Below are 115,591 nucleotides of genomic sequence, written 5' to 3'. Positions count from 1 at the left end.
CTACGGAGATTTATGTAGAGGCGGACTGCCTTTACATTAATCCCGTGCGCGTCGGTGCGCACAGCCGAAAACCTACGCCAGCTGAAAGGTGGAGTAGGTTTTCGGCGTATCTTTTGGTGTAAAAAATGATAAATCCTGCGGACTCTGAGTCCGCGCCCCCAGTTCCGCCCCCTCCACACCCCCTCCCCGCCCCCCCCGGCGTACCAAGTGGAAAGGGGCGATTTGCAAATATTTTATTCGCAAATGGACGTTTTGCGAATAAAATATTCGCAAATCGCCTATTTCCGACGAAAAATACACATTTTGGTGATGATACATGTCGCCCTAAGTGTTCAATTTCCCTGCAGTGCCACCACCCTTTATCCAGACCACATTTTGTGTGTTCGCTTTTGGGTCCACCACACGTTGTGCATAGCGTCCAATTCTTGGAGAAGACCCCAATAGAAGCCCCCTTTTCAAAGCACTTTTGGGAGGCCTTTTCCGATTTACAAAGGTTCTATTGCAACTAATATGCCAACTGTATAATAAATAGACAAGCTGGCTCCTTCAGAGTGAGACACAGCCACTCTGGCTAATAGATAAAGGCTGTGAATGTAAACAACACTTTAAATACTCAGATTGTATTCATTTTACAATATTTTTTGAATAATTACAATATTATATGACTAATGCCCTCCCCAAAAGAAAATACTGTATATATACTGTATTCTATTATAGTGTGCTATCTTATATTCTATTGTACTACCTTACTTTCCCTGAATGTTGCCTTTATGTTCAGTGAATACTCCATACTATAACCCTTTAACACGTTGTATTGGGATTAACATATCTTTACAATGACCATGTATCGCCTTCACACTGCAACTAGGTCTATAGAAATCTCCAGGGGTTATTGCATTGTTTTTTCTTGTAATGTGCAGTTGATGTGACAACCACAGACACAACATAAAATGTCACGAATACAAGAGTGATCCTTATATACCAGTCCTCAGGAATGCTGTAGAGACTTGGGGTGTCTTATGTAACAGAACCTTCTAGCAGACCTTGTTCATCCTTGTATTATAAGGAGGCATCTGGAATTTTACTGGGGATGTATCTGGAATTTTTAGAGTGCGGGAATTTGAGATATCAGGGGCGTTGTGAAGGGGGTTTATCTCAGAGGAGATTATCCCTTTAAGTACAGATGAAGGCTATGTTCACACTACGTATATGTACGGCCGTAGTGTGAACCGCGAATATTCGCCCGTAGTTTTGAGGTTGATGCGTACGCTGGAAAGTATACGATATACGGCTGCACAGTGCACACTACATATGAGCCTACGGCCTGATCGTAAGCCGACCCGTAAAAAATGAAGAAGACCATTGTTTGCGGCCGGAACTGTGCATATTCACGGCCGTGGATTGACAGGCGGTCCGTACGGAGTACTTAAAAAATAGCCGGCAATAATGCCGAATGCCGATGCCTCTAATAGTTAATATATTAAATTAATAAAACACATTTTCTTTGTAATAAAGTCCCTTTCGTTGTTCAATAATTTAATTCTAACGAATCCATCATTGTGCAATTAAATATACTGTTAAAATAAATATATATATAAATAAATGTATATTTATATATATATATATATATATATATTTTTTTTTTTTACAGTATATTTAATTGCTAAATGATGGATTCGTTAGAATTAAATTATTGAACAACGAAACTGATTTTATTACAACAAAAATATGTTTTATTAATTAAATATTAATTAGTACAGGAAGCTCCATTAAGCCTTTAATTCATATACCCGGTAATAGAGCATTCTGTACTAATCAACACTTTACTTTAATTAAAACATCAAATGTTTCTTCTAATTATGTTATCACAATAGCATTATTAGAAGAAACATTTTGAATTATATGTGCGCTCAGCTGATTGGCTGATCGGCTCAGCGCACATATAAAGAGCCGCTCCGCAGCACAGTGACTTCATTGTGCTGCGGACCAGCGAAGAGGACACATCGGGACATCGGATGGTGAGTATAAAGCTCTCCCCACCCCCTCCCCAGCACTGCACCCATCCCAGTAAGGAAGGAGGGGTCACTTAACCCCTTCCTTGCTGGGATGGGTGCAGTCTGACATCAGTCTGACCCCCAAGGGGTTAAGGGGGATGCAATACATCCTCCCTTAACCCCTTTGGGCCAGACTGTAAGCAGCGATCTGTAAAGATGCTGCATACTGTAAGGTGCACAACACCGCTCACAATGATGGGTGTTGTGCTCCTGTTTGTGTGTTTTTTGTGTGTTTCTCCCTTTTTGTTTTTCAGATATCGGTATCCTGTGGATTACGTTGGATTCGATGGACTACGACGATGACCAGCGGTTGTTTGGTGTTTTTTTTTTTAAATAAAATGGTCAATGAGGGGTGTGGGGGTGTTTTAATTTGAATAAAAAAATTTCTTTACTTTATAGACTTAGTAGTGGAAGCCGTCTAATAGACGGAATCCATTACTAAGTCGGGGCCTAGTGTTAGCTGGTATAAAATGGCTAACACTAATCCCCTATTATTACCCAAGTACCCAATGCCACCAGGGGTACTGGAAAGAGCCGGGTGCCAGTAGTCCTGGAGCGTCAAAATTGGCGCTCCTGGACTGGGGCGGCAGCAGGCTGGTAAGATTTAGGCTGGGGAGGGCCTAAACCAATGGCTCTTCCCACCCTGGTGTTACCAGGCTGCTGTTGCTTGGTTTTTAACCCAGCTGGTTATAATAATAGGGGGGACCCCTATGCTTTTTTTTATTTTTTATTTATTTATTTAAAAAAAAACCCGCATAGGGTCCCCCCTATTTTTATAACCAGCCGGGTTAAAAACCAAGCAACAGCAGCCTGGTAACATCAGGGTGGGAAGAGCCATTGGTTTAGGTTCTCCCCAATGGTAATAATGGGGGGGGTTAGTGTTAGCCATTTTATACCGGCTAACACTAGGCCCCGACTTAGTAATGGATTCCATCTATTAGACGGCTTCCACTACTAAGTCTATATAGTAAAGAAATAAAGACAACACACAAGTGAATTTTTTTTTTAATTCAAATAAAAACACCCCCACACCCCTCATTGACCATTTTATAAAAAAAACAAAAAACAAACAACCGCTGGTCATCGACGTAGTCCATGGAATCTGACGTAATCCACAGGATACCGATATCTGAAAAACAAAAATGGAGAAACACACAAAAAACACACAAACAGGAGAACAACACCCATCATTGTGAGTGGTGTTGTGCACCTTACAGTATGCAGCATCTTTACAGATCGCTGCTTACAGTCTGGCCCCCAAGGGGTTAAGGGAGGATGTATTGCATTCCCCTTAACCCCTGACTGCACCCATCCCAGAATGCACCCATCCCAGCAAGGAAGGGGTTAAGTGACCCCCCTTCCTTACTGGGATGGGTGCAGTGCTGGGGAGGGGGTGGGGAGAGCTCTATACTCACCCCGATGTTGTCTCTTCGCTGGTCCGCAGCACAATGAAGTGACTGTACTGCGGACCGGCTCTTTATATGTGCGCTCAGCCGATCAGCCAATCAGCTGAGCGCACATATAATTCAAAATGTTTCTTCTTATAAGGCTATTGTGATAACATAATTAGAAGAAACATTTGATGTTTTAATTAAAGTAAAGTGTTGATTAGTACAGAAAGCTCTATTTACCGGGAATATGAATTAAGGGCTTAATAGAGCTTCCTGTACTAATTATTTAATTAATAAAACACATTTTTGTTGTAATAAAATCAGTTTCGTTGTTCAATAATTTAATTTAAACGAATCCATCATTGTGCAATTAAATATACTGTCAAAAAATAAATATATATATATAAATATACATTTATTTATATATATATTTATTTTAACAGTATATTTAATTGCACAATGATGGAATCGTTTTAATTAAATTATTGAACAACGAAAGTGACTTTATTACAATGAAAATATGTTCTATTAATTAAATATATTAACCATTAGAGGCATCGGCATTACTGCAGAGGATCGCTAACCCCGGTAATAGTGATTCCTGTAAACTGTTTCCCTGCTTTCCCAGATGCATTCCAGAAGTGTTTGCATCACTTTCTAAAGATTTTATTTGTTATTTTTAGTTGAACCAGATTTCCAAGTAAATGACCGTATGTTTTCAGCCGCATGTCTATTTTTTCCCACGGCACATTTCCGGCCGCGTAAAAACTAGGGCCGGAAATATACGTAGTGTGAACATAGCCTAAAGCAGAAGTCTCATAAATTAAAAAAAAGTATACTTACCAATCCTTGTGTCCAGTAGTGCTGCTCCCGGGTCCAGCTGACAGCCCCCAGTCTCTTCCAGCTGTAACATCACATGCCCGGCAGAGCGTTGTCAGCTCAGACAATCACTAACTAGGGTGGGACTCTTCCCGAGTATCAGATTGGCTGAGCGGGCAATCGACCAGCCATGGCATTGCAGCTAGCCGGGTATGTGCCGTAACCGGATTCCAGACGAAAATGACAGCCGTTGGGTCTGGAAGCAGCACAATGGTAGCACGAGGACTCGTAAGTATACATTGTTTATTGAGTTTCGTTCAGTGTTCAGTGACTGGCTGAACAGGCAATGACCTAGCTGTGCTGTGGCATTGTAGCTAGCCGGGTATGTGCTGTACCCGGATTCCAGCCAAAAATGTTATTGACTTCCACCCACCCTCTGCCGAATTGCCTGTTTTGAATTTTCATTGAACTTTTCTTTTTAGCCTTGGGGCTTCTAGGCTAATATGAATTTGAGGGTATGAGGGAGTTTGATAAGTCAGATGTATAGGTAGTCACCCTGTTTAGTAGGGTGACTGAAAACATTTCAGTATCCACTAACCACAGTTGTGAGGGTTTACAAAGGATAGCCATTGTTTGAGTACACTAACGCCATAGGTTTACCCAGAACATGGAATGAGCCCTGATTTCAAGGTAAAACAAAGGAGGAACTCCAGAAGGCTGGCTTCAGGATCACGGTGGGCCTTTGTGTATTTTTGGCCTTTGCCTTGACAAAAGTAAAGAACATTTTCGTTGTCCCTCTAACACAAAATTCCTAAATGGCCCCAGTTAATCTTTCCCAAAACAGAGCCAGCAATAGTCCTACTCTACAGAACTAAAAAATGATGATGGAGATTGCACATGAAGTGAAGAAATTGTGTCTTTAATTCACACCCTCTGGCGCAACATTTCGGCTCAAACTAGTAACAGTCCAACACTACAGATCTGCCCTGTGAGACACTACAATAGTTTATGGTGGCTACGTATATGCAATGCATTAGGCTTCTGTGTTGTCCTTGGTGGTGAACCAGTGGTATACAGTGTGAGTGCCTGAGCTGCATGAGGTGGGAGTGTAAAGATAGATAGATAGATAGATAGATAAGAACATTTAAAATAATTTTCACTTTTCCTTCTAATATATACACAGATGAAAGGAGCCTGGCTTCAATCTCATTTCATGTATCTGGGACTATCATATTACAGGAATAATCACTGACTTTCAGCCCTTCTAAGCTTTCAGATTAGCTCTGTAGAGCAGGTCAGACAGAAGGAACGGCAGTCAGATTCAGTGACACAAACTTGTATAAAAAAAAAAGGCCCTTACATACAGGCACAAAATAAAATAAATCCTGCTCATATGAGCCCTAACTTAAAGGGGCACACCACCAGCAAAGTTCATTTTCTTTCAAATCAGATGGTTTCAGAAACTTATATATAGATACTGTATATATAGATGTGTAATTTACTTCTATTTAAAAATCTCAAGTCTTCCCATACTCATCAGCTGCCGTATTTTCTGCAGGAAATGTTGTTTTCTTTTGAGTCTGTCCGATACAGGAACTGTCCAGAGCAGGAGAGGTTTTCTATAGGGATTTTCTGCTGCTCTGGACGGTTCCCGTCTCGGACAGAGATGTCAGCAGAGAGCACTATGTCAGACCGAAACGAAAACATTGTAGAACATACAGCAGCTGACAAATATGGGAAGACTTGACATTTTTAAATAGAATTAAATTACAAATCTATATAAGTTTCTGAAACTAGTTAATTTAAAAAAAAAAAGATTTTCGCAAGATAACCCTTTTAACACAGCAAATCCTGGCTATACAGGTGACTTGCTACCAGTCACCCAACATAAAACACAAGCTGGTACAATACCAATCTGGTTCATAGCAGCCCTGACACTCTCCACTCCCAAGAGAGACATGCACGGCCGCAGCTCTGCGGACTCTGTGTATCCTCTTATGAGGCCAGTGGTGAGCAGTCTCCAGCACCCGTGCTGACTTGGGCTGAAAACCTGGACTGGCCAAGAAGAGAATGACCAACCTGCCTGTCATTCTATAAAAATCCAGGCCCATTTACAGCCACTACAAAACAGTTCCATAGTAAGGGTGCTATTAAATGGGCCTATGGGGGCCCAATGAATACTGTAAACAAGCGGCGATCTAGCTCGATCGGCCTGATAATCATTTAGCAAGGGCTGCATGGACATTGTTACCGATGTCATTGCAGCCCTTGCTTAAACAGTATACATTACTTATTGTACAAACATACAGGGCCGTATTTGCTACTAGGCACCCGTGGTCTGGTGCCTAGGGCGGCGCCCTGCGGGGGGCGGCCGTGAGCAGGATGGGCAGGCAGGCTGGTTCCCTCCCCCCATTCAGCGCCGAGCTCCGGGGTCCGGGGTGAGCTTCCGGCACACACAGCCTGACAGAGGCCAGAAGCTCTCAGCTGCAGCCCCGCGGTCCCGGATCTTCTCTCCTGCTCGGCGGCACTCACATGATGTGACGTCATCGCCGAGCAGGAGAGAAGATCCGGGACCGCGGGGCTGCAGCTGTGAGCTTCCGGCCTCTGTCAGACTGTGTGTGCCGGAAGCTCTGCATGGGGGGAGGGAACCAGCCTGCCTGCCCATCCTGCTCCCGGCCACCCCGTCTCCCCCCCAGCCTCTCCCCCCTGCCTCTCAGCGTCTGCCCGCCCCCCGGCCCCCCTGCATCCTCAGCTGGTCCGCTGCTGGGGGGCAGCCTCTCACCTGCCCCCCAGTCTCTCCCCCTACCCCCAGCCTCTCCCCCTACCCCCAGCCTCTCCCCCTAACCCCCAGCCTCTCCCCCTAACCCCCAGCCTCTCACCTGCCCCCAGCCTCTCACCTGCCCCCAGCCTCTCCCCCTACCCTCAGCCTCTCCCCCTACCCTCAGTCTCCCCTAACCCTCAGCCTCTCCCCCTACCCCCAGCCTCTCCCCCTAACCCCCAGCCTCTCCCCCTAACCCCCAGCCTCTCCTCCTGCCCTCCAGCCTCTCACCTGCCCCCAGCCTCTCCCCCTAACCCCCAGCCTCTCCCCCTAACCCCCAGCCTCTCCCCCTAACCCCCAGCCTCTCCCCCTAACCTTCAGCCTCTCCCTTGCCCCTCAGCCTCTCCCCTGCCCCCCAGCCTCTCCCCCCTGCCCCCCAGCGCCTCTCCCCCCAGCGCCTCTCCCCCCAGCGCCTCTCCCCCCAGCGCCTCTCCCCCCTGCCCCCCAGCGCCTCACCCCCCTGCCCCCCAGCGCCTCTCCTCTGCTCCCCAGCCTCTCCCCCTGCCCCCAGCCTCTTCCCTGCACCCCAGCCTCTCCACCTAACCCTCAGCCTCTCCCCCTGCCCCCCAGCCTCTCCCCCTGCCCCCCAGCCTCTCCTCCCTGACCCCCTAGCCTCTTCCCCTGGTCCCCAGCCTCTTCCCCTGGTCCCCAGCCTCTCCCCCTGGTCTCCACCCTCTCCCCCTGACCCCCCCAGCCTCTCCCCTGGTCCCCAGCCTCTCTTCCCTGACCCTCAGCCTCTCCCCCTAACCCTCAGCCTCTCCCCCTAACCCTCAGCCTCTCCCCCGACCCCCCAGCCTCTCCCCTGACCCCAGCCTCTCTCCCCTGACCCCAGCCTCTCCCCTGCCCCCAGCCTCTCTCCCCTGCATTCTCAGCTGCTCCCCTGCCTCCCAGCCCCTCCCCTGACCCCCAACTTCTCCCTCTGACCCCCAGCTTCTCCCTCTGACCCCCAGCCTCTCCCTCTGCCCCCAGCCTCTTCCCCTGAATCCTAGCTTCTTCCCTGCCCCCCCTACCGCTCCCCCTGACCCCCAGCCTCTCCCCCTGAGCCCCAGCCCCCCCTGAACCCCAGCTTCTCCCCTGCCACGCTAGCTGCCCCTCCCTGCTGCTCCCCTTTCCCCCCAGCTGCTCTCCCTTTCCCCCAGCTGCTCTCCCTTTCCCCCAGCTGCCTCCCTTCCCCAGTCACCCCCAGTTGCCTCCCTTCCTCAGTTCCCCCCCCAGCTGCCTCCCTTCCCCTGTCACCCGGTCACTACAGTACACTTTTAAACTAGGACCCAACTACAAGAGCTGCAGGCACTACAACTCCCAGCATATCCTGAGGGCTGCAGACTGTCAGTACTTGCTGGGAGTTGTAGTGCCTGCAGCTGTTGTAGTTGGGTCCTAGGTGCATTATACACTGGAGGCTTTGTGGCATATAAGAATACAGAGATCTGTGGGGGCTCAGTGTGTGGAAGTGATCCCAGAACATCACTAATAGGGATAGGGGGAGATGTTTTTGTTCTATCCCCTATTAGTGATGTTCTGAAGTCACTTCCCTGCACTGAGCCCCCACAGATCTATGTATTCTTATATGCCACAAAGCATCCAGTGTATAATGCACCTAGGACCCAACTACAACAGCTGAAGGCACTACAACTCCCAGCATGTACTGACAGTCTGCAGCCCTCAGGATATGCTGGGAGTTGTAGTAAAGTAGTACAATCCTCTGATAGCTGCCGCTGTAGACAGATGTGTTGCTGGACCTTCAGGGCTGATGGTTGTCACTCACAGATTGCAGCCACCAGGAGACTCTGCACACAGTGATTTATTACAGGGTTGTCCTGTAATATGACGTTTCGGCGTCTCCTACGCCATTTTCAAGTGCCACTTGAAAATGGCGTAGGAGACGCCAAAACGTCATATATTACTTGTGAAGTTTGCTGCACATTGTTACATGGAATAAATCCATGTTTGTATTACCATCGAAAAATGGGGTTTTCAAAAGGGGTGCGGCTTTTAAAAGGGGCGTGTCATAATTATCGTTCAATTTATCGTTACCTACATGTACATGTATGGTAAAGCGCGATATTGATTTAGGCCAATATCGCCCAGCCCTATAGATATATATATATATATATCCCCATATATCCAATGGAGAAAACCGGAGCACGCAGGAGGATACAGTTCAAACAAACGTGTTTATTTCCCCAAACCACGACGTTTCGCTCTCCACACTGAGAGCTTTTTCAAGCAGTGTGCATTTACTTTGTTGAATAATTATATATATATATATAGAGCCACAGATACATACACACGCTGAGATATACATATATAGCCACAGATACATTTATACACACACGGACATATACATATATATATATATATATATATATATATATATACACACACATTGACATATAAATATATACGCAGATACACATATACACACACACACTGACATACATATATATATATAGATATATATTACACAGATACATATATATACACACACACTAACATATAGATTTATGCACAGATACATATATACACACACTGACACCCATACACAACACTTACAGCTCCCAGGCTTCCCCCTCCTCCTCCTGTAGTTGGGCAGATCTGTACACAGGAGTATTGAGAACCTTTGAGTCATGTGATAAGGTCCTTCATCCCTCCCCTTCTGTGCGTACAGGACCTGGCAGGTCCTGCTCCTCTGTCCCTCTCCTTCTGATGTGCAGCCCGCTCACCCTGCACTACAGTGAGTGGGCTGAAGAGTACGGTGCCGGGTCCCTCTACTTCTCCGGGCACCTGGGGGAGGGGGGATGAGGTGGTCGGCTGTCAGTGGCATACCTAACATGAAGGCAGAGCAGGACTTTCTGGGGCCCCCTTCCTGCAAGGGCCCCGTAGCAGTCGCTTTTCCTGCCTTCATGGTAGCTACGCCACTGCTAGAGGGGTCAGCCATAGTGATCTAGAGGGTCAGCCATAGTGATTTAGAGGGGTCCCACATAGTGATAGAGAGGGGTCACACATAGTGATATAGAGGTCAGCCAAGGGGTCAGCCATGGTGATATAGAGGGGTTACACACAGTGATATTGAAGGGTCATAGTGATATAGAGAGGTTACACTGCTCACTGCTAGCCTTGATCGTTGCAGCTGAGTAGTGTTTTTGATTAACAGATGCCTCTGCCTGTCCGGAACCCTGAGGATCAGAGCGCCGGTCCAATGGGGATCCGGACTGGGCTCTTGATCCTCATAAATGAAAGCAGTGGCCAGTCTCTCACTGCTGGCTATTAAGGTTCATACCCTGATCCCAGCTCCCCGTCTACTCCTGCAATCCCCGTTCCTAATCCCTCTGCTTGCTCGACTTGGTACCTGACCTCCCACCTGACCTTTGATTACCGTTTTGATCTCCGATTTTGTACTGTGTTGCCCGTTTGGTTCTGACTTGGCTTGTTGACTCCCCTTTATTGTGTTTGTCTGTCTGTCTTGTTCTGTGTTACACTTATTCAGTATAGGGAACATCTTTGTGGTTGTCCGCAGCTGCCTAGGGCCAATTGAGGCAAGTAGGTAGGGACAGTGGGTGGGTTCAGGTTCAGGGCCCACTGTCTCGCCTTGTCACTACCTCCCCATCCTGACAGTCAGTCATAGTGATATAGAGGGGTCAGACATAGTCATAGAGAGGTCAGCTATAGTGATAAAAAGGTCAGACATAGTGATATAGCGGTCAGCCATAGTGATACAGAGGGGTCAGCCATAGTGATATACAGGGGGTCAGCCACAGTGATATACAGGGGGTCAGCCATAGAGATATAGAGGGGTCAGCCACAGTGATATAAAGGTCAGCCATAGTGATATAGAGGGGTAAGCTATAGTAATATAGAGGGGTCAGCCATGGTGATATAGAGGGGTCAGCCACAGTGATATAAAGGTCAGCCATATTGATATAGAGGGGTCAGCCATAGTGATATAAAGGTTTTTTTTGTAGCGCTGGATATACCCTTGATATAGCTACAACAAGAGAAAGAAGACATCAAAGTGCGCCTATCTGGCACCTGAAGAAAACAATCCACAGTTACAGAACACAAAGAAATTCCAGCTGTAGTTTTGATTCTTCATCATTTACTGCTTTATTAAAAATATACAACAATCAGTGATAACATTAACCTTTTGTAAGTTCTCCATGTGTGTATTCACCAATACTGTCCTGACATGTCAAGGCTTGGACTCCACAAGTCCCCTAAAAGACTCCTCTGGAATCTGTCACTAAGATATCAGCAGCAGATCCTGTAAGTCCTGTAAGTTGTGGGATGCAGCCCCCATGGATCAGACTTTATTGACCACATCCCCTAGATGCTCAATCAGATTGCCACCACCATGACCTCTTTATACCACTGACCTTGTCATGTTCTTTATTCCTAAATAATGTCTGCAGTGTGGCCGGGGCTCTATCCTGCTGACCACTGCCTTCCGGGGATCTCACTGCGATAATGGAGGAACTTGGTCTGTACAATGGTTAGGTAGGTGGTACGTGTCACAGTAATGTCTACATTATACCAGGACCAACGATTCCCACCAGATCATTGTTCATCACACTGCCTCCACTGTTTTATCTCCTTACCAGAGTGCATTCTGGTGCCATCTCATCCCCAAGTAGGTGATACACATGCACCCAGCTATCCACATGACATAGAAAAATTATTTATCAGACCAGGACACTTTATTTCATTGCTTCCATGGTCCAGTTCTGCTTATGTGTCCACTATAGACACCTTTGGCGGTGGATAGGGGTCAGCATGGACATTCTGGGTCTGTGACTACACTGCTCCATACACAGCTAGCAGCAGGCCTGGGCTGATAATCTGGCAAACTGGATAACTGCCGGTGGGCCAACCAGATTTCAAGTCCATGGGCCACCCCAGTTGCATAATTAAATTCTGCATTACTAAAAGCACTGTAGCTGCCATGCTGCTGAGGACCACTGCTGACCGCAGGACTGCTGCCTGACCAAGGATAGTCACTGCCAGACAATTTAGTGCTACAGACATCAGTGACACATGTTATTGTATTGACACTGTGCTGCGAGCGCCTATGTTCCTTCTTTACATCCATAGACATCTCCTCCTCTTGGATCGATGTAAAGGTGTCGGTCCGTTGGCGCACGCAGCACAGCATCAGTGCAATGATGTACAAAGTGTCTGGTGGCCCTCAGTCAGGAAGTGGTCCAATATTGTCCAACAGTGGTGGTGGTGTGTGACTGCTCTGGCCATGGATGACTGCTTTCTATGTGTGCCACTTGTATGACTGCTTCTCCTATGACAGAGCCTTCACTCTACGCACTCATCAATGGGTATTGAGCATAAGTAACCTTGTCCCTGGTCACCAGTTCTCCTTCCTTGTATTGACCACTACATACTGGAAACACCCCAGAAGACCGACCATTTTGGAAATGCTGTGATCCAGTCGTGTTCACAATTCAGCCATTGTTAAAGTCACGCACATCCTTATGGTGGCTGCTGAAGGTTTATGTGCTGCCTAATATACTGTATATCCATATATATATGTTATGGCTGATCGGCTGATGGCTTTGTTCACGTTACTTTTTGCTCTGTTTTTTTTTACCATGTTTTGCTGTGATTTTTGCATAAATTGCTGTAAAGCATTTTTCTACTTCGGTTTCAGTCATTTGTGGCAAAACTTTTCCATAAACGCAGAGTATGAACACAGCCTTAATCCTCATTTAATTTCTATTAAACCAACTAATCAATATAGAAAATTGCTTATATTTTGTGTCATTCTCTATAAATTATACGTGAATGGATTCTATAGTTAACTTAAAGTGCTTTGTGACCTCCGGACCGCTTACCAAGCTAGTGGCACCTCTGCATAGATATCCAGAAAACATTCAGAACACACCTTTGTTGCCTGTACCTGTGTTTTTATACCCATAAAAAAATATATTTTTCATTTGAAGAGTGTCAAAGAGGCGGAGTCTATTGTTCCCTGGGCCCTAGCACTGCTATGCTTCACAGAGCTTAATTCACAGTGTGTGTTGCTGATTATGCAAGTGTTGGGCATACAGCACAGTGAAGCGTAGCGATGTTAGGGCTGAGGATACGATAAGCCCCGCCTCTTTGACTTTATTCACAGTCCCAAATCAAGGTATGTTCTGAATGCTTTAATTGATCTATCCAAGTGTTCTGCCCGGTAGAAGATCTGAAGGGGGGACAGAGTCAATGCCAAGAACCTATGAGAGTTTTAGCAGACTCCATGCTGCACACTTTGAGATGACTAAGTTGAGAAGTTGATGAATAACCTGTATCCCTCGGCTGCAGATAATTTCAGTGGTTATTAAAGTCTTAAATTCACGCATTTCAAAGTGCTTGTTGGTCTCATGTTCACAGATCCCAGGGGAAGAACATCCATGGTGAGTGTCAGACGATGTATATGTGTCTAATAAAGCAAAATGACAGATATTATTAGTTATCTAAAGGAAATCTTATAACATTGTACATAAGGGTGTCTAGTGTGTCAAGAATGAAGGCACAATAAAAGGCTATGTAACAAAACCCAATAGTGGAAAAGAGATAAAAACACCGAATAAAATGAGGAACAAAAAATTGTGGAAACATAGTCAAAATATGAAAAATATTTTTGAACCTCTTGGCTACATATGACATACATGTACGGGACACCACCTAGGCTTTAAGGATGGGTGCTGTACAGTACTGCAGTTAGTTTATGAATTAGGCTTAAAAACTGAGCATGCTTTATTAGTAGTGAGTACCATACAGTGGAATCAGCAATTCCCCTAATGTCAGTCATTTAATCCCTTAAATGTGACAATCAGTTGAGATCAATGTACTTAACAGGTTCAACTATAGCTGTCATGCCTTTCGGTGCTCCAATTGGCAACCCCACAGTTTGACTGCAATGTGCCAAATGTTAGCCACCACAAGCCTTTACTAGGCCTCTGTGCTTGCAATATGCTAACTTGGCAATATACTAATAGAGCCTCCCTCGGGCAGGCTCTACTAGCAAATTGTCGATCTGACTGATCAATTCTACGGCTGTCATTTTGTCGGTCTGTGAACATAGCCTGAGTTGATCTAATGATTGCTCATTAAAATCAGCTAGGGGAAGGCTGGGTTCACACTGTGTTTTGAAATCCGTTTTTCATCCGTTTTGATCAGTTGTTCCATAAATGGATGCACACAAATGCATGTTTTTTTTATCCGTTTTTTGATAAAAAAAAAAGGATGAAAAATACGGATTGCAAAAACGTAATGCAGTGTGAACCCAGCCAAACTCAAAAGGTGTAAAAAATGTCTTAAAAAAGAAGCTGTACAGGGGATTGTCAAATAAGGGAGAAAATGTCACATGCCACATGGTAAATGGCATATGGGGGGAAAAAAAACCAGAGTTACTGACTTTCTGTAACATCATATTTCAGCAAAATATTTTAAAAAGCAATAAAAAACATATACCAGTTTAAAAAAAAAGACAACAACAACTCACTCACCCTCTTTTATAGTTGTTGAATAGTAGATGCAGTGAGTCTCCTCCCCATTACACTTGACAACATCCGTTGCCCGACAGTTTGTATTATTAGTTGGGAAGCAGCCGGGACATGTTTTGCCGTTGTTCTTTCGCCTTTTTAGTGACCCTGTAAGACAGTGCAGTGTTTATAAGCACACACAAGGTACATAGATTAGAATAATCAGTTATTCCTTAACCCCTTAAGGACCAGGCCTGAAATAGCCTTAAGGACCGAGGCAAATTTTATGAATATGACCTGTGTCACTGTATTCAATAATAACTTGGGAGTGCTTTAACCTATCTGGCAGAACTATCTTTCATTTTTTTAGACAATAAAAAGCTTAAAACATTAGCAGCAATTTTCCAAACGTTCAGTAAAATTTCAAAATCAGATATTTTTAGGGACCTGTTCAGGTTTATAGGCTGGGTTCACACTACGTATATTTCAGGCAGTATTTGGTCCTCATGTCAGGTCCTCATAGCAACCAAAACCAGGAGTGGAATAAAAACACAGAAAGGATCTGTTCACACAATGTTGAAATTGAGTGGCACTCCTCAATCCAAATGGCACTCCTTCCCTTCGGAGGCTTGCCCTGCACCCACACGGCGTTTTATGTCCACATGTGGGGTATTTTTGGACTCAGGGGAAATTGCTCTACACATTTTGTGTGTTTTTTTCTCTTTTAACCCCTTGTGAAAATGAAAAAAATCAAGGCTAGACCAACATTATAGTGTAAAAAAAGTAATATTTCATTTTCATGCCACATAGTTCCACATTTGTGCCCCTCACCAGTGGGGTCCATATGCTCACTACACCCCTTGTTACATTCCTTGTGGGGTGTAGTTTCCATAATGGGGTCACTTGTGGGGGGGGGGGGTTACTGGCTTGGCAGCACAGGGAGTTTTTAAGTGCAACATGGCCCTCGAAATCCATTCTACCCAAATCCAGCCCCAAAAAGCTAAATGGCACTCCTTCCCATTGGAGGCTCGTCTTGCGGCCGCATAGCACCTTAAGTCCACATGTGGGGTATTTCCGTACTCAGGGGAAATTTCTCTACATGTTTTCTTTTGTTTCTTCTCTTTTAACCCCTTGTGCAAATGAGAAATGTCAAGACTAGATCAATGATGTGTAAAAATTTACAAAGCTCCTGTGCTGCCAGAACAGTGGGAACCACCCACAAGTGACCCCATTCTGGAAACTACACCCCTCAAGGAATCTAACAAGGGGTGCAGTGAGCATATGGACCCCACTGGTGACGGGCACATATGTAAAACATGTGCTGTGAAGATGAAAAATAAAATTTTTTTCACTTTCACAGCACTAATGTGCCCGTCACCAGGGGGCCATATCCCTGCTGCCCCCCTTGTTAAATTCCTTATGGGGTTTCCAGAATGGGGTCACTTGTGGGGGGTTTCTACTGTCCTGGCCACACAGAGGCTTTGTAAATGCAACATGGCAAGCCTCTAATGGGAATGGGGGCCATGCCTATTTAGTTTGGGAAAAGGGACAATTTTTTATTTATTTGGGGGTATTAGGCCAATTATTAGTTTATAAGGTTGAAAAGGACTAGAGTCCATCAAATTCAACCTGTGTTGATCCACAGGAAGGCAAAAAACCCTTGTGAGGCAGACGACATAATGGCGATCAAAATAATCCCTGGATCAACGTGACCCCTGAAATAGGAATAAGGGACAGAATTTAGAAAATTTTGAACTCCAATGACGTGTGGTACGCCTTGAAGCAATCCTTTATGCAGAGGCCGGGGTGATCAGGACAGGTGTCACACTGGAAAATGGCGTCCTTCCTGATCCCCCTTTTGTGGCACACTCTGCACTACTTTTGGGATCTCCCCTTTTTTCCAGTGTGGGGGACTTCACCTGGAAAATGTTGTCCCTGTACGATATGGGGTACTTCATATCCAGAAGCGCTGGGGCCCGCTCCGTGGCTGCCGAATATCAGGGCTTTGGTCACTGCTTTCTGGAATTTATGGAATTTCCCCGGGTGGCCGGCATATCGGTACAGCACAAAAGCGTTGTACATCGCTGTCTGTACCAGATATACGGCCACCTTTTTATACCACTTTATGGTTTTTCTCGTGGCGTTATATGGTTTGAGGACTTGATCTGAGAGATCAACTCCTCCCATATACTGATTGTAGTCTAGAACACAATCAGGTTTGTTCACCAAGTTTGTGGTACCTTGTACAGGGACAGGGGTGGTGCTTTTACTGTGAATTGTGGTCAAAATAAGGACATCGCGTTTGTCCTTATATTTGACCAACAACATATTTTCACAAGCATAGGCCTTGTCCGCACCCCTTGCCATCAGTTGTCTAACCGGATGACTTGGGAGGCCTCTGATTTTTTCGGATCGTGCCGCAAGCTACAGTAGCTCGGGCAGCAAGGGACCGAAACAGGGGGATGCTGGTATAAAAGTTATCAATGTACAGGTGATAACCTTTATCCAACTTTGAGGATGGGGGGCATTCTGGGGGTTGGATTTGGGTGTCCCTACCCTCATATACTCTCAATATTTAAGTGTACCCCGAGGTACTCTCACAGAGTTTATAAAATTTAACGCCATACCGCGATCTTTTATTGGGAAGGTACTGGCGGAAATCAAGTCTTCCTTTGAAGCTCAGGATGGACTCATCTACTGAGATGTATTTCTCTGGGATATAAATCTCAGTAAATTTGACTGAGAAATGCTCGATGACCGGCCGTACTTTGAACAGTCGGTCATATGAGGGATCATCTTGTGGGGGGCACGTTGCATTGTCATTATAATGCAAGAATTTTAGGAGGGCTTCGAATCGAAACCATGCCATAGCCATACTGTAAAGTGGGGTATTATATATAATATCCCCACTCTAGTAATGCCGAATTGTGTTTTTTTTTTTTACTAGGCCCATGTGCAGCAGGAGCCCCCAAAATTTTGTCATTCTGGGCAAGAAATTGATGCGCATACAAGTTTGTTTGCGCCACCATCAAATTTACAAGGTCACCAAAGAAATAGAGCTTGAAAAAGTCTATTTCTCTGAGACCTGTGAGGTTAATTTGGATTCCCGCCATTGCCACAAAGCCAGGAATCTGGGGCTCATAATTTTGGGGGTCTGGGGTCCTGATGGGGTCACCTGTCTGGGGGGCAGGGGGAAGGATGGGGTCACCTGTCTGGAGGGCAGGAGGCAGGATGGGGTCACCTGTCTGAGGGGCAGGGGGCGGGATGGGATGACACCCTTACGTGCGAGGCTATTCAGCACTCAGCGACAGAAGGACGCTAAAAAAATAAAAATAAATAAGGGGAAAAAAAAGCTACCTCTTCACCCCAAAGCCACTGATTAGTGTATTATATACACTAATCAGCTGCTAGGGGGCAGTACAATGTACCTGGACGAAGATTGCCGAAAAAAGCCAAAGAAAGCCGTCGGAAACCAACGGGAGCAGAAAAAAGACTACGGTGAATGAGGAGGATGTCGCGGGACAGCAGATCTTCACTCAGGCGCTGGGATCCGGCGAGTATGGTGCTCGCACACCACACACACCTGCTCTGCACTCCTCAGCTAACTGACTGAGGGGTGCAGAGCAAAGTAAAAATATTTATTTTTACTTAGATCGCCACTTTGGCCAGCCGGGCCTGGCCGGCCAATAGCGGTGATCGGGAGGGTGGCACCATGGCCTCCTTCACTGTATACACTGATGGCGATTGGTGCTGTCTCGGGCAGCACCAATCACCATTGATTTCCGGGGCCTCGGGTCACCGATGAACCGGAAAATCAAAGTAGTTGGCTAATTTGAATAAATCAGCCAATTACAGCGACCGTCGGCACGGGGGGTTTAATCCACCCCCCGTGCCGACAAGCTAAGATGGCCTGCTGTGTATTACAGTAGCCATCATTACCCGATCACTGTTTGTTTACACACAGCAATCGGGTAAACCGCTGGCGTAAATCTATGCCTGTTTGCGTTAAGGCACGGGCTTTTGGGGCGTACATTTACGCCCACTGTCATTAAGGAGTTAAAGTGGCTGTCCTAGAAAAAAACATATTTTGTTCCCCAGAAACAATAACTTTTCCGTCCACAGGCTTTGTCTGGTATGACAGTCCATCTCCTTTCTCTTCAATTAGGATAGAGTTACAATCTGTGGACAAGAATGGCATTATTTCTGGGGAAAATGTTTCTTTTCCTAATTGTGTACAATCTTTAAAGCAAATCTGTCAGATATAATAAATGTTCCAATCTGCTGACACTGTTAGATAGCTGTTAGGAAAAGGAGGGACATGATATATCCAGCTGTGATTCCAGAATGTAAAAAAAAGATTTTATTCTATTTTATTTTATTCCCCTCTCCCCTACATACTTGACCCTACTTGGGACTCAACTTCTAAGTATCAATCAAGCCGAGAGGAGAGAGGAGGCATTCCAGCTTACAGCAGATCACAAGTTTAAAAAGCCTCTTTGACTCTTTGTTCCAGAGAATAAAAGCATTTCTCTAAAAGTGGAAGCTCAGTTGGATACATGAAAGGTACCATGTGTCTCTATGATCCAAAATCTATATCTATCTATCTATCTATCTATCTATCTCTAAAAGTTACTTTTTAGGGGTGGGTGTCGTTGCAATATGGATTTTTTTGCCCCAGGCTTCAGCCTGGGGGTAGTTGGCTAGTATATTATAAGGGTACCGCTGACCCCTATGAAATTATTAAGTGCTTACTGACAGGTGTAAGTCTCAGCAGTGAGACCTGACTGACTGTCCATGTGACATGTTAAAATTTGTTTTTAATTACATCGCCAGTTTAAAGAAAATGTCCCGCTGTAATAAACTTTTGACAGCCAGCAGGGGCAGAGGAGAAAATAACAGTCAAGGATTGCTTACTAGAGATAAGCATACCTCGAGCATCCATCCGAACCCGAACTTTCGGCATTTGATTAGCGGTGGCTGCTGAAGTTGGATAAAGCCCTAAGGCTATGTGGAAAACATGGATATAGTCATTGGCTGTATCCATGTTTTCCAGACAACCTTAGGGCTTTATCCAACTTCAGCAGCCACCGCTAATCAAATGCCGATCGTTCAAGTCCCTCCGAACCCGGTTTGCTCATCTCTATTGCCCACCTTTCCTTATGCACACGATATGCTGCTGGACGGGCTTCGGGACCCCCGGCGGAAGGCATTTCCCCCGGAGTTATGATGATGTCACAACTCAGGGAAAATGCCCGTCCCAGCTGTGATGGACAACACGCTCAGCCACTGCAGTGGCTGCAGCGGCATCCCGACCAGTCACCAACGGGCTGAGCAGCCAGTTCATCAGCTGGGTAGTGATGTCGGCTTTGCTGGATATCTCCGAGCCCAGCGAGGGTCCAGGAGCGGCGATCCATCGCTAGAGAGCCACAGGGAGAGATGAGCTAGTATAGTTTGTTATATTCCCCCTGTGACCTGACATTTGGGAAAAAATTCATGTGGCCCAACTTTTCCTTTAAAGTTGGTTGAACCTTCCTGGTAGACTACCTCTAGGGGGCTAGTCTGACCTTAAAAGTAGTAAGTGATACTTTTCCAATACTACATTTAGCAGTTTGCAATCTGCTTCTAAGGGGCAAGTGAGGAGCAACTGATAAAAAATTAAATCTGCATCTGACTTAACCTGCCCTCTTTAAGGAAGACCAGTCCTCATTTAGGTCGAACAATATAGTGATCAATTTTTTATTTCATTATCTCCTATGTAGATTGAGTGGACCACCCCTATATTGTCCATGCTATTGTAGAAATAAAGATGAAGGCAGCTTCTTACACTGCGGCTCTGGGGTGGTGCACATGTCAGTATTACAGCAGGATGTTATGATGGACAGTAGATTCGCTTTACTGGTTATGACACCAGTAAACTGACATTCAGCAGATCGTCCACACCGTCTCTTTATCTGCATTGTAAGTCTTCGGCTTTGTTCTGTTACAAAGGAAAAAACAAAAATGTTACATGCTTATCTGCACCAGCTAAGGCCCCCCCCTGTACCCATCCTTGTCCCCTCTTATAGGGACTTTATCATTGAAACCAGGAGACTGGAGACATCATCAGGAAGAATGCGAATCCCACCCTACTAAAAGAATTTGGTCTTCTTGATGGGTGGTCTTATACTTTGACGCTTGGTTACCTTCCTACTAACTTCTTTGATTTTAGTCTTTCTCTGGCCCTATATCTGTTGGGGTTGTGCATATTCTACAACCCCCATTTTCTCCTTCGCTCTGTCTTCCTCCCCGGGTCCCGCACGCTCTAGCTTCAGAATAGCCTGTCAGCTGACGGAGCGCTCAGCCAATCACAGGCCGGGGGGGATTTATCAAGACGAGTACGCCGGTTTTAAATTAGGCCCGCCCCCTTTCCCTGGCTGAATTCACTAAAAGGCGTGTGCCTATCCTGTGCCTCGCGTACCACATCTACACCTGCTTTCAATAGGTGTAGATTTGGATCATGATTTACACCTGTGAGCTGGCATAAATCACGATAAATGAGGCGCAGGGGGAAGCCATGCCTCCTCCTTGCCTTGCCCCGCCCCCACCCGTCTATCGTGCGAGCAGGGGATAAGGCAGGCATATACCAGGGAGAACAGGTGAATCTGCGCCTTCTCCCTGGCATACGTCTCGGGTGGACCTTTCATAAATGTCCCCCATCGTGTTCTCTAGAATGAGAGATGCTCTATGTTTGTGGTCTCTTAGGAGTTGTCCCAATAAAAGGCCCATTCATTTATCAGAGAAGAGAGCAGAACATTCAAGAGTGGCTCCCAGCATGTCCATGTGTATTGTGTGAACACCTTTGTTGACACAGAACCTAACTTTTGGAAATTGAATTGGCTGTAAAGCTTGAAGCTACTAGATGACAGAATCATCTTTGCTGTTGCGTAAGGCCTCACAGAAGCCTAGGGACCACTACTACCAAGGGAGGTCCCACCAGTTCTTATCTAAACCTAGAAATCCTTGTCTCCCATCCAATCACATGATAATACTTCTACAGTATATTTTATTCGTTTTTTATATTAGTAGCGCCTGGAATTCTGGGAAACAGCCTATTACCTAGGCTGAATCCTGGAATTCCAGGCGCTACCTGGGCTGTCTCCTCTCCCCATGGACCGGAAAGGCATCGGGAATCAAATGCGGAAGGTTCGACAAGGTTCGAGTTCTATAGAACCTAACATTTTCCGATGTTCGATCATCTCTAATTGTAAGGTCCGTTCATTGCGGTGACACATGTACTATTATAGTAATTAGGTAGCGTATCTGTCGCTATATACTGTACCACGAAGCAGGAACCTAGGCTAAATTGTAAAACACTAAAATCCCCCCTTAGGGTGGTGATAAGTAATAGAGACATACCATCTGTGATCCTTCTCCTTTCAGTGATGCAAACGTCCTCATCTGGCCCACACAATATACGATGCTTTGAACAGCTGGCAGCACTCTCCTCATGGCAAACATGGCACCACAAAAAGTTACCTGCAGTGCAAAGCAAAGTAGTGAAAGCCTTGTCTACATTCCACATAATTAATAAACCAGCTTATACCAGACGACAGAAGGTAAGCAGCAGGACAAGAGTGTGTTATTCCTGTGGGGGGGCAGGGAAGGATGTGCTGAAAATAAGCTAAATGTTGTCATCTGTATTTTGCAGCAGAACCTACCCATTGTGCTCATTAAAGGGGTATGAGAAGTCATGCTGAATTCGATCTTACATTAGTTTTTTAAGGGCCATTACTGAATTTGCTCCTAAAGGGCTCTTAAATAGGCAGGTACCTTGAAGGCCAAAAGGCCAGTACTGGATTTGCTCTTAAAGGGCCGATATAGAACTCACTCTTAAAGGATCAGAACAACATTTACTCTTAAAGGACCAGTACTGAAGTCACTTTTAAAGGGCCAGTACTGAGTTAGCTCTTAAAGGGCCGGTACCAAATTTGCTCTCAAAGGGCAGGGTTAAAGCTTCTCTTATAGGAGCACTCTGGAAGTAACTGTTAAAGGAACACTCTTTTTTAAGCACTATTTCTCCTGTAAGTGCAGAGAGTGGAAAGCTGCATCCCGTCACTCTGTAGAGAATGAATGGAGCGGCAGTGTAAATGCTTGGCAAGCAGCTCTCTTCCGCAGGGATTTCAGTGTCTTGAGATCCCAGGACCCACACCCAGGACTTCATAGGAAGGGTTTATGGGATATTGTTTTCTCATAAAAATTTACACAAAAAGCTAACTAAAAATGAGCACATTAAACCAACTAAAATTAAACATCAATCCAAGCAGCAGGAGTTTAACTGCTGTACTAATGTACTAATGTGGTATCCCACCACGGATGTTGCTATTGGTTACACCCTTCGCAAAAGCCTGTACTTTCTTATAAGCAAGTGGTGATGTAGTAGTGATAAGGTTTTTCCACAAGATGTTGCTATTGTGAGTATATGTGATTAGTTGCTGCACAGCTTAAGGATGGAAAGGATTCACAGCGCACCTTTCAGGGGCTGTAGATAGGAAGTCACGTGGGTAGAGGAAGTGTAGTGGTTCTTTGATGTTGGACTTTGTAGAGGAAGGATGCAGGCTAGAGCGCTCCCAACAGTGGTTCATTTGGGCCCTGGTCCTCTGCCAAGTCCCCTCTCAGGGACAAGAGAACAAGTATCCAGAGAGGTCTTCGCAGTTAACGCAGCTGTTTCTCCTCAAGTAACTCCACTCAGCACTATGCAGTGTTAAACTCTTTTCTAGAGACGACACGTCAGAGATCATCTAAACCCATGCCGTGGACTAGGAGAGTCACAGTGCAGGACAGTATCCACAAAGGCAGAAAGCTAGGAACTGATCCGGATAGAGCAAAGTTGCTAGAAGCCTATGAACTGTATCTCACAGCGCGGTTGTCAGCAGGGAACCCTCAGCATTCTGCTCAGCCCAGATAACGAGGTCTGGGATTGTGTCACCCACTAGGATGGGTCCCCCGACACTGGTAGGGCAATAGGTGGTGCATTCCGACAAGAGTCGATGCACAGACACAAGTATTCTGTCTCAAGTCTTCTTCTATTTCTACCTCCAACCTCGCGGCAGAGCACAGTACTACTTGGGTTGGGACTCTCACAACATCCTCCTCTCTGCTCCTCTGATTCTTCTTTGTACCTCTCAACACGCAACCCAGTCGGCACGACTGTACCGCTCATTCTCTACTCTCATTGCAGATCTGGATCCTGAACTATGAAGTGTCTTATCAAGTGTAAAGTATCCTGTCAATGCAAAGCTGTATGTTCTGCTGCACACAAGTATCTTCAGAGTAAACAAGATTTTATTTATGATAAATAGACTCTGATTCCTCATCCAGCACCAGCACAGCACATGAACACTCCTTGGGACATTTCCCCTTTCTGTGGGTGGCAGTACCAATAGTCCGGGTGGGTTACTATTCCACTCCCGACCACCGTGAAAACAGCCCAAGGGACCCCACAATAACCCGGTAGGTCACTGTCCACTGGCCCTTTAAAATAAAAGCTGGTGTGCCACTATACCTGTGTGCCCAACCGGCACTGGCGTCACAACATAACATCCTAGGGTCCGGCTACATCTCGGCCAACCATCATAGGATTGGCAATGTAAAAAATGTACACTATAGCACTTCCCCACACAGACCCTCCGGTCTAAGTGTAATGTCAAGCACAAAAACTTTATATAGATGCAAAAGTTACCTGTCCCTGTGTCCTGTAGGGACAAAATAGTTCAAGTCCAGTAGCATGGTAACAGCATCTCACTTACGGAAATACGGAAAAAAGAAACTTTATTCCAGCATGGCAAACAGAGCGACGTTACAACCTTATAGGTCTTTCTCAATCATAGGATTGGCATCACACTTTACCATCTGACAAGTAACCGTCCGTCCTACCTCCATACTACCGGGGGTGGGCACCACACTAACATTATATGCCAAGCAACTTCTTCTTACCTATCTGTAACCCCAGAGTTGATTTTTTTTCGGAGATTTCAATTGTTGAGTAAAAGATTAATGTATGAACAATTCTTCCCTTTTCTCTAAAGATGTTTGTGGTGCCACATCCATATGAGTGTAGGGTATATGCTGGGAAGAAACAAAAAAAACATTAATGCATTAAAAGAATTACTTTTATGGTGACCCTATGGTGCTATGTACAGTTCATGGTGACCCAGGATGCTGTGGACAGTTCATGGTGACCCTATGGTGCTGTGTACAGTTCATGGTGACCCTGTGGTGCTACGTACAGCTCATGGTGACCCTATGGTGCTGTGTACAATTCATGGTGACCCTATGGTGCTTTGTACAGTTCATGGTGACCCTATGGTGCTGTGTACAATTCATGGTGACCCTGTGGTGCTGTGTACAGTTCATGGTGATCATGTGGTGCTGTGTACAGTTCATGGTGACCCTATGGTGCTGTGTACAGTTCATGGTCACCCTATGATGCTGTGTACAGTTCATGGTGACCCAGTATGCTGTCTATAATGCTTAGGAAACCTCTGGTGTTTTGTAAAGTTAATAGTGACCAGTGGAGCTGCGTACAGTCATTAGTGACCCAATAGAGCTACCTTAGAGCTACCTACCTAGTAATCTTGTATTGCTTGTCCAGTCCCAGCATCTCACTCGTTTCCCATGCAGGATCATCCGCCAGTAAAATTTACAGTCCTCTAAATTCTAAATAGTATACATTTATTTAGCACTGTATTTTGCATAGCTCATACAGAGCCAGTGGTTTATACCACTTATTGGGGGACAAGTGGTGACCTTCTATGAGGACAACCATGGGGCTGGGTGCTATAAATACAACTCAGATGCAGATTTGATGGCTGATGGATTTAAAATTTTTGGAGTTTCTCTCCTCTCTTTTGATAGAGAAAATAATATCATAGAAATAAATGTTATCAATCACCTCTCAGCATTGTTTCATTGAAGTAGATGCAGTGGGTTTCATCTCCTGTACACTCCATTGATCTCTTCGGGGTGCATAGCTTGTCCTTGGTGGAATGACAGGCCGGACAGATAACACCATTTTTGTTGTCCTTTTTTTCCTTCGACACTGCAAAATTTTTCATTGCAATGCAAATGAATTATACATGTAGGTATATGTATTAGAACCATCTAGATCCCCATGATTTAACCAATTAAATGTAATTATCATGTGCTTTACTTTCATTTCAAAAATTTAAAGTAAGTCTGTTAAAGAGGACCTGTCACCCCCCGTTGCCGGGTTGACAGGCTCCCGACCCCCAGTTAGATCCCCTTATACGTACCTCATCCCGCCGAGTGCCGCTGCCGGAGCCGGTCCCGGGATGGAGATAGACCGGTCAGAAGCCGGCGCGCGCGCTCTGGAGAGAGGTCCGGCATCCATAGAGAATGAATGGAGCCGGACTCATCTCTGCAGCGTGCGTACGGCTCCATTCATTCTCTATGGACGCCAGACCTCTCTCCAGAGCGTGCGCCGGCTTCTGACTGGGATATCTCCGTCCCGGGACCGGCTACGGCAGTGGGACTCGGTACGTATAAGGGAATCTAACTGGGGGTCGGGAGTTCCCTAGGCCTCTTACCCGATAGAGGGATTATTGTTGCCTATCCATGCCTAGAATATTAGAGGCACCAGTACCATATGTGCTTCTGCTTATAGTTGCTAAAGGGCATACATATAAAAAAGGGAACATGTTCCAACTTTAACAACAATTTGAGAACGAAATGTCATCCGTCATTTCACATTTTGGGCGCCTGTCATCACAATGGCGGCGGTTGGTAAATTATTCTAGTTCAGGCCCTTTTGGGTGTCGTTCTTTTTTGAAGGTCCATTGAATTGTGTAGTAAAGATGGTGAAAGGACAGTGAAAAAAAAAAGTGTGTGAACAACTAAAAAAATAACGTCCGCAAAGAATTGTCATAAACATTTGAACATTAATTTGATGTCCGCGCAAACATCTTTTTTTCAATGCACTATAGGCCCAGTTTTATCAAAGGGTGTAAAATATAGACTGGTGTAAACTACCCTCAGCGACCAATCACAGCTCAGCTTTCATGTTACCAGAGCTGAAAGCTGAGCTGTGATTGGTTGCTGTAGGCAATTTACACCAGTGTCTATTTTTCTCCCACAGTGTGTGCTTTGGGTGGCCTTCATTCCATTGACTTTAATTATAATTATAATTTTCAACAAAAGCGGACCCCCTTCTCTCTATTTTTGTTTTACACAGTGTCAACATAGCCATAGAGTGGATTTCTGTGCCTTCTCTTATAGGGGGTCAGTAGAGTAGCTGATAGACTATTTCTTATAGTTTTAAAACTATAACTAAGTATGTGTATGTATATATATATATATATATATATATATATATATATATATATATTTAAATATTTTTTGTGTAAAACTTTATATCCGTCGGCGTGGTCATCACTAGATACCTACATACAGGCACTGTGGGAAGGCAGGCATCTGTGGTACAGCATTTGGTGCTGTATCTTATATTATAGGTAGGAGTAGTCAGGCTTTCTATCAAGTCACACTGTGATGATGTGCCGCAGTGTCGTAAATACAGAAACCCATCCGGAATTTTTTCACCTGAAATATAATTAAACATAAGATAATACTTTTAATGGGTTTTTACAGCTGGAGCTTTACAGAAGTCCTCTTCTACTGCTACATGACATAGGCATTACATTCACTAACCTGTAGCTGAGAGGTGGACCTAAAGGAGCTTTGTCCCTAATGCAAAATCACTAACCGGGAACTGGAACTGGGTCTTTATGTGACTTCTGCACCCCTACAACTGTCCCCCTGCCTTGTTCAAGACAAAGTGGCTTGCTGATGCCCACTCCCTTGCCTCTGCCCAGTCATCCCTTACCTTATCTATGGGTTAGTACTAAGGTTTCCCAGACCCCTGCAATGCACAGTTGTCTAACTATATAATGATATAGAGCAGGGTTTCTCAACTCCAGTCCTCAAGTGCCACCAATAGGTCATGTTTTGAGGATATCCCATACAAATAACACCTGTGATAATACCTGATGCACTAAGTATAGTTATACCACCTGTGAAATAATAAGTAAATCGTCAAAACACGACCTGTTGGTGAGTCTGGAGTTGAGAAACACTGATATAGATGATCTCTAAGGATCTACAGGGAAGGGGCACTTACTTCGTTGCTGTACAACGTAAGTTATCATCAAGCAAACATCAAATTCTGCTGCACAGTTCAAAAGTTGACCTTCGCTTTCAGGAAAGCTCTCTTGGTAAGTTTGTGGGCGATAACCAATACATTTTAAGGAATGTGCTAGAAAAGTAATAACAAACAGAGAAAGAAAGATGTGTTTGTTCACTTGTTACAGCTGAGCATTTCTATATATTATTTCTATTATTATTCTATTATTATTTCTATATATTTCATCTATAACTATCTGTACATAAAATATACACATTGGGACCTACTATTGCTAATGCTAGAGTTTTAATGCCATTTGGACTAAGAAGTCTTTCAGACATTTGACAAGTGGGTGTGGCATTATAGGAAAGAGAGTGTGGTTTGTGTGCAAAAATTGAGACGTAACATTTTGGAACTAGATTTGCATTTCCAGGGAAATACATAGCGCTTGAAAAGAGCGCCCCTTTACCAGTGACTTCCAGAGCGCCCCTTTACCAGTGACTTCCTTTTAACTTTAATCCTGGGTGCCGTCCCTTTAAGAGCGACTTGGGTCCCATCCCTTTAACCCCTTAGTGACCGCCATGCTGCCTTTTCACGGCGGCCACTAATGGGCTTTATTCCGATGCGTACGCCTTTTAACGGCGGGTGCATCGGAATAAATTACCGCCCGGCGGCGGCTGCAGGACGGGTGATGAGCGGTCAGTGTGACCGCTGACACCCTCCTGTAACTGCCCGGAGCGGAGGATTCTCCGCTCCGGGCAGTTTAACCCGTTAAATGCCGCTGTCAAACCATGACAGCGGCATCTAACGGGTCCCGGTGGATCCCGGACGGCGTCGTGGGTCACTTACGTGATCGCGATGTCCCGCGGCGCCGTCCGGGATCCTGATGTCTCCATGGTGATCCCGGGGTCCTAATGAAGGTCCCTGGGGTCACCATGGAGATGCCTCATGCTGACAGGGGTGGCTGTGGCTATTGCCTGTCAGCATGAGGCATGATACAATACATTGCAGTACATCAGGTACTGCAATGTATTGTATCAGTAATCTAACAATTTTACACTAGTGTACAGTAATGTACACTAGTGTAAAAGTAAAAAAAAGTGAAAAAAGTAAAAAAAAAGTGTGCACCAAACACAACACAGCCCCCCCCCAATAATAAAGATGCATTACATTCCCCATGCACTATAAAACATTACATAAAAGTGATCAAAAACACAAATCCTATACATATTTGGTATCGCCACGTCCGTAACGACCCAATCTATAAAACTATATCAATAATTATATCGCACGACACACGCTGTAAAAAAAAAATAAAAAAACTGTACCAGAATAGCTGTATTTTATCAATCCACTTTAGAAAATATGTCATAAAAGAGATCAAAAAGTCATATACATATAAAACTTGGTATCAATAGAAACTACAGATCTTCCCGCATAATATAAGCCCCAAAACCAGCTCTGTCGCGCAAAAGATGAGAACGCTATGGATCTTGCAATGCAGGGACAGTTTTTGTGGGTTTTGGCTAGGAAGATAGTTTCTATTGCGCCAAAGCGGTAATAGTTAAAAAAAACTATACAAATGTGGTATCACCGTAACCGTAGTGACCCAGAGAATACATGTATTATGTTATTAGTGACCGCCGATACGGATTTTTACGGCGATCACTAATGGGCTCTGTTCTGCTGCCATCAGCTCTTTATGGCGATGGCGCAGAATAGTGCAGCGGCGCCGGTAATGCCCACAGCCCCCTCCTCTCAGCTATCGGAAGTTACTGAGGGGTTGGGGCAGAGAGTGGGGTCAGTCCCGGCCAGTCCCCTCACCGGTGATCGCCGTTATTACCAGTATAACGGCGGCCACCGGTAACAGACATTGCCAGCGAAGCTGAACGCTTTCATCTCTTCTCACCGTGAATCCACAGTGAGAGGAGATGAGAACATGTCCCCCCCTGTCCCCAGAATTAACCCTAGTGACCTGGTCACTGACCCTCCCCTCCCAGGGCGGCCATCTGATCCAAGATGGCCGCCGTCATCACTGTGAACAGACTCTGTTCACAGTGATGGATTCCTAAAAATGATCCAAGCTTCATTCTCTCCACCACCGGAGGTGCATGGAGCAATGACTGGGGACCACCCGGTGTGGTCCTAGTACAAGTGATCAGCGGTATATACTATATACCACTGATCGCTTGTTCCAAATGGTGTCGGCACTTTTTTACGCCTGTCACCAAAGTCAAGTGCCCTGGATTACCCGTAACCACCCTGGATTACTTGTAACCACCCCAGATTACCTGTAACCACCCCAGATTACCCATCACCACCCCAGATTACCCGTAACCACCCCAGATTACCCGTAACCACCCCAGATTGCCCGTCACCACCCCAGATTGCCTGTAACCACCCTAGATTGCCTGTAACCTCCCCAGATTGTCCGTAACCATCCCAGACAGCCCTTATCCACCCCAGACAGCCCATAACCATCCCAGACAGACCATAACCACCCCAGATTGCCTGTCACCACCCCAGAATGCCCGTAATCTCCCCAGATTGCCCGTAATCTCCCCAGATTGCCCGTATCCCCCCCCCATAGCCCATAACCATTCCAGACAGCCCGTAACCACCCCAGATTGCCACAGACTGCCTGTAACTACCCCAAATTGCCTGTAACCACCACAGATTGCTCGCAACCACCCCAGATTTCCCGTCACCACCCCAGATTGCCCGTTGCAACCCCAGATAGTCAGTGAACACCACCAGATTGCCCGTCACCACCCCAGATAGTAAGTGAACACCATCAGATTGCCCATCACCACCCCAGATAGCCAGTAACCACCCCTAGATAGCCAGTAAACACCCCAAGATTGCCCATAACCACCCCATACAGCCAGTAACCACCCCAGATTGCCCGTAACCACCCCAGATTGCCTGTGACCACCCCAGATTGCCTGTGACCACCCCAGATTGACCGTAACCACCCCAGATTGACTGTAACCACCCCAGATTGACCGTAACCACCCCAGATTGGCACAGACTGCTCGTAACCACCCCAGATTGCCCATAACCCCACCAGATTGCCTGCTGCCACCTCAGATAGCCAGTAAACACCCCGAGATTGTCTATTACCACCCCAGATAACCAGTAAACACCCACATATTGCCTGTAACTAAAATGACACTCCTTCCCTTCTGAGCCCGGCTGTGTGCCCATACAGTGGTTTATGCCCACATATGGGGTACCATTGTACTCAGGAGAACCTGCGTTACAAGTTTTGGGGTGCTTTTTCTCCCTTGTTCCTCGTGAAATTGAGAAATTTCAAACTAAACAAACATTATTGAAAGAATTCAATTTTTTTCATTTTTACGGTCTAGTTTTGAATACTTTCCTCCAATACCTGTGGGGTCAAAATGCTCACCACACCCCAAGATAAATTCCTTGAGGGGTGTACTTTCCAAAATGGGGTGATTTTGGGGGGGAGGGTTCTATTCTGTAGACATTACAGGGGCACTGCAAACGCACCTGGCGCTCAGAAACTTCTTCAGAAAAATCTGAACTGGAAATGCTAGTTGGCGCTCCTTCCCTTCGGAGCCCGGCTGTGTGCCCACACAGTGGTTTATGCCCACATATGGGGTATCGTTCTACTCAGGAGTACCTGCGTTACATATATTGGGGTGAGTTTTCTCCCCTGTTCCTCGTGAAATTGAGAAATTTCAAACTAAACAAACATATTATTGGAAAAATTCTATTTTTTCATTTTTACTGTCTTCTTTTGAATACTTTCCTCTAATACCTGTGGGGTCAAAATGGTCACCACACCCCAAGATGTATTCTTTGATGGGTGTACTTTCCAAAATGGGGTGACTTTTGGGGGGGTTCTATTCTGCTGACACTACAGGGGCTCTGCAAACGCACCTGGCGCTCAGAAATTTCTTCAGCAAAATCTGAACTGGAAAAGCTAATTGTCGCTCCCTTCCTTCTGAGCCCGGCTGTGTGCCCATACAGTGGTTTATGCCCACATATGGGGTACCGTTCTACTCAGGAGAACCTGCTTTACAAAATTTGGGGTGCATTTTCTCTCATGTTTATTATGAAAATGAGATACTTTAATCTTAACAAATATATTATTGGAAAATTTCTATTTTCCATTTTTTTCCGGCCTAATTGTGAATACTTTCCTCCAGCCCCTGTAGGGTTAAAATGCTCATTATACCCCTAGATTAATTCTTTAAGGTGTCTAGTTTCCAAAATGGGGTCACTTATGGGGGTTTCCAGTATACAAGCCTCCTAAATCAACTTAAAAAAAGAACTGGTCCCTAAAAAAATCAGTTTTGGAAATTTCATGAAAATGTGATAATTTGCTGATACATTTCTAAGCCCCGTAACACCCTAAAAAAGTGAAATATGTTTACGAAATGAAGCCAGAATAAAGAGGACATATTGATAATGTGACTTACTAACTAATTTTTGTCATGTGCCTTTTTTTTTTAGAAGCAAAGAATTTCAAAGTTCGTAAAGTGCAAAATTTTCAAATTTTTCATTATATTTTGATGTTTTTCACAAAAAACACACAAGACAGTGACCAAATTTTGCCACTAACATAAAGTACCGTATGTTACGAAAAAACAATCTCAGAATCGCTAGCATACGTTAAAGCATCACTGAGCTATAAGCGCATAAAGTGAGACAGGTCAGATTTTGAAAAATGAGCCTGGTCATTAAGGCCCAAACAGGCTTGGTCCCTAAGGGGTTAAGACAACTTGGCTCCCGTCCCTTTAAGAGCGACATGGGACCCTTTAGGAGCGACCTGGGTCGCTTTAAGAGCAACGTGGGTCCCTTCGCTCTTAAAGGGACCCAGGTCGCTCTAAATGGAACCCAGGTCACTCTTAAAGGGCCCCAGGTCGCTCTTAAAGGGCCCCAGGTCGCTTTTAAAGGGACCCATTTCGCTCTTAAAGGGACCCAGGTCGCTTTTAAAGGGACCCATTTTGCTCATAAAGGGATCAATTTCGCTCTTAACCCCTTAAGGTCAAATCCAATTTTCGTTTTTGCACCTTTGCTTTTTCCACTTTATGTGTAAAAGTCCATAGCGCTTGCATTTTTTCACCTAGAGACGTATATGAGCGCTTATTTTTTGCGAAACCAATTGTACTTTGCAATGACAGGCATTGTTTTTCCATAAAATATGCTGTGAAACCGGGAAAAAATTATTTGCGCTGTTAAATTGAAAAAAAAAGGAATTTGTTTTGATTTCGGGGAGTTTTGCATTTACGCCGTTCGCCCTATGGTAAAACTGACTTGTTATGCATGTTCCTCAAGTCGTTATGATTACAACGATATATAACATGTATAACTTTTATATTATCTGATGGCTTGTTAAAAATTCAAACCATTGTTAACAAATATATGTTCCTTAAAATCGCTCCATTCCCAGGCTTATAGCGCTTTTATCCTTTGGTCTATGGGGCTGTGTGAGGTGTCAGTTTTTGTGACATGATGCGTTCTTTCTATCGGTACCTTGATTGCGCATATACGACTTTTTGATTACCTTTTATTACATTTTTTTCTGGATTTGATGCGACCAAAAATGCGCAATTTTGCACTTTGGAATTTTTTTTGCGCTTACGCCATTTACTGTGCAAGATCAGTAATGTGATAAATTATTAGTTCGGGCGATTATGCGCGCGGCAATACCAAACATGTTTGTTTTATTGGTTTATTTATTTATTTATATTTATAAAATGGGAAAAGGGGGGTGATTTGGACTTTTAATAGGGGAGGGGATTTTTTATTAATAAAAAAACATTTTTACTTTTTTTTTTTACTGTAACTAGAAGTCCCCCTGGGGGACTTGTATATACACAGCACTGATCTCTCATAGAGATCAATGCTGTGTATATACACAGCAAAGATCAATCAAATCGGTCATAGATTGCTATGGCCTACTGCAGGCCATAGCAATCTATTGCCAAGCCGGGATCAGCGTCATTCCGGGGGGGAGATCCGTCCCACTAGACACCAGGGATGCACGGAGGAAAGCCTCTAAGTGCAGCTGTCAGGTTTGACAGCTGCACTTAGAGGCTTAATTAGCCGGCGCGGCAACGGGACCCGCTCCGGCTAATAGAGGCACTGCCCGGCTGCACATGTCAGCCGGGATCAGCGCCGTTAAGAGCGGGGTCCCGGCGGGCCCCCTCTCTGAACACCCCCTGTGCGGCACCATGACGTATCAGATACGTCATGGGTCGCTAAGGGGTTAAAGGGACCCAGGTCCCTCTTAAAGGGACCAATTTCGCTCTTAAAGAGACCCAGGTCGCTCTTAAAGGGACCTATTTTGTTCTTAAGGCACCCAGGTCGCTCTTAAAGGGACCCATTTAGCTCTTAAAGGGACACAGGTCGCTCTTGAAGGGACCCAGGTCGCTCTTGAAGGGACCCAGTTCGCTCTAAAAGGGACCCGGATCGCTCTTAAAGGGACCCAGGTCGATATTAAAGGGACCCAGATTGCTCTTAAAGGGACCCATTTTGCGCTTAAAGGGACATATTTCGCTCTTAAAGGGACCCAGGTCGCTATAAAAGAGACCAATTTCACTCTTAAAGGGACCCATTTCGCTCTTAAAGGGACCCAGGTTGCTCTTAAAGGGACCAATTTCGCTCTTAAAGGGACCCAGGTCGCTCTTAAAGGGACCAATTTCGCTCTTAACCCCTAGACGACCCAGGACGTAGAGTTACGTCATGGAAGTCTGTCACCAGACGACCCTGGACGTAACTCTACGTCCTGGGTGTTTCTCCGGCTATGAAGCACGCTCCGGAGCGGAGCACGCTTCACAGCAGGTGGGGGCCGGCTGCAATCAGCAGCCGGGACCTCACCGGTAATGACACGCTGCAGCGATCGCGCTGCCGTGTGTCATTAACCCCTTAAACGCTGCGGCATTTAAGTGTAAGTGACAGGGGGAGTCCCCTGTCACTTACCAATCGGGACCCCCGCAGTGTGACTGCGGGGGTCCCGATCGTTAAAACGGACCGCCGGAAGTCTCTCACCTTCCTCTGTGTGGTCCGATCGGCGATCTGCTATACTAAGCCTGCACAGGTAGGCTCAATGAGCAGATCACCGATAACACTGATCAATGCTATGCCTATGGCATAGCAATCATCAGTGTAGAAATCCAAGTAGTGTATGTAAAAGTCCCTCAAAGGGACTTCAAAAGTGTGTAAAAAAAAAAGTTAAAAACACAAATACACTACCCCAAAACCCCTCCCCCAATAAAAGTTGAAATCCCCCCCCCTTTCCCATTATATAAATAAAGCATATAAAAATAAATATATAATATACCGTAGCGTGCGTAATTGTCCGATCTATTAAAGTATAACAAGTGTCATTTGAGAACGGTGAACGGCGTACACGAAAAGAGGGAAAAAAGTGCGCGGATTACCCATTTTATGTTACATTATATATATAAAAAAAATTCATAAAAAGTGATCAAAACGTCCGATCTTCACAAATATGGTATTAATAAAAACTAGAGATCATGGTGGAAAAAATGACACCCCATACACCCCAAAGGTGAAAAAATAAAAACGTTATAAGCGTCACAATAGGCCTATTATATAATTAACTAATTGCCAAAAAAAAAGGATTTCATAAAAAAATATATATAACATTAGAGAATCTGTGTAATCCTGCATGTGGTTGTATTCGGACTGACCTATAGAGTAATAGTATCATGTCGCAGTTACCATATAGTACATTACGTAGACACAGGAACCCCCCAAACATTACCATATTGCATTCTTATTTACGATTTCACCTATTTATATCTTCATAAATAATATATTTGGAATTCCATCATACATGTTATGGTAAAATGAAAGACGCCATTACAAAGTACAATTAAAAAACAAGCACTTACATGGCCCTGTAGATAGAAAACTGAAATGGCTGGAGCTCTTAGAAGGGGAGGAGGTAAAAAAACGTAAGCGCAATGATCAAAATTTGCGCGGTCCACTGGGTCATTTTGGGCCTGGTCCTCAAAGGGTTAAAGGGACCTATTTCGCTCTTAAAGGGACCCATTTCGCTCTTAAAGGGACCCATTTCGCTCTTAAAGGGACCCAGGTCGCTCTTAAAAGGACATATTTCGCTCTTCAAGGGACATATTTCGCTCTTAAAGGGACCCAGATCGCTCTTAAAGGGACCCGGGTCGCTCTTAAAGGGACCCGGGTCGCTCTTAAAGGGACCCGGGTCGCTCTTAAAGGGACCCAGGTCGCTCTAGCGACTTGAGTCTCTTTAAGAGCGACATGGGTCCCATACCTTTTGGAGTGACTTGGGTCCCTTTAAGAGCAACATGTGTCACGTCCTTTTAAAAGCAACTTGGGTCCCATCCCTTTAAGAGCGACTTGGATCCCTTTAAGAGCTACATGGGACCCTTTAAGAGGACTTGGGTCCCGTCCCTTTAAGAGCGACTTGGGTCCCGTCCTTTTAAGGGCGACTTGGGTCCCTTTAAGAGCGACATGGCTCCCGTCCCTTTAGGAGCGACTTGGGTACCTTTAAGAGCAACATGCGTCTCGTCCGTTTAAGAGCAACTTCGGTCCCGTCCCTTTAAGAGCGATTTGGATCCCTTTAAGAGCTACATGGGACCCTTTAAGAGCGACTTGGGTCCCGTCCCTTTAAGAGCGACTTGGGTCCCTTTTAAGAACTATGGCTGCAGGCCATTACAATCTATTGCCAAGCCGGGATCAGCGTCATTCCGGGGGGGAGATCCATCCCACTAGACACCAGGGATGCACGGAGGAAAGCCTCTAAGTGCAGCTATCAGGGACCCAGGTCGCTCTTGAAGGGACCCAGTTCGCTCTAAAAGGGACCCAGATTGCTCTAAAAGGGACCCAAGTCGCTCTTAAAGGGACATATTTCGCTCTTAAAGGGACCAGGTCGCTCTTAAAGGGACCCATTTCACTCTTACAGGGACCCGGATCGCTCTTAAAGGGACCCAGGTCGCTATTAAAGGGACCCAGATTGCTCTTAAAGGGACCCATTTTGCGCTTAAAGGGACATATTTCGCTCTTAAAGGGACCCAGGTCGCTATAAGAGACCAATTTCACTCTTAAAGGGACCCATTTCGCTCTTAAAGGGACCCAGGTTGCTCATAAAGGGACCCAGGTCTATCTTAAAGGGACCCATTTCACTCTTAACGGGACCCATTTCGCTCTTAAAGGGACCCAGGTCGCTCTTAACAGGACCCATTTTGCTCTTAAAGGGACATATTTCACTCTTAAAGGGACATATTTTGCTCTTAAAGGGACCCAGGTCGCTCTTAAGGGGACTCAGGTCGCTCTTAAAGGGACCCAGGTTGCTCTTAAAGGGACCAATTTCGCTCTTAAAGGGACCCAGGTCGCTCTTAAAAGGACATATTTCGCTCTTGAAGGGACATATTTCGCTCCTAAAGAGACCCAGATCGCTCTTAAAGGGACCCAGGTCGCTCTTAAAGGGACCAATTTCACTCTTAAAGGGACCCATTTTGCTCTTAAAGGGACATATTTCGCTCTTAAAAGGGACCCAGATCGCTCTTAAAGGGACCCAGGTCGGACCCAGGTCGCTCTAGCGACATGGGTCTCTTTAAGAGCGACATGGGTCCCATACCTTTTGGAGTGACTTGGGTCCCTTTAAGAGCAACATGCGTCACGTCCTTTTAAAAGCAACTTGGGTCCCGTCCCTTTAAGAGCTACATGGGACCCTTTAAGAGCACTTGGGTCCCGTCCCTTTAAGAGCGACTTGGGTCCCGTCCTTTTAAGGGCGACTTGGGTCCCTTTAAGAACGACTTGGGTCCCTTTAAGAGCGACATGGCTCCCGTCCCTTTAGGAGCGACTTGGGTTCCTTTAAGAGCAACATGCGTCTCATCTGTTTAACCCCTTCGTGCTGCAGCTAGTTTGGGCCTTAATGACCAGGCTAATTTTTCAAAATCTGACCTGTCTCACTTTATGCTCTTATAGCTCAGTGATGCTTTAACGTATACTAGCGATTCTGAGATTGTTTTTTCGTTACATATGGCACTTTATGTTAGTGGCAAAATTTGGTCACTACTTTGTGTGTTTTGTGAAAAACATCAAAATATCATGAAAAATTTAAAAAATTTGTATTTTATGAACTTTGAAATTCTCTGCTTCTAAAAAAAGAAAGTCGTAGCACATAAATTAGTTACTTAGTCACATTACCAATATGTCTTCATTATTCTGGCATAATTTGGTAAACATATTTTACTTTTTAGGGTGTTATGGGGCTTAGAAATTTATCAGCAAATTATCACATTTTCGTGAAAGTTTCCAAAACTGATTTTTTTAGGGACCAGTTCTTTTTTTAAATGGATTTAGAAGTCTGGTATCCTGAAAACCCCCATAAGTGACCCCATTTTGGAAACTACACACCTTAAAGAATTAATCTAGGGGTATAATGAGCATTTTAACCCTACAGGGGCTGGAGGAAAGTATTCACAATTAGGCAGTAAAAAAATGGAAAATTAAAATTTTCCAATAATATATACGTTTAGATTAAAGTTTCTCATTTTCAAAAGGAACATGAGAGAAAAAGCACCCCAAAATTTGTAACGCAGGTTCTCTTGAGTACAACGGTACCCCATATGTGGGCGTAAACCACTGTATGGGCACACAGCGGGGCTCAGAAGGAAGGGAGCGTCAATTAGCTTTTCCAATGCAGATTTTGCTGAAGAAGTTTCTGAGCGCCAGGTGCGTTTGCAGAGCCCCTGTAGTGTCAGCAGAGAGAAAACCCCCCATAAGTCACGCCATTTTGGAAAGTACACCCCTCAAAGAATTCATCTTGGTGTGAGGTGAGCATTTTGACACCACAGGTATTACAGGAAAGTATTCAAAAGAAGACAGTAAAAATGAAAAACTCGAATTCTTCCAATAATATGTTTGTTTAGTTTGAAATTTTTTCAATTTCACGAGGAACAAGAGAAAAAAAGTACCCCAAAATTTGTAACGCAGGTTCTCTTGAGTACAACGGTACCCCATATGTGGGCGTAAACCACTGTATGGGCACACAGCAGGGCTCAGAAGGAAGGGAGCGCCAATAAGCTTTTCCAATGCAGATTTTGCTGAAGAAGTTTCTGAGCGCCAGGTGCGTTTGCAGTGCCCCTGTAGTGTCAGCAGAGAGAAAAAAAAACATAAGTCACCCCATTTTGGAAAGTGCACCCCTCAAAGAATCCATCTTGGAGTGAGGTGAGCATTTTGACCCCACAGGTATTACAGGAAAGTATTCAAAAGAAGACAGTTTAAAATGAAAAACTCGAATTCTTCTAATAATATGTTCGTTTAGTTTTAAATTTCTCAATTTCACGAGGAACAAGAGAAAAAAAGTACCCCAAAATTTGTAACGCAGGTTCTCCTGAGTATAATGGTACCCCATATGTGGGCGTAAACCACTGTATGGGCACACAGGAGGGCTCAGAAGGGAAGGTGCGCCAATTAGCTTTTTCAATGCAGATTTTGCTGAAGAAGTTTCTGAGCTCCAGGTCCGTTTGCAGCGCCCCTGTAGTGCCAGCAGAGTAAAATCTCCTAATAAGTCACCCCATTTTGGAAAGTACACCCCTCAGAGAATTCAATTTGGGGTGTGGTGAGCATTTTGACCCCACAGGTATTAGAGGAAAGTATTCAAAATTAGACAGTAAAAATGAAAAACTCGAATTTTTCCAATAATATGTTGGTTTAGTTTGAAATTTCTCAATTTCACGAGGAACAGGAGAGAAATGTCACCCCAATATATGTAACGCAGGTTCTTCTGAGTAGAACGGTACCCCATATGTGGGCATAAACCACTGTATGGGCACACAGCCAGGCTCAGAAGGGAAGGAGCGCCAATTAGCATTTTCAGTGCAGATTTTTCTGAAGAAGTTTCTGAGCGCCAGGTGCGTTTGCAGAGCCCCTGTAGTGTCAGCAGAATAGATTCCCCCCAAAAGTCACCCCATTTTGGAAAGTGCACCCCTCAAAGAATTCATCTTGGGGTGTGGTGACCATTATCACCCCACAGGTATTAGAGGAAAGTATTCAAAATTGGCCAGTAAAAATGAAAAACTCGAATTTTTCCAATAATATGTTGGTTTAGCTTGAAATTTCTCAATTTGGCGAGGAACAGGAGAGAAAACGTACCCCAAAATCTGTAACGCAGGTTCTTCTGAGTAAAACGGTACCTCATATGTGGGCATAAACCACTGTATGGGCACACAGCAGGGCTCAGAAGGGAAGGAGTGCCAATTTACTGGAGCAAAACCGCAGCTAGTAATGGTTATTAGAATAGCGCAGTTACTAAAATAAAAAAAAAAAATGAGATTACAGGGGTGGTTACGGGCAACCAGGGGTGGTTATGGGCAACCTGAGGTGGTTACAGGTAATCTGGGGTGGTTACGGACAACATGGGGTGGTCACGGGCAACCTGCTGTGGTTACGGCAACCTGGGGTGGTTACGGGCAACCTGCAGTGCTTACAGACAATCTGGGGTGGTTACGGGCAACGTGGGGTGGTTACGGGCAATGTGGGGTGGTTACGGATAAACTGAAGTGCTTATAGGTAATCTCGGGTGGGTACCTGTAATCTGGCATGGTTACCGCAATCTGGAGGGGGTCATTGGCAATTTGGGGTGGTCAGAGGCAACCTGCGGTGGTCGGAGGAAACCTGCGGTGGTCAGAGGCAACTTGCGGTGGTCAGAGGCGACGTGAGGTGGTCAGAGGCGACGTGGCGTGGTCAGAGGCGACGTGGCATGGTCAGAGGCGACGTGAGGTGGTCAGAGGCAACGTGCGGTGGTTACGGGCAACGTGGGCTGGTTACGGGCAACCTGCAGTGTTTACAGACAATCTGGGGTGGATACGGGCAGAGTGAGGTGGTTACGGGCAACCTGTAGTGCTTACAGACAATCTGGGGTGGTTACGGGCAACCTGCAGTGCTTACAGACAATCTGGAGTGGATACGGGCAACGTGGGGTGGTTACGGGCAACCTGCAGTGCTTACAGACAATCTGGGGTGGATACGGGCAACGTGGGGTGGTTACAGGCAACCTGCAGTGCTTACAGACAATCTGGGGTGGTTACGGGCAACGTGGGGAGGTTACGGATAAACAGAAGTCCTTATAGGCAATCTGGGGTGGATACCTGTAATCTGGCATGGGCACCGCAATCTGGAGGGGGTCATTGGCAATTTGGGGTGGTCAGAGGCAACGTGGCGTGGTCAGAGGCAACGTGCGGTGGTCAGAGGCAACGTGCGGTGGTCAGAGGCAACGTGCGGTGGTCAGAGGCATCGTGGCGTGGTCAGAGGCAACGTGCGGTGGTTACGTGCAATCTGGGGGGTTAGAGTTAGTAATCTGTAATCTGGCGTGATTACGGGAAACCTGGGGGGGTTATGTGCAACCTGGAAGGGTTACAGACAATCTGGGATTGTTACTGATAAACTGAAGTGCTTATAGGTAATCTGGGGTGGGTACATGTAATTTGGGGTGGTTACGGGCAATCTGGAGGGGGTCACTGGCAATATGGGGTGGTTACGGGCAATGTGCAGTGGTTACGGGCAACGTGCGGTGGTTACGGGCAACGTGCGGTGGTTACGGGCAAAGTGCGGTGGTTACGGGTAATCGGGGGGGGGGGGGTTAAAGGTAATTTGGGAGTAAACTGCAATTATTACTATAATAAAAAGTGTGTGTTTTATTTTTTTTGTATGTTTTTCACTTTTTGTATTTTATACATTCATTTTCACTGTATTACTATGATTACTGTGATATTTTCATCACAGTAATCATAGTTCAGTGACAGAGACCAAATTGGTCTCTGTCACTTTAAATTTTCCAGAGTTGGCTGGTTGTGAAGCGCATGCGCACTTCACAACCAGCCAGGACGCCGAGGAGGAAGGAGCTCCAGGATCAGGTAACGTATATGGGGAAGGGGGGACATCACTTTTTATCCCCTGTCACCAATCATTCATGGTGACAGGGGATAAAAAGTGCCGGCGGCACATGGTACAAGCGATCAGCGGTATATAGTATATACCGCTGATCGCTTGTACCGGGACCCCACAGGGGGTCCCCGATGACTGCCCCATGCTCTCCGCTACCTCCGGTGGCAGAAAGCATGGGGCTTTCATTAATTTAAAGTTTTCCATCCCTGCGAACAAACGTCGTTTGTTCGCAGGGATGGCGGCGGCCATCTTGGAAATGATGGCCGCCGGGGGAGGGGGATTAGTGATCGCCCTACTAGGGGGGGCTGATCTGAGGTCTGTGGGACACTTATGAAAGGCGGCGGCGGCACTGGTAATCCACTTTACCGACAGCGGCGTTAATAGCGGCGATCGACGGTAAGGGGGGGTGCCGGGACGGACCCCACACACTGCCCCAACCCCTCAGCTACCTCCGGTAGCTGGGGGGATGGGGTGGGGGCTGTCCCGGCCCCGCAGCCTTATTCTCTGCCATCGCCGTAAAAAGCTGATGGCAGCAGAATAAGGACCCTTAGCGGTCACTAAGGGGTTAAGAGCAACTTCGGTCCCGTCCCTTTAAGAGCGATTTGGATCCCTTTAAGAGTTACATGGGACCCTTTAAGAGCGACTTCTATTCATCTTCTATTGGCCAATAGTGGACATGTGACTGGGAATGGTGTGATACATTGCCTGACAAGACCTTAGAGTTCCTATTGACTGCTGTATTTCAGCTATTTGCATATGTGCTGTGATTGGCTGTTAGCAATGGGCCATTATTTTCTATGGGAAATTTGGGGTCTTTAAACGTAAGTTTCTTAAAAACAACAAATCCGATTGAAACGAAAAATAGATAGCACACCTTACACCGCTGAGGGCTTCGCGTTTTAACGGAGTGTGTGCGCAAAGTGGTTTGGGCTGTATTACGCGCAGAAAAATGGCTGGAAGAAGAAACGAAAGAAGAAGAAGAATACGGACTACAATATAGTGCTTTTCAAGCACTATAATAAAGAAAGTCAATTTATAGTTTGTCTAAACTTGACAAGATAGCATAAAGTTTTCCCGAATTTATTAAACTGCTTGAACCACTGTGATAAACCATTGCTAGACTGTCATGTTCTAAGTGTGCACTGTATAACTGTTAGGTCTAGGTTCACATACAGTAAAATAAAAGGTAAAAATAGACATATTTTGTAAAAGGAAGTCGTAAATAAAGAGCATGTTCATTATTTTTAAGGTCGTAGTAATACGGTGTGTGTGCTCTGCCGGCCAATTTCGTATTGACTTCAATGGAGAGCATTATTAGGGTATGTTCACACAACATACTACTCGCCATACTACAATGAAATGCATTGAAGTCAATGTAAGAAAGGCAGTTGTTTTCACACAATGCACTGAACAACAGCCATTGTTTGACACTCAAAGCAATGGCCGTTGTTCAATGCATTGTGTGAAAACAACGGACATATTTTGGTATTACTTTAGTGTGAACATAGCCTTACTATAGTATGAGTAAATTTGGGCCATTGTTTATTCTGTACAGTGAACAATGTAAGCAAAAAGTAAAATAAAATGACAAAATTGGAAGATATCAATCAAGCAGGAACAGGGATGGAAAGGGGAGCAAGAAAGCATCACAGCCCTCAGCACTTCAAGGGCTTGGGAACGCCTTTTTGACACTTTGCACCAAAGAATTAAGATTCTTCCCGAGCCATAATCAAGGGGGGACATGACACTGGGAGAGAGGCATTGATAATCCTTGTAGTCTCGCCTGTATAGTGGTATACATTGCGGCATAGGCGGTTCTGCTTTAAGAGGGAGGAGTATATGTGTGTCTAAGGTATTACTATGAGGAGGGTGGAGAAATAGATGTAACTTCCTTTCTTATTTCTCTCTTTCTCTCCCAAGACAGTCTGTAGAATACATTCCTCTCCTATCATCCCTTTTTTAATCTTTACTTTAAAGAAGTCCAGCTACATTTTTTATTAAAGTATTGTATTGCCTCTGAAAAGTTATAGAAATTACCAATATACACTTATTACGGGAAATGCACATAAAGTGCTTTTTTCCCTGCACTTACTACTGCATCAAGGCTTCACTTCCTGGATAACATGGTGATGTCACTTCCTGGATAAAATGGTGATGTCACGACCTGACTCCCAGAGCTGTGCGGGCTGTGGCTGCTGGAGAGGATGATGGCAGGGGGACACTGAGGGACACTGGGCACTGGAGGGACACTGAGCATCCCTCTGCCATCATCCTCTCCAGCAGCCACAGCCCGCACAGCACTGGGAGTCGAGTCGTGACATCACCATTTTATCCAGAAAGTGAAGCCTCGATGCAGTAGTAAGTGCAGGGAAAAAAGCACTTTATAATAGGGATGGTCCGGATCTGGTTCGGACAGGGGTTCGTACGAACCCGAACCCTCCGCAATGATTACCGCTGTCTGCCCGCTCCGTGCAGCGGGCAGATCCAGCGGGAGGAACGCCTGGAAAACTGGGATACAGCCATAGCCATAGGCTGTATCCCATTTCTCCAGGCGGTCCTCCCGCTGTATCCGCCCGCTGCACGGAGTGGGCAGACAGCGGGAATCCGATGCCGAGCGTTCGGGTTAAGCCGAACCCGAACCTCAGCGGGTTCGGACCATCCCTACTTTATAAGCATTTCCCGTTATAAGTGTATATTGGTGATTTGTATAACTTTTGGGGGGCAATACAATACTTTTTTTAAATAAAAATTTTCACCTAATTTACTCAGTGTGAACATACCCTAACAGTGCAAATAATGTTTATGGTCATGTAGATTTTATGAAAACATAATCTAAAACTGCCTATCTTTTGCATGTATACATATTTGTTTGAGATTGCCACTGTGTATCTGGTACCATGTATAATTGTGTTTTTATTTAATGAGTTTTAGGGTACAAACACACACAGCAGATACGCAGCAGAAACGCAGCAGATTTGATACTGTGTTCAGTTATTTAGATCTAATCTGCTGCGTATCTGCTACGTATCGCAGCAGTAAATACGCAGCGTATATGCCGTGTGTGTTTGTACCCTCAGTTTGACATTTAACCACCAAGCCCATGGGAAGAGCAGTCCTTCAGCCATGGCTCCCTTGATATTTTCTCCCCAGGGTTTTTCTCCTCTTGAGTGCTAAAGAATGGCTCTTTGTGACTGGAGGATTATCTGTGTTAAACACAATTTTCATAGTTTTGGATAGTTCTGAGTTATGTCCTGACATTAAATTAAATGCACAAAAATTATAAATTGTAAATAAATTAAATTGTATTAATTAAAAAAAAAAGCATATTTTACATATGATAACAGCTTTGGTTTGGCGGTTCAGGGGTCAGGAGGATATTGCTGGAAAAATGGTAACATGATACTGGAGCAGGCATAGTGGTTAAAGAGGATATACCATCAGTTACATCCTCTTTAATCTGACCCCCGGATTGGCGTTGTCCTGGGGAAGCCGATGCTGCGGTCCGTTTTTTAGAACCACGGTCCGGTTCCCGCATACGGCGCAGTTCTATCCACGGGTCCCGGTGCTGAAGCACAGGAGGCGGGCCGGCCCACCCCCAGTAGGAGGGAATTCCCTCCCCTCTATGACGCTGCTCCACCTCCTCTGTGATTGTTTTAGTCCTGTAATTTTAATAATTTTGACACCAAAAGGGTGATTTGTGCATTCATTTAATATTTTCTGTTAATTCTGGTTGGGGTTGTTTACCCTCCAACCTTCTTCTTCAGCCATGGTTCCTTTGAGGTTTCCTCCCTGGAGGTTTGCTCCCTTGATGTTTCCTCCTTAGAGGGTTGTGCTGGAGGACTCTTTGTTAGATGAAAATTAGCTGTTTTAAGAACAATTTTCATAGTTTTTGCCTGGACATGTAGTTCCAAGTATTATGTCCATGGTATTGACTTAAGTTTTCAAACATGTGAATAAATAAATAAAATAATGCAAAAAATCAATAGATTGTGTACACTGATCTATGCTATGCCATAACATTGCATAGATCAGTGTTATCGACGATCTATGCATAGAGCCTGCCTGAGAGCAGACTATGCATAGAACAATGATCCGACAGGACTGAGGTAAGTGACTTACCCCCACCCATTGGTACATGATGACTGCATGTGTTTCTTTAGAGATAACCATGGTTAACAGAAGAGAAACAATGATGCCAAGCACCAGCCTCCTTTTAAAGTGTCCAGTGGTGTCATTCTTAATCATTTAATCACTTAATCATGACAGATTAATCTCCAGCCCTGTCCTCATCAACACCCACACCTGTGTTAATGGAGCAATTACTGAAACGATGTTAGCTGGTTCTTTTAAGGCAGGGCTGCAATGATGTTGAAATGTGTTTTGGGGGATAAGGTTCATTTTCTAGGCAAATATTGACTTTGCAAGTAATTGCTGTTAATCTGATCACTCTGTGACACCTGTGACAGTGGTTTTGCAGGGCCATTCCATGGCCTCCCTTACCTGCTTGCGCTCACTTTGCGGGGTTGGCAGTCACTGACTGACACAGTGTTGATTAAGTGTAGGGACTCATGTGGGCCAGGGGACCTGCACGTGGTACATGAGGCAATATGGTTTGATCAAATTATATACCAGGCGAGAGGCTTTAGTGTCAGCCAGGGCCGGCCTTAGGGGTGTGCAGCCAGTGCGGTTGCACAGGGCGCAGCATCACTCCCGGCCAGCAGGGGGCGCTCCTGCTGTTAGATGTTCTGTCTACAGAAGCGCCCTCCTCCTCCCGCAGGGGTTTGTTCCTTTCCCCTCTCCTGCCTTCCTGACAGCGCCCTCGGGCCACACAGGCATTTGCCAGACCATTAGTACCTGGCAAGTGCGGCCCTCTCAGCCCCCTGATGCTGCCTCTGGCCCAGGCTGGTTCTCTCCTCACACTCACATGCTGCACAGAGCTGCTGGTAGCTGGTGTGTGTTACATGACTACAACCCCCATCATACCCTGGTAGCTGGTGTGTGTTACATGATTACAACCCCCATCATACCCTGGTAGCTGGTGTGTGTTACATGACTACAACCCCATTATACCCTGGTAGCTGGTGTGTGTTACATGACTACAACCCCCATTATACCCTGGTAGCTGGTGTGTGTTACATGACTACAACCCCCATTATCCTCTGGTAGCTGATGTGTGTTACATGATTACAACCCCCATCATACCCTGGTAGCTGGTGTGTGTTACATGACTACAACCCCCATCATACCCTGGTAGCTGGTGTGTGTTACATGACTACAACCCCCATCATACCCTGGTAGCTTGTGTGTGTTACATGATTACAACCCCCATCATAACCTGGTAGCTGGTGTGTGTTACATGATTACAACCCCCATCATACCCTGGTAGCTGGTGTGTGTTACATGACTACAAACCCCATCATACCCTTGTAGCTGGTGTGTGTTACATGATTACAAACCCCATTATCCCCTGGTAGCTGGTGTGTGTTACATGACTACAACGCCCATCATACCCTGGTAGCTGGTGTGTGTTACATGACTACAACTCCCATCATGCCCTGGTAGCTGGTGTGTGTTACATGATTACAACCCCCATTATACCCTGGTAGCTGGTGTTTGTTACATGACTACAACCCCCATCATACCCTGATAGCTGGTGTATGTTACATGATTACAACCCCCATCATACCCTGGTAGCTGGTGTGTGTTACATGACTACAACCCCCATTATACCCTGGTAGCTGGTGTGTGTTACATGATTACAATCCCCATCATACCCTGGTAGCTGGTGTGTGTTACATGACTACAACCCCCATCATACCCTGATAGCTGGTGTATGTTACATGATTACAACCCCCATCATACCCTGGTAGCTGGTGTGTGTTACATGACTACAACCCCCATCATACCCTGGTAGCTGGTGTGTGTTACATGACTACAACTCCCATCATACCCTGGTAGCTGGTGTGTGTTACATGACTACAACCCCCATTATACCCTGGTAGCTGGTGTGTGTTACATGATTACAACCCCCATTATCCCCTGGTAGCTGCTGTGTGTTACATGACTACAACCCCCATTATCCCCTGGTAGCTGGTGTGTGTTACATGACTACAACTCCCATTATACCCTGGTAGCTGGTGTGTGTTACATGACTACAACCCCCATTATACCCTGGTAGCTGGTGTGTGTTACATGACTACAACCCCCATTATACTCTGGTAGCTGGTGTGTGTTACATGACTACAACCCCCATTATACCCTCATAGCTGCAGTGTTATATAACTACAACCCCCATGATCCCCTAAAAGCTGCAGTGTTACATTAACACAACCCCCATCATCCCCTGATAGGGTATGATGTAGAAAATAATAGCGAGACGGCACTCACTGGATTCAGCTGGATGATGTTTAGTTGCAAAAATCACCAAATACAAATGCAATGGCATACAGGGAAGCCTTGCAAATAAACAGCATCCAGCTGAATCCAGTGAGTGCCGTCTCGCTATTATTTTCTACATTGTATTCTTGTAAGTACCGCTCATGGACTGAGCACCGCTGTGTGTCACTGTAATACCACCATTTACCTGCATAAGCTTCCTGTGCCCCAGCGCCTGTACGCTTGGCTGGATGACCGGCAAGGATAAGTAGTGCCAGGATTTGCTACTATTACTGGATTTTTGTACCCTGATAGGGTATGATGGGGTTGTGGTCATGCAGCACTGCACCTGAGAGTGGGCGGTAGGTTTTGGTGGTGGTGGTGGTGGTGGTGGGGGGGGGGGGGGGCGCCGAGAAAAGTTTCGCACAGGGCGCCGTCTACCCTAAGGCCAGCCCTGGTGTCAGCCATAGGTGTGATGTGCAACAGCTCTTTTTTCTCCATGTCCGTATTGTAATTGTACGCTGCAAGTTTCTCAGTAAAATCAGTACAATCTGCTGCGAATGCAGTATGTGTGAACACTCCTTAAGTCAGTATGTTGGTAAGAATATGTATACAGTGTTCTCCAATCTCTGGTTCACTGACATTTGTAAAACTCCAAGCATATTGAGAGCTGTAGTTTTGATGTAGAGGCACAAGTTGGAGAACTCTAGTATACAGAACATACAGTATATCTTTAAATATCTGTTTACATTATGTAAATAAAACATTGAGTATATCATTTACTAATAAGCATAACATGTACATAAAAGATCATATATATATATATATATATATATATATACATACATACATGTAAATTTCCTCACCTGCTGCAATGAAAATACAGAAGATGCATACTGCAATAACCAGTCCCCTCATACCGAGCAGCCAGCCGTCTCATAAGCCTGCTTGGAGTGGATGCTTCTCTTACATCTGCTGCCGCTCCCTAAAGAGCAGATAAATTCAGCGATCTTGATAGAAATTTTCTCTGGAGAAAAATTACATATGCAAAGTAGTGAAGTGATTCAGAGATGTGCAATAAAAAATATCAACCTACAAAGGATCTTATCTGATGTTTAGACTCTGTTGGCTGAGCTTTGGAATTAGACAGACCTATGTGCCATCCAGAATATGTGCCTTCTCATGTGGATTCTCCATCTGGATAGAGAATAAATGGTTACTGTAATATGTAATATGCTATGCTTGTTTATGTTTAGCATGGCAGATTAAAAGAAAATTCTGGGCTGGGGTGATTTTTGGTAGAGGGCAAACTGCAGCTAACAGAATGTCAATTCTTTGAGTGGAGAGCAGCGCATGCGGAGGTGCGTGAGCCCTTTTATAGAGCTACTGTGGGACACCGAGGCAGGTGGGATTCCAACGATTTTACTCAGTGTGAACATACCTTTAATGTGCACGTTAATATCCAATATTCACAGTGCGGTCACTATTCAGATTTTTCCCACTGCATGTGAAAGCAGTATAAACTGCCCCTTTAGTTTGCATTGGTTGTGGACAATCAGGCATTTTTTGCTTAACATTTGGTTTTCTAACACTCTAAATTGTCTGTGACCTGTACCACAAGTCAAACTCAATTCAGCTATACCTGTGTGCTTCTTAATGGTTCACTTTCTCAGGGGTGATACAAATGAACACAATGTGAATAAACTATGTATCTTATACCACCACATCCACATCTTCGGTGTGAAACATGTCACCAATCTGAGCCTGAAAGATTTTAATAGGAAGAGCGAGTGGTGCAGAAAAACGGAAGTGTGTTTGTGCAGTTTTGTGTAACAGGGCATATTGGAAGGCCACGATCAGCCAATCTGCACAATGTTCTTGATCATGGTCATGGTCTTTCAACATGGTGAAAGATCAACGATTATGTCAGCGACAGTCTGCTGTGTGTTGCTCCATGTAATAGAAGTGGTGGCAGCTGACTTCAAGGACACTAATGGTCCTTTTACATGGAGCGATAATTCGGCCAATCGATCGTTTAGCGGTTTTGAGGCACAGAGAGATTAATCTGAAAGATTTCTGAAGTCAAAACCAGGAACAGACTATAAACAGGGTGCAGGTCATAAAGGAAAGACTGAGATTCCCTGTCTTTTCAAGTCCATTCCTGACTTTGGCTTCCAAAATTGGTCAGATAAATCTGCCTGTGTAAACGCACCATTAGACGAAAAGATAAATTGTTTGAAAAATTCGTTATTGCAATCGTTTTAAGATCGTTTAAGTCCATCTCACACATAGGATGAATATGTGAAAGACTGTTTACATGAAGTGATCTACTAATTTTAAGTGAACGACCAACAATCTTTTGAGAACATGTTGAAAGATCAAGAGGAACGATTTCTCGCTCAACACTTAATCATTTGCTGTGTTATCGTGAGAATTTGAACGATAATAGCTCCGTGTAAAAGGACCATAAGGATTGTTTGGGCTGCCCCTCCCCACTTTCTGTCTGTGCATGTAATAGCACAGGCAGTGAGCAGAGAATGAGGGGGAAGCAAGAGCTGAACTGACAGGTCAATTTTTTGCCAAGGTATGCCCTGCCTGATGGGCAGACAGAAGGGTTTGGCAAGGCGGGGAGGAGGTATGGCCTCCTCTGCACCTGATTTACCATGACTTAGGGTTCTATTACACGGATCAATTTTTAACGATTAACGACTAACCATAAATGATCGCAAACGAGATTGTGTATCATTAACCTGAAATCGTTCACCATATTACACAGAATGATAATCGTTAGATAAGATCGTTACTATGATTGTTATTGCGATCGTTAGTTCGATTCTTAGTATAACAATGAACAATGTGCAATTACACTGAACGATTAGTAAAAAAATACAGAACTTGAGCGAACGAATGTGGAATTACAGCGAACGATTAGCGAACGATTAACGAAAATCTTAGGTTCAGATCGAAATCAACGATCAACGACATAAAATGATTTTTCGATCGTTGACTGCAATTACACAGAATGATTATTGTTTAAATTCGAACGATATAAAGATTCACAGGATTTACTGAAAGGCATGCAACTCTTTGTAAATTCAGGTATGGGGTGCTTTATGTAAGACCAGTTTACAGGCACCCCGGCCTTCATAAATTCCCTCCTTAGTATTGCAGTTGGTTTGGGCTTTGGCACAGTAAGCCTGTGCACCATTTACAGGAAAAGACAGGGAGGCCGTGTTAGATAAACCAACATCGGTACTGTCGGTACCTATGCTATTTACAAGGAGAATTTAAGAATAAGAACTATTTGAACCTACAACATACCGTATTTTTCGCTTTATAAGACGCACTTTTTTTCCTCCCAAAGTGGGAGGAAAATCTAAGTGCGTCTTATAAAGCGAAGACGGCTCCCAAGCAGTGCAGAGCACCGCATGGAAGCCGTCCCGCCCGCCCCCTGTATTGCCGCTCACTATGCATATGCATAGTGAGCGGCTCTGAGCGATCCCCTCCGCCCGCCCAGCCTGCCCCTCCATCGCCGCTCAGCTGAGCTGATCAGAAGCCCGGGAAAGTGCAATGAGCAGCACTTTCCTGGGCTCCTGATCGGCTGTCAGCTGAGCGAGCGAGCGGGCGGAGGTGGTCCCGGAACTCACCTGTCCGGCGGCCCCAGCAGCTCCTGTCTCCCGTCGGCCGTGCGCACTTCCGACATCCTCCGGGCACAGGCAGCGGGGTACGGAGACTGCCTGTGTCCTGGATGTGTTCTGCAGCCTCTATCATTCATGATAGAGGTTGCAGGACACTTCCGGCACAGGCAGCGTCTCTGTACCCCGCTGCCTGTGCCCGGAGGATGTCGGAAGTGCGCACGGCCGACAGGAGACAGGAGCTGCTGGGGCCGCCGGACAGGTGAGTTACTGGTTTGTTGTTTTAGGGGGGGAAATGGCTGCTATGGGGGGGCACAGGGTACTAAGGGGGTTACTGGCTACTATGGGGGCACTGGCTACTATGGGGGTCACTGTCTACTATGGGGGTCACTGGCTACTATGGGGGCACTGGCTACTGTGGGGGGATTGGCTACTATGAGGGGCACTGGCTACTATGAGGGGCACTGGCTACTATGAGGGGCACTGGCTACTATGGGGGGATTGGCTACTATGGGGGGCACTGGCTACTATGGGGGGCACTGGCTACTATGTGGGGCACTTTATGGGGGATTGGCTACTATGTGGGCACTATATGCTATCTCCAAACTGTGACAATGAGCAAAATATTTTTTTTTCTATTTTTCTCCCCTAAAATCAGGGGTGCGTCTTATCAAAAGGTGCGTCCTATAAAGCGAAAAATACGGTAAGTATGTTTGTCCTGCAGCCCTTAGCTCTGTAGGTGGACTTACACGTTGCAAAACATTTTAGTGGTGCTATACCATGTAAGTATCGTATTTTACGGTGTATACAACAACTTTTTAACCCGAAAAATCTTCTTAGAAGTCAGGGGTTGTCTTATACGCTGGGTATGGTCGCCCCATAAGGAGGGGGAGTTCAAAAATGGCCCCATCCACACCGTATGGGGTGACCCTTACAAAAACAACGAACAGTTAACTCACCTGGGGCCCATACACCCAATAGCCTTATACGCCGGAAAAAACATCAGCTTTTTTTAAGGGTACAAACACACACACCGTATCGCAGCGTATTTTCTGCTGTGATACGCAGCAGATATGCATAAGATACGCAGATTAGATCTAAATAACTTAACACAGCATCAAATCTGCTGCGTATCAGCTGCGTATACGGTGTGTTTTTACCCTAAGGCTGCATTCTCACGTTCCGTGATCCTGACGGATCACGGACGTGGAATGCATGTACCGGAGTCCCCCCACGCCCGGACAGCATCTGTAATGAGATGCTGGGAGCGGGGGAGACTGTATTCATAAGGGCCGCACTGTAATGAATCAGCCGCGCGGTGCTCTTACTACAGCGCGGCGCTTATGAATACAGTCTCCCCCGCTCCCAGCATCTAATTACAGATGCTGTCCGGGCGCGGGGGGACTCCGGTACATGCGTCCCCTAAGGCTGCGTTCACACTACATATATTTCAGTCAATATATTTCAGTCAGTATTGCAACCAAAACCAGGAGTGGATTAAAAACGCAGAAAGGATCTGTTCACACAATGATGAAATTGAGTGGATGGCCGCCATATAACAGTAAATAACGGCCATTATTTCAATATAACAGCCGTTGTTCTAAAATAACAGCAAATATTTGCCATTAAATGGCGGCCATCCACTCAATTTCAACATTGTGTGAACAGAGCCTTTCTGCGTTTTTAATCCACTCCTGGTTTTGCTTGCAATACTGACTGAAATATACTGCCTGAAATATACATATACTGACTGAAATATACGTAGTGTGAACGCAGCCTCAGGGAGTTTCCTGATTTTCTTCTAATACAGCTTAAAGGGAACCAATCACATGAAAAATCTATATAAAGGCAATAATCTGTGCTTATACCCCCTCTAACACACTTCCCACACATGTATCTATAGCAGCTGTCCCTGCCCCACACACCCCAAAATCATACTTTGATCTTGTCCCCGCCGTATGCAAATCCCAGGAAGGTAGTCATGTGGGCGTTTGTTCAGATCAAGTAGTCACAGCCTCGGGGGGCGGGGTATCGCTGTAATCACGCCTCTATGGGTGTCATACACAGCCCCTGTCACTGCATCATCATATGGGGCGGGGCCTGGACTGTGTAAGGGCCCTTTTACACGGAAAGATTATCTGCCAAAGATTTGAAGCCAAAGCCAGGAATGGACTATAAACAGAGATCAGGTAATAAAGGAAATCCTGAGATTTCTCCTCTTTTCAAATCCATTCCTGGTTTTGGCTTCAAATCTTTGGCAAATAATCTGTCAGATAATCTTTCCGGGTAAAAGGGCCCTAACTGAGATACAGCACAGCGGCTGCCTATCCTCCCTGCACTGTGTATGTGTGACCCGGCCTCTCATACAGGCAGCTGCTGCTGTACTCAGCGTCTCTGTATGAAGGATCTTAGCCCAGCTGAAGCCAGCACAAGCCACAGCAGTGTTATTCTTTTGCTGGTGGCTACACAAGGGTTAAAATCCTTCATTCCAGGACGCTCTTCTCCCCCCTCCCCCTCCCCCTCCCCCTCCACATGCTCTTTTGTGCTGCTCCATGTCCTGTAACAGCAGCGGCCCCCTCCTCTCCTATGACCCATCCTCCTCCTGGCTGCGGCACTCTCTGTCTCTTATCTCCCTCTCTGACAGCATCGCTGGATGTCAGGGAGAGAGACAGACCGGCACCTGAGGCACATGTGGAAGGAGAGGAGGGGGCTAGGAGCGTCCTGGAATGAAGGATTTTAACCCTTGTGTAGGCACCAGCAAAAGAATAACACTGCTGTGGCTTGTGCTGGCTTCAGCTGGGCTAAGATCCTTCATACAGAGATGCTGAGTACAGCAGCAGCTGCCTGTATGAGAGGCCAGGTCACACATATACAGTGCAGGGGGATAGGCAGCCGCTGTGCTGTATCTCAGTTACACAGTCCAGGCCCCGCCCCCTATGATGCAGCAGTGACAGGGGCTGTGTATGACGCCCATAGAGGCGTGATTACAGCGATACCCCGCCCCCCGAGGCTGTGACTACTTGCACTGAACGAACGCCCACATGACTACCTTCCTGGGATTTGCATACGGCGGGGACAAGATCAAAGTATGATTTTGGGGTGTGTGGGGCAGGGACAGCTGCTATAGATACATGTGTGGGAAGTGTGTTAGAGGGGGTATAAGCACAGATTATTGCCTTTATATCGATTTTTCATGTGATTGGTTCCCTTTAATCGCTATTTAACGGGCAAGTACTTCCACTTTCTCATATAACTCGTGTTTCAGTTCTTCACCATTTTCATGATATTTATTTATATTAGTGAATCAGAACAGGTTATATACACGTGGAGGCTGAAAAACTCTTATATGCTTAAGGCCGGGTTCAGACTACGTAAAAAACACGGCCATATTTCATAATAACGGCCGTACTTGCACAAACAACGGCCGTTATTTGCGCAAATACGGCCATTGTTATGAAATACGACCGTGTTTTTTACGTAGTGTGAACATAGCCTCATAGTGGAGACAATGACAATTTTAGTGGAGTCTGACACCACTTCAAGGGAAACATACATTTAGAAATGTGTCTAAATGTGCATTATTGTTAACCTAAAACCATAACGCCCCTTTAACTCCATGTACCACCATTGCATTTCTATGATGTTTTCAATGAATATGATGTGTATTGGCATTACAAGCCCATGGCACCATCTGCTGGCTACACAATAGAGTCATCTCAGTGTTACTTTTTGCAACAGTTAATGGGTTACTTTTCAGGTCCTTGGTCCCGATGGTCGATAAATTATGGGGACACATCCATACCTGCACAAAACTAATGGCTGCTATTTCCGAAGAATTCAATAGGAATTAGTGAAGACTGAAAATAACGGTTGTTACTTTAAATTAAAATGGTGTCTCCTTTTTAAAAAAAATAAACTATAGGGAAGATTTATCAAACATGGCCAATCAGATTCCACCTTTCATTCCTCACAGGCTCTTTGGAAAATGAAAGGTGGAATCTGATTGGTTGCTAGGGGCGACTGAGCCAGTTTAATTTTATACCATGTTTGATAAATCTCCTCCTATGTGTGAACATGGCCATAGAGGTAGTTTATGTCTCTTCAGCCTACAGCTATTTTCATTTCAAAATGATGGCCGCCAAAAAAAAATATCAGAGAAGAAAAATTGTGTCAACATAGCCTAGAAGTGATTTGGTGAATCAGCTATTAGAGGATCCTGGTGAAACACTAACTGAGCTAAATGTGACATATAAAACATGAAGCATAGGGGCCAGTTCACACAGAGCAAAAAAGGCAGAATTCTGCCTGCCTCAGTGTCACACAGTGTCTCTATGGGATGGCTCATGCGCCTCCGCCTCCACTGCTCTCCGCTCAAAGAAGTGGAGGTGCATGAGCCCTCCCATTGATACACTGAGGCAGACGGGATCCTGCTGTTTTTGCTCCATGTGAACTAGCCCTTACACTTGCCTGCTGTGAAAATAACAATGCAAGAGATAAGCAAATTGATATAACACAGAGCAATGTTTTATATGTGTTAAATGTGCAGTGTGGATCCACAAACTTTTCCTACCATTTCCACTACTGCTTTATGTGGCAGAGGGGTTTCTGAATCCCTTTAAGTACAAGAACACAGGTGCAAGTGCTCCTTCTGCACGCCCTATAGTTATATGCCTACTGATAATTACAGCCCTCCAGTTCCTTCATGTAGGAAATACACTGTCTTGTGTTTCCAATACAAACATTGTTGCCTCTGCCCACACTGATATCATATGATATATAACATCATTCACAAAAGATTCCATTTATTTCTAAAGGCACTAGATCAAATATTACATATAAATAAAAAAGGTATACATGGGCAGATATAGGCATTATATATATATATATATATATATATATATATATACCACTCATATTAGTAGGATTTGCTAATCACTGGTGTTAAAGGGGTTATCCAGCAAAATCTTTTTTTTTTTTTTTTTCAGATCAACTGTTGTCAGAAAGTTATACAGAGTTCTAATTTACTTCTATTTAAAAATATCAAGTCTTCCCATACTTATCAGCTGCTGTACGTGCTGCAGGAAGTAGTGGGTTCTTTCCAGTCTGACACAGTGCTCTCTGCTGACATCTCTATCCGAGACATGAACTGTTGAGACCAGGAGCAAATCCCCATAGAAAACCTCTCCTGCTGTGAACAGTTTATGTCTCCGACAGAGATGGCAGCATAGAGCACTGTGTCAGACTGAAAAGAAGACGACATTTCCAGCAGGACATACAGCAGCTGATATTATGGAAAGACCTGAGATTTTTAAATTACAAATCTATATAACTTTCTGAAACCAGTTGATTTGAAAGAAAAAGTTTTTCACTGCATAACTCCGTTAACATCAGTGGAGACAATAAATACCCTTAAATACCCCTAACTGCGATCTTATTTTGGCAACCATTGTCGATTCTCTCCAAGACCTCCAAGAAGGATGGGGACTTATTTGTTTTTTGATCATATAATGTTAGTCCCACCAGCCACAGCACAATCCTCATGCTGCCGATAGATATTAGACAGATATGAGATAGATAGATAGATAGATAGATAGATAGATAGATAGATAGATAGATAGATTCCATAAAAAATGGATGTCATACACTGATGCACAGCAGTGGTCTAGTAACCTGGTGATTACATTTGGACCATTAAAGGATCTGTTTCTGTGCTCTACAGCAGGACTTCTCAAACTTTTTATTGCTGGGGCCTCAAAAACCCCCCACATACTACTACTACTACTACTACACAGTGTCAGATACTGCCATGTAGGACACATTATATGCCAGAACTCCTGTATAACCCAATACCACACTGCAACAATGCATACTGTTCCACCTGTATAACAGAGCCTACACTACACCAATAAATACTGTTCCACTTGACTAACCCAACATCACACTGTATTATTACATGCTGCTTCTCCTGTAAACCAGTACCACAGTGCAGCACTCTTGTCTCCATAACCCTTGTCTCTGAGCTCCCCTCCGACTACGTCACCACCTGGCTGACAAATGCCCCACTCAGACCCTCAGTGACTGGGGTGGAACACCGATGCAGTCATTGACTGGCTGAACGGGCTAAATCCCACCCATCCATGACATCGAAAACAGGTCGTGCCGTACCCAGGACCTGGGAGAAGATGACAGTTGGCAGGGTCCGGGAGCTCTATGCTGCGGAGCAGTGCTGGCTCGGGGAGCAGTAAGCATATTGGCTTTTTAATTCCCCACCCCTTGTCAGACTTCTTTAAAGGCTTTTTTGCCCGGGAGGGAGAGGACAAAAGAAATAATGTGCACTTACCTCCCCAGCTCCAGCACCGTTGGCCACATACTGCCGCTCTGGTCCTCTGGTCCCCAGACGCTTCCTGGTTAGAGAGAGGACCTGGGACGTGAAGTCTCAGGCCCACTCAGCCAACCAAAGGCAGTATCGGGGCCCTGCCTCTGCTGCTGACTGGCTGAGCAGGCCTGAGACATCACGTCCCAGGTCCTCTCTATTACCATGAAGCATCCAGGGACGAGGGACCAGAGCAGCAGTATGCGCCCAGCAGTGATGGAGTCAGAGAGGTAAGTGCACGTTATTTCTTTTTTCATCCCCCTCCCCGGCACTTTGGCAAAAAAAAATTTTTCCCGCAAATCTGTCAAACTCACACTTGTATGCCATTGTCACAGATATTACTGACAAATACACAAAAAGATACATAGATAAAGTAGATACACACACACTGACATAAACATACATACATACACTGACACACATTCACACAACACTTACAGCTCTCAGTCCTCCCCCTCTTCTTCTGTGTAGTCGGGCTGATCTCCACACGGTATTATTGCGAACCTGCAGGTCATGTGATCCAGGTCCTTCAACACTCTTTCTCTCTCTGTGTGTAGGACACTGGCAGGTTTTTGCTCCTCTGTTTACATCCTATTGATGTTCAGCCTGGTCACCCTGCACTACAGGGAGCAGCCTGAACACGACAGTGGGGGTCCCCTCTTTGGCCCACTGTGCAGCCGAACCAGCTACACATGCTGTATGGCCGCCACTGTTCCTCATTATTTTTTTCTGTGCCTCCCTGATACCTAATTAACCTTCTCTAACCCTGCTTCTACATATCTCTCTATCTAATGTACATGTGTATGGTTAACTCACTGTAAAGGAGCTTACTGGTGGGTTGCTGATGTGCTTCTGTATATATATACAGTAGTAAAGGAGGGAGAGTGACGTTGCAGGGGAGTGGCTTGTAGCCGATTGGCCGCCTGCAAGGGATTACCGATAATCCCTTGCACCTGCACTTGTAACATCATGTAACATTTGCCACTGCCATTTTGAAACGGGTTTGTAGGGACTTTGCAAAAAGTTTGGTTCTGTAACAAACCAAAATTTTGCAAAATTAGTAAAGAATCTAGGTGCATGAAGTTTGGTTCGCTTATCTCAAGTTATGGATATTATGGGGAGATTTTACCAATATTTTAAGTAAATTATGAAGTGGACAAAATCTGTAGATTGTGGATGTAAATATAAAACTTAATCTAAAATTTAGGAAGGCTTAGGAAGGATTACTGAACAGAATATCTGGAAAGTAAAGGGTTCACTTATGGCATAGCCACAGATATACTGTGAATATGCTATAAGTTTCCCAGATGGATTTAATATATCTCAAAGTATAACAGCATATTAAAGGTTAAAGTGTCACTGTAGTTATAAATTTCAAAATCTAAATCAACAGTAGATTGCAATATACATTTATTATTATTATTATTATTATTATTTGTTATCATGCTGTAAAACAAAGCTGAACTTACCAGAAATCCAGGTCCAGTCTCTTGAAGACAGATTTTCTGAAAAAAAAAACCCCAAAAAACTAAACACAGGAATTTCGGCCAGTACAGAGAGTGACGCTCAATGTGTCCATCAATCACATGACTGCCTTCTCTCTGTGAGCACTCAGATGGCCTGGGATACACAGGACTTCCTGTGTTTAGAAAACATGAAAACAGGAAGTGCTGTGTTTTCCATGATAACAAAAAATAAAAATAATGAATGTAAATTGCAAACTTGCTTTATATCACATCTGCTGATTTAAATTTTGAAAGTAATAAAGGCAGTGACACTTTAAACCATCATTACCCAATTCAAACCAAACGTGGAGGCATGGTCTAAACGCCCCTAATTGGTTGTTCAAAGGATCAAAATGAACTGGATGCTTCAATCATGGGCACCTTTATGCTCCTGTTTTGGGACAGTAAGAATAGCGTCCCTAATAGGAAAATAGTGCCCCCCTAATTACAAATAGTATACTCTGGAAGCAACTGGTAACCCCTTCTAAAAAGTGCTAACCCCTTTTAGAAAATAGTACTCTTTTTTTCTCCAGAACATAAATATACTCACCTTACCCTGATCCCATGATGATCGTAAGAACTGAGGTCTCTTCGAGCCTGTCAGAGAAATCAGACGTCCTAGCTATGAATCTATCGTCTTGTAGGCAACAATACAAAAATAAAATAAAAAAACTATGGTAATATAAAACTATGGTAATCTTTAGTTTGGTACTATAATATTATTATGATATTACTTTCCTCCTTTCTGACATCTTCCAGCACCTGTGTCCTGCAGGAGTCTCCCCAAGGATCACTACCTGATATCTATTATTATGGAGCTCATGGAAAGACACTGACACATATGAAAACCGGCTTCATCATGATACTTCTACTGCACATCTGTGTTCATACTATTCTGATTGCTTCAGGTAAACTCTACTCTATTTGCTTTTTTAGGATTGGGTTTAGGGGGAGTAAAGCAGTAAACTCTATCTGAGCTGATTCCAATAGCTGAAAACTACTGAGGAGATGAACCAATTGGCTGCTAATACTAGGTGAAGGGCAGAACCTACAGCATTTGCTTCTCTTAATAGAGGAGATTACCAAACATAATCAAATAGATAGATAGGGACCTAATAAAATTCATAAGGGGTCAGTAGATTGTGAGAGTGCCAAAACGTTGTAATATACTTGTTTTACCAATGTAGTAACTGTTTGGAGATGGCTGTAAGAGTCACCGTATCATCGCTATAGGAGATATACAGTAGTCAGATTAGAAATGGGGTTACGGGGGGGGGGGGGGGGGGAGGACACTTAAAGCTTGTATTAGGCTTGGTTCAAACTGCGTTTTTGCAATTAGTTTTTTTCATCCGTTTTTTTGCAAAAAAAAACGGATGAAAAACGGATGAAAAAAAACTGATGCACACAAATGCATTAGTTTTTTTCATCCGTTTTTTGAAAAAAAATGGAAGAAAAAAATGGATTGCAAAAACGCAGTGTGAACCTAGCCTTATAAAGGGCATCTGGTGGTGGGGATGCTGATGCAGATTTTGCATGAGGGTGTCAGAGCAAACAGGTGTTTGTATGTTTGTAAAGGCTATGGATGTACTGTGTATAAAGACAATTAATACAGTAGAACATACTCATCATACAGCAGTCCTCTTACACAACAGTAAATATAGCATGTATAAGAATACACATATTGCTAAGTTTTTTTGTGTTTCAGTTAACTCATGTAGTTGACATGACACCTACATGGTGTTACAGACTAAGGCTATGTGCACACACAAAAACACAGAAAGGCTATGTTCACACAGTGTTGAAATTGAGTGGATGGTCGCCATTCAGTGAAAATAACATCTGTTATTTCAGAACAACGGCCATTTAAAAAAAAAAAAAATAACGGCAATTATTTGCTATTAAATGACGGCCATCCACTTAATTTCAGCATTGTGTGAATATAGCCTGTGTTTTCAATCCACTCCTGGTTTTGGTTGCAAAATACTGACCAAAGTACTGTGTGGGAACATAGCCTAAGATTGCCTTTACATAGAGACATCTGACAGTTTTTCAAAGTCAGGAACAAACCATAAACAGAGAACAGGTCATAAAGGAAAGACTGAGATTTCTCCTCTTTTTAAATCCATTCCTGGCTTTGGCTTCAAACATCCGCAGATAAATCTCTCTATATAAAGGCACCTGAACAGGCTCCAAACTTTACATTGACATCTAACACAGCACATTCTATTAAAGGGGTTGTCCAGTGAAAATCTTTTTCTTTCAAATCAACTGGTGTCAGAAAGTTATATAGATGTGTAATTTACTTCTATTAAAAAATCTCAAGTCTTCCCATACTTATTAGCCGCTATATCTCTGGATATCGTGTACTTGGATTTTGCAAAAGTGTTTGACACAGTTCCTCATGGCAGTCTGATGGGTAAGTTAAATTCTATCGGTTTGGAAAGTTTATTGTGTAATTGGATTGAAAACTGGCTTAATAATTGTACCCAGAGAGTGGTGGTCAATGATTCCTACTCCGAATGGTCCCCGGTAATAAGTGGTGTACCCCAAGGCTCAGTACTGGGCCCTCTTCTGTTTAAATTGTTTATTAATGATATTGAGAATGGAATTAACAGCAATGTTTCTATCTTTGCAGATGACACCAAGCTTTGTAATACAGTACAGTCTATGGAGGATGTGCAGATGTTACAGGATGACTTAGACACACTGAGTGTTTGGGCGTCCACTTGGCAAATGAGGTTCAATGTGGATAAATGTAAAGTTATGCACCTGGGTACTAATAACCCGCATGCATCATATGTCCTGGGGGGAGTTATTCTGGGAGAGTCGCTGATAGAGAAGGATCTGGGTATACTTGTAGATAATAGACTACAGAACAGCACACAATGTCAGGCAGCTGCTTCTAAGGCCAGCAGGATATTATCATGCATTAAAACAGGCATGGACTCACGGGACAGGGATATAATATTACCGCTTTATAAAGCTTTGGTGCGGCCCCATCTGGAGTATGCTGTCCAGTTTTGGAACCCGATTCATAAAAAGGATGTTCTAGAGATGGAGAGGGTACAAAGACGGGCAACTAAACTAATAAGGGGAATGGAGCATCTTAGTTATGAGGAGAGATTAAAAGAATTACATTTGTTTAGTCTGGAGAAGAGACGTTTAAAGGGAGATATGATTAATTATTTAAATATATAAATGGCCCCTACAAGAAATATGGGGAAAAGATGTTCCAGGTAAAACCCCCTCAAAGGACAAGAGGGCACTGCCTCCGCCTAGAGAAAAAAAGGTTCAATCTCCGGAGGCGACAAGCCTTCTTTACCATGAGAACTGTGAATCTGTGGAACAGTCTACCACAGGATCTGGTCACGGCAAAAACAGTAGAGGGCTTCAAAATAGGGCTAGACAAGTTCTTAGACCAAAATAATATAGATGCATATGTATAGAACCTATCACCCCTCCCCCTTCCCTGTATCCATCCCCTCCTTGGTTGAACTTGATGGACATGTGTCTTTTTTCAACCGTATTAACTATGTAACTATATGTTGTGCAGGAAATGTTATGTTTTTAATCTGACACAGCGCTCTCTGCTGACATCTCTGGCCGAGACAGGAACTGTCCAGAGCAGGAGAGGTTTTCTATGTGGATTCACAAAAAAAAAAAACGAGACAGAATTCCTGTCTCGGCCAGAGATGTCAGCAGAGAGCACTGTGTCAGACTAAAAATAAAACATTTCCTGCATGACATACAGCAGCAAATAAGTAAGGAAGACTTGAGATTTTTTAATAGACTTCTATTACAAATTACAAATCTAGATAACTTTCTGATATCAGTTGATTTGAAAGAAAAAGATTTTGCTGGATAACCCCTTTAGAGCTGTCAAGTTCCAGTCTGCTGCATCTGTATTGTATATGCGTATTATTTGTTTCATCTATGGTATATACAGCCGTATTACAGATCTTCTTATGCATATGCTGCTATATTGCTGTATTCTATAGTCTAACATTCTCCTTTTATGTCCAGCTAATTGTCTTAGTTGTGAAATGTGTGAATCAGCTGATAGCATGGGACCAATTGACTGTAATGGATACCAATTTCGGTGTGGTGAAAACCAAACGTGCTTCACTTTGCATATGAGCACATACAATAGTGAGTATTATATAATGCCTGACCTATTCCTAATGGAAAAACATATGCTTACAAGACCTCATGCCCGCATTACCCTGCATCGCCAGGCTCCTGTACCCCGCTGGATGCCATTTTCCCCTGATTGTGAGGTACGCTGCCACATAGCTGAAAGCTGGGATTTAGGCGATTTAGCCAATCAGTGAATGCAGGGGTATCCCACCCCAGTCACTGACTGGCTGAGCAGGGCACCCCTCAGCCTGGTCGTGACGTAGGAGCAGAGGGTGACATGGAGGCCATTGGCGGGGTCCAGGAGCGGGGGCACCGGGTCAGGTAAATATACCTTCTTTATTGTGTTTCCCTAACCCCCAGACCGAAATCCCCCCCCTCCCCCACACACACAGGACTTCCCCTTTAAGGACTTGTACACCGGTCTTAATAAATGTCCCCCTTGGTGTCTCTGAATCTATGGAAAGGCATCTGGTCTATTGTTGCTGATGTTATTTTGATAATTTTATGGCAGCTTTATTTGTGCACAATATAGCGTTAATTATACACTCATATGTACAAGTATATATATGCTTATACGCTACATTGTGGGGCATGAAAAAATGTACTTTTAAATTCTTATTCTTGTCTGCAATTTTTCCAATATTAATTTATTAATTTTCCTAACATTAAGATATATACTGGTTTGGGCCATGCAACACTAAATGAACAGAAATATTCTGAAGCTGAAACGTATGGCACTGATATTAACTTAGTTTTTTTTCTGTCTCTCAGTTCAGGAAAGTCGTCTCAGTCGTGTATACAATTACGTAGTCAATAAACAATGCTGGGATCACATGGGTTGTCAATGCAGCGGCAAAATATCATCCCCGTCACATAAAATGACGTTCATCACAGACTGCTGTGGCTCAGAAATGTGCAGGACACCGCTTCCAACATGTAGGTATTATGGGTGGATCTTTTTATCAACCCTATAGGAAAGCGTGCTAATCAAGACAGTGAGGTACTCGCTCAACTACTAATGCTTTGTTGGTCGCAGTCCTGTTCAATATAATTATTAGAGATGAGCAAACTGTAAAGTTTGGGTTTTTGCTGAACGGAACTTTAAGGAACTGCACTAAAACAGCTAAACATCTTCAGGCATTTAGTTGTTTTACGGCGGCTTGCAAAAGCCGCTCATTTTACTTACCTTTCTTCACTCCCCCAAAGTCTTTTACTGTCTCTTTTTTTGGTGACAGTCTGCTCAGCCAATCACTGGTCGCAGGTGCTGTCTGTCCCATCTAGAATGACAGCCAGCACAGCCAATCACTGGCTGAGTCGGACAGGACATCACCGTAGCCAGTGATTGGCTGTCACTGTAGAAACAAGAGTGACAGCTTGCTCAGCCAATCACTGGCTGTGGCATTACTGTCCCATCTTAGTCAGTTATTGACTGAAGGGGCTGAAGACTCAGAAGACCAAAGAAGGACACTGAGGGAGCGTGGACAGGTGAGAAAACCCTTTATTTATTTATTTATTTATTTTTAATGTTCAGTCGCCATCTTGCTGAACTTGTTCCGAACTTCGCTAAAAGCTTGGTTCGATAGCTAACTTAATTTTTTTGCAAAGTTTGAAAAGAACCTGGGTTCCGCAGTTTACTCATCTCTAACAATTATGTAGCTCCAGGTATCTTCCTAGTCCATAATATGGCTTTTTATGGAGGAGCATGTGACAATATGTTGTGTCCCACCACAAATGTTACTAGTGCATACACCCCTCGCAAAAACCTTTACTCTAAGTAAAAGTGGTAATGAAGTAGTACCTAAGTTTTGCCAGTAGATGCCGCTAGTATGTATGTCTTGTACCTATGTATTGCACAGCTGTAGTACTCAAGGGGTTATAGTTTTTGTGATTTGTGCATCAATGAGAGCTCTTTCTCTTTTCCACATCTCTATTCTTATTTGTATTCTTATTATGTAGGAGGTTCTCAAATGGGGAGAGGAAGTGTAGACACACTTAGTGAGAGTCTTAGTCTGGTTCCCATATAGAGAGGACGAGTCCAGTGTAGTCTAGTCTACAAACACACATGGGAAGTAGGGACACTCTTTTCTTGAAAGCAGCACTACTACACACTATGCAGTGCTAATTGCTCATAGAGAGGGCAAAATTAGGGATCATCCCAGCCCACGCCGTGAGCAAGTCTAAAGGTGCAGGACAGTATCCTGAAGCAAGAGGAACCGATCAGGATAGAGCAAAGTTGCTAGAAGCCTATGTACTCACAGCACGGGTGTAATCAGAGAACTCTGACCACTCTGCTTAACCGAGGAAACAGGGTCTGAGGCTTGTGCCTCTAGGACGGGTCACCCGACACTGGTGGGCAATAGGTCGTGCAAAGACAAGAGGTCAAAACACGGGTACAAGTATTCTATCTACTCTCAAGTATTCTATTTATTCTACTTTTAAAGTCCTGGCAGAGAACAGTACTACCATGGATTGGGACTCTCTCGACGTCCTCCTCGCTACTTCTCTGAACTTACTCTACTAAACTAGCATGGCTAAACTACCTCTCAAGCTCTTAGCACAAATCCTGTCACTAAAGTCTAAAGTCTATTGTCAAGTAAGAAGTCTATTGTATATCACTATATCAAGTATTTCTAAAGTAAAGAAGAGTTTATTTGTGGTAACAGGACTCAGTGATTATTACTTAAACACCGACACAGTAGTTGCACCTTCCTTGGCTCACCTCCCTTTTCTGTGGGTGGCGGTACCAATAGTCCGGGTGGGTCACAACTCCACTTCCGGACCACCGTGATAAGCACCCAAGGGACCATCTCACAGCCCGGCAGGACACCGACCACAGGGTAAAGGGTATAGTTCACCACTCTAAAATAAAAGCAGGTGTGCCTTCATACCTGTGTGCCCACCTAACACTGGCATCACAACAGTACAACATCTGGCTGAGCTATACTTCGACCAACCAGCACAGTAGTGGCGTTACACAGTACCACCTAGCAAGTCACCCATCGAGCCTCACGGCGGGGCACCACAAATACACATTACTCTGCCTCCTCCAGTGTGCCTGCACTCCCTGCTTGGGCGCAGTGTACTTTTACGGAGGCTGCAAATGTATATTGTCCTCTTTAGGAAGCCATATTATGGGCCTTGGAGCTGCCTGACCACCCACAGGGATGAAGGATCAGCTTGGGTGCAACTACATGGATATAACAAACAGGCCGCATGGTAGCTAGTAAGTCCATAAAAGGCTAAAGCAATAAAGATCCATTCAGGAACAGTAGAAGATAACTATACAGTAATTCTCTCTTTTATGTCTACTCCTAGATCTATATGGCACAGTGCTACACTTTGAGTTTGTTTTTTCCTTTTTCTCCCTAGTGCCACCAGAAAATAACACCCATAATGGGCTGGTCTGCCCAGCTGCTTCTACCTTCTTGGAGACAAAATTTGAGCCGACCTATGCCATGAAGTGCACCGGAGATGAGGAGTATTGTTTCGAGTTCACAAGCAGTAAATCACAGTCACCATATTGATATTTTACAATCTTTTGCTCTATGGCTATATCTCATATAATGAATACCTTATTTTCTATTTTTTTTTTTTTTTTTCATGCAGACAAGGCTCCAAATGTGTACATGGCTGGCTGTGCATCTTATTGGTATTGCTATCTAATACCTTTAATAGGTGAATTTTATCTGAATAATGCCAAACTTAAAGTTGTCCAGACTTGCACAAAGGCGAACAGAACAAGTTCTTTGCCAGTGGGTGAGTTTTGAATATTTGAATATAGATCCTATGTGGTGCACTTATATCCATCCCTTTTCTCTTCACATTCATCTGATCAAGAGATTTTGCACCCCTAAAGAAGGGAAAGGCAGCTGTACCCACCTGCACCCTCTACTATATGCCATGCTCTGTGTAACGGATGAGTGATGCCTTGGTCACATGGCATGGCCACATGGTTTGTCATAGAAATTTAGGCTAATTAGCGTGAGAAGTGGTCCCTAGGCCAACCCACCTAAACCAAAGGGTTAAGCCAGTCAGTGTTAATGTGGCCTTTACCAGAACCACGTGTGTATAGGAGAGTCTTTGTTCATCTGATTAGTAACACATTACTTGTCATTAATCCTTATGAGAAGAATTCTTCTTGTGTTTGTGTGTATGCATCTGTATATATTGTCTGTAATTAAATTTTAACATATGCATTTATTGTTTTTTAATACAGTGAACTCTTTGTTGTGCTGGCAATGCCAAGGATCCATCAACATTAAATGTGAACACTATGCGGTATGTTCAGCAGAAAATGTTGCGTGTGTAACCGTAATTTCAGAGACCTCATACGGTATGTATATTTATTCGTTCATGCATTGGTCTCCACTAGAGATGGGCAAACCGAACCTACCGGACCCAGATTCATTTCGGACTTTGCAAAAAATTCTGTTTGCTTCCGAATCAAACTTTTCTACAAAGTTCAGAAAGGTTTGGCAAGATGGCGGTGCTCATGTAAAAATAAAAAAATAAACATATTCTCAACTGTCCGCAGTCCCCCAGTGTCTCATAGTGGGTCTCTGGTCCCATCCAGGCATCTTCTATGGTGAAGGCCTGCTTAGCCAACCATAGGCTGACTAGGATGGGGCAGCACTGATAGCTTGCTCAGCCAATCACAGGCTGATAAGGACAGGAGAGCACTGGGGCCTGTGATTGGCTGAGAGGGCTGTCATCACTCTTAAAGTGTCACTGTTGTTTATTTATTTTATTTTTGCAGAAATTAATAGTTCAGGCTATTTTAATAAACTTTGTAATTGGGTTTATTAGCCAAAAAAATGCATTTTCATCATGAAAAAGCAGTTTGAAGCTCTCCCCCCTGTGTTCATGGTTTTTTTTCTATGGAGAGGGAGGGGTGGAGGGAGATGAGGCACCAAAACAGGACAACAAAGAGTTAATTTACAGCTACATCACCGGGCTATCTCCCCTGAAGTCAGCACTGAACTCTCTGACCTCTGAATACTAGCTTTCACACAGTTCCCACTGTGTAATCCTTTGTTCTCTGCTCCGACTAGCCTTCCTCCTCCCCTCTCCATAGGTTACACAGTGCTCCACTGATGCAAAAGAGTCCAGATTTCCTAAAAATGAGCAGTGAATGAGAGAGAGGAGAGGGGGGCCTGGGGAAAGTCTTTTGGAATGCAGATAATGGCATATTTGCCTAATAAACCCAATTACAAAGTTTCTTAAAATCCCTTGTACCATTGATTTCGTCACAAACCCGAACTTTACATTAAAGTTCGACGAACTGAGCCTTTGGAAAGATTGCTCATCTCTAGTCTCCACAAATTTATAATAAAAGAAGATAAAATACAGAGTAGCAGAAATATTCCATTATAGTAAGAACCTGTGTATGATCTACTCATGTGATCCTGCAGAAGTGTAATAGTCTGCATGTTTCAGGTCACCATATATCACATAGTTAAATGTCAGTTTGTTAATCATTGCTTTAGATCTTATCTAGATTTTTGTCAATATGATATTGCTTAAGGGTGCGTTCACACCTACAGGATCTGCAGCAGATCTGCAGCAGATTTGATGCTGTGTTCAGTTATTTAAATGAAATCTGCTGCAGAAAATCAGCTGCAGATCCTGTAGGTGTGAACGCACATTAAAAGGGTATTCCGCTCAGGTAAAATACATTCTGAATCATCCCCCCTACTGGAGACTAACAATTCATTTCATACTTGTTATCTTTTCTGTCTACTTCCCCCAGTTCTGAGCCTGCTGCTCTCTGCTAAAGACACAGAAAACTGTGTGTGAGATATGAACTCCCCCCTTCCTTCCGAGGAGGCTCTTGTAGACAGGGTACCCGGCTGCTGTCTCTGCACTCTTTAGTGGTTAGGGGGTAATCACAGCAAGGTCATCAGCAGTTTGACCTTAGATTAACCCTCCCGGCATTACAGAGTGCATAAACAGCCTGCCTGGGACATTGTTTACATGAGCAGTCTAGGAAGGGAGGGGGGAGGAGGGGGTTCAGAGTGCAGATTCAGTGAACAGCTAATGCACAGTTTTCAGCAGCAGCAGGCTCAGAACTGGGGGAAGGAGACTGAAAAGGTAAAAGTTAGTATGGAATTGTTAGTCTCCAGGAGGAGGAGGAATGATTTAAAATGCATTTTACCTGAGCAGAATACCCCTTTAAATAGACTAAACTTAGGTGAGGGATTGTAAATAGCATTGTTGATCCAGGGCCAAGGTTTTATGTCCCCATATATACAGCTAACAAAGTCTGTTGTTTACAGTTCATGTACTATCTGTATAGAATGCAGTCTGCCAGTAACACATGTACTGAATAAATCGAAATGTTTTTAATTTTTGCAAATCTTGTTTCCATTAATTTTATCATTTACATATCATTAACATGTCAATCAGTTTTGTGATTTTCCTAATACCATGACAATACCTTCTTGGAGTTGCACTTCCATTGTGGAGTAGTATACTGTAAATGAACGGCTCATTGTTACAGCTGGCCAGTTCGATACACATATCCATCATTTGTAGATAGTACTTTGTCAATTGAACCAAAATTTTGTAATGGTTATATCAGTTTCTGCTGGTTATAATCAATAATCCCAGTCACTTTATGTAATAGGAGGAAAGACAACTACACAGCTGATGAAAAGATGTGGCTACTCAACAGAGTGCAACAGCACCGGGATCATCACTACTGCTCAGGGGAGGATATCCAGGAACACCACCTGCTGCTATTCTGATAACTGTATTTCTCCAACACCAACCTGTAAGTATCTACATTTCTAAGAGCATGTTAAATTTTTCCACCTGTGGACAGAATTTTTTTATTACACACATTCACTGAACATAAATACAAAGTTTAGTGAAAGAAATGTATGCAGTAAGCTACTAATCTCCCCCTAGTGGTGGCTGCAGTAAGCCAGAATTTTGGCACTTGAAGAAGCAATGTAGGATTTTTTTTAAATTTTTATAATTTAATATTTTTTTGTTGCTTATATGGTACTGCATAGGTTATCATGGGAAAAGAATGTAGAGGTCCTTGTGTACAGTATGCCTTGTGCTAACCTGTTCAAAGGTATTTTGAGGAATGTTGTCATGAGGAGAAAGTAATTTCACCTAAAAAGTCTTTAGGCTGTGTTCCCACCTTGCATTTCGATTGCATTTTAGGCTATGTTCACACAACATAAGAGACCGACCGTTCCGTGACCCGACCAGGTTACGGAACGGCTGGTCTCTGAAAAGATCATCCCGCCCGCATCAGAACTTCCCACAGCACCCTATGAAGCTTGCGGTTGGAGTTGCACGCTTCATGGTGTGCATGGACGGACGTGTCAGTTGTTTGCGGTGCCACGAGGGATCGCATAGTGTACACTCCGGCCGGGATCCCATAGAAGATAAGGCAACGTATATTTCCGTAGAAAGTACAGCCATTGTTGCCGATTTCAACAACGGCAGTACTTTTACGAAAATATACGTTGTGTGAACATAGCCTTACTGTGTATTTGTTGCAATATTGTGATAAAAAGTATTTCAAACACTGCTGAACTTTCCCACCTACAAAAAATGGGGAGTTGTGTAATTTTTTTTATCGTAGGTTCACTTCAACTGTAAGACAGAATCTAATTTAAAAAAAAAAAAAAAAAAATCCCATTATTTTTCATTTTATTGCATGATACAATAGAAAATCAGAATTTAATATTCTAAACAGAAACCTTTGTTTGCTGTTACAGAGGTCAGACGTGTGCTGTAGTTCTTGGCCAAGTTTGCAGCAGGGATTTTTGACCATGGTGGAGAGATTGGAGTGTGAAGTTTAAACAGGTGCAATTAATACAGGTAATAAGGGTAGAGTAGGAGGAGCTTCTTAAAGAAAAACTTACAGGTCTGTGAGAACCAGAATTCCTGTTGGTTGGCAGGTGTTAAAATATTTCACGCAATAAAGTGTAAATTAATTATTTAAAACTCACACAATCTGATTTTTAGGAACTTATTTCTATAGATTTTGTCTCTCACATTTGAAGTTTACCCATGATAAAAAATTACAGACCTCTCCATTCTTTGTAGGTGGGAAAACTTGCCAAAATTGGCAGTGTATCAAATATTTATTTTTCCCACTGTATATATATGCTGCTATCTCTTTGGGGGTCAGAATATTTAGTATTTATATACCAACATTCCTTGTGTATATACAGCTTTTTATATATACAGTTGAGTGGGTAATCTGACTGCTAACTACTGATACTTGACAACTGACTACTTATACCTGACTTATGGTAAAATGATGTGTGACATCTGATCTCTGAATTGTCACTAGCCAAGTATCACAAGTCATTTTTTAATTTGAGTTTCAGGTCTAGTTTCACTTTCACTTCCATTCCCAGGCTGCACAGCTAGCTTACATTTTTCAGATAACAAAATGAACAGTGATATGTGATATTTGACTTGTAAAAAGTAAGTTTTCACTGTTCATTGCTCACATAGCTGAGTTTTGAAACATTGTATTTGTTTCAGCTTTGCAAATATCTAAAGGCCTCTTCCCTCATTGATGGCCTGGAGCAGAAGCAATGGAGCTGCTGACTGAATGTGTGGAGCACTGAAGCACTATATACACACATATACACATGTATACTCACAGACACTTACTTTTCACGCAGAGCAGCTTCAGAGCTCCAGAAATTCAGTCACCAGCTCCAAAGCTTCTGCTCCAGGCCAGCAATGAGCGGAGGGGCCTTTAGATATTTTCAAAGCTAAAACAAATACAATGTTTGAAAACTCAGCTATGTGAGCAGTGTGAAATGACTTCTGACAAGTCAAAGATCAGCTATCAAAGTTCATTTTATTACTTGAAATACATTCATAACAATGTATTTCTGTTCCTAGTACCCTCAGAAAACAATGAAACCAATGGACTCATTTGTGACTCCTGTTATCTCAAAGACCACGGTAGCTGCACTGGTAGAGATGGTATTAATTGTACCGGGAACGCAACGCAGTGTATTTCTTACACACAGAAGGTGATAGAAGGTAATAGACAATTTAATTTCATTGTTTTTCTTTTAAGGGCTACGTTAAAAATGGCCATTGTTTTCAATTTACACAACGAACATTCTTTTCATAATGCAGTGATTTGCATTGAAGTCAGTGCAAACAGCGGCTAGTGTTTCACACAATGTATTGAACAAAGGCTGTTGTTTGCTACGGCCGTCGAATTATTGATCATTAGAGATGAGCGAATACCATTTGATCGAGATGGTATTTGAATATTGCAGTATTCGAAAGATTCGAATTCAATCGAGTAGTGTGACGAATACGCGGGAAACATTGAAAGCCCTGAGATACGCGCGAATAACATGACGCTCTATGGACGCACATTGGAATCATGTATGTATTGCTGCACAAGAAATCCAAAGGAAATGTGTGAACATTGCCGTAAACATTCGTAAAGCGTTCGCAAATATTTTTCATTCGCAACTGCGGAGAGTGGCATTATACTGCGATTTTGGGGTGTTAGGTGCACCCAGGCATGCTCCCCCTGATGTCACAGTGTCATTCCGGAGGTGTTGGCATCGTTTAGGAAGGTTTCATTGGGGACTTGGTGATCTCCAAGTGGTCGAATTTGGATTTCCAAGTGCCGAGAATTTTTTTCCAATAGACTATAATGGGATCGAATATTCGTTTGAATAGTCGAATCTCGGTGCCTATTCGATTCAAATTCTCGAAAGTCGAATATTTCACTACTCACTCATCTCTATTCATCATGTTATTTATTTATGACCACTGTCCATAGACTTCAATGCAATTTGCATTTAAAACAATTGCCGTTGTTTGATACTCAAAGCAGAGACCATTGTTTTGAGAGCCAAATAAAGGCCATTGTTTATAGGTTTGGAACATAGCCTAACACTTAATAGCATATCATTTGACCTACTCCTCTAAACTTCTATATGGGTGGCATGTGATGTGATGAAAGGTGCTAATACATTGGTCGAGATCCTTAAACCCGAGCAATAGCCCTTCTATGCAAGTCAATGCAGGAATACATGAGTAAGGGATAGCCTGGTTTAAAAAGAGAAAGAATCGCATTCAGGTGTGATGGCTCAGTGGGAAATATTGTGTGTAGTGAACAAATACTCCACTTATGGGCCCCAGGTAATAATTAAAGATTTCTTATTTGAATGCAAGTGCTCGTGCATATTTATGTAGTAGAGAAGGAAATCACAGACCATAAATTTCAACGTTTTGGTGTTATGCCTTTTTCCTAGAAGGTCATGTGACCTGCTTCTCATACAATTTAAGGCTAAGTTCACACTGCGTACGAATCCGTACGCAGGTCTTACACTGGCGTACATGTGCGGCTGAAACTATGGGCGTGCGAAAAATAGACATGTGGCCGGATGCGTACGCACCGCGAACATACGCCCGCAGTACAGTTATGCTTCCCTAGCTTGTTTTCGAAGCAATCTGAGGCTGGTCATTTACTTGGAAATCTTCGCCCAGCCCCGTCAACCACACAGAACCTTTTGGATCGAAAAATCAAGTTCAATTTGGCTGAAATAAATACTTTGTACGGGACCGCATGGAAATCCACGGCCGTGAGTTTCAACATTTCCGTCCTCAAACAATGGTCTTGTTCATTTTTCACGGCGCCGTATACGATCCGGCCGTAAGCTCATACGTAGTGTGCACTGTGCGGGCGTATATCGTATACTTTCAAGTAAATGCATCAACCTCAAAACTACGTGCGTATATTCGCGTTACAGAGTATTCCACCAGTGGTGACAGAAAACTAAAGATTAAGAGTAGAAAAGACCCAGCACAAATCAATTTGTTCTGCAAATTTTTTCAAGTGCAATCAGCATCAGGTACAGTAAGGACGCGTTTCGGCCAAGCATGGCCTTCATCAGCTCCAAATAGTAGTACTATTAATAAAGGCCATGCTTGGCCGAAACGTGTCTTTACTTTACCTGATGCTTATCGCACTTAAATAAATTAGCAGAATGAATTGGTGAGTGCCGGGTCTTCTCTACTATAAGGCTATGTTCACACTACATAAAACTACGGCCGTTGTTTTGAGGTTCCCTATTATGAATGCAATGCAATGTAACTACGGTCAATGAATGCACACTACGTATCAGATACCGGCAGTTGTATATACGTCCCAGTGAAAAATGAACATGTCAATTATTTCCGGCCGATAATACTGACACAACGGCCGTGGATTTCAATGCAGCCGCGAACGTAAAACTTATATCTGCCGAATTAAACTTGATTTTGATGTAAAAACATTTCTGAGTGGATTTTTGGGCTATGCGCAGTATTTAAAGTAAATGACCCGTTTCAGCCCGCTTAAAAACATGCTAGGAAGTAAAATTAAACAACGGCCGTAGTCTCACGACTAGCCCGTACGCTCGTAATTCCACTGCCGTAGTTTCGGTCGCAAAAGTCTGGCCGGTGAAAACAACGGCCGTTATTTTACATAGTGTGAACATAGCCTTAAAGCGACTCCGTACCCACAATCTGTCCCCCCCAAACCACTTGTACCTTCAGATAGCTGCTTTTAATCCAAGATCTGTCCTGGGGTCCGTTCGGCAGGGGATGCAGTTATTGTCATAAAAATAACTTTTAATCGGGCAGCGCTGTGTCTAACGGCCGGGGCTTACATTTGTATATGCATTAGGCTGGCACCACCTCTATGTCCTTACTCCCCACCCTCCTCATTATTAGGAATGATCCAGGAACATTTACTGCTGTTTGAGCTTTGCACAGGTGTATTAACGATCCAGACCGTGTGCCGGGCTGCCACAGATGGGGAATAGGAAGCAATCTGCCTGGAGTATTCCTAATGATAAGGAGGGTGGGGAGGAAGGACAGAGAGGTTGTGCCAGCTTAATGCATATACAAATGTAAGCCCCGGCCACAGCGCTGATGGATTAAAAGTTGTTTTTATGACAATAACTGCATCCCCTGCCGAACGGACCCCAGGACAGATCTTGGATTAAAAGCAGCTATCTGAAGCTACAAGTGGTTTTGGGGGGGGGGTCAGATTGTGGGTACGGAGTCGCTTTAATCTGGATCCCCACTACTTTGGGCACCACCACTATTGGAAGTGCCGTCCTTCCTACATCTATCAAGCACACAAACAAACGATTAACTGCAGTGTGAGGTAACACAGTATATATTAGACACATTTAGCTTATGCTACCCAGACAGGATTAAACTCACAGGAAATAATCTACAGCCACACTACAACCTATATCATTTAGCAGTGTGTGGATACCAGGACACTGAATGAACAAAATGTAAACCGGTCACTAACCAAGTATTATTACTTTTTTCCCATAGGGACTTTTACAAGCAGTGAAATCCTTCATGGTTGCGCCCATCCCAGTATATGTGACAGTGGAAATATAAATGTGACTTATGGTGATAAAATATTACAGGAAACAAAAATATGTAGTATCCCAGCAAAAAGCAGCGTACATCCTCCTAACATCCTATGTGCTTCACTCATGTTTATCATCTGGTCAAACTCACTATAGAAAATGTAGCTTAAGAGCAAATATAGTTACAACTGACATATATATCCTTTTCAACACTTCTCTCAGAATGCATAAGGGGGAGCATATATAATAGCACTGAATAGCCTTCAGAACACTTGAATTAAGCGTAGGTCACTTAAAGGGGAACTATCAGCAGGTTAGACGAATCTAACCTGCTGATAGCCCCCTATTGCGCATGGGGAGACGAGGAGGAAGGTGAGTTTCTTACCCTCCTCCTTGGTGTCCTTCCCATGCTGTTAGAGCAGTGTAAGCTATGGTACGGAGCACCATTAGGAGCACTGACCCACCCCCATCACGGGGGCGGGGCAGTGCTCCTAACGGTGCTCCGGACCGAAGATTACACTGCTTATAGCACAGAGGAGGAAGGTAACACATATATCTTCCTCCTCGTTGCCCCATGTGCAATAGGGTGGGTCTAACCTGTTGATAGTTCCCCTTTAAGTCAACTAAAGAATACCACTTCTGAGATAGAGGCACAATCTTTACCAGGAGTTTTAGACTGGTTTTGCCTTGGCTGCAGCAGGGTATCCCAGTAAATCTTATGATGTAGCCTTCTAGAATGATCTCTTTCTTGGAGGCAGGAATATAACTGCATGGCTCAAAGTGATAATAATTCTGTGGTGACTTTTTACATGTGATGTTTGTCTTAGTGTCTTCAGGAAACAATGAGATTAATGAAATCTTTTGTAAATCATGTTATTATAGAGCATATGGTATCAGTACGGGCAGAGCCTACAGTGCTTGTACAGGAAACAACAGTGGATATTTAATACACAATGGAACTGAAAGACAGTAATTACCAGCCGGCGCATAATATAGAGTGTGCAGAAATAGTAGTCGCATCTGTGACTTGCTACTTAAAGGGGCCCAGGAACCCCTTTATCATATAAGAATACAGTAATACTGCGGTTTGTACATACAGCTTGGGGTCCTTGCTGAACCTTTAGCATTGGGGCAAAGGAGCTTGAAGTTATATCTCTAATGAATGTTGATGTTTATGTGCCACAGAGAATACGCTGCTGCTACCTCTAGAAAATGTTGTATCCCATCCTAGTGCTGGATTTCCAGCTTGCACTGCTCATTACTGCTGTATAATGCCCCTGCTGCTTCTCAGTGTGTGTAGGAGATAGGGGAGAAGTGGCAGAACATCTTCTTTATTTTATGTGCCGCGCATGGAAGACATCATAAACCTGCAAAATACTGTGTGAAACCGGCAGGCAAGCAAGCAAGCAAGCAAGCAAGCAAGCAAGCAGTCATAGGCTGTGTTCACACAACGATTTTTTTTAGCTCCATTAAAAATGGCGTCCGTCATTTTGAGTCTAAAATAACAGACGTCGTTTAGCAGTCTTGCCTCCCCTTAGTGCAATGACGGATGTTTGTACATTATTCTAGTTTGGGGTTATTAATTGGCCTTCGGGTGCTGCTTAATTAAAAAGTCAATTAAATTCAATAGTAAAAATGGAGAAAGAACGGTGACAAAAGAAAAACTGTGTGTGAACAACTAATAAAAAACGTCCACTGTTTTCAAAAGACGTCCAAAAATAATGATCATGTTCATTATTTTGATGATGTCAGTAGTAAAAACGTCCAGTATTTAATACATTGTGTGCATTGGACGTCCATCTTCCCATTGACTGCAATGCATTGCCATTGCAGTCAGTTAAAGAGTCACTGTCATATATATATATATATATATATATATATATATATATTATTATTATTTTTTTTTTTTGCAGAAATCAATAGTCCAGGCGATTTTAAGAATCTTTGTAATTGGGTTTATTAGGCAAATATGCCATTATCTGCATTTTAAAAGCCTTTTCCCAGGTTCCCCCCTCTCCTTTCTGTCATCCACTGCTCAGAATCAGGACATCTCAATGCCTCCCCCCCTCCTCTATTCCATTGACTGCAAAATATCAGGAAATTGTGTCTTGTTGCATCAGACACAACCCTGTCTGTTCTATAGAGAGGAAAGGGGGAAGAAAGATATTAGTCAGCAGCAAAGAGTAGAGAACAAAGAAATACACAGCTCAGAGCTCCATTAAGGCTGCTATTCAGAGGTCATAGAGGTCAGTGCTGACTGTCAGAGGAGATAGCCTGGTGATGTTGCTGTAAATTAACTCTTTGTTGTCCTGTTTTGGTGCTTCATCTCCCTCCACCCCTCCCCTCTCCATACACAATAATGAAGACGGGGGGAGAGCTTCAAACTGCTTTTTCATGATAAAAATGCATTTTGTGGCTAATAAACCCAATTACAAAGTTTCTAAAAATCGCCTGTACTATTGATTTCTGCAAAAAAAAAAAAAAATTAAACAACAGTGACAGTGAAAATCGCGGCAATAGTGGACATTATTTTAAATAGCAAAATCGGATGCCTTTTCTCTATTTTTGACGTTGTGTGAACATAGCCATATAATGGCCAAAAGTCTTTTTCTTTTATTCACCCCCTTTTAATAATAAAAGTATATATATATATATATATATATATATATATATATATATATATATATATATCCAAAATTGAGCTGTCAAAAAATGCACAGAAATGTTAATGTTCTCATCTTGCTACACAAATGGAAAATAAATAAGAAAGCTTTGATGCTCAAAAGGTGGGGATGAAAAACGTGACCAATGGGGCAGCATGAGTTAAAATAAAGCTTCTTGTTCTTTCATTAAATTTCTCCTCCTCCACATTTCACCTACTGTAAATTGTAGCCATTATGTTTGCTGCACTAATTTTAAATAAAAAAGGGAAGTAAAGGTATATATTATGTTATGTTTCGACTTTGGGAACCTTTAACCCCTTCATGTCAGCAATACGTAAATATACAATCCTATTGCTAATGTGCGATGCCCTGGCCCCTAGGGGCCACTACGCAGTATAGATGGTGCTAACAGGCAGGAACTGGGGCAGCTGTAGGATAATGTGGTCACGATGTAGGCACAAGGGTGATACAGCTGGAAACCGGGCTCCTGACCATGCGGGAATACTGGGCATGCGATTCTTCGTTGTCCTTAGTCAGGGCACCAATTATCACACCAATGCCAAGGCTCAGAAACAATGGTAGTTGTATATTTATTGTAACGGTGGTAACTAGTAGCAACAGTCTCTCCGGATGCAACCGGGAATAAGACAATCTTGAATAAAGCAGAGTAATGGGTGATGTTGCAAGTAATTCACCATCTCTGACCAGCCAGGAGCAACTGCTTAACTAATTTCACTGACTGTGCAAAAGTCTGCAGTGAAATTAGGGCTATGTTCACACATGTTTGAGTTTCATTGCAGCACTGCAGTAACACAAGTAAATGATGGTAAACGGCAGAGAGGATAAGAGCCTGCACTGCCAATCCGACCTGGACAAAAAACAAGGCATAAACAGTAAATCCCATGAAAGATAATATGGGATAAAGGCCTTATTGTGCGGCTCAACTTCAAAGATAAAAGATGCTTGATCATAATATGTATGTGGAAATGAAAAGAAAAAATTAATTCAAAAAGTTCTTTACTGTATTACAATATCAGCGTTACAGGTAGAGAATACAGCGAGCTGTGTGGGTGGAAATACAATGAAATGATAAAGTACTGCAAATAATTTAGTAACACAATGAAACTGCAATGTGTAAACACCGCCTAGATGATCTGCAATAGATTTGGGCAGAGAATGGGCAGGGTGGAGGACTGTGATAAACAACTGAGGGAAAGCATTGCATTCTGGAACCTGCTCAACCAGGAAGTACAGAAACACAATACAAAACAAAAACCCCTAAAACAAATGGATTATTAGTAGTTTCAAAACTGGGAGAGATAGGTAAGTAATGCTATATACTTTTGCAGAAGTTTCATTTTTTTAACCTCTACCTGTAGTTCCCATTTAATCATTTTTTTGCAACATGGATCATGCCCCCAAAACAGATTTCTAACACCTAGAGATGTATGTATGGGGCCATAGAAATCAGTCTGCATGTGTGAAATGATGTGTAAAGCGGCCATAATCTCTCTTGATTCATTTGACTATGACACTTTTTAGGATCCAACTTGCACCGCATGATAGAATAATATGCAAGTAAGAAACAAGACACTTTCTAGAGCAACATAGAAAGTTTATTAATGCCAATCTTATTTCTAGGTCAAAAAGAGGGACTAAAGGGGCAAAGAGGGACAGAGGGATGTGGGTCAAAAGTAGGGACTGTCTCTCCAAAAGAGGGACCCTTGAGGTTATGCAGACCCAGATTATACCAGGGTATAGTTTGGCCTATGCCATAGTATATCCTAGGGTATAAAATAACCCAGGCCAAACTATACCCTGGGGTGTAAAATAGGCTAGGCCAAACTATACCAATCCAGGCCAGAATATATCCATCTAATGTCAAACCAGGTCACAGTATACTTCGGGGGATAAACTCAATACCTGGGGGGTAAAACAGCCTAGGCCATGCTATATCCCTCCGGGCCATAATGTTATTGCTTCATTAGTTTTCTCACCCCGGGTCCAGGCCACAGTATACCCCCAGGGTATATATTCTTAAACCTGGTTATAGCCTAGCCCAGGCCACAGTATACCTTGGGGCATAAACTCTCTATATTTATACTCTATATCTAGGCCAGACTATTTCCCTCCAAGTTATCATGTCACTTGTTTTCTCACTGTGGTGTCCCATCACTGGTGTTTTACTCATGTACACCTGTCCTAAAGCTTTCACTCAGGTTAACCAGTGAGAGATGGTGCAACTGTAGTATATTGTTTTCTCCACTAGATGTCACAACTGTTGACTGTATTTCTATGCACATCTGTAGTCAAAGGGTTCACTGTTTTGTACCATGTGTTTTGTGATGACCTATCACAGGTGCTCTTTTCTGCTATCCTATTCTCTTCTGCCTCTCTCTCACCCACCCACACTCAGCCCCACCACTCACAGGCAGGTACACAAACACCCCTGTAGGAGGAGTTAAACTGGGGTAGGAAGTGAGTCAGTTCATGTCAGATTCTCAGTGAGAGAGGACACAAACAAAACCGTTCCTGCAGTAGCTAAGCCAGGGCCTGGCTTATGCCAGGACCCCTGTCAGGGACACCGATGACCCTTAAGGCTAGGTTATCAGTGGGAACAGATGCAGCTAGAGACAAACAGTTCTTTTACAGCAACTATTACTTACATTTTGCAGTGCTAAGCACCAGCAAGGGAGAGTAGCCACCAAGGAACACCCTAGCCCATGCCATGAACACGTCTAAAAAGTGCAGGACAGACTCCTAAAATAAAAAGGAGCTGATCTCAGTAGGACAAAGCTACCTAAAGTAAAGGTCTACGTATCCTACTGCACAGTGCAGGTAACTGGGACTCCTCGAACACCTAGCTACACCCAGATAACCATGGCTGGGGCTCGTGCTACCCACCTAGGATGGGTTCTACTAGGGGGCAGAAGGCGGTCAGACATTGTCTAAATGTGAGTATCAAATATCACTTCCCTACTGAAGATATCTACCAAGCTTCCATCAGAGTACAAGGCTGCACTGGGTTTAGGGCTCCTCCGGCAAACTCTTCTTTTCTCTACTTCCTACAAGCATTACTACAACTACTTCTTCTACTCCTTTCAAGCACCTACCTCAAGCACTAAGTCAAGCACTCAAGTGTGGGTCAAGATTTTTACTGTCTGTGAAATGTGTACTGTAAACTTGCAAAAGCTCCACAGTAAAGTTGTTCCATTTTTATACCAAACACATGGGACTCTGCTTATCTCTATCTGCATCAGCACCTATACACACACTACTATACACCTTGGGTTATTTTTCCCCATTCTAAGGGTGGTGGCAACAACAATCCGGGTGGGCCAGTTGCAACTCCAGGTTGCCGTGACAAGGACAAAGGACCCATAGGAACCCGGAAGGTAACCGACCATTTTGGGGAATACAGCCAGCCACAGAAAACAAAGAAGGTATCAACATCACACCTGTGGGCTGGATTAGCACTGGCGTCACGACAATTAACATCACTAGCTGAGCTCACAACAAAACCAGCCAGTAGCGCACCATATTACTTCTGGCCCAGGCCACAGTATATTGCATGGTATATATTTTATACCAGGGGGTGTAAAATAGTCTAGGCCCTACTATAAACCTGGGTATAGTCTAGCTTAGGCAAGAATATAGTTATAATAAGTGTGTTAAAAAAAGTGTAGAGCTTTTTTTTTAATGATACTAGGATACACAGCTGCTTCTTGTTGGGAATACAGTACAGTGCTTACATTGAACTGACAGTAGATGGCGCTGTCCCATCATCTACACAATTTGAGCAGGAGGTGCCAAAAATAGACTGCCAAAAATTTACGGTTGTGGTGCAAAAATCAACATTAGACACAAGTGTCTTGATACATCTTGCACAATTTATTGTACAATTTATGCCTAAGGCTGGGTCGACACAGCGTTTTTTGCAGTCCGTTTTTTTTTTTTTTTCATTCTTTTTCATAAATAAAAAGAACTAATTAAAAAATGGATCAAAACACTTGTTTTTTAGCATACACAAAAACGTGACCAATCACTTTTTTTTGTACGCTAAAAAAATGGATGTGTTTTGATCTGTTTTTTGATCCGTTTTTTTATTATGGAAGTCAATGGAAAAATTGAGGCACACAAATGCATCCTTTTCTTGCAAAAAAATGATAGGAAAAAAAACGGAGGGATATCAGCCTAAAACAGCTTGGCTAAAAAGCCACGCAAGGGTAGGATTTTGCGCAAAAAATGAAAATTTGCACATGATAAATCTAATGAAAAGTAGATAATAGAAAACCAGGCCGCCTACCAGTGCAAACATTGAAAAAAGTTACAGGCAGTAGAAACTGATGAAAAATAACACAAAACCCTTAAGAAATCCTGCACAGATTTTTATGAAGTGCAAAAAATCTCATTAGTCAAAAAAAATAAAAGTAAAAATTGTGCAAACGCAATGATAAATGTCCCCTATGTGTTAAGACTTAGACAATAGACAAAGCTAAATCCCCCCCAAATTTTAAAAAATTAAGTAATTCTTGTGCATATCACTCACTGCTGCTAAGTTTCATGGGGGTATAAAATGGCCCGAGGGGGTATGAATTGGCCTAGGCCAAAATATACCCGGGGTTTAATCTAGCCTAGGCCATTTTAACCCCGGGTATAGTCTGGGCTGGGGGTATACTCTGGCCTGTTAGATTGGGATCTACAGCTGTGTACCTGGTATGGTGCATGTTCATACCTAATCCATTGCAGATGTGATGCTGCTGGTTTAATCAGTTTAAATAGATATGCAAGTATGCAACATCCAATCCACAGCGGATGACATTGGGTTTTTAAATTTATCGAAGCAGAATTCGCTATCTATGATATGTGCAGGAGGATATGGTAGGTCGGCTGCTGGGGTTTGAGTGCCAGGACTGATTTTTAAGTCCCAGTCCGGCCCTGATGACGATGACTCAGGCAGCGCGCCTTTCTTTTATGGAACCTGCTGTATGACATAAGCAATAGTCCTCACAGTTCACTGTTGCCGGGGTGACTCCAGGCATCCACAGTGATGTGAAGAATTAAAATTAATGACTGGCAATACACTTTACTAGTGATGAGCAAATACTGTTCGATCGAATAGATATTCGATCGAATAGTAAGGTCGTATATAGATCGTATCGAATATTATTGAATAGTTTGACGAATATTCGATAAATATTCGATGAGCGATCAAATTCCCCTTCTTTCCTGTTTTTATCAGCCAATTAACATGCAGGGAGGCTGCCACAGCCCCTTGGTGTATGTAGCATCTCGAGAAACGAGAATAACAATGATTGGATGGCATAGTCACATGACCCAATAACATATATATGTGTGTTCATCCAGTGCTACGTGCTGCTATGTCATACATAAATACAAAGGGTAGTGCAAGCACTCTGCTCACCAAGTGCTTTGTGCTGCTGATACGTACTAGACTTTAAAAAAATTGTAGTACGTGTGTCCATCCAGTACTACGTCATACATAAACACACAGGTTGGTACAAGCAGGCTGCTGTGTTACTATAAGGCACTCATATCATGCTACATAATACAGCCGTCCAGCTTTACCTATAAAATATTCATACACCCTTTAATAACCAGGTAATTCACCTGTATAACATCGACTTGTGACTTTATTACCAGCTTCCGCTGCTGTCCTAGTTGCATTCCAATGGTGTTGGCATAATTTCCTGAGGTGTCATTGTGGACTTGGTGACCTCCAAGTGGTCGAATAGATGTTTTTCAATAAACGAATACTTGTTCCCTTGGACTTTAATGGGATTAATTATTCAATCACATAGTCGAATATCGGGGAGATATTCGAACAAATATAGAATATTCGAATATTTCACTACATCACTTATCGCTCATTACTACACTTTACCACAGAGGCCATAAAAGTGAATGTACCATCAGAAAATTAGCTACTGTTTGAATCAAGGCTGTGGAGTCGGAGTCGGAGTTGGAACTAGTTTTGGCTGGAGTCGGAGTTGGAAAAAATGTACCGACTCCAGCTTTTAACAAAAATCTTAGAAAGATGAAAAATTTTGTTTTGATATAAATTTTTTAGGTTTTGCTCATCAATATATATTATGAGCAACATTCTAATAGGACACTGGCCCTATTACATAAGGGTGGTCGAGGACAAGTTGTTGGTCACTATTTGGCAGTTTGTTCCTGAGCTGGAAGAGTCCATTTGTGGGGGGAGATCTGTGCTGTTCTCTTCCTGGATGCTGGATGGCTGTATGACTGAGCAGCAGTGTAATATGGAGATATCCTGTGTAATATAGAGGAGGAGGAGGAGGAGAATACATAAGTAGTGTAGCAGGAACCTCAGTCCTTAATGTGGTGTTTTTCTTCAGTGTTCTATGGTTGCTGCTGGCTGTGTGTGTGTGTGTGTGTGTGTGTGCGTGCGTGCGTGCGCGCTATGGCAGCAGCAGGCTGTGTGTGTGTGCTATGGCTGCAGCAGGCTGTGTGTGTGCATGTGCTATGGATGCAGCAGGCTGTGTGTGTGTGCTATGGCTGCAGCAGGCTGTGTGTATGTATGCTATGGCTGCAGCAGGCTGTGTGTGTGTGCTATGGCTGCAGCAGGCTACATGTGTGTATGCTATGGCTGCAGCAGGCTGTGTGTGTATGCTATGGCTGCAGCAGGCTGTGTGTACGCCATGGCTGCAGCAGGCTGTGTGTACGCCATGGCTGCAGCAGGCTGTGTGTACGTTATGGCTGCAGCAGGCTGTGTGTACGCTATGGCTGCAGCAGGCTGTGTGTATACTATGGCTGCAGAAGGCTGTGTGTGTATGCTATGGCTGCAGCAGGCTGTGTGTATGCTATGGCCAGTGACGTAGCTATCATAGAGGCAGGGAAGGTGGTTGCTATGGGGCCCCTCGGGGGAGGGAGGCCCGGGGATGCACAGGGAAGATAAGAGCCTCCTGTGTCCTTTTGCTTAACCCAGTGACCCAGTGTTCTCTTACATGCTGCAACACAAAAAAGGGTTAATTTGCTAAAGACAATTAGCTCTCTGCCTCACTACTCTGATAACCTCCGACCTCTGTTCTCTGAGCTCCTGCCGAGGTCAGGGGTTATCAGTGCAGGGGTAGTGAAGGAGAGAGCTAATTGTCTTCTGTATTAACCCTTTTTTTGTGTTGCAGCATGTAAGAGAACACTGGGTGACTTACACACTGCAGTAAATAAGGGGTTAAGCAAAAGATAGTCTGCTCCTGAACCCATGTATATAACCATGAGGCTCCTAATAGGCTGTTAGAACAAGCAGACATTGGCTTTCTCCTCTGCCAGTCACTGTTGTGGCTGCACACAGGATTCTGCCTCTGGCCACAAGAGAATTTTTTTTTTTGGCCACATCACCGAGTATGTTTGTATGTATGTATGTGTATGTATATATATATATATATATATATATATATATATATATATATATACACATATATATATATATATATATGTATATATACTGTATATGGTATCGTGTGTAGGGGAGGGGGGCCCCATACTGCTTTTTGCTATGGGGCCCCATGAATTCTAGCTACACCCCTGGCTATGGCTGCAGCAGGCTGTGTGTATGCTATGGCTGCAGCAGGCTGTGTGCGTGTATGCTATGGCTGCAGCAGGCTGTGTGTGTGTGTATGCTATGGCTGCAGCAGGCTGTGTGTGTGTGTATGCTATGGCTGCAGCAGGCTGTGTGTGTGTGTATGCTATGGCTGCAGCAGGCTGTGTGTGTATATGCTATGTCTGCAGCAAACTGTGTGTGTATGCTATGGCTGCAGCAGGCTGTGTGTGTATGCTATGGCCAGGGCTGCTTCTGCCATGAGGCGGAATGAGTATTGAGCGGGGAGGCTCAGGGGGGGGGGGACGTTGGTTGTGTTGGTTAAAGGGGGGTGCCGGGTACACGTTGTGGTACGGGGGGGGGGGGGGGGGGGGGGGGGGGGGGTGCCAGTGAGGGGAAGGCCGCCTGAGCTCTGGCTATGGCTGCAGCAGGCTGTGTGTGCATGCTATGGCTGCCGCAGGCTGTGTGTGTATGCTATGGCTGCACTCACAGGAGAAGCTGCTTTATATCTTTCCTTATTCCCTCAGAAATAGCCCCAGGATCATGTAGGACATTAGGGAGAAGCTGCTGAGCCAGTGTGATAAATAACTCCCCTGGTATATGACTGGCCATTTATGAATGAGCAGGAGTCGGAGTCGGCCCTGATAAAATTCAGCAGTCGGAGTAAGAGTTGGAGTCAGAGCTGCGGCTTAGGGTGCGTTTACACAGAGAGATTTAGCTGACAGATTTTTGAAGCCAAAGCAAGAATGGATTGAAAAAGAGAGAAAATCTCACTGGTTGTAGTCTGTTCCTGGCTTTGGCTTCACAAATCTGTCAGATAAATCTATTTGTGTAAATGCACCATTATCGACTCCACAGCCCTGGTTTGAATCAAGTTTTTATGTTTTTACACTTTTATAATCCCCTTAGGGGAATTTTACATACATACATTGGATTACATACACTGATCACTGCTATGCCATAGCATAGAAGGGATCAGTGTTATCTGGGATCTTCTATCAGAAGATTAAAGACCTGAATGCACGGAGGAAGATAAGAGACCTCCAGCAGTCAGACCATGCAATCGGGGCCCCCGCAGACACACTGCTGGGGTCCCGATCGGTAAGTGACTGGAGATGCTCCTCCATTGAGGATGAGGGTCTTGCTGCAGATAGCAGCCAATCCTCACCCCCTATGGGCCGAGCTCAGCTCCTGAGCCCACTCCATAGCCCGGTACCCCGGCGGGGCGTACATTTACACTCATTTGCGCCAAGGCTCAGGCTGCAGAGGCATAAATGTACGCGCCATGTTGTTAGGGGGTTAAAGAATTTTTGGTAATTTGTTTTCAAATTTTTAATTTTTTAAAGTTTTAGATATTTGGCTCTGTTTTCCGCTCTCATACTCAGGGGATATCAGTGTAAAATGTTTCCAACAGTGCTGATAATGGTAATATACAAGTGCAACAAAAGAAAAACGTGACAGGACTGAGCAGCTTCTCTCACTTGTGTACTATGTTATTATTCAGACATTGCTTTCCTCCTTTCTTACTTCTTCCAACACCTGTGTCCTGCTGGAGTCTCCCCAAGGATCACTGTCTGGTGTCTGTTATTGCGGAGCACATAGTGAGAAGGTGACACATATCAGAACCTGCTCCACCATGCGACTCCTACTGCTCGTCTGTGTTCACACTTTGCTGATATCTGCAGGTAAATTCTACTTTATTGGCATTAAGATTGAGTATAGACAAGATCTTCTGTAACTGACCTGACCCTAATAGCTGAAGAGAATAGTTAATAATATTAGAGGAAGCAAAGGGCAGAAGAAATGTGGTATTACTCGCTATCTATTCAAATGGGAGAATGAGGGACCATGTAATATAAATAACCAGACTAAGGGTCCATTTACACAGAAAGATTATCTGCCAAAGATTTGAAGCCAAAGCCAGGAACAGACTATAAACAGAGATCAGGTCATAAAGGAAAGCCTAACATTTCCCCTCTTTTCAAATCCATTCCTGGCTTTGGCTTCAAACCTTTGGCAGATAATCTGTCAGATAATCTTTCTGTGTAAATGGACCCTAATGCTGCGTTTACATGGAATGATTATCGGGCGAATTTTCGCGATAACGATCGCATTGAGCGATAATTGTTCCGTGTAAACGCAGCAAACGATCAAGCGATTAGCTAAAAATCGCTCACTTTGATCTTTGAACATGTTAATAAATCGTCGTTCGCAAAAAATTTGCAGATCGTTCCGTGTAAACAGTCGTTCACTGATTTTACTTATGTGCAAGATACGCTTAAGCGATCGCAAAATGATCGTAAAACAAATTTTCTGTACGATATATCGTTCCATCTAAACGCTGATCGTTATAAAAAAAAAATCGTTACTTCGAAATCGTTAATCGTACGATCGGGCGAATTATCGCTCTGTGTAAACGTAGCATAAGTCCTCCAGAGTAGGGAGCTGGTCTGTGCAGAACCTACTTACTATGGAGAAGTCTCGAGCAGGGTCTCTTTCGCAGTCTATAGATATAGAAATGTAGTACCCTAAGGGCCCTTTTACACAGAAAGATGATCTGACAGATTATGTGCCAAAGATTTGAAGCCAAAGCCAGGACTGGAATTGAAAAGAGGAGAAATCTCAGGCTTTCATGTATGACCTGATCTCTCTTTATAGTGTGTTCCTGGTTTTGGCTTCAAATCTTTGGCAGATAATCTGTCAGATAATCTTTCTGTGTAAAAGGGCCCTAATAGATAACCATTTTACAAGCTAAATGCTTGTAACCTACTTGTTTTACCAATGCAGTACCTGTCTGGAGATGACTATAAGGGTCACCGTATCATAGCTATAAGAGATGCAGTTAGGGTCCATTTACACAAAGATTATTTTACAGATTATCTGCCAAAGATTTGAAGCCAAAGCCAGAAACAGCCTGTAAACAGAGATTTCTCCTCTTTTCAAATCCACTCCTGGCTTTGGCTTCAAATCGTTGGCAGATAATCTGTCAGATAATCTTTTTGTGTAAATGGACCCTAATGCTACGTTTACACGGAACGATTATCGGGCGAATTTTCATGATAACGATCGAATTCGAACGATAATCGTACATGTAAACGCGGCTAACGATCGATAAATCGTTCATTTTGATCTTTTAACATGTTCTTAAATGGTCGCTCTCGTTCGCAAAAAATTCGCCCACCGTTCCGTGTAAACAGTCGTTCACTGATTTTACCTATGTGTGAGATAGGCTTAAGCAATCGCAAAATGATCGCAAAACGAATTTTCTGTACGATATATCGTTCCATCTAAACGCTGATCGTTATAAAAAAAAATTGTTACTTAGAAATCGTTAATCGTACGATCGGGCGAATTATCGCTCCGTGTAAACTTAGCATTAGAGTCCACACAGTACAATCAGGGGGCATAGTAGAACCTTCTGTCATAGGGTTTAAGACCCCTTTGACACATAAGAAGACTTCAGTTTTATAAAGGGCACCTGGTAGTGTGTGGTGTTCTAGTATAGGGCTATGTTCACATGACTTTTTTTCTGTCGGCCTTTTTTTTTTTTTTTTTACGTTGCTTTGAGTACCAAATGACGTCCGTCATTTCGCATTTTGGGCACATGTCATTACAGTGACGGCTATTGGTACATTATTGTAGTTCAGGCCCTTTTGGGTGTGGTTCTTTTTAGAAGGTCCATTGAATTTAGCAGTAAAGACAGTTAAAGGACAGTGGGGAAAAAATGTGTGACCAACTAAAAATAAGAGAAAAAAGAAAAAATTGGCAGCACATCTATGACTCTATTCACACTGCAGGTTGCACACTGCTTGAGGCTTAAGTATAGCCAAAAAAAACAGAAGGTTTTGTCTGTACTTAAGCCACAAGCAGCGTGCAACCTGCAGTGTAAACAGAGCGATAGATGTGCTACCAATTTTTTCTGTTGAATGTGGGAGGGTGGCTACCTCCTGTTGGCTTGCACTCCACCCATATCCCATAAATGTGGGAGGGTGGCTACCTCCTGTTGGCTTGTACTTCACCCATATCCCATGAATGTGGGGGGGTGGCTACCTCCTGTTGACTTGCACTCCACCCATATCCCATGAATGTGGGGGGGTTGCTACCTCCTGTTGGCTTGCACTCCACCCATATCCCATGAATGTGGGGGGGTGGCTACCTCCTGTTGGCTTGCACTCCACCCATGTCCCAAGGGTGCTATAAAAAGAGATCATTTGGTTCCTATCTGCCCAGTTGTAGGTTTATTCAGCCCAGGAGAGGCCATTACTAGTATGAAAATGCTAGAGTAGGGTCCATGTCTCGAGGACGCCTTAACGTGGCGACATGGTATGCTCTGTTTGATCAAATAGTTTGCTAAGAGCCTCACTTTTTAATATCTACAGAGCAGGTGTTTACCGTGTGTACGCTGGGAGGAGTATATACGGTAAGCGCTTGCACCTGTGGGTTGCTGGTGCACCTTCTGTCTTTTTCAACTAAAAATAAGGTCTCTTGTTTGTAAAATAAAGACCCCAGTGTGGCAGAACCAAGCCCCCAGGACCAGACCCTCACCACCCCATAGGCACACCCAGCAGAGACAATTGACGGCAGCCAACACCTAGTGTGAACAGATCTAAAAGCCCACACCATGTGCTCCCAGCTAGACTGTGAAGGAGGAGGTTCTTACCATGTACATTACTTCCCGCTAATTGGTCAACTATGGGTCTTACTAGGAGGAGTGCAAAACAGTCTGAATAAACTTTAGTATCAACTATAGGTGTGATGTGCGGCCATTTCTGTGTTCTCCAGGCTTGTTCATTCCATTGACTTCAATTAAAAATCAGAAATAACTGACCTTATAAAAAAAAAGTGTGTCTGTCTATCTATCTATCTATCTATCTATCTATCTATCTATCTATCTATCTCCTATCTATCTATCTATCTATCTATCTATCTATCTATCTATCTATCTTGCTTTTGAACATAGCCTTGTACTGTCAGTGTACAGCTTGCTGCATCTACATATCTACTGCCACATTTTATACATGTTAGGTATATGCTGCTATATTTCTATATAATGTTGATGCAGATGTGTCAGCCGATTACAGGACCAAGAGTTAAATCCACATCAGGTATGATAAGCACAGGAGTACTCAAATTTGCACACAGTGGTGCAACCAGGGATCATCCAGAGGTAGATGACGTAGTAAACATATACTCTTTATTGCAACGCGTTTCGGCCCTATATTGTCTAACATGGGCCTTTATCAAGCAACATAATAATGTATAATGTTGAGTTACAGTATATATAGACTTAAAGGGGTTCTCCAGCGCTACAAAAACATAGCCACTCCCCCCCCTACTGTTGTCTCCAGTTCAGGTGCAGTTTGCAATTAAGCTCTATTTACTTCAATGGAACGGAGTTTCAAAACCCCACCCACACTGGAGACAACAGTAGGGGGAAAGTGGCCAGGTTTTTGTAGCGCTGGAGAACCCCTTTAACTATTCTACTTTTATTCCTAGTTTATTCTCTTATTTGTGATACATGTCACACATACGGCGAAGATGGACCAATCGACTGTAATGAGCCCAAATATCAGTGTGATGGCAACAAAGTGTGCCTTATTCTGCATATGAGCACATTCAATAGTGAGTATTATATAATGTCTGTTCCCATTGTCATAGAGCGCCACCATCAGTGATCCATGAGGAAAAGCCATCTTGGCCCAAACCAAAACTATATATATTTTTTTTTTAAATGGGTGCGCAGATGGCTATTTGTCTATAGACTTTAAGGGTGGGTTTACACTAAGGATAAGTTCTGGTAGATTCCGTCGCTCGTACCCGCTCAGGGCGATGCGCATCTCTGTCCGTCCCATAGACATCATTCTATTGGTGGGCGAATTCCACCGTCCACCGAAAGAATTGACATGTCAGGGTGGGTTCACACTACAGAATGTGAACCCACTCTAAAGGAGAAGTCAGGGGTCTGGCTTTTTATAAGAGGCGGGGAGGAGGTGGTTAAACATAACAACATGTACCTACCTCCCTGTCTCCGCTGGGGTCCGTTGTCCTCCGGTTCCCGGACAGGGAATGTTATGTTCAGCCACCTCCTCCCTAGCTCTTTTGGGAAAAAAGGTTGACTCCGAACTGCTCCTTTAATGTAGCACATAGCCTCAAAAATAAGGCCAAAGTAAGGCCATGTTTTATACTCAATTTACGTGTTTATTTAATTTTTGTGAACATTGCATTGTTCCCTATGGGAGCATGACAGCAGGGTCTTGAAAATTGCTGTAAGGCTTGGTTCACACTACCTTTTGCAGAAAAACTGATGCAATTGTGTACATTCCTTTTTGATCCATTTCTCTAGTGACTTCCATTATTTAAAAAAAGGGGGGGGGGGGGGGGGTTAAAACCAATGCACTTTTTTTTCTTCTTTTTTTAGCGGGTACAAAAACATGGTTGACCATGTTTTTGTGTATGTTAAAAGTAACCATTGAAAAACAGATACGTCAAACTGGCTGCAAAAATCCCAGTGTGAACCCAGCCTAAGCCTGACATAATCACCATAATAACCCAATGGGGTCTATTGCTTGTATTTATTCCCATATCTGAAGGGGTGACCTTTAATAAAAAGAAATGGGCAGGCTTTAGGGGTGTGACCTGTGACCTTTATACCTTGTGAATGGGGTGTAACTAGCCCTGATTTCTGCATCTACAATCTGAGACTTGGCTAAACTTATGGAAAGTCGGCTGTACAGGGAGAAGCTATACGAACTAGGTCATTGTTATCGGTGTTTTTTTTTTTTTTTTAAACTCTATATCAGTGTTATTTGGGCACATTACGGCAGTGTTACTATATATGGACCTGTTGAGGTAGTATTATTTTGGCACTGTACACCAGTGCTATTTGGGCTCTATACATGTATGCCAGTGTTATTTGGGCACTATATCTCATTGTTATTTAAGCACCTTGGGGGAGATTTATGAAAGGGTGTAAATATACTCCTGGTGTAAACTGCCCACAGCAACCAATCACAGCTACTTTTTTTTTATTCTACCAAAGCTTAAATCTGAGCTGTGATTGGTTGCTGTGGGCAGTTTACACCAGGTGTATATTTACACCCTTTCATAAATCTCCCCCCTTATGTGAGTGTTATTTGGGCATGATATGTCCTGGAGTTATTTTGGCACCTTATGTAAGTGTCATTTGGGCACTGAATGGCAGTGTTTTTGGGTACTGTATGGCAGTGTTATTTGGGCACTATATATGGTATGGTCACTAGTACACTATAAGGTGTGGCATGAAAAAAATATGTTTATTCTCATATAAACTGAAGAACACTTTCCTAACCTGTATGTACTGTATTTTTCACTTTACAGGACGCACTTATGTGTCTTATAAAACAAATGTTAAGTGCCCTAGGCACCTGTCGTAAAGTTTTCCCTCCAGGTTCAGTGGTGATTAAGGTAGTATTCTGTAGTTTCACCACAGTCAGTGTTATTTCTAGGTCTGGTTATTTCATGCACAGTTAGGAATGGGTTACTGTTGCTGTTATACCATGTGTTCCGTGCTGACCTATGGGAGATTCTCTTTCTTCTTCTGCCTATGCCTGTTCTCTACACACATACACACACACACAGCCCCTGAACCAGTCTAAAAAGTGCAGGGCAGTATCCTGATACACAAGAGGAAATAGCCTGGATAGGACAAAGCTACCAGAAGTTCTACATATCCTAACTTGCAGTGCAGGTAACTGGGACGCCCCGGGAACTAAGCTTCACCCAGATAACCACGACTGGGGCTTGAATCACCCAAGGAGGACGATTAACTCGAAACTCTAGGGCACAAGGTGGTCAGACGAAGTCTATACACAGGTACAAGTAACTTCTCTCGCTAAAGTATTCTCTGCAAGTTCCAGGAGAGTACATTGCTACATTAGGGTTTGGACTCCTTCTACAAACTCCTCTCCTCTACATTACTCTACTTTTAACTTCACAAGCACCGCTACAACTACCTTTTCTCTTCTACTTCAAGCATCTCCTTAGCACAACGAATTCAAGCACTTCTGTCCGTGTAAAGATTTATCTATTTGCTGCCAAATTGTATTGTATTATAAAGAGACTGTATAGTAAAGCTGCTATATTTTTCTATCACTGGGACTCAGTCATCCTTTCCTCTGCACCAGCACCTATACACACTAGCCGCACACCTTGGGTTATTTTTCCCCTTTCTGTGGGTGGTGGTACTGATAATCTGGTTGGGTCAATTGCCACTCAGGACTACTGTGACAAGAGCCCAAGGGACCCATAACAACCCGGCAGATCACCGACCATTTTGGGGAGTACAGCTAGCCACAACACAAAGCAGGTACTACCAACATACCTCTGCCGCCTAGCTACACTGAGCACCAGTGGAAGAGCCAGTGCACATATATGCAATGAGCAGCTGCTTCCTTCATTATTGAAATTGTGAGCCACCAACATCTGTCTGGAATTTAGTGTCTGTGGTCTTATGTATCAGAATGCTGAGGCTGTTCTGTGGAAAGAATGAATTCTTTTCACATACCCTCCTACAGCTCATTGAGCAGGGCCGGTGTCAGCACAGGGCTTATCAGGGCAAGTGCGGGGGCCCACAGGGCCTCTAGGGGCTCAGAGAGGGAGATGGACCCGGTGTTCTAATGGTCAGCCCCCTCACTGTAGTACAGAGTGAGCACTAAACATCAGAAGACACAGGAGACGGAGCAGGACCTGCACAGCGAGAGTAAGAGAAGGGTGAAGGACCTGATCACATGACCCGAAGGTTCTCAACCTAACAGTGTGGAGATCAGCCTGAAAAAGAGGAAGAGGGAAGAAGACTGAGCTGTAATTGCTGTGTGTCAGTGTCTGTGTGTGTCAGTCTGTCAGTGTCAGCCAGTCAGTCATTGTGAGTGTTATTCAGTCATTGTTTAGGTCAGTAATGTGTGTTTGTGTATGTTAGTGGTGTCTCAAGTAAGTGGATCATGGGTGCATAGTGGATGGATAAGGGGTCCGCTGAGGCTCTGTTGCCCAAGGGCCCATAAAAACCTGTAGCCGGCCTTGTCATTGAGGGTTATTTCATAGAACAACCTCAGCAGGATAACTCATCAGTTACTGCATCATCAGCTGTTTGGTGCCACACTACACAGTGAACAGTTTGTCTCTGTTCATTGTTCACTGGAATGGGAGCTGAGCTTCTGTTATACATGACCACTACTACAAAATGAGAAAAACTGTGTAGTTCGGCAGCGAAAAGCTTTTTCCTATTTTCCTTCTCTAAAACATGGGTGAGTCTTATCATCAGTCTTATAAAGTGAAAAATATGGTACATTGGTTTGAACCATTTCATACTAAATAAACACAAATACAGTATTTTGTACCTGTGACTTAAGGAATTGATATCCACTTTTTTTTGGTCTCTAAGTTATGGAAGGCAGCATCAGTCGTACCGACGCATATCTTGTCAGAAGACAATGCTGGATTTACAATGCCTGTAAATTTAGCGGCAAAATATCATCCCCATCGTATAAGATGACATTCAGCACAGATTGCTGCTCTACAGAAGACTGCAGGGAGCAGCTTCCAACATGTAGGTATTTTAGGTGGAACTTAAAGAACTTGGTCATTGGTGCTGTGTAATATCAGCCACCATTTTTAACTAGTCTGCACTGTCCTTTATGCAGCAATTTTGCATCCACAATTGCTTGTGAAGTGCTATTGGGTGTGTTACTTTACCAGTTTATACCCTGGGCTTATAAAATAGAACAGTGTTTTTTTCTTTTACATAGGGCTACCTTGTACCATACTTTTAGTGGTCACTAGGTGGAGCTGTTATATACATCCACCTTTAGGCTAGGTTCACACTATGTAACTGTGCGGCTGTATTTTTTATGCGGCTGTAAATGTGCGGATGAAACTCCGGCCGTGGGAAAAAATAGACATGCGGCTCAAAACATACGGTCATTTACTTGGAAATCTGGTTCAACTAAAAATAACAAATAAAATCTTAAGAAAGTGATGCAAACACCTCTGGATGCATCTGGGAAAGCAGGGAAACAGTTTACATGAATTGCTATTACCGGGGTTTGCGATCCTCTGCACTAATGCCGATGTCTCTCATGGTTAATCTATTAAAATAATAAAACACATTTTCTTTGTAATAAAGTGCCTTTCGTTGTTCACTAATTAAATTTAAATTAATCCATCATTTTGCAATTAAATATACTGTTAAAATAAATAGATATATAAATAAATGTATATTTATTTTTTGACAGTATATTTAATTGCACAATGATTGATTCGTTAGAATTAAATTATTGACCAACGAAACTGAATTTATTTCATCGAAAATGTGTTTTATTAATTAAATATTAATTAGTACAGGAAGCTCCATAAGCCGTTAATTCATATTGCCGGCAATAGAGCATTCTGTACTAATCATCACTTTACTTTAATGAAAACATCAAATGTTTCTTCTAATTATGTTATGACAATAGCATTATTAGAAGAAACATTTAGAATTATATGTGCGCTCAGCTGATTGGCTGATCGGCTGAGCGCACATATAATGAGCCGGTCCGCAGTACAGTCACTTCATTGTGCTGCAGACCAGCGAAGAGGACACATCGGGGTGAGTATAGAGCTCTCCCCACCCCCTCCCCAGCACTGCACCCCTCCCAGCAAGGAAGGGGGGGTCAGTTAACCCCTTCCTTGCTGGGATGGGTGCAGTCTGACATCAGTCTGGCCCCCAAGGGGTTAAGGGGGATGCAATGCATCCTCCCTTAACCCCTTGGGGGCCAGACTGTAAGCAGCGATCTGTAAAGATGCTGCATACTGTAAGGTGCACAACACCGCTCACAATGATGGGTGTTGTGCTCCTGTTTGTGTGTTTTTTGTGTGTTTCTCCCTTTTTGTTTTTCAGATATCGGTATCCTGTGGATTACGTCGGATTCCGTGGACTACGTCAATGACCAGCGTTTTTTAAAAAATTTTTTTTAAATAAAATGGTCAATGAGGGGTGTGGGGGTGTTTTTATTTGAATAAAAAAATTTTTTAACTTGTGTCTTGTCTTTATTTCTTTACTTTATAGACTTAGTAGTGGAAGCCGTCTAATAGATGGAATCCATTACTAAGTCGGGGCCTAGTGTTAGCCGGTATAAAATGGCTAACACTAACCCCCCATTATTACCCCAGTACCCAATGCCACCAGGGGTACTGGGAAGAGCCGGGTGCCAGTGGTCCCGGAGCTTCAAAATTGGCGCTCCTGGACCGGGCGGCAGCAGGCTGGTAAGATTTAGGCTGGGGAGGGCCTAAACCAATGGCTCTTCCCACCCTGGTGTTACCAGGCTGCTGTCGTTTGGTTTTTAACCCGGCTGGTTATAAAAATAGGGGGGACCCTATGCGTTTTTTTTAAATTATTTATTTATTTAAAAAAAAAAAAATGCATAGGGTCCCCCCTATTTTTATAACCAGCCGGGTTAAAAACCAAACGACAGCAGCCTGGTAACACCAGGGTGGGAAGAGCCATTGGTTTAGGCCCTCCCCAGCCTAAATCTTACCAGCCTGCTGCCGCCCGGTCCAGGAGCGCCAATTTTGACGCTCCGGGACCACTGGCACCCGGCTCTTCCCAGTACCCCTGGTGGCATTGGGTACTGGGGTAAAAATGGGGGGTTAGTGTTAGCCATTTTATACCGGCTAACACTAGGCCCTGACTTAGTAATGGATTCTGTCTATTAGACGGCTTCCACTACTAAGTCTATAAAGTAAAGAAATAAAGACAAGACACAAGTTAAAACATTTTTTTATTCAAATAAAAACACCCCCACACCCCTCATTGACCATTTTATTAAAAAAAAACATAAAAAAAACGCTGGTCATCGACGTAGTCCACGGAATCCGACGTAATCCACAGGATACCGATATCTGAAAAACAAAAAGGGAGAAACACACAAAAAACACACAAACAGGAGCACAACACCCATCATTGTGAGCGGTGTTGTGCACCTTACAGTATGCAGCATCTTTACAGATCGCTGCTTACAGTCTGGCCCCCAAGGGGTTAAGGGAGGATGTATTGCATCCCCCTTAACCCCTTGGGGGCCAGACTGATGTCAGACTGCACCCATCCCAGCAAGGAAGGGGTTAACTGACCCCCCCTTCCTTGCTGGGAGGGGTGCAGTGCTGGGGAGGGGGTGGGGAGAGCTCTATACTCACCCCGATGTTGTCTCTTCACTGGTCTGAGCACAATGAAGTCACTGTGCTGCGGACCGGCTCATTATATGTGCGCTCAGCCGATCAGCCAATCAGCTGAACGCACATATAATTCTAAATGTTTCTTCTAATAATGCTATTGTGATAACATAATTAGAAGAAACATTTGATGTTTTCATTAAAGTAAAGTGATGATTAGTACAGAAAGCTCTATTGCCGCATATGAATTAACGGCTTATGGAGCTTCCTGTACTAATTAATATTTAATTAATAAAACACATTTTCGATGAAATAAATTCAGTTTCGTTGGTCAATAATTTAATTCTAACGAATCCATCATTGTGCAATTAAATATACTGTCAAAAAATAAATATATATATAAATATACATTTATTTATATATCTATTTATTTTAACAGTATATTTAATTGCCAAATGATGGATTCGTTAGAATTAAATTATTGACCAACGAAAGGGATTTTATTACAAAGAAAATGTGTTTTATTAATTTAATATATTAACTATTAGAGGCATCGGCATTCGGCATCATTGCCGGCTATTTTTGAAGTACTCCGTACGGACAGCCTGTCAATCCTCGGCCGCATGTCCAGCCGCAAACAATGGTCTTGTTCATTTTTTACGGGTCCGTTTACGATCGGGCCGTAGATTCATACATAGTGTGCACTGTGCAGCCGTATATCCTATACTTCCCAGGGTACGCATGAACCACCAAAAATACCGCCGCACAATTACAGCCGCACAGTTACATAGTCTGAACCTGGCCTAACATAGTCTGTGCAGCCATTTTTATAGGTTTGCATGTAACCTAACAATTGTATACAGTATATTAGCATACTGTAATTCTCTCCGTTATGTCTATTTCTAGATCTATGTGGCACAGTGCTGCAGAATGATTTCTTTTTTGCATTGGTTTAATTAAGAATTTTCCTTTTTTTCCTAGTGCCACCAGAAAATAACACACATAATGGGCTGGTCTGCCCGGCTGCTTCTACCTTCTTACAGAAAGTATATGAGCCGACCTATGCCATGAAGTGCACCGGAGATGAGCAGTATTGTTTCGAGTTCACAAGCAGTAAACCACAGTCACCATATTGATATTTTACAATCTTTTTTTCTACATCTTTTTTTTGGCTACATCTCCTATAATGTATCCTTTGTTTTCTCTTGCTTCCTATGTAGACCAGCAACAAAAAGAGTTTATAGCTGGCTGTGCCTCTTATAGGTATTGTTCTGTGATACCTTTAATCGGTGAATTTTATCGCGATGTACTCAATTCTAATCATGTCCGTACAGTCTGCAGAAAGGCAAACAAAACAAGTTCTCTGCCAGTGGGTGAGTTCTTTTTATTGTGTTGAGGTCATAATAATCATATATAGGGTATATGTTGGATTTTGCAAAGGGGGAGGGTTATACAGGCATAGATATATGTAGACACATGCAGCGAGATATAATCATGTTTATACATATATTCTTGGACACTTGAATACAGAAAGGTCCTGTCTGGATACCTTAAAAGGAATATATTGGCCGCAATTCATGCTTAGGCTATGTTCACACATTGCATGACAACGGCCATTCCGTGATGAACTTTAGCGCCGCTGGGTTCTGATGCGTGCGTGTGGCCAGAGCCGCGCACTTCATTGTGTGCACTGTCTGTTTTTTTGCAGCTTTCCGTAGCGTATACTATGTGTATACACTCCGGCGGCAACGTAATGTATATATTTTTGTATTAATGACTTTTACGAAAATATAAGTTGGGTGAACATAGCCTGACACATAGCTGTAAGGTTAAGGAGACAGATAGGGGGCGATTTACCTGGATGTCCGTTTTACGTTACTCTCTGGCTCTATATCATACACTGGATTTACTAAGAGACGTATGCCTTATACTAAATCTGTTGGAGAAAGCTCATGACAAATCAGGCGCATGAGGCGGCCACTTTTCCTTGCCATGCTCCCCCCAACACACACACTCATCAGGCATACAGGGCGTACATCAGATAAAAAAGTAAAAAAAAAAATTCCACCTTTCTCCACCCCCACCTGGCACACGTCAGTTAGAAATTTGGTAAATCTCCACCCCCGCCCCAAAGTGCCTTTGGTGTATCTGTCTGTGCTTCTAAAATGTAAAAAAAATGTTTTATTCTCTGGGCCAAAGAGTCTTTACCAAGCTCCCAAAGTGCTAAGGACTGCGGCGCCTCCTCAATCCCCCTCACATCTAAGGGTACTATTACACGGAACGATATTCGGCCGAATTGGCCCGATTCGGCCGATTATCGCTCCGTGTAATAAATGCAACGATCAGCCGATGACAACGATCATCGGCTGATCGTTGATATAGGTTAGACCCTATTTTCATCGGGCGCCGACCGCGCACCGCTGCGTGTAGTAGCGATGCGTGGCCGGCGACTAACGATATACATTACCCATCCACGTTCCAGGGCTGCTCCTGCCGTCCGCTTCTCCCGGGGTCCCGCGCACGCTCTAGCTTCACAGAGGCCTGACAGGCGGTCCTGGCATGTGATTGGCTGAGCGGCCTACCAGCTGACAGGCCGCTGTGAAGCTAGAGCGCGCGCGGGACCCCGGGAGAAGCAGACGGCAGGAGCAGCCCTGGAACGTGGATGGGTAATGTATGCCAGTTTAGCAAGGGCTGCAAGGACATCGGTAACGATGTCCTTGCAGCTCTTGTTAAGCGATTATCGGGCTGTGTAATAGGCCCAGTAAACGAGCAACGATCTAGCAGATCGCTGCTCGTTTACAGGTATTATCGGGCCCTGCTCGGCACGTGTAATACCACCCTAAATCTTGCACTTGCACACAATTTGACTTGGAGGCTGCGCCCTGACTGTCAATTAAGCAGAGACAGGATAAGGGTGGGGATTGCCTAATGCAGAATAATGCTGTCAAAATTTATCAGGAACAATTGGAAGAACAAGGCGTTCTATATAAACATATACAATTATTATTTTTTTAAACAGTGAACACTTTGTTATGTCAGCAGTGCCAAGGATCTATTGACCATAAATGTGAACAGTATGCGATATGTTCACCAGAACATGATGCGTGTGTAACCATAATTTCAGAGAGTTCATATGGTAAGTATGTGTGTGTGTGTATATAGGAAGACAACTGTTGTAACCAAGTATACATACTGTAGAGGCAAAGCAGATGGGAATATTTTCAAGCAATAATTCTAAATCCACCAGCCATTAGATCTGTCCTTCAGAAGAACGTTCAGCTCTCTTTTGTGGTATATTATAGAGGTTCTGTCCTGTGTGGTGTACAGTATACAGAGGATCTGTTGGCTCTCCTGTGTGGTGTACTATAGAGCATGTGTCTTGTGTAGTGTAGTACAGGGAATTGGTCAGCTCTCCTGTGTAGCTCAACTGCTCAGCTCAGCACTATTCCGCTCTGGATAGCACACGCACATCGCGACCCCCCCCCCCCTTCCCTCGTCTGGGTGCCATCCAGACCTGAATAGTGAGGTCCGGGGGGAACTGTAGATCGCCATAGAGCCACCAGTCTGAACCCGGAACCGTGCTTCTGGGTTCAGGCATGTGGGCATGTGGAGGCCCTGGGTGCCCTCCCTTTCATCCAGCCCTGCCACTTACATACCCACTACATATCATATGTGCCACTAACGGAACTACTAAATACTGCATGCGCCACTAGCATACCCACTACATACTATATGTTCCACCAACCTACCCACTGCCATATGCTGGGGTAGCTATGCAGTGTTGTGGCAGTTCTGTGGGTGTAGGGTCACTTGGGCACTTGTCACGGTGGCCAGGAGTGGTGTTGGAACCCACCCCCAGAGTTCAATAGCTTAACCAGGATAACTGCTTTTATTTGTAGGAACTTTAGTACAATACAGAATAAATGCACTCTGGTAATTGCAAGTGCAGATAGGAGGTAAGAGAAGTTGTAACCGCAAGGTAGAGCAAAGGAACATCTTGAGGGCTATGTCCAATGTAGCAGTGTGCTCTGCCAGGATAGTGTAGTTGAAGGTAGAAATGACAGAAGAAGGTACTTATAGTCACATATAGATACGTTTGATCTGACCGCCTTATGCCCTATAGTGTCAGGATACCATCCTGCTAGGGTAGTACGAGGTCCCAGGTCCCTGCACTGGGGTGAGCAGACTTTCCAAGATTTCCCAGAATAGCCGTGCGTCGCAGTAGGATACGTAAGCTTTACTGCTGCTTTGTCCTACTGGGGTCAGTACCTAACTCCAGATGAGTGCCCTGTGTTTTGTAGAAAGTATCCCTGGCGTGGACAAGGTTTTCCTCAGAGGACGTCTTCCCTCCTGAGGGTCTAGCACTGCACGCTAGTGGTAGTTAACAAAACAGAATAAATCTCTCTGTCTCTGCGTTGTCTCTCTCCACTTTTACTGACTCAACTAGAAGACCAGACTAAAGACCCTCCCACCAGGAACCAGCTTCTTTTTATAGGGTTACCTTCGCTAGTGAAGGATTGATGGGGCTGTGTGTGCAAGAGAGAGGTTAGGCGGAGGTAATAGGCAGAAAAGTGATGGAAAAAGGCCTGCACCTGTGATAAGAGGAAAACGCAACATGTGATACAAAACGGTTAACGCAATGCTTCCTTCAGCTGTGCTCAATACAAAACATACAGTAAATACAGCAGTGACACCTAGTGGGGAAAACACATAATATACTTCTCCTTAATAGTTACATAGTTAGTTACATAGTTAGTACGGTTGAAAAAAGGTGGATGTAGGGAAGTGAGAGGGATGATGGGTAGGTTTTATACATATGCATTAATGTTATTTTGTTCTAAGAACCTGTCTAAGCCTGTTTTAAAGCCCTCTACTGTTTTTGCTGTGACCAGATCCTGGGGTAGACTGTTCCTCAGATTCACTGTTCTCATGATAAAGAAGGCTTGTCGCCTCCGGAGATTTAAACTTTTTTTCTCCAGGCAGAGGTGTGGTGTTGCCCCTCTGGGAGGCGCAACCGGTCATTTGCTAGATGGTGAGGCTATACCCTTTCCCCTGTGGTCGATGACCTGCCGGGCTGTTTGAGGGTCCCTTGGGCGCTTATCACGGTGGTCCACAGTGGAGTGATGACCCACCTGGACTACTGGTACCGCCACCCACAGAAAGGGGAGATGACCCAAGAAAGGTGCAATGGCTGTGTAGGTGCTTAGTGAATAACCACTGAGTCCAGTTAAAATAAACTTCTTTACTGCAGCTCCAACCCAAAACTCCACAGGGTACCTGGCATAAGCCAGGGCCCTACTTGGTCATTGCAGGGACCGTTCTGGCTTGCGTCCTTCCTCTACCAAAGCCAGAGTAAGACACATTAAGGTGTGGCTACACTTCCTCTCCCCATGTGACTTCCTCCTACAGCGTCTGTAACGTGTTCTGTAAGTGGGTGAGAAGAGAGTGAAAGAGAAGGGTAGAGATAGGCAAAAAAGAGAAAAGGCTCCCATTTGTGCACAGGTCCTACAAACAATAACTCTTTAGTTACCTACAGCTGTGCAATACTTAGGCACACAATATACATACTAGCGACATCTAGTGGCAAAACTTAGGTACTACTTCATTACCACTTTTACAAACTTTTGCGAGGGGTGTAAAGACAAGAAACACCCATCGTGGGATACCACAGAGGCAGTGTCCTCTTGTTTTTTGAGTTTTTTTTTTTACCTGGAACATCTTTTCCCCATATTTCTTGTAGGGACCATTTATATATTTAAATAAAATAATCATATCTTCACTTAAACATCTGGGGAGGAGGGAAGGAGAGGTTGTGCCAGCCTAATGCATATACTAATGTAAGCCCCGGCCGTTAGACACAGCGCTGCAAAATTAAAAGTTGTTTTTAAAACAATAACTGCATCCCCTGCCGAACGGACCCCAGGACAGATCTTGGATTAAAAGCAGCTATCCGAAGGTACAAGTGGTTTGGGGGGGGGGGGGGGGACAGATTGTCGGTACAGAGTCACTTTAAAGACATGATAATAGAACAAACATCATAAAAAACCTTTATAAAACGGAGGACAATACAAGACAAACAGCTGTTTCTAAATTATTTCAATTGTTTCTAAAATTTAAGTTGTGGCTCAGATGTTTCCTTTTTGAGGAGCTTTGGGGTGGTGTTTTCTCCAATACGGTACAATACACAGGATAGTCTGCTTCACAGTTTTCTCACCGACAATTCACCATAGAAGTGGTGTCACACATAACCATCTAGCAAGTGACCGGTCACAGCACCACAATATGTCATAGTGCTTTTTCCAGTAAAAAGTGATCTTTTATCATCTGTGGATTGTGCTACCTGGGCGGGGCTTCAGGACAGAATCTATGCAGAGGCCCCGCCCCCTCGACGACCATTGAGACAGGCCAGCCTAAAGGTCTAGGCCCCACCCCTCTAGGTTGGCCCATACCAATGGCCACTGCCGGGACAGGGCCTATGCGACAATGATGTCACATGTGCTTACGGTATCAATGTGGGTGGGGCTAAGTGGCGCTTCTGCCGCCCAAGTAGCACAATCCACAGATGATAAAAAAATCACTTTTTACTGGAACAAGCACCATGACGTATGATATAAAAAAAAGTATGAAAACAGCTGAATTTACCATCTACACCTGTGTAGAGAAGTCATAATGCAAAAAAGGGATGACAGTGTCACTGTATCTTCGTTAATGTAGGGCACCAGTGCATCATATAATGTAGTATGTACAGGACCAGAGATTACTGTCAAAGACACCCAAGCCCTGACGTAAGTGTCGATGGTGTATTCTCCATTGCTGACACTCTCCGTAGTAAAACCACTAGGTTAGTCCAGCAAATGTACAGGCTGAATTTAGAATTAAGATGACAGCTGACTCTTTCAGGAGAATTCCGGGCTGGGGTGATTTTTGGCAGAGTGCCGGGGAGTGGGGGGTAGAAAGAAATAAAATTCACTCACTTCCCCTGCTCCAGCACTGATGCTGGTATCTCTGGTCCCCCATTTGCTGGCCGCTTCCTAGTAAAAAGGGGATTTGGGACAAGATGTGCCAGGCCCGCTCACAGGGCCATATTAACAGCTGCTGCTGCCCTAGGCACTACACCTGAGTGGATGTTTTTTCTTTCATCCTCCCCCTCCCAGGCAATCTGCCCGGAATTCTTAAGAAATCTTTACAAAGTGAATTTTGAAAAGTTCGCTCATCCTTAAAGAGGATGTACCACCAGGTACATCCTCTTTAACCTGTATCCACGGATCGAACGGCGCCGGCATGGGGAAGCCTCAGAATGAATGGAGCCGCGTCATACAGGGGAGGGAATTCCCTCCCACTGGGGACGGGCCGGCCTACCTCCAGTGCTTGAGCACCGGCCAGTTCCAGTGCATAGAACGGCACTGTGCACGGGAACCTGGCCTCGGTCCGGAAAACGGACCGCGGCACCAGCTTCCCCGTGCCGGCGCCGTTCGATCCGTGGCTTCAGGTTAAAGATGATCTCTACACAGGTGTAAAGGGTAAATTTAGCGGTTTTCATACCTAATTTTATATCATACGTCATGGTGCTTGTTCAAGTAAAAAGTCATCTTTTATCAACTGCAGATTATGTTAAGTGGGCGGGGCCTCGTGGCATTAGCGCCACTTAGCCACGCCCACAACAACACCTTTAGTCCCGCCCCCTCACCAGCCATTGGAACAGGCTGGCCTTAAGGTCTAGGCCCCACCCCCTCTAGGTCGGCCCAGGGGACGGGACCAACGGTGGCATTGTGGGTGGGGCTAAGTGGCGCTAATGCCACGTGGCCCCGCCCACTTAACATAATCTGCAGTTCATAAAAGATCACTTTTTACTTGAACAAGCACCATGACGTATGATATAAAATAAGGTGTGAAAACTGCTAAATTTACCCTTTACACTTGTGTAGAGATGTCAGAATGCACAAAAGGGGGGGACAGTGTCACTTTAAATATCAGTGTGTGAGGCATTCGACTCATATCTCCCCAAACAAGTAATTGTCTGTGAGCATAGGAGAAAAATATCAGAAAATGTATTTTACATCTTTATTGTACATTATAGGGGCCTTGTGTGTATTTTTTCTGGTAGATTTACAAGTTCAATTAATGTGATTTTTGCCAATAGAGTCTAAATTTTTAGTTTGTAATAGTTATAATGTTTATACTGGTGAGAGCCATTAATCCCAGTGATTTCATGTAGTAGGAATAAAGAAAACTGTACAGCTGATAAAAAGATGTGGCTTTTCAGCGGAGTGTAACAGCGCCGGGATCATCACCACTGCTCAGAGGAGCATATCCAAGAACACCACCTGCTGCTATTCTGATAACTGTATTTCTCCAATGCCAACCTGTAAGTATCTATATTTCTATATATATACTGTATATTTAGGAGTTGAAGTTGAAAAAAAGCTATTTTTTTCAAGCTATTAATCTCAGGTTGGTTTCATGTTTGTGCTGTTTACCATTCTCAAATCACTATGACTACAATGATTACCAATTTATATAACATTTTATTTTGATACTAAAATATGATATTTTTTGCTTAGTAAGATTCACCAAGTGAGGGGAAAACCCAGTGCATCTTATAAAGCTAATGTTTGCAGCTTCCACGGTGCAAAGAGTTACCACCCACCCTACCACCCTACCAGGGCCGGACTGGGACTTAAAATCAGCCCTGGCAATCAAACCCCAGCAGCCCACATACCATATCATGGATAGCTGTGTAAAATACACGCTGTAGCAAATTCTGCTTCATTTAGCCGTGTCTCCCACTACTCCCTTAAACATGTGAACCCCATCAGCACCTAAAAATAATGCTAGTCACATCCTGTCACTTACAGTAGGCGTCTTCTCTGCATGAAGAGACGTCCACTTTTCCTTTTCTTCTCCATCTGGCTCCGGCCATCATGAAGTCTTCTCTGGCCATATCTCATCTCCACAGGATCTGGCAGACAGACATTTTAGGCTTCTTTTTTCAGCAACATCCTCATCTATATATCCCTCATATATATTAGCCCCCCGCACCCGCTGCACATCCCTCTATATAGAATAGCCCCCCTGCATCCCCCCATATAGAATAGTCACCCCTGCATCCCCTCAGTATAGAATAGCCCCCCTGCATCCCTCAATAAAGAATAGCCCCCCCCCTGCATCCCCCAGTATAGAATAGCCCCCCTGCATCCCCCAGTATAGAATAGCCCCCCTGCATCCCCCAATATAGAATAGTCACCCCTGCATCCCCTCAGTATAGAATAGCCCCCCCTGCATCCCCCAGTATAGAATAGCCCCCCCTGCATCCCCCAGTATAGAATAGCCCCCCCTGCATCCCCTCAGTATAGAATAGCCCCCCCCCGTATCCCTCAATAAAGAATAGCCCCCCTGCATCCCTCCAGTATAGAATAGCCCCCCTGCATCCCCCAATATAGAATAGCCTCCCTGCATTCTCCCATATAGAATAGCCCACCCCTGCATCCTCATATAGAATAATCCCCCCTGTGCATCCCCCCATATAGAAAAGCCCCCCCTGCACACCCCATATAGAATAGCCCTCCTGTAGAGCCCCAGACAGACAGCCATCCCCCCATATAGAATAGCCCCCCCTGCACACCCCCCCATATAGAATAGCCCTCCTTTAGAGCCCCAGACAGACAGCCATCCCCCATAAAGAATAGCCCCCCTGCATCCCCCCATATATAATATACCCCCTGCATTTCCCCATATAGAAAAGCCCCTCCAGCAAGCCACCCCCCCCTGCATCCCCCCATATAGAATAGCCCCCCTGTAGAGCCCCAGACAGCAAGCAACCCCCCCATATAGAATAGCCCCCCTGCATCCCCCAATATATAATAACCCCCCTGCATTTCCCCATATAGAAAAGCCCCTCCTGCATCCCCCCATATAGAATAGCCCCCCTGTAGAGCCCCAGACAGCCATCCCCCATATAGAATAGCCCCCTTGTAGAGCCCCAGACAGACAGCCATCCCCCCTGCATCCCCCATATAGAATAGCCCCCCCCTGCATCCCCCATATAGAATAGCCCCCCCTGCATCCCCCATATAGAATAGCCCCCCAGTAGAGCCCCAGACAGCCATCCCCCCTGCATCCCCCCATATAGAATAGCCCCCCTGTAGAGCCCCAGACAGACAGCCATCCCCCTGCATCCCCCCATATAGAATAGCCCCCCTGTAGAGCCCCAGACAGACAGCCATCCCCCCTGCATCCCCCCATATAGAATAGCCCCCCTGTAGAGCCCCAGACAGACAGCCATCCCCCCGCATCCCCCATATAGAAGAGCCTCCCCTGCATCCCCCCATATAGAAGAGCCTCCCCTGCATCCCCCCCATATAGAAGAGCCCCCCCTGCATCCCCCCCATATAGAAGAGCCCCCCCTGCATCCCCCCATATAGGATAGCCCCCTGTAGAGCCCCAGACAGACAGCCATCCCCCCGCATCCCCCCATATAGGATAGCCCCTGTAGAGCCTCAGACAGTAAGCCACCCCCCCTGCATCACCCATATATAATAGCCCCCCTACATCTCCCCATATAGAAGAGCCCCCCCTGCATCTCCCCATATAGGATAGCCCCCTGTAGAGCCCCTTACAGCCATCCCCCCTGCACCCCCCCATATAGGATAGCCCCCTGTAGAGCCCCTAACAGCCAGCCACATACCCCCCCAATGGCCACATGTAAAGGGGTTAAAAAAAAACATTCTCACCTCACCTCGCTCCCGGAAGCTTCTACCTCTCGGTCCCGGATCTTCGGTTCACAGCTGCTTCTTCCTGCTGCAGCGCGGCGGCGCCTCTTCTTGCTTTCCTCCCAGGTCCTCAGCGGCGCGTCAGGGAAGTGACGTCACTGCTGGGGGCCTGGCAGAGGTGTCTGCAGACGTGCCTGCGCGCGGCACTTCTGCGACCCCGGGCCGGCCCTGACAACTTCTTCCAGCTGCAAAGACCGGCCCGGGTGGGGGGGGGAGGGCACATGCCACAAGAGTGACTGGCAGGGCCGGGGGCCAATGGCTCCCTGGCTCTGTCAGTCAGAGCGCGGCCGCTGCAGACTGTGAGCGTTCATCTTGAACGCTCACAGTTAAAGGGCCAAGGCACCGGCCCTCTGCAGGGGCTGAATGAATAGCGCAGCGGCCGGCTGCGCTATTCTTGCAGCCACTGTTGAGGGCCGGCGCACATGGGGGCCAGGACCGGCGGCCCCCGGATTGGTAATTCTGGCAGCCCAGCGGGCATTTGCCCGCTTTGCCAGATTACCAATCCGGGCCTGCACCCTACCACCTAGTGTCACTGCTCCCAGAACACCCTGACAACCCCCTTCCGGTATGAGCAAAATGTATGAGGTTTCTCAGGTTGTTCTAAAAGCAGTGTTGCCAGGGAGTTAACCCTCAATGATCTGTAAGAGGTTATAGCATGTAGAACAGATCAGTTCTCCACGATCCTGCTGTGAGGGGCTGATCTGGCCACCGGACCACCAATGAAAGATTATCCAAGCCATTTAAATGCCGCTGTCAGAGCGGCATTTTAATGGTTAAGTAGCCAGCACGGAAGATTGCTCAGTGTCAACTACTAGCGGCAGTCCCCAGCTACTGCTAGCAGCTGGGTGCTGCCCAGTACAAAAAGGGGTCACACCTTGACTCTTCTTTTTACTTTCTTACTGGCACCACAATACAACTGTACATAGTGGTGTGGAAAGGTGTTGAAATATCTCCAACAAGAATAAACCCAGACTATAAAATAAACGCACAAAACACACTGTCTGACATACAGCACCTGACCAGACAGCAAAATGGATGGAACGTTCTGGCTTGCTGTTGTATCAGAGCCAGTACCCTTAATGTTAGCTTCACACGTACCGGATCCGCAGCCGAATTCTCGCTGCGAGTTTGCATCAAAATCCGCTGCGGATCCTGGTATAGTGAAGGCCTGTGGGGTCACATACCTGCAGCGGAATATTCATTCCACTGAAGATATGTGACCCGGCCCCTTTAACCCCCGGCCTGGAGCATACATTACCTGCTTGGCACCGCGGCTGTGTGAAGCTCCCGGCTCTCCTAACTCCCCATCGCATTGATTGGCTGATGGGGAGTGAGGGGAGCTGGGAGCTTCACACAGCCGCGGCGCCTAGAGGTAATGTATGTTCCAGGCCAGGAGCAGCCCTGGAGCATACATCACCTGCTCTAGGCTCCTGCTTGCTTCAGAGCCTCCTGTCAACTCCCAGCGGTCAGCAAATCAGTGCGCTGCAGAATTCGGGATTCCATACATTGGCCTATTCAAAGGCTCAGTCTGTTCACTATAATAATAATATTTATTTGTATAGCGCCAATAGATTCCGCAGTGCCTTTTTATATATGTGTAAATATATATATATATATATATATATATATATATATATATATACACAGTACAGAGGTTACATAATACACAGTTAAATAATTAGAATAAATAAAAATAAAATAAAAATACAAAATGTATACAAGACCTGCTTGTTGGAGCTTACAGACTACAACTGGGGTCAACACCAGGCACCAGTGCTTTAGTTGTCCATGGTCCAGCCATTGTACATAGTTGGCAAGAAAAGGATAAGCCAGTCACACGCCGATGTCTGATTGCGAGTAAAATGTATAAAGTGCATGGAACCGTCAGAGATATAGATTGAGGGGACAACAGAAGGGGGAAAAATTTTAGAGAATGTTATAAGCGAGCCTGAAGAGATGAGTCTTCAGGGCACGCTTGACACTGTGAGTGTTGGGAATGAGTCTGAGGTCTTTGGGTAGGGCGTTTGCTATGCAGTGCAGGATGACTTCTTGGAAGTCTGCTTAGCCTAGATAATTAGGCCCGGGGGTGTGACTACCCGGGTAGCTTGCCACTGTAGGTCAGAAGGCAGTCAGACACAGTCTAATTGTCAGTATGAGTGTTCTCTCTATATTGTCTCAAGCTCATACCATTCCAGGCAGAGTACACGTCTATTTGGACAAGGCACTTAAGGCACCCTCTCTCCTCTTGTCTCTTCTCTGCTAAACCTTCTCTTACTAGACCTCAACCTCAAGCAACTGAGAAACCTCAAGAGCTGTGTTTTACTGAACTGTATTGTTGCTAGTAAACTGTTCCATTTTTCAATTGTTGGACTCTGACCTATTCTTGCAAACCCGCACCTATGCACCTTTACACTTGGGTAAAACTTTTCGCGCAGGTGGGGCACCAAACCGTAGACCCGTAGTCACTGTAGACCCACTCAGCTACCACACCACCGTACCAGCTGACCCGGCAGTGAAACATCAAACCACCGATGCCTGATCGCCACAATAAGACATTTTGAATGTTTTGTTTCAATTTTTAAAATTATTTCTATATCCTGAACAAACCTATCGATTTGCTATGATTGACACGACTTCTCCTTCTTGGTGTCCCCTTTAAGTGATTATATATTTTTGCTTCTAGTGCCTACAGAAAGCAATGAAACCAATGGATACATGTGTGAATCATGTTATCTTACAGAATATGGCACCTGCAATAGTAGACATCGCATTGCTTGCACTGGGAACGCAACGCAGTGTATTTCTTACACAGAGAAACTTATAGAAGGTAATATAAAAAATCAAGGCATCCAGCATCAATAGGATCTGCTAGGGGCTGTGCACAAGCTGTAGGGTCTTTACCAGCAGTGTGTGTGTGTTGAGAGGGTTTGGTTGTACCAGTGTATTAGATCTCTCTCAGATAACAAGTCACATGCCCCTGTTGGACGTTTTCGACCTAAAATCCTCTTGTAGGTCTTCTCATTTTCTAAAAAACAAGGATGCTTTAAAGTAAGAGTATGTGCACACTATGGAATAGGGGAGGAATTTCACTTATCGGATGTCGCTTGAAGTTCCACCTGTCCCATTAATTCAAGCTCAATTTTCTCAAGCTCAATCCGCACTGACATGCCAAGTCTTTGGGCGGATCGCAGATTGCGCTTGAGAAATCTAGTTGAGCCAATGGGACAGGTGGAACTGCAAGCAACATCTGCAGTGCAGATGCCATTCCTCGACTATTCTGTAGTGTGAACATACCCTAAGATGAAAACTAGATTAGCTGGGAGGAGATGATCAGACCATCGTGACCAGTTCCAGATCTAATTTTAAGTCGATGTTTAGTGACTATAGTTGTGACCAACTCCTCCTGTTTCTCCATTGTGTTACTGATTTTGTTATTTGTGAGTTGAGAGCCCATGAAGAGTTGTTTATATGTATGTGTGCAGGGATGGAACTTGAAGCTTATAGATCTCACTGTAAAATCTGTACCTGTGATCTCTACTACAATTATTTATTGTTTTTTTCATTTCTTTTCTGTAACATTTATACACACACATCACACACACACATATATATATATATATATATATATATATATATATATATGGAGTTTCCGTACAATATACTGTATTATGCAACATTTTTAATTAATAAATGTTCCTCTCTAACTGTCTCTTACTAACTATAATAATTATTATCTTTTATCCACAGGGACTTATATAAAGAGAGAAATCTTTCATGGTTGCGCATATCCCAGTATATGTGATAGTGGAAATATAACCGTGACCTATGACCGCAAGACCATACAAGAAACAAAAATATGTAGAATTCCAGCAAAAAGCAGCGTACATCCTCCTAACATCCTGTATGCTTCTGTCATGTTTATGCTATGGTCAACGACAATGTAGAAATTGTAGTTTAGGGGCATTAAAGGGGTTATCCAGGTTTAGGCTGTGTTTACTCGTAACAGATCTGCAGCGGGTTTCTCGCTGCAAATTTGCAGGGAGACCCGTTGCGGATCCCTGGCCTGTACACCTTGGCCTGTCAGCAGCCCGCCTCATTAATCCCCCAGCCGCCGGTGTCTGCACATCACCTGGACCCCGCTCCGGCTTGCTTCGGAGGTTCCCGGCACGTCCCGCTCGGCCAATCAGTACGCTGCCCGCCACAGCGCACTGATTGGCTGAGTGGGACGTGAAGACACCGGGAGCCCTGAAGCAACCTGGAGCAGGGAGCAGGCGAAGTAAACGCTCCGGCGGCCGGGGTTAACGGGGGCGGGCTGCTGACAAACTTGCAGTGGGATGTCCATCCTGCTGCGAGTTTGTCTGCCCATAAGGTGTACAGGCCAGGGATCCGCAGTGGGTCTTGCTGCGAATTTGCAGCAAGTAACCTGCTGCGGATCCGTTACGTGTGAACGCAGCCTTAGGGCCCTAGTACATAGAGCGATAATCTTCCCCATCAGGCCGATTAGGCAGACTGTCGCTCTGTGAAATAAAGCAAAACAGCTGATTGTTTTCTTAAAAACATGTTTAACTCATTAAGGCACAGACCAATTGCCATTTTTGCGCTTTCGTTCTTTTCTCCTTGTGCTTAAAAGGCCATAGCACTTGCATTTTTTCACCTAGAGACCCACATGAGCCCTTATTTTTTGCGCCACTAATTGTATCTTGCAATGACAGGCTAAATTTTTGCATAAAGTACACTGCGAAACCAGAAAAAAATTAAATGTGTGGTGAAATTGAAAAAAATATATAAAATTGGTGAGGTTTCGTGTTTACGCCATTTGCCCTAGGGTAAAACTGACTTGTTATACATGTTCATCATGTTGTTATGATTACAAAGATATGTAACTTGTGTAACTTTTATTTTATTTGATGGCTTTTAAAAAAAATTAAAAGCTTTTTTAAAAAATATGTTCCTTAAAATTGCTCTATTACCATACCTATAGCGCTTTTATCCTTTGGTCTATGGGCCTGTGTGAGCTGTCATTTTTTGCGCCATGATGTGACTTTTACCATTAGCCGTGTGGTGTCCATCATCAATGTAAAAGTATAAAGTAGAAACATATGAATATAGTCTGTTTACTTACTCATTTATGTAAAACCTAGAAAAGGGTTATTACTAACTGGAATTCTAATGTACTATAATTGGCATCATAACAGACAGCCTCCTGAACTTTAGCTATGGTGTGGAGTCATTTATTTTAGTTAGTTCTGGTCTAGTAAGAGACAAAGTAAAAAGCCATAGTATGTTCCTGCTATAGTACTTTTCAGGGCTTGACCTGGAAGCCAGAACCCAAGTGCGCTCACCTTCTATCCAGTAACTATTCCTTACTTCAAGTATCTTCAGTCCAAGCCATGTCAGGCCAGTGTTTCCTGCGGTGAGGCTGCTGTAGGCCGGGAAAAAAGGAATCCTATCCAGGCTGGGAAATCTACTATCTTCTCTTCTCATCCTGATAACTTGTCAGTAGTATCGATCAGCAGTTAGGTAAGAGCGATTAAAGCCGAGAACTCTGCTGCAACACCCTAGGTTTCCTTAGGGATCTCCTCGATGGCTAGCTGTGCTCACTAGGTGGAGCCTGTATGCCTTGGTCTGTGTCACTCATCACCAACCTTTTCTCTAGGCTTGGGATGTTAGGGATGAGTGACACAAAGTAATTTGCTTTAAAAAATAAATTGATTTACTCACACCTGCACAACACCTGACGAAAAACAAAACTATTTCCCCTTTAAATTGCACAACACAGTTCTTACCATTACAAGTACCCATAGAACAACTAGTATTTGGAGCCCATCAAAACTTTAAACTTTATACATGGTATCCATAAGCTCCATAACCCTTTAAGATACGGTACAAGTATTTTAAATTGGATGACCCCTTTAACTCACGCACTGCCAATTTTATATAGCAGTGATTCTGTGAATTATCTGTAACTAACTTTTTCATTGCTGCTGTTTATGATGTTTTTATGTCCTTTGATAATGTCTATATTGAAAATATTTTAGGCAATAATTGCGCACCACAATGCGCAAAATGCCCTGTGGCATTTTTGTCTTTCTTTATTTTATTACCATGTTTTTGCATTATTTTTATGAAATAATTATGACAATTACAATAGGATTATTTTAAAAGATTGTTTGATTATTTGGATAGAGTCTCGCACTTTGAGGACTGGTACCTCTCTAACTTTTGTATACTCACCTGAATCATTGGGTAGTGCATGTTTTACCAGTTCTGCCCAAAGAACCTTCTGGTATGCCCCACAAACTGTTTACCTTGCCACTCCATCACTGCTG

General features: G+C 44.1%; 2 protein-coding genes across 2 annotated transcripts; one reads left to right on the top strand and one right to left on the bottom strand.

The window, feature by feature from the left end:
* Nucleotides 1-13,197: 13,197 nt before the first annotated feature.
* On the bottom strand, nt 13,198-28,653 carry LOC138769685 (uncharacterized). The gene is made up of 9 exons (XM_069948296.1): nt 28,575-28,653; nt 27,723-27,857; nt 26,993-27,145; nt 25,482-25,628; nt 24,524-24,655; nt 21,947-22,066; nt 20,376-20,528; nt 14,576-14,719; nt 13,198-13,506 (listed from the first exon to the last, which is right to left on the bottom strand). Exons 2-9 carry the CDS (start codon nt 27,748-27,750, stop codon nt 13,301-13,303), a joined length of 1,083 nt encoding a protein of 360 aa, XP_069804397.1. The 5' UTR covers nt 27,751-27,857; nt 28,575-28,653; the 3' UTR covers nt 13,198-13,300.
* On the top strand, nt 22,090-99,629 carry LOC138768724 (uncharacterized). The gene is made up of 11 exons (XM_069946681.1): nt 22,090-22,146; nt 60,305-60,453; nt 63,569-63,694; nt 64,454-64,618; nt 67,052-67,183; nt 67,289-67,438; nt 67,899-68,015; nt 70,308-70,454; nt 72,566-72,709; nt 76,028-76,183; nt 99,475-99,629. Exons 2-11 carry the CDS (start codon nt 60,387-60,389, stop codon nt 99,627-99,629), a joined length of 1,359 nt encoding a protein of 452 aa, XP_069802782.1. The 5' UTR covers nt 22,090-22,146; nt 60,305-60,386.
* The last annotated feature ends 15,962 nt before the right edge of the window (nt 99,630-115,591 follow it).

This window comes from Dendropsophus ebraccatus, chromosome 12 (genome assembly GCF_027789765.1).
Source record: "Dendropsophus ebraccatus isolate aDenEbr1 chromosome 12, aDenEbr1.pat, whole genome shotgun sequence".
Classification (NCBI taxonomy): Eukaryota; Metazoa; Chordata; class Amphibia; order Anura; family Hylidae; genus Dendropsophus; species Dendropsophus ebraccatus.
Note: the sequence above shows the minus strand (reverse complement) of the source record. Positions and strands in the feature narration are given on the sequence as shown.

Bases quoted from the DNA above. Each gene is read 5' to 3' on its own strand.
- LOC138768724 (XM_069946681.1), top strand. From the start codon at position 60,387: ATGAAAACCGGCTTCATCATGATACTTCTACTGCACATCTGTGTTCAT. The intron at 67,439-67,898 runs GTGAGTTTTGAA...TTTTTAATACAG, and splicing joins AACAAGTTCTTTGCCAGTGG to TGAACTCTTTGTTGTGCTGG. The intron at 72,710-76,027 runs GTAATAGACAAT...TTTTTCCCATAG, and splicing joins CACACAGAAGGTGATAGAAG to GGACTTTTACAAGCAGTGAA.
- LOC138769685 (XM_069948296.1), bottom strand. From the start codon at position 27,750: ATGATAACTTACGTTGTACAGCAACGAA. The intron at 27,146-27,722 runs GTAAGTGCCCCT...ATTATATTTCAG, and splicing joins TTACGTTGTACAGCAACGAA to GTGAAAAAATTCCGGATGGG. The intron at 20,529-21,946 runs GTATGTCTCTAT...CCTTTGTAACAG, and splicing joins AAGGAGAAGGATCACAGATG to AACAAAGCCGAAGACTTACA.